Source organism: Somniosus microcephalus, chromosome 4 (assembly GCF_052327205.1).
Source record: "Somniosus microcephalus isolate GS21.2 chromosome 4, FLI_Smic_1.0, whole genome shotgun sequence".
NCBI lineage: Eukaryota > Metazoa > Chordata > Chondrichthyes > Squaliformes > Somniosidae > Somniosus > Somniosus microcephalus.
In genome coordinates, this window is record NC_140990.1 from 31,427,175 (window position 1) to 31,557,446 (window position 130,272).

Here is a 130,272-nt window from a genome sequence, read left to right on the forward strand (position 1 = left end):
GACTGTACATGGGGATTCTAACCCTGGGACTGCAAATGGGAATTCTAACCCTGGGACTGTACATGGGGATTCTAACTCTGGGACTGTACATGGGGATTCTAACCCTGGGACTGTACATGGGGATTCTAACCCTGGGACTGTACATGGGGATTCTAACCCTGTGACTGTACATGGGGATTCTAACCTTGGGACTGTACATGGGGATTCAAACCCTGGGACTGTGCATGGGTATTCTAACCTTGGGACTGTACATGGGGATTCTAACCCTGTGACTGTACATGGGGATACTAACCCTGGGATTGTACATGTTCATTCTAACCCTGGGACTGTACATGGGGATTCTAATGCTGGGACTGTACATGGGGATACTAACCCTGGGACTATACATGGGGATTCTAATGCTGGGAGTGTACATGGGGATTCTAACCCTGGGAATGTACATGGTGGTTCTAACCCTGGGACTGTACATGGGGATTCTAATCCTGGGACTGTACATGGGGATACTAACCCTGGGACTGTACATGGGGATTCTAATCCTGGGACTGTACATGGGGATACTAACCCTGGGACTGTACATGGGGATTCTAACCCTGTGACTGTACATGTGGATTCTAACCCTGGCACTGGACATGGGGATTCTAACCCAAGCACTGTACATGGGGATTTTAACCCTGGGACTGTACATGGGGATTGTATCCCTGGGATTGTACATGGGGATTTTAAACCTGGGACTGTACATGGGGATACTAACCCTGGGACTGTACATGGGGATTCTAATGCTGGGACTGTACATGGGGATTCTAACCCTGGGACTGTACATGGGGATTCTAATGCTGGGACTGTACATGGGGATTCTAACCCTGGGACTGTACATGGGAATTCCAATGCTGGGACTGTACATGGGGATTCTAACCCTCGGACTGTACATGGGGATTCTAACCCTGGGACTGTACATGGGGATTCTAACCCTGGGACTGGACATGGGGATTCTAAACCTGGGATGAAACATGGGGATTCCAATGCTGGGACTGTACATGGGGATTCTAACCCTCGGACTGTACATGGGGATTCTAACCCTGGGACTGTACATGGGGATTCTAACCCTGGGACTGTACATGGGGATTCTAACCCTGGGACTGTACATGGTGATTCTAACCCTGGGACTGTACATGGGGATTCTAACCCTGGACAGTACATGCTGATTCTAACCCTGGGACTGTACATGGGGATTCTAACCCTGGGACTGTACATGGGGATTCTAACCGTGGGACTGGAGATGGGGATTCTAACCCTGGGACTGTACATGGGGATTCTAACCCTGGGTCTGTACATGGGGATTCTAACCCTGGGACTGCACATGGGGATACTAACCCTGGGGCTGCACATGGGGATACTAATGCTGGGACTGTACATGGTGGTTCTAACCCTGGGACTGTACATGGGGATTCTAACCCTGGGACTGTACATGGGGATTCTAACCCTGGGACTGTCCATGGAGATTCTAACCCTGGGACTGTCCATGGGGATTCTAACCCTGTGACTGTAGATGGGGATACTAACCCTGGGGCTGTACATGGGGATACTAATCCTGAGACTGTACATGGGGATTCTAACCCTGGGACTGTACATGGGGATGCTCACCCTGGGACTGTACATGGGGATTCTAACCCTGGGACTGCACATGTGGATTCTAACCCTGTGACTGCACATGGGGATTCTAACCCTGGGACTGTACATGGGGATTCTAACCCTGGGACTGTACACGGGGAATCTAACTCTGGGACTGTACATGGGGATTCTCACCCTGGGACTGTACATGGGGATTCTAACCCTGGGACTGTACATGGGGATTCTAACCCTGGGACTGTACATTGGGTTTCTCACCCTGGGACTGGAGAAGGGGATTCTAACCCTGGGACTGTACATGGGGATTCTCACCCTGGGAATGTACATGGGGATTCCAACCATGGGACTGTACATGGGGATTCTAACCTTGGGGCTGCACATGGAGATTCTAACCCTGGGACTGTACATGGGGATTCTAACCCTGTGACTGTACACGGGGATTCTAACCCTGGGACTGCACATGGGAATTCTAACCCTGGGACTGTACATGGGGATTCTAACCCTGGGACTCTACATGGGGATTCTAACCCTGGGACTGCACATGGGAATTCTAACCCTGGGACTGCACATGGGAATTCTAACTCTGGAACTGTACATGGGGATTCTTACCCTGGGACTGTACTTGGGGATTCTAACCCTGGGACTGTACATGGGGATTCTAACCCTGGGACTGTACATGGGGATTCTAAACCTGGGACTGTACATGGGGTTCTAACCCTGGGACTGTACCCGGTGATTCCAACCCTGGGACTGTACATGGGGATTCTAACCCTGGGACTGTACATGGGGATACTAATCCTGGGACTGTACATGGGGATTCTAACCCTGGGACTGTACATGGGGATTGTAATGCTGTGACTGTTCGTGGGGATTCTAACCCTGGCACTGGACATGGGGATTCTAACCCAAGCACTGTACATGGGGATTTTAACCCTGGGACTGCACATGGGGATTCTAATGCTGGGACTGTACATGGGGATGCTAACCCTGGGACTGTACATGGGGATTCTAACCCTGGGACTGCACATGTGGATTCTAACCCTGTGACTGTACATGGGGATTCTAACCCTGGGACTGTACATGGGGAATCTAACTCTGGGACTGTACATGGGGATTCTAACCCTGGGACTGTACATGGGGATTCTAACCCTGGGACTGTACATGGGGATTCTAACCCTGGGACTGTACATGGGGATTGTAATGCTGGGACTGTTCGTGGGGATTCTAACTCTGGGACTGTACATGGGGATTCTAACCCTGGGACTGTACATGGGGATTCTCACCCTGGGACTGTACATGGGGATTCTAACCCTGGGACTGCACATGGGGATACTAATCCTGGGACTGTACATGGGGATTCTAACCCTGGGACTGTACATGGGGATTGTAATGCTGGGACTGTTCGTGGGGATTCTAACGCTGGCACTGGACATGGGGATTCTAACCCAAGCACTGTACATGGGGATTTTAACCCTGGGACTGCACATGGGGATTCTAACCCTGGGATTGTACATGGTGATTTTAAACCTGGGACTGTACATGGGGATACTAACCCTGGGACTGTACATGGGGATTCTAACCCTGGGACTGTACATGGGGATTCTAATGCTGGGACTGTACATGGGGATACTAACCCTGGGACTGTACATGGGGATTCTAATGCTGGGACTGTGCATGGGGAATTCTAACCCTGGGACTGTACATGGGGATTCCAATGCTGGGACTGTACATGGGGATTCTAACCCTGGGACTGTACATGGGGATTCTAACCCTGGGACTGTACATGGGGATTCTAACCCTGGGACTGTACATGGGGATTCTCACCCTGGGACTGTACATGGGGATTCTAACCCTGGGACTGTACATGGTGATTCTAACCCTGGGACTGTACATGGGGATTCTAACCGTGGACAGTACATGCTGATTCTAACCCTGGGACTGTACATGGGGATTCTAACCCTGGGACTGCACATGGGGATTCTAACCCTGGGACTGTACATGGGGATTCTAACCCTGGGACTGTACATGGGGATTCTAACCCTGGGACTGTACATGGGGATTCTAACCCTGGGACTGTACATGGGGATTCTAACCCTGGGACTGTACATGGGGATTCTAACCCTGGGACTGTACATGGGGATTCTAACCCTGGGACTGTACATGGGGATTCTAACCCTGGGACTGTACATGGGGATTCTAACCCTGGGACTGTACATGGGGATTCTAACCCTGGGACTGTACATGGGGATTCCAACTCTGGGACTGGACGTTGGGATTCCAACACAGGGAATCTACATGGGGATTCTAACCCTGAGACTGTGCGTGCGGATTCCAACACAGGGAATGGACATGGGGATTCTAAACCTGGGACTGTACGTGGGGATTCCAACACAGGGAATGTACGTGGGGATTCTAACCCTGGGACTGTACGTGGGGATTCTAACCCTGTGACTGTACGTGGGGATTCTAACCCTGGGACTGGACATGGGGAATCTAACCCTGGGACTGTACATTGGGATTCTAACCCTGGGACTGTGCATGGGTATTCTCATGCTGGGATTGTACATGGGGATACTAAACCTGGGACTGTACATGGGGATTCTAACCCTGGGACTGTACATGGGGATTCTAACCCTGGGACTGTCCATGGGGATTCTAACCCTGGGACTGTCCATGGGGATTCTAACCCTGGGACTGTCCATGGGGATTCTAACCCTGGGACTGTCCATGGGGATTCTAACCCTGGGACTGTCAATGGGGATTCTAACCCTGGGACTGCCCATGGGGATTCTAACCCTGGGACTGTCCATGGGGATACTAACCCTGGGGCTGTACATGCGATACTAATCCTGGGACTGTACATGGGGATTCTAACCCTGGGACTGCACATGGGGATTCTAATGCTGGGACTGTACATGGGGATTCTAACCCTGGGACTGTACATGGGGATTCTAACCCTGGGACTGTACATGGGGATTCTAACCCTGGGACTGCACATGGTGGTTCTAACCCTGGGGCTGTACATGGTGGTTCTAACCCTGGGACTGTACATGTGGTTTCTAACCCTGTGACTGTACATGGGGATTCTAACCCTGGGACTGTACATGGGGTTTCTAACCCTGGGACTGTCGAAGGGGATTCTAACCCTGTGACTGTACATGGGCATTCTAACCCTGGGACTGTACATGGGGATTGAAACCCTGGGACTGTACATGGGGATTCTAACCCTGGGACTGTATATGGGGATTCTAACCCTGGGACTGTAACATGGGGATTTTAACCTTGTGACTGTACATGGGGATTCTAACCTTGGGACTGTACATGGGGATTCTAATCCTGGCACTGTACATGGGGATTTTAACCCTGGGACTGTACATGGGGATTCTAACCCTGGGATTGAACATGGGGATTTTAAACCTCGGACTGTACATGGGGATACTAACCCTGGGACTGTACATGGGGATTCTAACCCTGGGACTGTACATGGGGATTCTAACCCTGGACAGTACATGCTGATTCTAACCCTGGGACTGTACATGGGGATTCTAACCCTGGGACTGTACATGGGGATTCTAATGCTGGGACTGTACATGGGGATTCTTACCCTGGGACTGTACATGGGGATTCGAACCCTGGGACTGTACATGGGGATTCTAACCCTGGGAATGTACATGGGGATTCTAACCCAAGCACTGTACATGGGGATTTTAACCCTGGGATTGTACATGGCGATTCTAACCCTGGGATTGTACATGGGGTTTCTAACCCAAGCACTGTACATGGGGATTTTAACCCTGGGACTGTACATGGGGATTCTAACCCTGGGATTGAACATGGGGATTTTAAACCTCGGACTGTACATGGGGATACTAACCCTGGGACTGTACATGGGGATTCTAACCCTGGGACTGTACATGGGGATTCTAACCCTGGGACTGTACATGGGGATTCTAACCCTGGACAGTACATGCTGATTCTAACCCTCGGACTGTACATGAGGATTCTAACCCTGGGACTGTACATGGGGATTCTAATGCTGGGACTGTACATGGGGATTCTAATCCTGGGACTGTACATGGGGATTCTAAGCCTGGAACTGTACATGGGGATTCCGACCCTGGGACTGTACATGGGGATTCTAACCCAGGGACTGTGCATGGGGATTCTAACCCTGGGACTGTACATGGGGATTCTAACCCTGGGACTGTACATGAGGATTCTAACCCTGGGACTGTACATGGGGTTTCTAACCCTGGGACTGTATATGGGGATTCCAACCCTGGGAATGTACATGGGGATTCCAACCCTGGGACTGTACAGTGGGATTCTAACCTTGGGACTATACATGGGGATTCTAACCCTGGGACTGTACATGGGGATTCGAACCCTGGGACTGTACATGGGGATTCGAACCCTGGGACTGTACATGGGGATTCTAACCCTGGGAATGTACATGGGGATTCTAACCCAAGCACTGTACATGGGGATTTTAACCCTGGGATTGTACATGGGGATTCTAACCTTGGATTGTACATGGGGTTTCTACCCCAAGCACTGTACATGGGGATTTTAACCCTGGGACTGTACATGGGGATTCTAACCCTGGGATTGAACATGGGGATTTTAAACCTCGGACTGTACATGGGGATACTAACCCTGGGACTGTACATGGGGATTCTAACCCTGGGACTGTACATGGGGATTCTAACCCTGGGACTGTACATGGGGATTCCAACCCTGGGACTGTACATGGGGATTCTAACCCTGGGACTGTACAGGGGGATTCTAACCCTGGGACTGTAAATGGGGATTCTAACCTTGGGACTGTCCATGGGGATTCTAACCCCGGGACTGTACATGGTGAATCTAACCCCGAGACTGTACATGGGGATTCTGACCCCGAGACTGTACATGGGGATTCTGACCCCGGGACTGTACACGGGGATTCTAAGCCTGGAACTGTACAAGGGGATTCTAACCCTGGGACAGTACAGGGGGATTCTAACCCTGGGACTGCACATGGGGATTCTAACCCTGGGACTGTACATGGGGATTCTAACCCTGGGACTGTACATGGGTTTTCTAACCCTGGGACTGTACATGGGGATTCTAACCCTTGGACTGTACATGGGGATTCTAACCCTGGGGCAGTATATGGGGATTCTAACCCTGGGACTGTACATGGGGATTCTAACCATGGGACTGTACATGGGGATTCTAACGCTGCGACTGTGCATGGGGATTCTAACCCTGGGACTGTACATGGGGATGCTAACCCTGGGACTGAACATGTTGATTCTAACCTTGGGACTGTACATGGGGATTCCAACCCTGGGACTGTACATGGGGATTCTAACCCTGGGACTGTACATGGGGATTCTAACCGTGGGAATGCACATGGGGATTCCAACCCTGGGACTGTACATGGGGATTCTAACCCTGGGACTGCACATGGGGATTCCAACCCTGGGACTGTACATGGGGATTCTAAGCCTGGAACTGTACATGGGGATGCTGACCCTGGGACTGTACATGGGGATTCTGACCCTGGGACTGTACATGGGGTTTCTTAGCCCGGAACTGTACTTCGGGATTCTAACCTTGGGACTGTACATGGGGATTCTAACCCTGGGACTGTACATCGGGATTCTAAGCCTGGAACTGTACATGGGGATTCTAACCCTGGGACTGTACATGGGGATTCTAACCCTGCGACTGTACATGGGGATTCTAAGCCTGGAACTGTACATGGGGATTCTAACCCTGGGACTGTACATGGGGATTCTAACCCTGGGACTGTACATGGGGATTCTAACCCTGGGACTGTACATGGGGATTCTCAGCCTGGAACTGTACATGGAGATGCTAACCCTGCGACTGTATACGGGGATTCCAACCCTGGGACTGGACATGGGGATTCTATCCCTGGGGCTGGACATGGGGATTCTATCCATTGGACTGTACATGGGGATTCTAACTCTGGGACTGTACATGGGGATTCTAACCCTGGGACTGTAAATGGTGATTCTAACCTTGGGAATGTACATGGGGATTCCAACCCTGGGACTGTACATGGGGATTCTAACCCTGGGACTGTACATGGGGATTCCAACCCTGGGACTGTACATGGGGATTCTAAGCCTGGAACTGTACATGGGGATTCTGACCCTGGGACTGCACAAGAGCATTCCAACCCTGGGACTGCACAAGAGCATTCCAACACTGGGACTGTACATGGGAATTCTAACCCTGGGACTGTACATGGGGATTCTAACCCAAGCACTGCACATGGGGATTTTAACCCTCGGACTGTACATGGGGATTGTAATGCTCGGACTCTACATGGGGATTCTAACCTTGGGACTGTACATGGGGATTCTAATCCTGGCACTGTACATGGGGATTCTAACCCAAGCACTGTACATGGGGATTTTAACCCTGGGACTGTACATGGGGATTCTAACCCTGGGATTGAACATGGGGATTTTAAACCTCGGACTGTACATGGGGATTCTAACCCTGGGACTGTACATGGGGATTCTAATGCTGGGACTGTACATGGGGATTCTAATGCTGGGACTGTACATGATGATTCTAACCCTGGGACTGTACATGTGGATTCTAACCCTGGGACTGTACATGGGGATTCTAACCCTGGACAGTACATGCTGATTCTAACCCTCGGACTGTACATGGGGATTCTAACCCTGGGACTGTACATGGGGATTCTAACCCTGGGACTGTACATGGGGATTCTAATGCTGGGACTGTACATGGGGATTCTAATCCTGGGACTGTACATGTGGATTCTAAGCCTGGAACTGTACATGGGGATTCCGACCCTGGGACTGTACATGGGGATTCTAACCCTGGGACTGTACATGGGGATTCTAACCCTGGGACCGTACATGGGGATTCTAACCCTGGGACTGTACATGGGGATTCTAACCTTGGGACTGTACATGGGGATTCCAACCCTGGGACTGTACATGGGGATTCTAACCCTGGGACTGTACATGGGGATTCTAACCCTGGGACTGTACATGGGGATTCTAACCCTGGGACCGTACATGGCGATTCTAACCCTGGGACTGTACATGGGGATTCTAACCTTGGGACTGTACATGGGGATTCCAACCCTGGGACTGTACATGGGGATTCTAACCCTGGGACTGTACAGGGGTATTCTAACACTGGGACTGTAAATGGGGATTCTAACCTTGGGACTGTACATGGGGATTCTAACCCCGGGACTGTACATGGGGAATCTAACCCCGAGACTGTCCATGGGGATTCTGACCCCGAGACTGTACATGGGGATTCTGACCCCGGGACTGTACACGGCGATTCTAAGCCTGGAACTGTGCAAGGGGATTCTAACCCTGGGACAGTACAGGGGGATTCTAACCCTGGGACTGCACATGGGGATTCTAACCCTGGGACTGTACATGGGGATTATAACCCTGGGACTGTACATGGGGATTCTAACCCTGGGACTGTACATGGGTTTTCTAACCCTGGGACTGTACATGGGGATTCTAACCCTTGGACTGTACATGGGGATTCTAACCCTGGGGCAGTATATGGGGATTCTAACCCTGGGACTGTACATGGGGATTCTAACCATGGGACTGTACATGGGGATTCTAACGCTGCGACTGTGCATGGGGATTCTAACCCTGGGACTGTACATGGGGATTCCAACCCTGGGACTGTACATGGGGATTCTAAGCCTGGAACTGTACATGGGGATTCTGACCCTGGGACTGTACATGGGGATTCTGACCCTGGGACTGTACATGGGGTTTCTTAGCCCGGAACTGTACTTCGGGATTCTAACCTTGGGACTGTACATGAGGATTATAACCCTGGGACAGTACATGGTGATTCTAATCCTGGGACTGCACATGTGGATTCTAACCCTGGGACTGTACATGGGGATTATAACCCTGGGACTGTAGATGGTGATTCTAATCCTGGGACAGTACATGGGGATTCCAACCCTGGGACTGTACATGGGGATTCTAACCCTGGGACTGTACATGGGGGTTCTAACCCTGGGACTGTACATGGGGATTCTTAGCCTGGAACTGTACATGGGGATACTAACCCAGGGACTGTACTTGGGGATTCCAACCCTGGGACTGTACATGGGGATTATAACCCAGGGACTGCACATGGGGATCCTAACCCTGGGACTGTACATGGGGATCCTAACCCTGGGACTGTACATGGGGATTCTAACCCTAGGACTGTACATGGGGTTCTAACCCTGGGACTGTACATGGGGATTCCAACCCTGGGACTGTGCATGGGGATTCTAGCCCTGGGACAGTACATGGCGATTCCAAACCTGGGACTGTACATGGGAATTCTAACCCTGGGACTGTACATGGGGATTCCAACCCTGGGACTGTACATGGGGATTCTAAGCCTGGAACTGTACATGGGGTTTCTAACCCTGGGACTGTTCATGGGGATTCTAACCCTGGGACTGTACATGGGGATTCTAACCCTGGGACTGTACATGGGGATTCTGACCCTGGGACTGTACATGGGGATTCCAACCCTGGAACTGTACATGGGGATTCTAACCCTGGGACTGTACATCGGGATTCTAAGCCTGGAACTGTACATGGGGATTCTAACCCTAGGACTGTACATGGGGATTCTAACCCTGGGACTGTACATGGGGATTCTAAGCCTGGAACTGTACATGGGGATTCTAACCCTGGGACTGTACATGGGGATTCTCAGCCTGGAACTGTACATGGAGATGCTAACCCTGCGACTGTATACGGGGATTCCAACCCTGGGACTGGACATGGGGATTCTATCCCTGGGGCTGGACATGGGGATTCTATCCATTGGACTGTACATGGGGATTCTAACTCTGGGACTGTACATGGGGATTCCAACCCTGGGACTGTACATGGGGATTCTAACCCTGGGACTGTACATGGGGATTCTAACCCTGGGACTGTACATGGGGTTCTACCCATGGTACTGTACATGGGGATTCCAACCCTGGGACTGTGCATGGAGATTCTAACCCTGGGACTGTACATGGGGATTCCAAACCTGGGACTGTACATGGGGATTCTAACCCTGGGACTGTACATGGGTATTCCAACCCTGGGACTGTACATGGGGATTCTACGCCTGGAACTGTACATGGGGATTCTGACCCTGGGACTGCACATGGGGATTCTAACCCTGGGACTGTACATGGGGATTGTTAGCCTGGAACTGTACATGGGGATTCCAACCCTGGGACTGTACATGGGGATTCTAACCCAGGGACTGTGCATGGGGATTCTAACCCTGGGGCTGTGCATGGGGATTCTAACCCTGGGGCTGTGCATGGGGATTCTAACCCTGGGACTGTACATGGGGATTCTAACCCTGGGACTGTACATGGGTATTCTGACCCTGGGACTGTACAAGGGGATTCTAACCCTGGGGCTGTACATGGGGATTCCAACCCTGGGACTGTACATGGGGATTCCAACCCTGGGATTGTACTTGTGGTCCCTGAATTTAGTGTTGCAGTGCAAACAGTCCCTGGGTTTGTTGTCCCATCATAAATCTAGCCTGAGTTTGGTGCCATAGTGTAAATGTCCCTGGGTTTGGTGTCATAGTGTTCATGGCCCCTGGATTTGGTGTCAGAGTGTAAGTGGTCCCAGATGTTTCTGTCACAGTGTAAGTGATCCTGGATTTGGTGTCTCAGTGTAAATGTTTCCTCAATTAGGTATCATTGTATAAGTGGCCTCGTAGATTTGGTGTCGCACTGTAAATGGTCCCGGATGTTTCTGTCACAGTATAAGAAATCCTGGATTTGGTGTCTCAATTTAAGTAGTCCCTGTATTTGGTGTCTTTGTATAAGTGGACCCTGGATTTGATGTCACACTGTAATTGGTCCCTGGATTTGGTATTACTGTGTAAGTGGATTTGGGGTGGATTTGTGGATATGAGATCAGCAAAAACTTACATTATTATAGCACATTACAGTAATAAAACGTCCCAAGGCACTCAACAAGAGTAATATAAAAAAACATGTTTGACACCGAGCCACAGAAGGGGATAGCAGGAATGATGACCAAAAAGCTTTATCAAAGAGGTAGGTTTTAAGGAGCATCTTAAAGGACGAGAGAAAGAGGGAGAGGCGGAGTTCTTTAGGCAGGGAATTCCAGAGCTTAAGGCCAAGTTCTCTTTCACACATACCTTTCAAACCCCCTTCACCCCAACTCCTCTTTCACCCCTACTCTCCAACCCCCAGGCCCCAACTCCTCTTTCACCCCTACTCTCCAACTCCCTTCACCCCAACTCCGCTTTCACCCCTACTCTCCAACCCCCCTCACCCCAACTCCTCTTTCACCCCTACTCTCCAAACCCTCACCCCAACTCCTCTTTCACCCCTACTCTCCAACCCCCAGACCCCAACTCCTCTTTCACCCCTACTCTCCAAACCCTCACCCCAACTCCTCTTTCACCCCTACTCTCCAACCCCCAGACCCCAACTCCTCTTTCACCCTGACTCTCCAACCCCCCCTCACCCCAACTCCTCTTTCACCCCTACTCTCCAACCCCCTCACCCCAACTCCTCTTTCACCCCTACTCTCCAACCCCCCTCACCCCAACTCCTCTTTCACCACTACTCTCCAACCCCCTTCACCCCAACTCCGCTTTCACCCCTACCTTCCAACCCCCTCACCCCAACTCCTCTTTCACCCCTACTCTCCAACCCCCTTCACCCCAACTCCGCTTTCACCCCTACTCTCCAACCCCCTTCACCCCAACTCCGCTTTCACCCCTACTCTCCAACCCCCTCACCCTAACTCCTCTTTCACCCCTACTCTCCAACCCCCTTCACCCCAACTCCTCTTTCACCCCTACTCTCCAAGCCCCTCACCCCAACTCCTTTTTCACACCTACTCTCCAACCCCCTCACCCCAACTCCTCTTTCACCCCTACTCTCCAACCCCCCTCACCCCAACTCCTCTTTCACTCCTACTCTCCAACCCCTCACCCCAACTGCTCTATCATCCCTACTCTCCAAACCCCTCAACCCAACTCCTTTCACCCCTACTCTCCAACCCCGCTCACCCCAACTCCTCTTTCACCCCAACTCCCCTTTCACGCCGGCTCCCCAACGCCCTCACCCCAACTCCTCTTGCACCCCTACTCTCCAAGCCCCTCACCCCAACTCCTTTTTCACACCTACTCTCCAACCCCCTCACCCCAACTCCTCTTTCACCCCTACTCTCCAACCCCCCTCACCCCAACTCCTCTTTCACTCCTACTCTCCAACCCCTCACCCCAACTGCTCTATCATCCCTACTCTCCAAACCCCTCAACCCAACTCCTTTCACCCCTACTCTCCAACCCCGCTCACCCCAACTCCCCTTTCACGCCGGCTCCCCAACGCCCCTCACCCCAACTCCTCTTTCACCCCTACTCTCCAACCCCCCTCACCCCAACTCCTCTTTCACCCCGACACCCCAAACCCCCTCACCCCAACTCCTCTTTCACCCCTACTCTCCAACCCCCCTCACCCCAACTCCTCTTTCACCCCGACACCCCAAACCCCCTCACCCCAACACCTCTTTCACCCCTACTCTCCAACCCCCCTCACCCCTACTCTCCATCCCCCCTCACCCCAACTCCTCTTTCACCCCTACTCTCCAACCCCCTCACCCCAACTCCTTTTTCACACCTACTCTCCAACCCCCTCACCCCAACTCCTCTTTCACCCCTACTCTCCAACCCCCCTCACCCCAACTCCTCTTTCACTCCTACTCTCCAACCCCTCACCCCAACTGCTCTATCATCCCTACTCTCCAAACCCCTCAACCCAACTCCTTTCACCCCTACTCTCCAACCCCCCTCACCCCTACTCTCCATCCCCCCTCACCCCAACTCCTCTTTCACCCCTACTCTCCAACCCCCTCACCCCAACTCCTCTTTCACCCCCTACTCTCCAACCACCTCACCCCAACTCCTCTTTCACCCCTACTCCCCAACCCCCCTCACCCCAACTCCTCTTTCACCCCCACTCTCCAACCCCCCTCACCCCAACTCCTCTTTCACCCCTACTCCCCAACCTCCCCCACCCCAACTCCTTTCACCCCTACTCTCCAACCCCCCTCACCCCAACTCCTCTTTCACCCCTACTCCCCAACCTCCCCCACCCCAACTCCTTTCACCCCTACTCTCCAAACCCCTCACCCCAACTCCTCTTTCACCCCTACTCTCCAACCCCCCTCACCACAACTCCTCTTTCACCCCTACTCTCCAAACACCCTCACCCCAACTCCTCTTTCACCCCTACTCTCCAACCCCCCTCACCCCAACTCCTCTTTCACCCCTACTCTCCAACCCCCCTCACCACAACTCCTCTTTCACCCCTACTCTCCAACCCCCCTCACCACAACTCCTCTTTCACCCTGAAATAAAGAATAGATTTGCCTTCCAAAGCTAGGCTTTATTAACTTTAAAATCTGCAGCACATCTTCCCACATCCAGTCCCAACCAAAGCTGGAAAAGAACTGAATTTAAGGTGGCCACAACACATCATGTGATCATCAACTACCAATGAGATTACAACATATATCCCAAGGCAGTTAACAAACAACCAATCACAATACTTTTACTAAACAAGGAATAATCACCACATTCACCCCTCCTTTTAAAATATACTCCAACCTAAATAACCTTTACAATTTATAATTAATTATTTACAACTAAAACTATGCACAAGAATTAAACTGTTCACATGACAGAATACTAAGTGAACAACAACAAATAGTAACATTGCACATAAGTATTAAGTATCTCTCAACTAAAACAATATACTATAATATTTCAACAATTTTAAAACATTACTATCAATTTAAAAGTCCATTTTCAATCGGTCGACCGGATATCTTGTTCGTGTCGACCTTCTTAACCTTGGTGAAATTCCTTGCCCTCCCACACCAGAAGGCACAGAAGTATCTTCAGCAGGAAGGCTATCCATATCCCGATTTTCAACGGTTTCCGGATTAGAAATCCCATCAGAAGGTAAACTGGGACGGTCATAAACATCTATCAAGGGCTGACTAATAGAAGTATAATTATCTGCAATCGGATTGGAAATATTCGTAGTATCTGTAACAGCATCCACATTATCTGAATCATGACTATTGTTAATATCCTCAGAAGAGGGCTGGCCCCCACAAGGAGCCAAGTCTTTAATTGAAACAGTACTTTCTTTCCCATCTTGGAATCGAATGTGAGCATATTGGGAATTTGCCTCCAACAGCTCCACCTCCTCCACTAAAGGATCATATTTTGACAATCTAACATGGCGTCGAAGCAGCACAGGTCCCTGCATAGTAAGCCATGAAGGTACCGAATATCCCATAGTAGATCTCCGCGGATAGTTAAAGAGCCTTTCATGGGGGGTCACATTAGTAGCCGTTGAAAGCAATGATCTAATGGAATGCAGGGCATCAGGCAGTACCATTTCCCACTGTGTATTCTTAAGGTTCCGGGATGTCAAAGCCAACATAACTGCCTTCCAGATCACCCCATTGTATCGTTCGCACTATCCATTACCCTGGGGATTATACGGGGTAGTTCTACTAGTAGAAATTCCCCGACTCTGAAGGTATTCCTTCAACTGGGAAGACATAAAAGAACTTCCCTGATCCGAATGGATATACGCAGGCATCCCAAAGATGACAAAAAGTTGAGTCAGACATTTAATAACTGTAGCAGCTGATACATCTGCACAAGGAAAAGCAAAAGGGAACCTTGAAAACTCATCCACAACAGTAAATATATATCGGTTTTGAGTAGTTGAAGGAAGAGGCCCCTTAAAATCGACGCTCAAACGTTCAAAAGGAGAAGTAGCCTTTATAAGATGAGCTCATTGAGGCTTAAAGAAATTCAGTTTACACCGAGCACAGATAGAACATGATGAAGTCATCCGCTTGACGTCTTCAACTGAAAAAGGCAAGTTCTTACTGCATACAAAGTGTATCATCCTCGTAACCCCAGGGTGACATAAGGCATTGTGAAGATTAATAAGCGTATCTCCGTGAATCACAGAACAATAAGCCCTCGACAGTGCATCAGCAGCAACATTATCCTTCCCCGGATGATAAGCTATGTCAAAATGGCAACATGCCAACTCAATCCTCCATCTCATTATTTTATCATTTTTGATCTTTCCAAAATGTTTAACATCAAACATAAAGGACACAGATTTTTGATCAGTTACCAACGTGAAATGTCACCCCGATAAATAATGTCTCCATTTACGCAATGCTTCTACTATTGCGTATGCCTCTTTCTCTATTTAAGAATGTCTTTTTTCGCTATTGTTCAAAGTACGTGAGAAAAAGGCCACAGGTCTTCCATTTTGGTTCAGAGTCGCCCCAATTGCAAAATCCGAAGCATCCGTCTCGATCACAAAGGGAACCTGCTCATCAATAGAATGCACAACTGCTCCTAAAATATCCTTTTTAAAATTCTCAAAACATGTCCTAGCCTCCCATGATAGAGGATATGTCATAACCCGAATAAGAGGCCGGATCTTCCGTGAAAAATTTGCAATCCAATTAGAATAATAAGAAAACAGTCCAACAACTCGTTGCAAAGCCTTAAAATTAGTAGGAGAAGGTAAATCAATCAATGGTCGCAGACGTTCTGGATCTGGTTTAATCTTGTTTCCCGAGATAATATACCCCAATAGATTTACCTTAGTAGTCGAAAAGATACATTTCTCTTTGTTAAAAGTTAAACCAACTTTTTCCGCAGCTTGAAGGAATCTTTTTAAATTAGAATCATGCTCCACCCTTGATTTGCCACACACTGTGATGTCATCTAAGTATGAAAAGGTGCCAGAGAGGGAGTTATCACTTATAAAAGCATCCATTGCCCGTTGAAAACAAGCAACACCATTAGTAACACCAAATGGTATTCGGCAAAACTGATACAGCTTTCCACCAGCCTCAAAGGCCGTATATGGTTGATCCTTCTTAACAATAGGAATCTGATGATAAGCACTCTTTAAATCAATAGTGCTAAAAACCTTATACTGAGATACTTTGTTGATAAGCTCATCAATCTTAGGCAAAGGGTACGCATCTAATTGAGTATACCTATTAATAGTTTGGGAATAGTCTATCACCATTCGTTTCTTGTGTCTCTCGTTAGTCGCGACAACTACCTGTGCTCGCCAAGGCGAACAACTAGGTTCAATGATTCCTTCCAATAAGAGACGTTGAACTTCAGAATTAATAAATTCTCTATCCTGACTATTATATCTTCTTGACTTGGTAGCAATTGGCTTACAATCCGACATCAAATTGGAAAAAAAAGTGATAATGGAGAAATAGATAAAGAGGTTAATCCACAAATAGATAAAGGTGGCTTAGTCCCTCCAAATGAAAGACTAAGAGACTCATGTAACTGAAGCACATCATGTCCAATCAAAATATCCGCACAGAGATTAGGCAAAACAGATAGGCGTATATCAGTATACGTATTACCTAGAAGAATCATTTTCACAAAGCAACAACCAGCTATTTGTGAAGTAAGGGTCGTCTGAGCCATACACACCTGATACGTAACAGGCGAAATTTTCAAATGCTTCTCCTTCGCAAACTGAAGACTTATAAAACTCTCAGTACTGCCCGTATCTATAAGGGCCTTCACTTCCAACCCATTAACTTGAGCCGTAACTATAGCTTTGTTTAGGCCATGAGCAAATGCAGCAGAAATTGATGCAATAAACGCCCTATCTAAAGGCTGAATAGTCACAGAGGAGGTAGTGGAGGAGGGCCCTCCCACACCAGGAGAGAAGGAGGTAATTGAACCTGATGATTTGCACACGCGTGCATAATGACCTCTCTTGCCGCATTTACTACACACAGCCTCCCGAGCAGGACACTTCAGACGAGGGTGCCGGATATTCACACAAAAATAACACTTCTGAATCCTAGAGGCAACAGCCGCCGAAGTAGAAACTGTTTCAGAATCTAGTAAACCACTCCCATTAAGTCCACATAATTCCTTTTCATCCAAAACTGCCGAAACCATAGTCGCAGGCCGATTAAAAAGAGCATAAGAATCCGAACTTCTCTGAGCCACATCCAATGTAGAAGCTTGCTCAAAAGCACTTTTAAGATCCAAAGTCTTATTTTCTAACAACCGCTGATGAATTGATCGAGACAGTAATCCATTAATAAAAGCATCCCGTACCGATTCTTCCTTATATTCTGCAGCCGTCACGGCCTTATAATTACAGTTAACACTAAGGCACCGAAGTGCTTGTAAATAAGTATCCAAAGATTCTCCCACCTGCTGCCTATGGGCAGCTAGAAGGTGACGTGCAAATACCTCATTCTTTGGTTTAACAAAAATCTTTTCCAATGTAGAAATAGCCACTTCATAAGTTTTACAGTCCAAAATATATTTATATACATCCGGAGCAATGTAGTTGATCAGCATATTCAGCTTATTTAGAGACTCTTGATCCAACACGCCCAAAAAGTATTTAAATGTACAATACCAATGTTTCCATTTATCATCCACTCCAGCAGAATTGGGGACAGCCTTGAATCGTTCTGGTTGAAGATATCGCTCCATTCTAACTTAAAGTTAATAAATTGAAATAAAGAATAGATTTGCCTTCCAAAGCTAGGCTTTATTAATTTTAAAATCTGCAACACATCTTCCCACATCCAGTCCCAACCAAAGCTGGAAAAGAACTGAATTTAAGGTGGCCACAACACATCATGTGATCATCAACTACCAATGAGATTACAACATATATCCCAAGGCAGTTAACAAACAACCAATCACAATACTTTTACTAAACAAGGAATAATCACCACACACCCCTACTCTCCAACCCCCCTCACCCCAACTCCCCTTTCACCCCAACTCCTCTTTCACCCCAACTCCTCTTTCACCCCTACTCCCCAACCCCCCTCACCCCAACTCCTCTTTCACCCATACTCTCCAAACCCCTCACCCCAACTCCTCTTTCACCCCTACTCTCAAACCACCCTCACCCCAACTCCTCTTTCACCCCTACTCTCCAACCACCCTCACCACAACTCCTCTTTCACCCCTACTCTCCAACCCCCCTCACCCCAACTCCTCTTTCACCCCTTCACCCCAACCCCCCTCACCCCAACTCCTCTTTCACCCCTTCACCCCAACTCCTCTTTCACCCCTACTCTGCAACCCCCCCACTCCAACTCCTTTCACCCCTACTCTCCAACCCCCTCACCCCAACTCCTCTTTCACCCCTACTCTCCAACCCCCTCACCCCAACTCCTCTTTCACCCCTACTCTCCAACCCCCCTCACCCCAACTCCTCTTTCACTCCTACTCTCCAACCCCTCACTCCAACTCCTCTTTCACCCCTACTCTCCAACCCCCTCACCCCAACTCCTCTTTCACCCCTACTCTCCAACCCCCTCACCCCAACTCCTCTTTCACCCCAGCTCCTCTTTCACCCCTACTCTCCAACCCCCCTCACCCCAACTCCTCTTTCACCCCTACTCTCCAACCCCCCTCACCCCAACTCCTCCTTCACCCCTACTCTCCAACCCCTCACTCCAACTCCTCTTTCACCCCTACTCTCCAACCCCCCTCACCCCAACTCCTCCTTCACCCCTACTCTCCAACCCCCCTCACCCCAACTCCTCTTTCACCCCTACTCTCCAACCCCCTCACCCCAACTCCTCTTTCACCCCTACTCTCCAACCCCCCTCACCCCCAACTCTTTCACCTCTACTCTCCAACCCCCCTCACCCCAACTCCTCTTTCACCCCTACTCTCCAACCCCTTCACCCCAACTCCTCTTTCACCCCTACTCTCCAACCCCCCTCTCCCCAACTCTTTCACCTCTACTCTCCAACCCCCTCACCCCAACTCCTCTTTCACCCCTACTCTCCAACCCCTTCACCCCAACTCCTCTTTCACTCCTGTTCTCCAGCCCCTCTCTCATCTTCCATTGACTTCCATGGAACGTACACTGACAATTGTTCTGTCAGGATTTGAATGGTATTTACAAATGGTTCTAGAGGTTCTTTGAGTTGGGACCTTTCTTTATTCTGTCCACTCGAGCAGTGTGATAACAGACTTTCTCCTGTGAATATAGAGCTGGAGTATTGGGCTGTGATATGTTTATTTCTTCATCTTGTTGGCTCTATATATTGAGTCTTGTGGTTTCAGACACCAGATAATCAAGCTCACAAGAATAGATTGTCTTTCACTGACTTTATTAACAGCACTGCAAAAATACAGAGAGAGTATAGTTACCCGATCCGGAGAACAGGGATAATACAGTGGATTCAGAGCTCTCTTCTCCCCAGGTCTGTTCTAACAAGCTGTGACTACACTGGCGATATTTATATTTAACTTGTTTACTACATTATTGACCTGGCCCTGCCCAAACCATAACCACAAGGATATCTGTCATTGTTCTGACTGTGACCACAAGGCTGTGTCACTATCACACACACACACCGTTGGTAACAGCTGGGAAGGGGAACTGAATCCTTTCCCACATTTCCAGGGTTTCTCTGTCGTGTGGGTGTGAAGTACGCTGGCCGACACTTCTCCGTTACTAACTGGCATCTCAGGACCCGCCCAGTCTGATTTAATTGCTAAATATTATCTAACCGTTTTTCGAACTTGAATTCTGGCCTGTCATTCTGAGGGAAACGTACAAGGCCTCATTTTCTTTGTGTGACCGACCTGAGAGGCTGTTAATGGCTTTAATAAACTGGCAACAAGTTTTTTTCTTAAAAGGTGGAAAGAGGTGAAAAACACCACCAGCGATGCTTCAAAACACAAGGGGCAGAGAAATCCAGTTCATCAGCGCTCCTGCCACAGGACTCAATGTCCACCCCCTCCACCACTAGTGCACTGTGACTGCAGTGTGTACGATTTACAGGGTGACCACGGTCAGGCCGTGTGGAGTCAAGGGCCAGGTAGCAGAATGGATGAAAAGATGGCTCCAAAACAGAAATCAGAGGGTGGAAATTAAGGGGAGTTTCTCGGACTGGCAGGAAGTGAGAACTGGTGTCCCACAGGGGTCTGTGCTGGGACCGCTGGTGTTCACCATTATATTAACTGGAGGCATGTCGAAATTTGCAGATGATACCAATTTGGTCCTTGTGGAGACCAAGTTCCGCCTTCACACTGAGAACAACCTCCATCGTATTGTGTGGCACTACCACTGTGCCCTGTGGAGTAGACTAATAATGGACCGAGCAGCTCAAAACTGGGCAGCCATGAGGTGCTGTGGGCCATCGCAGCTGCAGAATTGTATTCCAACACAATCTGCAAGCTCATGGCCCGGCATATTCTCACTCCTCCATTACCATCAAGCAAGCTGACCAACCTTGGTTCAATGAGGAGTGGAGACCAGCATGCTGGGAGCAGCACCAGGCCTATCTAAAAAGGACGTGCCAAACTGGTGAATCTACAACACAGGACGACATGCCTGTTAAACAGCGGAGGCAGCATGCTGTAGACAGAACTAAGTCATCCCACAACCAACCGATCAGATCAAAGCTCTGCAGTTCTGCCATATCTAGTCGTGAATGGGGTGGACAATGAAGCAAACAACAGAAGGAGGAGGCTCCATGAACATCCCCATCCTCAATGATGGGGAGCCCAGCACCTAAGTGCAACAGAAAGCCTGAAACATGCGCAACTATCTTCAGCCAGAAATGTTGAGTGCATGGTCCTTCCCTACCACCTCTGATGTCAACAACCACAACAACTTGCATTTATACAGCTCCTTTAACATAGCAAAACGTTCCCAGGTTCGGCATAAGAGTATCAAACAAGATTTGACACTGAGCTACATAACGAGATGTCAGGTCAGTGTAATGATCAATAACATGTCATTCTATAGTGGACACTAGGTGGAGCCGTAGAGCTGTATATAGCTGTATGTATAAGACTACACTACCCAGCTGTATGTAGATTAAGACTACATTACCCATGAGGCACTAGGCTACCCACAAGGCAACAGTCAAGATGGAAGCCTCTACAGATACTGTACCTAGTCCACATGTGCTCAATAAAGTAAGTAGCAAAAGCTAGCTGTGTTCATAATAAGAATGTCTATTTATTAATAAACATAAGAGTGGTGACCTAAAGCAGGCTCAAAGAGGTAGGTTTTAAGGAGGAGAGAGAGGTGGAGAGTCGGAGAGGTTTAGGGAGGGAATTCCAGGGCTTCGGATCTAGACAGCTAAATGCACGGCCGCCACTGGTGGAGCGAAAGAAATCGGGGATGCAGAAGTGGCCAGAATTGGAGGAACGCAGAGTTCTTAGATGTTTGTAGAGCTGGAGGAGGATACAAGGAAAGGGAGGGGCGAGGCCATGGAGGGGTTTGAAAATAAGGATGAGAATTTTAAATCTGAGGCATTGCTGGAATGGGAGCCAGTGTAGTTCAGTGAGCACAGGTGTGAGGGTGAACAGGAGTTAAGACATGGACAGAAGCGCAGGGTGTGAGGGTGAACAGGAGTTAAGACACAGACAGAAGCACAGGGTGTGAGAGTGAACAGGAGTTAAGACACAGACAGAAGCGCAGGGTGTGAGGGTGAACAGGAGTTAAGACACAGACAGAAGCACAGGGTGTGAGAGTGAACAGGAGTTAAGACACAGGGAGAAGCGCAGGGTGTGAGGGTGAACAGGAGTTAAGACACAGACAGAAACGCAGGGTGTGAGGGTGAACAGGAGTTAAGACACAGACAGAAGCGCAGGGTGTGAGGGTGAACAGGAGTTAAGACACAGACAGAAGCACAGGGTGTGAGAGTGAACAGGAGTTAAGACACAGACAGAAGCGCAGGGTGTGAGGGTGACCAGGAGTTAAGACACAGACAGAAGCGCAGGGTGTGAGGGTGAACAGGAGTTAAGACACAGACAGAAGCACAGGGTGTGAGGGTGACCAGGAGCTAAGACACAGACAGAAGCGCAGGGTGTGAGGGTGAACAGGAGTTAAGACACAGACAGAAGCGCAGGGTGTGAGGGTGACCAGGAGCTAAGACACAGACAGAAGCGCAGGGTGTGAGGGTGAACAGGAGTTAAGACACAGACAGAAGCGCAGGGTGTGAGGGTGACCAGGAGTTAAGACACAGACAGAAGCGCAGGGTGTGAGGGTGAACAGGAGTTAAGACACAGACAGAAGCACAGGGTGTGAAGGTGAACAGGAGTTAAGACACAGACAGAAGCGCAGGGTGTGAGGGTGAACAGGAGTTAAGACACAGGGAGAAGCGCAGGGTGTGAGGGTGAATAGGAGTTAAGACACAGACAGAAGCGCAGGGTGTGAGGGTGAACAGGAGTTAAGACACAGACAGAAGCGCAGGGTGTGAGGGTGAACAGGAGTTAAGACACAGACAGAAGCGCAGGGTGTGAGGGTGAACAGGAGTTAAGACACAGGGAGAAGCGCAGGGTGTGAGGGTGAATAGGAGTTAAGACACAGACAGAAGCGCAGGGTGTGAGGGTGAACAGGAGTTAAGACACAGACAGAAGCACAGGGTGTGAGAGTGAACAGGAGTTAAGACACAGGGAGAAGCGCAGGGTGTGAGGGTGAATAGGAGTTAAGACACAGACAGAAGCGCAGGGTGTGAGAGTGAACAGGAGTTAAGACACAGGGAGAAGCGCAGGGTGTGAGGGTGAATAGGAGTTAAGACACAGACAGAAGCACAGGGTGTGAGAGTGAACAGGAGTTAAGACACAGGGAGAAGCGCAGGGTGTGAGTGAACAGGAGTTAAGACACAGACAGAAGCGCAGTGTGTGAGGGTGAACAGGAGTTAAGACACAGACAGAAGCGCAGGGTGCGAGGGTGAACAGGAGTTAAGACACAGACAGAAGCGCAGGGTGTGAGGGTGAACAGGAGTTAAGACACAGACAGAAGCGCAGGGTGCGAGGGTGAACAGGAGTTAAGACACAGACAGAAGCGCAGGGTGTGAGGGTGAATAGGAGTTAAGACACAGACAGAAGCGCAGGGTGTGAGGGTGAACAGGGGTTAAGACACAGACAGAAGCGCAGGGTGTGAGAGTGAACAGGAGTTAAAACACAGACAGAAGCGCAGGGTGTGAGGGTGAATAGGAGTTAAGACACAGACAGAAGCGCAGGGTGTGAGGGTGAATAGGAGTTAAGACACAGACAGAAGCGCAGGGTGTGAGAGTGAACAGGAGTTAAGACACAGGGAGAAGCGCAGGGTGTGAGGGTGAACAGGAGTTAAGACACAGACAGAAGCGCAGGGTGCGAGGGTGAACAGGAGTTAAGACACAGGGAGAAGCGCAGGGTGTGAGGGTGAACAGGGGTTAAGACACAGACTGAAGCACAGTGTGTGAGGGTGAACAGGAGTTAAGACACAGGGAGAAGCGCAGGGTGTGAGTGAACAGGAGTTAAGACACAGACAGAAGCGCAGGGTGTGAGGGTGAACAGGAGTTAAGACAGAGACAGAAGCGCAGTGTGTGAGGGTGAACAGGAGTTAAGACACAGGGAGAAGCGCAGGGTGTGAGTGAACAGGAGTTAAGACACAGGGAGAAGCGCAGGGTGTGAGGGTGAACAGGAGTTAAGACACAGACAGAAGCGCAGGGTGTGAGGGTGACCAGGAGTTAAGACACAGACAGAAGCGCAGGGTGTGAGGGTGAACAGGAGTTAAGACACAGGGAGAAGCGCAGGGTGTGAGGGTGAATAGGAGTTAAGACACAGACAGAAGCGCAGGGTGTGAGGGTGAACAGGAGTTAAGACACAGGGAGAAGCGCAGGGTGTGAGGGTGAACAGGAGTTAAGACACAGACTGAAGCACAGGGTGTGAGGGTGAACAGGAGTTAAGACAGAGACAGAAGCGCAGGGTGTGAGGGTGAACAGGAGTTAAGACACAGAAGCGCAGGGTGTGAGGGTGAACAGGAGTTAAGACACAGACAGAAGCGCAGGGTGTGAGGGAGAACAGGAGTTAAGACAGAGACAGAAGTGCAGGGTGTGAGAGTGAACAGGAGTTAAGACACAGACAGAAGCGCAGGGTGTGAGGATGAACAGGAGTTAAGAAACAGACAGAAGCGCAGGGTGTGAGGGTGAACAGGAGTTAAGACACAGACAGAAGCGCAGGGTGTGAGGGTGAACAGGAGTTAAGACAGAGACAGAAGCGCAGTGTGTGAGGGTGAACAGGAGTTAAGACACAGGGAGAAGCGCAGGGTGTGAGTGAACAGGAGTTAAGACACAGGGAGAAGCGCAGGGTGTGAGGGTGAACAGGAGTTAAGACACAGACAGAAGCGCAGGGTGTGAGGGTGACCAGGAGTTAAGACACAGACAGAAGCGCAGGGTGTGAGGGTGAACAGGAGTTAAGACACAGACAGAAGCACAGGGTGTGAGGGTGAACAGGAGTTAAGACACAGACAGAAGCGCAGGGTGTGAGGGTGAACAGGAGTTAAGACACAGACAGAAGCGCAGGGTGTGAGGGTGAACAGGAGTTAAGACACAGGGAGAAGCGCAGGGTGTGAGAGTGACCAGGAGTTAAGACACAGACAGAAGCGCAGGGTGTGAGGGTGAACAGGAGTTAAGACACAGGGAGAAGCGCAGGGTGTGAGGATGAACAGGAGTTAAGACACAGACAGAAGCGCAGGGTGAGAGAGTGAACAGGAGTTAAGACACAGACAGAAGCGCAGGGAGTGAGGGTGAACAGGAGTTAAGACACAGACAGAAGCGCAGGGTGTGAGGGTGAACAGGAGTTAAGACACAGGGAGAAGCGCAGGGTGCGAGGGTGAACAGGGGTTAAGACACAGACAGAAGCGCAGGGTGTGAGGGTGAACAGGAGTTAAGACACAGGGAGAAGCGCAGGGTGTGAGAGTGAACAGGGGTTAAGAGACAGACAGAAGCGCAGGGTGTGAGAGTGAACAGGGGTTAAGAGACAGACAGAAGCGCAGGGTGTGAGGGTGAACAGGAGTTAAGACATGGACAGAAGCGCAGGGTGTGAGAGTGAACAGGAGTTAAGACAGACAGAAGCGCAGGGTGTGAGGGTGAACAGGAGTTAAGACACAGGGAGAAGCGCAGGGTGTGAGGATGAACAGGAGTTAAGACACAGACAGAAGTGCAGGGTGACAGAGTGAACAGGAGTTAAGACACAGACAGAAGCGCAGGGAGTGAGGGTGAACAGGAGTTATGACACAGACAGAAGCGCAGGGTGTGAGGGTGAACAGGAGTTGAGTCACAGACAGAAGCGTAGGGTGTGAGGGTGAACAGGAGTTGAGACACAGACAGAAGCGCAGGGAGTGAGGGTGAACAGGAGTTAAGACACAGGGAGAAGCGCAGGGTGTGAGGATGAACAGGAGTTAAGACACAGACAGAAGCGCAGGGTGTGAGGGTGAACAGGAGTTAAGATACAGGCAGAAGCGCAGTGTGTGAGGGTGAACAGGAGTTAAGACACGGAGAAGCGCAGGGTGTGAGGGTGAACAGGAGTTGAGTCACAGACAGAAGCACAGGGTGTGAGGGTGAACAGGAGTTAAGACACAGGGAGAAGCGCAGGGTGTGAGGATGAACAGGAGTTAAGACACAGACAGAAGCGCAGGGTGTGAGAGTGAACAGGAGTTAAGACACAGACAGAAGCGCAGGGAGTGAGGGTGAACAGGAGTTAAGACACAGACAGAAGCGCAGGGTGTGAGGGTGAACAGGAGTTAAGACACAGACAGAAGCGCAGGGTGTGAGGGTGAACAGGAGTTAAGACACAGGGAGAAGCGCAGGGTGTGAGAGTGAACAGGAGTTAAGACACAGACAGAAGCGCAGGGTGTGAATGTGCTGTCTCTCCCTCTAACTTAACCTCACTGTATGTATTTAACTTACTTATATATGTATAACCTACCTGTTGGGGCCGTTGCCCCTTTAACTTACCTTTTAGGGCCATTGCCCCTTTAAGACGCGCCTTAGCGTGCTGACGTCACGTCACGTACAACGTAGCGTGCTGACGTCACGGCACGTACGACGTGACGTGCGTGAGGCGGCTGCCGGCCCGACTCGGCCTTCCAGAAAGGCTGCCGGCACAGCCCGGCCTAGCGTCTTCGGCCGCATCTACCAGCCGCTGGGAGTGACGCGATCTTCCGCTCCCGCGGCAAGCATCGGCTCAGCCTGGCCTCCAGCTCCCGCTCCCGACTTCGGCCTCCACGGCCAGAAACGCGACCACGCGCATCACGTGACGCCCCATGCGCGGACAACGCTACCGAGCGTGATGAGGTCATCACGCTCCCCACAGGACTGCTACGTAGTCCTCGTGGAGTCCTCGCTGGGACATAGACCTACACCACGGTGCTCCTACAGCAGCACAGGCTCCGGGCAGTTGTATTGTCCCCATGCTTGAGTCTTGGAAATTGTTTGTCTGTAAGTATTTTAGAATGCTATGGATGATTAATGTGCACTGTATGTTGTAGAAAATGTTTAGTTGTAACTTTTCTCTGTCTAGCTGATTAACTAGTAGCTGTATTTTCATACACTATGTACAGGGCTAATTTAAAGAGAATGCCTCCCAGTTTACTAAATGTACTGTGTTGCTCAGGCGTACCTAAATCTGTGTATACATATCAGTTATGCGCCTGTATACTAATGTGTGCTTCCATTTCTGTGTTGTATTTCAGTTTTACAATTAGAATCGTTCAGTAAAGCGTTACAAGAAAAGTCAAGCCTTGTGATTTTATTGGAAGATATCGAGTTGTTCGCTATCTGTCTAGCTCTGCATAGAAACGCGTTGCGAGGGCAGAACAGTAAAAAGACAGCAGCACAGCGGGCTCAAGCACAGGAAGATACCACTCAGCTACCATGAGTCTACGCTCAGGAAAACAATATACTCTAGAGGAAGTCGACCAGCCAATCGAGAAGAATGAGCCTCTCCCAGCAAACGAGGCCAAGTCACAGTCCTCTAAAGCAGCCTCTAGAACATCTCGGCGGTCCAGCAGACCGTCGTCACCGACAGCTCTCCCAGCAAACGACGCCAAGTCACAGTTCTCTAAAGTATCCTCTAGGTCATCTCGGCGGTCCAGCAGACCGTCGTCATCGACAGCTTCTACAGCCGCCAAAGCACGTGCCAAGGCAAAGGCCACCCAAGCGCAATTGTCCTTCGCTGAAAAAGAAGCTGACCTCATGAAGCAGAGAGCCGACCTCGACGCTAGTGTGATGAAGCAGAGAGCTGACCTCGAAGCTAGTGCGATGAAGCAGAAAGCCGACCTTGTAAAGCAGAGAGCTGATATCGCTGCCATTCTCCACATTCTCCAAAGCCAGAGAGCTGCCGCTGCCGCTAAAGCCGAAGCCGCAGCTTATGAAGAAGATGAGGAGAGCGAACGCGGGGAGCCCAGCCAGGAAACATATGACCTGGAACAGCCCCTCAGTCCAGTGCAACGTACAAATGAGTATGTCCAACAACACTCCAAAGTGTTCCCAAAGGAAACATTCAGGTATCTCGACGTAGAACTAGCTACTCACCCCAGCAACAAACGGCCCGTTTTCGGAGACACTGAGCTCAAAAGAGAAGAAACGAGTAAGACTCACCTGCAGAGACCTCCACAACACTCGGCCAATCCAGCTAAGCAGTCCTCGCCCGAGCCGCAAGGCGCACAAGACTTCGCCAGGTACCTTACTCGCCGAGAATTGTTAAGTTCAGGCCTCCTAGAATTCGATGACCGTCCTGAAAATTATTGGTCATGGAGAGCATCCTTCCTGAGTACCACCAAGGACTTGAATCTGTCAGCCAGAGAAGAACTAGACTTGATGACAAAGTGGCTCGGAGCCGAGTCGTCAAGGCAGGCGAAGAGAATTCGCTCAGCGCACGTCCTCAATCCCACAGCAGGCCTCCACCTGGTTTGGCAACGTCTCAACGACTGTTATGGGACACCAGAAGTCATCGAACACGCACTGCTCAAGAAGCTTGAGGACTTCCCGAAGCTAACCAACAAGGATAATGTCGAGCTCAGAGAACTGGGCGACATTCTCCTCGAACTGGAGTGTGCCAAGGGAGAAGGTTACCTGACCGGCCTCTCGTATTTGGATACGGCTCGCGGGGTAAACCCAATAGTGGAAAAGCTCCCCCACAATCTTCAAGAGAAATGGATAGCTAAGGGATCCAAGTACAAGGAGGAAAATGGAGTGGCATTTCCCCCCTTCTCTCTCTTCTCCAGGTTTGTCCAACAACAGGCAAGGGTGAGGAATGATCCAAGTTTCGCTTTCTCCACCTCCAGCAGTTACGCTCCTTCGAGAACAGAGAAACCCACAAAGGACAGCAACAAAGCCTCTGTGAGTGTGCACAAAACAGAGGTTCCAGCCGAACCCTCAGTCAACCAATCCAGTTCTGCTGGGAATGAAGTGGATGACCCAGATCGTCAGTGTCCTATACACAAGAAGCCCCACCCACTCAAAAAGTGTCGAAGCTTTAGAGACAAGCCCATTGATGAGCGCACGTCATACCTGAGAGAGAACCGCATCTGCTTCAGGTGTTGTGGGTCGACTACGCACATGGCAAAAGACTGCAAGGCGACAATCAAGTGCCTTGAGTGCAACAGCGAAAAACACATAGCAGCCCTGCATCCAGGTCCTCCTCCGTCAACCACCGAGAGCGCCGCGGTTGACAAAGAGGATAGCGGGGAGCAAAGCGAAAGCACATCTTCAGTCACCTCCAAGTGTACAGAGGTTTGCGGAAATGCAAGCAGCCCACGCTCATGCTCCAAAATCTGCTTGGTTAAAGCATATCCTGCAGGGAGAAAGGAGAAGGCAATCAAAATGTATGCAGTGCTCGATGAGCAAAGCAACAAGTCCCTAGCGAAGACGGAATTCTTCAATCTCTTCGACGTCAAGGCCAGCACCGCTCCGTACACGCTAAAAACCTGTGCAGGGACAACAGATACTACGGGTAGGAGAGTCGGGAACTTCATGATCGAGTCCATGGATGGGAAACTACAGCTTCCCCTCCCCACCTTGATTGAGTGCGACATGATGCCAGAGGACAGGACGGAAATCCCCTCCCCAGAGGTCGCACGCCATCAGCCCCACCTACAGCCAATTGCCAATAAGATTCCAGCTGTGGACCCGGACGCTCCAATCCTCCTACTCTTGGGAAGAGACATCTTAAGGGTGCACAAGGTACGTGAGCACATCAACGGGCCCCACGATGCTCCCTATGCGCAGCGGCTTGACTTGGGATGGGTCCTCGTGGGTGGAGTTTGCCTGGGAACAGTCCACAAACCAGCGGATGTCAGCGTCTATAAAGCAAACGTGTCGTGCAACGGTCGCACATCCTGTCTCAGCCCATGCCCAAACAGGATCCAGGCAAAGGAGGACTACGACGACATGATGCAGCATCATAGGTCAACCTCCTCTGCCTGTGAGGAAGAGGCAGGCCCCACTGTGAGCACAGATGGCCTAGGATGCTCAGTGCTTGAAAGGTCCAAGGACGATAGACACAGCTGGGCGGCACCCCTGCCGTTTCGCCCTCCTGGACGCTGTCTTCCGAGTAGCGGGGAGCAGGCTGCGGGGCGCCTCTGCTCGCTCAGGAGAACCCTGGTGCTGGGGTCCACCGACCCAGACACGCCTGCAGTCCCCACCCCAGCGATGCTCCTGACTCAAAAGATGAGTGCTATTTCAGCTCCCTCTGGAAACTTCGACATGGCCGAGCTGCACGGGAAGCAGTGGAAGCAAGTACAGTGTCGTGCAGACACTTCTTGGAAGAGATGGGGAGGAGAGTATTCGCCCACCCTACAGAGCCGTAGGAAATGGACAGAAGACAAGCCGAATGTCAAAGTGAGAGATGTCGTCTTGCTGAAAGACAGCCAAGCACACAAACAAACGGTCAGTGGGACTAGCCGTCAAAACTCTGCCGAGCAGGGACAAGAGGGTCCACAAGGTGGAGGTGAAGACCGTCAAGGAAGAGACTGTCAAGGTGTTTCCGAGGCCAGTCTCAGAGATCGTAGTCCTCCTTTCCGAAGAAATCTAGAGAACGGACTCTGAGCGTGTGGCAGCCAAAGGACGTTTTCTCCAGGTTATTTTGTATCTGTAGTGGTACAAATGGAATTGTACCAAGCGGGGAGTGTGCTGTCTCTCCCTCTAACTTAACCTCACTGTATGTATTTAACTTACTTATATATGTATAACCTACCTGTTGGGGCCGTTGCCCCTTTAACTTACCTTTTAGGGCCATTGCCCCTTTAAGACGCGCCTTAGCGTGCTGACGTCACGTCACGTACAACGTAGCGTGCTGACGTCACGGCACGTACGACGTGACGTGCGTGAGGCGGCTGCCGGCCCGACTCGGCCTTCCAGAAAGGCTGCCGGCACAGCCCGGCCTAGCGTCTTCGGCCGCATCTACCAGCCGCCGGGAGTGACGCGATCTTCCGCTCCCGCGGCAAGCATCGGCTCAGCCTGGCCTCCAGCTCCCGCTCCCGACTTCGGCCTCCACGGCCAGAAACGCGACCACGCGCATCACGTGACGCCCCAAGCGCGGATAACGCTACCGAGCGTGATGAGGTCATCACGCTCCCCACAGGACTGCTACGTAGTCCTCGTGGAGTCCTCGCTGGGACACAGACCTACACCACGGTGCTCCTACAGCAGCACAGGCTCCGGGCAGTTGTATTGTCCCCATGCTTGAGTCTTGGAAATTGTTTGTCTGTAAGTATTTTAGAATGCTATGGATGATTAATGTGCACTGTATGTTGTAGAAAATGTTTAGTTGTAACTTTTCTCTGTCTAGCTGATTAACTAGTAGCTGTATTTTCATACACTATGTACAGGGCTAATTTAAAGAGAATGCCTCCCAGTTTACTAAATGTACTGTGTTGCTCAGGCGTACCTAAATCTGTGTATACATATCAGTTATGCGCCTGTATACTAATGTGTGCTTCCATTTCTGTGTTGTATTTCAGTTTTACAATTAGAATCGTTCAGTAAAGCGTTACAAGAAAAGTCAAGCCTTGTGATTTTATTGGAAGATATCGAGTTGTTCGCTATCTGTCTAGCTCTGCATAGAAACGCGTTGCGAGGGCAGAACAGTGAGGGTGAACAGGAGTTAAGACACAGGGAGAAGCGCAGGGTGTGAGGGTGAACAGGAGTTAAGACACAGACAGAAGCGCAGGGTGTGAGGGTGAACAGGAGTTAAGACAGAGACAGAAGCGCAGGGTGTGAGGGTGAACAGGAGTTAAGACAGAGACAGAAGCGCAGGGTGTGAGGGTGAACAGGAGTTAAGACACAGGAAGAAGCGCAGGGTGTGAGGGTGAACAGGGGTTAAGACACAGACAGAAGCGCAGGGTGTGAGGGTGAACAGGAGTTAAGACACAGGCAGAAGCGCAGGGTGTGAGGGTGAACAGGAGTTAAGACACAGACAGAAGCGCAGGGTGTGAGGGTGAACAGGAGTTAAGACAGAGACAGAAGCGCAGGGTGCGAGAGTGAACAGGAGTTAAGACACAGACAGAAGCGCAGGGTGTGAGGGTGAACAGGAGTTAAGACAGAGACAGAAGCGCAGGGTGTGAGGGTGAACAGGAGTTAAGACACAGACAGAAGCGCAGGGTGTGAGGGTGAACAGGGGTTAAGACACAGACAGAAGCGCAGGGTGTGAGGGTGAACAGGAGTTAAGACACAGGGAGAAGCGCAGGGTGTGGGAGTGAACAGGAGTTAAGACACAGACAGAAGCGCAGGGTGTGAGGGTGAACAGGAGTTAAGACACAGACAGAAGCGCAGGGTGTGAGGGTGAACAGGGGTTAAGACACAGGGAGAAGCGCAGGGTGCGAGGGTGAACAGGGGTTAAGACACAGACAGAAGCGCAGGGTGTGAGGGTGAACAGGAGTTAAGACACAGGGAGAAGCGCAGGGTGTGAGAGTGAACAGGAGTTAAGACAGAGACAGAAGCGCAGGGTGCGAGAGTGAACAGGAGTTAAGACACAGACAGAAGCGCAGGGTGTGAGGGTGAACAGGAGTTAAGACAGAGACAGAAGCGCAGGGTGTGAGGGTGAACAGGAGTTAAGACACAGACAGAAGCGCAGGGTGTGAGGGTGAACAGGGGTTAAGACACAGACAGAAGCGCAGGGTGTGAGGGTGAACAGGAGTTAAGACACAGGGAGAAGCACAGGGTGTGGGAGTGAACAGGAGTTAAGACACAGACAGAAGCGCAGGGTGTGAGGGTGAACAGGAGTTAAGACACAGACAGAAGCGCAGGGTGTGAGGGTGAACAGGGGTTAAGACACAGGGAGAAGCGCAGGGTGCGAGGGTGAACAGGGGTTAAGACACAGACAGAAGAGCAGGGTGTGAGGGTGAACAGGAGTTAAGACACAGGGAGAAGCGCAGGGTGTGAGAGTGAACAGGGGTTAAGAGACAGACAGAAGCGCAGGGTGTGAGGGTGAACAGGAGTTAAGACACGGACAGAAGCGCAGGGTGTGAGAGTGAACAGGAGTTAAGACAGACAGAAGCGCAGGGTGTGAGGGTGAACAGGAGTTAAGACACAGGGAGAAGCGCAGGGTGTGGGGGTGAACAGGAGTTAAGACACAGACAGAAGCGCAGGGTGTGAGGGTGAACAGGAGTTAAGACACAGGGAGAAGCGCAGGGTGTGAGGATGAACAGGAGTTAAGACACAGACAGAAGCGCAGGGTGTGAGGGTTAACAGGAGTTGAGTCACAGACAGAAGCGTAGGGTGTGAGGGTGAACAGGAGTTGAGACACAGACAGAAGCGCAGGGAGTGAGGGTGAACAGGAGTTAAGACACAGACAGAAGCGCAGGGTGTGAGGGTGAACAGGAGTTAAGACACAGGGAGAAGCGCAGGGTGTGAGGATGAACAGGAGTTAAGACACAGGCAGAAGCGCAGGGTGTGAGGGTGAACAGGAGTTAAGACACGGAGAAGCGCAGGGTGTGAGGGTGAACAGGAGTTGAGTCACAGACAGAAGCACAGGGTGTGAGGGTGAACAGGAGTTAAGACACAGACAGAAGCGCAGGGTGTGAGAGTGAACAGGAGTTAAGACACAGACAGAAGCGCAGGGTGTGAGGGTGAACAGGAGTTAAGACACAGGGAGAAGCGCAGGTTGTGAGAGTGAACAGGAGTTAAGACACAGACAGAAGCGCAGGGTGTGAGGGTGAACAGGAGTTAAGACACAGGGAGAAGCGCAGGGTGTGAGGGTGAACAGGAGTTAAGACAGAGACAGAAGCGCAGGGTGTGAGGGTGAACAGGAGTTAAGACAGAGACAGAAGCGCAGGGTGTGAGGGTGAACAGGAGTTAAGACAGAGACAGAAGCGCAGGGTGTGAGGGTGAACAGGAGTTAAGACACAGGCAGAAGCGCAGGGTGTGAGGGTGAACAGGAGTTAAGACACAGACAGAAGCGCAGGGTGTGAGGGTGAACAGGGGTTAAGACACAGGCAGAAGCGCAGGGTGTGAGGGTGAACAGGAGTTAAGACACAGACAGAAGCGCAGGGTGTGAGGGTGAACAGGAGTTAAGACACAGACAGAAGCGCAGGGTGTGAGGGTGAACAGGAGTTAAGACAGAGACAGAAGCGCAGGGTGCGAGAGTGAACAGGAGTTAAGACAGAGACAGAAGCGCAGGGTGTGAGGGTGAACAGGAGTTAAGACACAGTGAGAAGCGCAGGGTGTGAGGGTGAACAGGAGTTAAGACACAGACAGAAGCGCAGGCTGTGAGGGTGAACAGGAGTTAAGACACAGGGAGAAGCGCAGGGTGTGAGGGTGAACAGGGGTTAAGAGACAGACAGAAGCGCAGGGTGTGAGGGTGAACAGGAGTTAAGACACGGAGAAGCGCAGGGTGTGAGGGTGAACAGGAGTTAAGACACAGACAGAAGCGCAGGGTGTGAGAGTGAACAGGAGTTAAGACACAGACAGAAGCGCAGGGAGTGAGGGTGAACAGGAGTTAAGACACAGGCAGAAGCGCAGGGTGTGAGAGTGAACAGGAGTTAAGACACAGACAGAAGCGCAGGGTGTGAGGGTGAACAGGAGTTAAGACACAGACAGAAGCGCAGGGTGTGAGGGTGAACAGGAGTTAAGACACAGGGAGAAGCGCAGGGTGTGAGGGTGAACAGGAGTTAAGACACAGGCAGAAGCGCAGGGTGTGAGAGTGAACAGGAGTTAAGACACAGACAGAAGCGCAGGGTGTGAGGGTGAACAGGAGTTAAGACACAGACAGAAGCGCAGGGTGTGAGGGTGAACAGGAGTTAAGACACAGACAGAAGCGCAGGGTGTGAGGGTGAACAGGAGTTAAGACACAGACAGAAGCGCAGGGTGTGAGGGTGAACAGGAGTTAAGACACAGACAGAAGTGCAGGGTGTGAGGGTGAACAGGAGGTAAGAGACAGACAGAAGCGCAGGGTGTGAGTGTGAACAGGAGTTAAGACACAGACAGAAGCGCAGGGTGTGAGGGTGAACAGGAGTTAAGACACAGACAGAAGCGCAGGGTGTGAGGGTGAACAGGAGTTAAGACACAGGGAGAAGCGCAGGGTGTGAGAGTGAACAGGAGTTAAGACACAGACAGAAGCGCAGGGTGCGAGAGTGAACAGGAGTTAAGACACAGACAGAAGCGCAGGGTGTGAGGGTGAACAGGAGTTAAGACAGAGACAGAAGCGCAGGGTGTGAGGGTGAACAGGAGTTAAGACACAGACAGAAGCGCAGGGTGTGAGGGTGAACAGGGGTTAAGACACAGACAGAAGCGCAGGGTGTGAGGGTGAACAGGAGTTAAGACACAGGGAGAAGCACAGGGTGTGGGAGTGAACAGGAGTTAAGACACAGACAGAAGCGCAGGGTGTGAGGGTGAACAGGAGTTAAGACACAGACAGAAGCGCAGGGTGTGAGGGTGAACAGGGGTTAAGACACAGGGAGAAGCGCAGGGTGCGAGGGTGAACAGGGGTTAAGACACAGACAGAAGCGCAGGGTGTGAGGGTGAACAGGAGTTAAGACACGGAGAAGCGCAGGGTGTGAGAGTGAACAGGGGTTAAGAGACAGACAGAAGCGCAGGGTGTGAGGGTGAACAGGAGTTAAGACACGGACAGAAGCGCAGGGTGTGAGAGTGAACAGGAGTTAAGACAGACAGAAGCACAGGGTGTGAGGGTGAACAGGAGTTAAGACACAGGGAGAAGCGCAGGGTGTGGGGGTGAACAGGAGTTAAGACACAGACAGAAGCGCAGGGTGTGAGGGTGAACAGGAGTTGAGACACAGGGAGAAGCGCAGGGTGTGAGGATGAACAGGAGTTAAGACACAGACAGAAGCGCAGGGTGACAGAGTGAACAGGAGTTGAGTCACAGACAGAAGCGTAGGGTGTGAGGGTGAACAGGAGTTGAGACACAGACAGAAGCGCAGGGAGTGAGGGTGAACAGGAGTTAAGACACAGACAGAAGCGCAGGGTGTGAGAGTGAACAGGGGTTAAGAGACAGACAGAAGGGCAGGGTGTGAGGGTGAACAGGAGTTAAGACACGGACAGAAGCGCAGGGTGTGAGAGTGAACAGGAGTTAAGACAGACAGAAGCGCAGGGTGTGAGGGTGAACAGGAGTTAAGACACAGGGAGAAGCGCAGGGTGTGGGGGTGAACAGGAGTTAAGACACAGACAGAAGCGCAGGGTGTGAGGGTGAACAGGAGTTAAGACACAGGGAGAAGCGCAGGGTGTGAGGATGAACAGGAGTTAAGACACAGACAGAAGCGCAGGGTGTGAGGGTTAACAGGAGTTGAGTCACAGACAGAAGCGTAGGGTGTGAGGGTGAACAGGAGTTGAGACACAGACAGAAGCGCAGGGAGTGAGGGTGAACAGGAGTTAAGACACAGACAGAAGCGCAGGGTGTGAGGGTGAACAGGAGTTAAGACACAGGGAGAAGCGCAGGGTGTGAGGATGAACAGGAGTTAAGACACAGGCAGAAGCGCAGGGTGTGAGGGTGAACAGGAGTTAAGACACGGAGAAGCGCAGGGTGTGAGGGTGAACAGGAGTTGAGTCACAGACAGAAGCACAGGGTGTGAGGGTGAACAGGAGTTAAGACACAGACAGAAGCGCAGGGTGTGAGAGTGAACAGGAGTTAAGACACAGACAGAAGCGCAGGGTGTGAGGGTGAACAGGAGTTAAGACACAGGGAGAAGCGCAGGGTGTGAGAGTGAACAGGAGTTAAGACACAGACAGAAGCGCAGGGTGTGAGGGTGAACAGGAGTTAAGACACAGGGAGAAGCGCAGGGTGTGAGGGTGAACAGGAGTTAAGACAGAGACAGAAGCGCAGGGTGTGAGGGTGAACAGGAGTTAAGACAGAGACAGAAGCGCAGGGTGTGAGGGTGAACAGGAGTTAAGACAGAGACAGAAGCGCAGGGTGTGAGGGTGAACAGGAGTTAAGACACAGGCAGAAGCGCAGGGTGTGAGGGTGAACAGGAGTTAAGACACAGACAGAAGCGCAGGGTGTGAGGGTGAACAGGGGTTAAGACACAGGCAGAAGCGCAGGGTGTGAGGGTGAACAGGGGTTAAGAGACAGACAGAAGCGCAGGGTGTGAGTGAACAGGAGTTAAGACACAGACAGAAGCGCAGGGTGTGAGGGTGAACAGGAGTTAAGACACGGAGAAGCGCAGGGTGAGAGGGTGAACAGGAGTTAAGACACAGACAGAAGCGCAGGGTGTGAGAGTGAACAGGAGTTAAGACACAGACAGAAGCGCAGGGAGTGAGGGTGAACAGGAGTTAAGACACAGGCAGAAGCGCAGGGTGTGAGAGTGAACAGGAGTTAAGACACAGACAGAAGCGCAGGGTGTGAGGGTGAACAGGAGTTAAGACACAGACAGAAGCGCAGGGTGTGAGGGTGAACAGGAGTTAAGACACAGACAGAAGCGCAGGGTGTGAGGGTGAACAGGAGTTAAGACACAGACAGAAGCGCAGGGTGTGAGGGTGAACAGGAGTTAAGACACAGACAGAAGCGCAGGGTGTGAGGGTGAACAGGAGTTAAGACACAGACAGAAGTGCAGGGTGTGAGGGTGAACAGGAGGTAAGAGACAGACAGAAGCGCAGGGTGTGAGTGTGAACAGGAGTTAAGACACAGACAGAAGCGCAGGGTGTGAGGGTGAACAGGAGTTAAGACACAGACAGAAGCGCAGGGTGTGAGGGTGAACAGGAGTTAAGACACAGGGAGAAGCGCAGGGTGTGAGAGTGAACAGGAGTTAAGACACAGACAGAAGCGCAGGGTGTGAGGGTGAACAGGAGTTAAGACACAGACAGAAGCGCAGGGTGTGAGGGTGAACAGGAGTTAAGACACAGGGAGAAGCGCAGGGTGTGAGGGTGAACAGGAGTTAAGACACAGGGAGAAGCGCAGGGTGTGAGGGTGAACAGGAGTTAAGACACAGGGAGAAGCGCAGGGTGTGAGGGTGAACAGGAGTTAAGACACAGACAGAAGCGCAGGGTGTGAGGGTGAACAGGAGTTAAGACACAGGCAGAAGCGCAGGGTGTGAGGGTGAACAGGAGTTAAGACACAGACAGAAGCGCAGGGTGTGAGGGTGAACAGGAGTTAAGACACGGAGAAGCGCAGGGTGTGAGGGTGAACAGGAGTTAAGACACAGGGAGAAGCGCAGGGTGTGAGGGTGAACAGGAGTTAAGACACAGGGAGAAGCGCAGGGTGTGAGGGTGAACAGGAGTTAAGACAGAGACAGAAGCGCAGGGTGTGAGAGTGAACAGGAGTTGAGTCACAGACAGAAGCGCAGGGTGTGGGTGAACAGGAGTTAAGACACAGGGAGAAGCGCAGGGTGTGAGGATGAACAGGAGTTAAGACACAGACAGAAGCGCAGGGTGTGAGGATGAACAGGAGTTAAGACACAGACAGAAGCGCAGGGAGTGAGGGTGAACAGGAGTTAAGACAGACAGAAGCGCAGGGTGTGAGGGTGAACAGGAGTTAAGACACAGACAGAAGCGCAGGGTGTGAGGGTGAACAGGAGTTAAGACACAGGGAGAAGCGCAGGGTGTGAGAGTGAACAGGAGTTAAGACACAGACAGAAGCGCAGGGTGTGAGGGTGAACAGGAGTTAAGACACAGACAGAAGCGCAGGGTGTGAGGGTGAACAGGAGTTAAGACACAGGGAGAAGCGCAGGGTGCGAGGGTGAACAGGGGTTAAGACACAGACAGAAGCGCAGGGTGTGAGGGTGAACAGGAGTTAAGACACGGACAGAAGCGCAGGGTGTGAGAGTGAACAGGAGTTAAGACACAGACAGAAGCGCAGGGTGTGAGGGTGAACAGGAGTTAAGACAGAGACAGAAGCGCAGGGTGTGAGGGTGAAGAGGAGTTCAGACACAGGGAGAAGCGCAGGGTGTGAGGGTGAACAGGAGTTAAGACAGAGACAGAAGCGCAGGGTGTGAGGGTGAACAGGAGTTAAGACACAGGGAGAAGCGCAGGGTGTGAGGGTGAACAGGAGCTAAGACACAGACAGAAGCGCAGGGTGTGAGGGTGAACAGGAGTTAAGACACAGGCAGAAGCGCAGGGTGTGAGGGTGAACAGGAGTTAAGACACAGGCAGAAGCGCAGGGTGTGAGGGTGAACAGGAGTTAAGACACGGAGAAGCGCAGGGTGTGAGGGTGAACAGGAGTTAAGACACAGACAGAAGCGCAGGGTGTGAGGGTGAACAGGAGTTAAGACACAGGGAGAAGCGCAGGGTGTGAGGGTGAACATGAGTTAAGACACAGACAGAAGCGTAGGGTGTGAGGGTGAACATGAGTTAAGACACAGACAGAAGCGTAGGGTGTGGGGGTGAATAGGAGTTAAGACACAGGGAGAAGCGCAGGGTGTGAGGGTGAACAGGAGTTAAGACAGAGACAGAAGCGTTTTCGATGAGTTGAGGTTTATGGAGGGTGGAAGTTGGGAGGCCGGTCAGGAAAGCGCTGGAATAGTCGAGTCTCGAGGTAACAAAGACACAGAAGAGGGTCTCAGCAGCAGATGAGCTGAGGCGGGGCGGAGACGGGCGATGTTAGAGGTGGAACGAGGAGGTCTCAGCTGATCTGCTGCTGAAATCCATAACCATGTCTTTGTGAGCTCGGGACTTCAGTATTCCAATGCTCTCCTGCTCCTTCAAGGATTTGTGTACAAACACCCCGGGTCTCTCTGTTCCTGTAACCCCTTTAAAATTGTACTATTCCATTGATATTGCCTCGCCTCATTCTTCCTACCAAAATACATCACTTCACATTCTTTGCATTAAATTCCATTTGCCCATTTCACCAGTCTGTCTATTTCCACCTGAAGTCTGTTGCTACCCTCCTCATTGTTTACTACATTTCTGAGTTTCGTGTCATCTGCAAACGATGAAATTATGCCCTGGTCCAGCCCATTAATATATATCAAAAAGAGCAATGGTCCTAACGACCCCTGGGCAACACCACTGTACACTTCCCTCCAGTCTGAGAAACAACCGTTCACCACCACTCTCTGCTCTCTGTCCCTTACCCACTTTTGTATCCATGCTGACACTGTCCCTTTAATCACATGGCTTTAATTTTGCTAACAAGTCTATTATGTGGTACTTTGTCCAGCTCTTTTTGAAAGTCCATATACAGAACATCAACCGTACTGCCCTCATCAACCCTGTTAGTTCAAAGAACTCGATCAAGTTAGTCAAACACAATTTGCCTTTAATAAATCCATGCCGATGTTCAGTTATTAGCCCAGACTTTTCCAAGTGCCAATTAATTTTGTCCTGGATTATTGTCTCTAAAAATTTCCCCACCACCGACGTTAGGCTGACTGGCCTGTAGTTGCCGGGTTTATCCCTCTCCCCTTTTTATAAACAGGGCTGTAACATTTGCAATCCTCCAGTCCTCTGGTCCCACCCCTATATCCAAGGAGGATTGGAAGATTGTGGCCACAGCCTCCTCAATGTCCACCCTTACCTCCCCCAGTAACCTAGGATGCATCCCATCCGGACCGGGTGACTTCTCTACTTTGAGGAATGCCAACCTTGTACATCCTCTTTATCTATTTTCATACAATGCAATATTGCTACTGCCTCCTCCTTTACTGCTACATTGGCAGCATCCCCTTCTCCAGTGAAGACTGAAGTAAAGGACTCATTCAGTACCTCAGCCTTTGCCCTCTGCCTCCACAAGGTGATGTTTTTGGTCCCGAATCGGCCCCAGCCTCCCTTTGACTACCCTTTTACTATTTATGTGTTTATAGAAGACTTTTGGGTTCCCTTTTATGTTCGCCGCTAATCTATTCTCATGCTCTCTCTTTGCCCCTCTTATTCCCTTTTTATGTCTCCTCTGTACTTTCTATATTCAGCTTGGTTTTCGACTATCTTATTAACCTTAGAATTGTCATAAGCCTCCTTTTTCTGTCTTATTTTAACCTCGATATCTTTAGCCATCCAGGGAGCTCTAGCTTTGGATGCCCTTCCTTTCCCCCTCAAGGCAATGTGTCTACTCTGTACACAAACCATCTCCTCTCTGAAGCCCTCCCATTGTTCAATTACTGTTTTGCCGACCAACTTTTGATTCCAATCCACCTGGACCAGATCCCTTTACAACTCACTGAAGTTAGCCCTCCTCCAGTTAAATATTTTTACACTTGTCCTTTTCCATGACTATTTTTAACCCGACGATGTTCTGATCACTGTTCCCCAAATGCTCCCCTACTGAAACATGCTCCATTTGCCCCACTTCATTCCCCAGAACTAGATCCAGCTCTGCTTCCTTCCTCGTTGGGCTGGAAACAGTGTTCAAGAAAATTCTCTTGTTCGCATTTCAGGAATTCCTCCCCCTCTTTGCCCTTTAGACTGTTGCTATCCCAGACTATATTAGGATAATTGAAGTCCTCCAATATCACTACTCCATAGTTCGTGTATCTTTCTGTAATTTGCCTGCAAATTTGCTCCTCTATCTCCTCCCCGTTATTTGGTGGCCTATAGTTTACACCCTGTAGTGTAATAGCTCCTCTATTGTTCCTTAATTCAAAGCAAATAGATTCTGTCTTTCACCCTCTCAACTACATCATCCCTCTCCAGTGCTATAATAATTTCATTGATCAGTATTGCCACCTCCTCATTTAATTTTTCCTTCCTTCTCTTTCCTGAATACCTTGTAGCTAGAAATATTAATCCTCCCTTTCTTTGAGCCAGGTCTCTGTTCTTCCCACTATATCAGCGTCCCATGTGGTGACTTGTGCCTGTGGCTCACCAACCTTATTTCCCACACTCTGTGCATTTACGCACATGCACTCCAAACCCATCTTAGACTGCTTCGCATTTGCCCCCCTGTCTGATCCCTCCCATTTCTGAACTATTCTTTAATCTAGTGCTATTTGCCTCTCCATGTCCTCTGTGCACCTTGTTTCTCTCTAATATTTCATCCTGGAGCCCACCCCCTGCCAAATTAGTTTAAACCCTCCCCCACAGCACAGTTAACCTTCCCGTGAGGGCGTTGGTCCCAGCTCTGTTGAGGGTCAACCCATCCACCTTGGACAGGTCCCTCCTGCCCCAGAACTGGTCCCAATGCCCCAAGAATCTAAAGTCCTCCTTCCTGCATCATTTCTCCAGCCACATGTTAACCTGTCTTATCCGACTATTCCTATACTCACTAGCGCATGGCACTGGGAGTAATCCAGAGATTGCTACCTTTGAGGTCCTGCTCTTTAATTTCCTCCCGAGTTCCTGAAACATTGACTGCAGGACAGCAACCCTTTTCTTTCCTGTGTCATTGGTTCCCATATGGACCATGACTCCTAGCTATTCAACTCCCCCCCCCCGCCCCCCCTCCCTGCCTCAAAATGTTCTGCACCCTCTCAGTGATGTCCTTTACCCTGGCACCAGGGAGGCAACACACTGGGCGGGACTCACATCCGGGGTTGCAGAAATGCCTGTCTAACCCCCTGACTATTGAATCCCCTGTGACCACTGCATTTCTACACTTTGCTGTGCCCCCCCTGTGCAGTCATTTGCCCCACAGTGCAGTGGATGCGCTCCAGACTGCACTCCCCCGAGGTGTTGTTGATGTGCCTCAATAATCCCGAGACTCGATGTTAGCGAAACAAAACAAGGCTTTTATTAACTTAGAAGATCACACGCAGTGGAGAGAGATATCTTCCCTGGAGCTCTGCAGTACTGGCTGTGAGGCCAGACTGAGCTGGCTTACATAGAGGCCAGGTATGGGCGGAGCCCTACACACAACACATTCCATACATTCCAATACACAATACAATGGTGAGGAGAAACCTGAAACCAACCAGTCACAGGCAATACAATGGTAAGGGGGAACCTGAAACCAACCACAGTCACAGGCAGTGATGAATGGAATATTTCATCACATTTGTCACCCTCACTGAAAACCGGTTTGAGAGTGCCACGCTGCCGGAGGATTCCTGCACTGCCTGCTTCTTCCTACCCTGCCGGACGGCCACCCAGTTACAATTCCCATGAACTCTCCGTAGCTGCGGGGTGACCACCTCCTGCAACGTGCACTCCAGGAAATTCTCAGCCTCCCGCCTGCCCTGCAGTGACTCCAGCCACTCCTCAAGCTCAGAAACCCCGAGCTCGAGTTCCAGGAAATTCTCAGCCTCCCGTCTGCCCTGCAGTGACTCCAGCCGCTCCTCAAGCTCAGAAACCCCGAGCTCGAGTTCCAGCCACTGGAGGCACTTCCTGCCCCCGCGGTTATCAGGGACACGTGAAGCGTCCTGGAGTTCCCACATGGCACAGGAATTGCAGCAATTGGTCCCATCATTTCGCTTAAAATTCTATCTACTTAAGCTACAGATATATAGATGTGATGTTAGGTTAGTGCCCCCTTATCCCCACCATTCAATCAGTGACTGGCCCTTTGCCAGGCCCGCTGACTGTGGCCCCTCTCCCAGATTCCAGCCCCAGCTCTGTGCTGACTGTGGCCCCTCTCCCAGATTCCAGCCCCAGCTCTGTGCTGACTGTGGCCCCTCTCCCAGATTCCAGCCCCAGCTCTGTGCTGACTGCGGCCCCTCTCCCAGATTCCAGCCCCAGCTCTGTGCTGACTGGGGCCCCTCTCCCAGATTCCAGCCCCAGCTCTGTGCTGACTGGGGCCCCTCTCCCAGATTCCAGCACCAGCTCTGTGCTGACTGCGGCCCCTCTCCCAGATTCCAGCACCAGCTCTGTGCTGACTGGGGCCCCTCTCCCAGATTCCAGCCCCAGCTCTGTGCTGACTGGGGCCCCTCTCCCAGATTCCAGCAACAGCTCTGTGCTGACTGCGGCCCCTCTCCCAGATTCCAGCACCAGCTCTGTGCTGACTGTGGCTCCTCTCCCAGATTCCAGCCCCAGCTCTGTGCTGACTGCGGCCCCTCTCCCAGGTTCCAGCCCCAGCTCTGTGCTGACTGTGGCCCCTCTCCCAGATTCCAGCCCCAGCTCTGTGCTGACTGTGGCCCCTCTCCCAGGTTCCAGCCCCAGCTCTGTGCTGACTGTGGCCCCTCTCCCAGGTTCCAGCCCCAGCTCTGTGCTGACTGTGGCCCCTCTCCCAGGTTCCAGCCCCAGCTCTGTGCTGACTGTGGCTCCTCTCCCAGATTCCAGCCCCAGCTCTGTGCTGACTGTGGCCCCTCTCCCAGATTCCAGCCCCAGCTCTGTGCTGACTGTGGCCCCTCTCCCAGGTTCCAGCCCCAGCTCTGTGCTGACTGTGGCCCCTCTCCCAGGTTCCAGCCCCAGCTCTGTGCTGACTGTGGCTCCTCTCCCAGATTCCAGCCCCAGCTCTGTGCTGACCGTGGCTCCTCTCCCAGATTCCAGCCCCAGCTCTGTGCTGACTGTGGCCCCTCTCCCAGATTCCAGCCCCAGCTCTGTGCTGACTGTGGCCCCTCTCCCAGGTTCCAGCCCCAGCTCTGTGCTGACTGTGGCCCCTCTCCCAGGTTCCAGCCCCAGCTCTGTGCTGACTGTGGCCCCTCTCCCAGATTCCAGCCCCAGCTCTGTGCTGACCGTGGCTCCTCTCCCAGATTCCAGCCCCAGCTCTGTGCTGACTGTGGCTCCTCTCCCAGATTCCAGCCCCAGCTCTGTGCTGACCGTGGCTCCTCTCCCAGATTCCAGCCCCAGCTCTGTGCTGACTGAGCTGCTCTCACCTGGGGAAAGCGCGTCACAATCGGCCCCAGAACACCTGAGCTGTTCACTAGGTCCCGCCCCCTTGCTGCGCCACCATTGGTTGGAGGACCCACCGCCTGTTCGGTCCTCCAGCACCGCCCCTCTCTTTCTATTGGTCCGAGCTCCTGTCAGTCAGGCCGTGCCCGGGGTCACGTGCTCCAGTTCACTCCGCCCCCTCGCCACCCCGGGTGATTGGGGCGGCTGAATCCGCTCCATTTCGTTTCCGGGGAGCTTCCACCCGACTTTCGGGTTTGTATTTTACTTTATTCTCTCTCTCTCTCTCTCCGCCCCCTATACCATCGCCCCGCCCAACCGCCAGCTCACTCGGTGCAACAAACTCACTTTCTGTCGGTGACTCGGCCTCAACGGCTGCGCGCTCGCCTGACCCAGGAGCCCCCGCGCGGTTGCCCCGGAGACCAGCGCGCAGGCGCAGCAGCGGCCGGATTGTCGGCCTGAGTTCTGCCTCCTGAGCATGCGCGGCGCCCAGGCGGTGACCTCATTGGAACAAAGGACCTGGAGTGGGAGTGGGCCTCGAGCCTGCTCCCTATTCAATGGGATCAGGGCTGATCATCCTCATCTCCACTTTCCTGCACGGTGGCATAGTGGTTAGCACTGTTGCCTCACAGCGCCAGGGACCCGGGTTCAAATCCGGCCTCGGGTGACTGTCTGTGTGGAGTTTGCACATTCTCCCCGTGTTTGCGTGGGTTTTCTCCGGGTGCTCCGGTTTCCTCCTACAGTCCAAAGATGTGCAGGTTAGGTTGATTGGCCATGATAAATTGACCCTTAGTGTTAGGGGGATTAAATACGTGGGGTTGCAGGGTTACGGGGGTGGGATGGCTGTCGGTGTAGGGACCGGGTGCTAGGGTTTGGATGATCAGCCATGATCTCGTTGAATGGCGGAGCAGGCTTGAAGGGCCGAACGGCCTACTCCTGCTCCTATCTTCTATGTTTCTATGTTTCTATGTCCCCATATAGAAACATAGAAGGTAGGAGCAGGAGTGGGCCATTCGGGCCCTGGAGCCTGCTCCCCATTCAATGAGATCAGGGCTGATCATCATCATCTCCACTTTCCTGCACTGTCCCCGTATCCCTTGGTTCCCTTAATATCCAAAAAATCTATTGATCTCTGTCTTGAATATACTCAATGACTGAGCCTCCACAGCCCTCTGGGGTAGAGAATTCCAAGGATTCACCGCCCTCTGAGTGAAGAAATTTCTCCTTTACTCTGTCCTAAATGGCCGACAATTTATCCTGAGACTGTGACCCCTGGTTCTAGACTCCCCAGACAGAGGAAACATCCTCCCTGCAGCTACCCTGTCAAGCCCTGTAAGAATTTTGTATGTTTTAATTAGGTCACCTCTCATTCTTCTAAACTCTAGAGAATATAGGCCTAGTCTACTCAATCTCTCCTCATAGGACCATCCCCACCATCCCAGGAACCAGTCTGCTGAACCTTTGCTGCACTCCCTCTATGGCAAGTATATCCTTCCTTAGATAAGGAGACCAAAACAGTGCACAGTACTCCAGCTGTGGTCTCACCAGGGCCCTATATAATTGCAGTAAGACATCTTTACTCTTATACTCAAATCCTCTTGTAATAAAGGCCAACATACCATTTGCTTTCCTAATTGCTTGCTGTACCTGCATGTTAACTTTCAGTGATTCATGTACATGGACACCCAGGTTCCTCTGAACACCAACATTTCCCAATCTCTCACCATTTAAAAAATACTCTGCTTTTCTATTTTTCTGACCAAAGTGGATAACTTCACATTTCTCCACATTATATTCCATTTGCCTTGTTCTTGTCCCACTCACTTAGCTTGTCGAGATCCCCTTGAAGCCTCTTTGCATCCTCCTCATAACTTATAGTCCCACCCAGCTTTGTATCATCAACAAACTTGGATATATTGGGCCGTATTTTGCGACCCCCCCCCCCCCACGGGTGCGTACGAGGTGCGCACGTGCCCGTAGGGGCCGCGCAAGTGCCGGGTTTAGGCATGCATAGCGCACACACTAAAACCCGGCACATCCCCAGGAGAGGGCGCTATAGGCCCAACCTCCGCCCGCTGAAAGGCCCTGGAATTCTTATGCCTGGTTTACCAGCATAAGAGGTTTAAAAAAATAGAAAAATAACATTTTATCACTCATTTATACATTAAAACCCTGTCCAATAAGTTAAGTTTATTTTTAGCTCCGTTAAAACATACATTTTTTCCCCCAAAATTAAATTTTTGTTTAAAATATTTAATTAAATGCCATTTTAATTATTTTTATATATGTAACGTTTATTTGAAATTTATTTCACGTGTTCGGGTATTTTTTGTGTCATTCCCACTCATACTTATGACAGTTCCTACAAATCATTGATGTAGATGTGAATAGCTGGGGCCCAAGCACTGAACCTTGCGGTACCCCACTAGTTACAGCCTGCCAACCCGAAAATGACCCGTTTATTCCTTCTCTCTGTTTTCTGTCCATTAACCAATCCTCAATCCATGCCAGTATATTACCCCCAATCCCATGAGCCCTAATTTTGTTTAATAACCTCTTGTGTGGCACCTTATCGAAAGCCTCCTGAAAATCCAAATACACCACATCCACTGGTTCCCCCTTATCTATTCTACTAGTTACAACCTCAAAAAATTCTAACAGATTTGTCAAACACGATTTCCCTTTCATAAATCCATGTTGACTCTGCCCAATCCTGTCATTATTTTCTAAGTGCCCTGTTACCATGTTCTTAATAATAGATTCTAGCATTTTCCCTACTACTGATGTCAGGCTAACTGGTCTGTAGTTCCCCGGTTTCTCTCTCCCTCCTTTCTTAAACAGTGAGGTTACATTTGCTACCTTCCAATCCGCGGGAACCGTTCTAGAATCTATGGAATTTTGGAAAATGACAACCAATACATCCACTATCTCTATAGCCACCTCTTTCAAAACCCTAGGGTGTAGGCCATCAGGTCCAGGGGATTTATCGGCTTTCAGTCCCATTAATTTCCCATTATTTTTTTACTAATACTAATTTCTTCCAGTTCCTCATTCTCACCAGACCCGTGGTTCTCCAGTATTTCCGGGAGGTTTTTTGCATCTTCTTCCATGAAGACACACACAAGGTATTTGTTTAATTTCTCTGCCATTTCCTTATTTCCCATTATAATTTCTCTTGTCTCAGCCTGTAAGGGACCCACATTTACTTTCGCTAATCTTTTCCTTTTTACATTCCTAGAGAAGCTTTTACAGTCTGTTTTTATGTCTCTTGCTAGTTTACTCTCATTCTATTTACTGTTTCTTTATTAATTTCTTGATCCTCCTTTACTTGACACGAAAATTGGTGAAGTGGTAAATAGCGAGGAGGGAAGCCTCAGGCTGCAGGATGATATAGACGGGTTGGTCAGATGGGCAGAACAGTGGCAAATGGAATTTAACCCTGAAAAGTGTGAGGTGATGCATTTTGGGAGGACTAACAAGGCAAGGGAATACACAATGAATGGTAGGACCCTTGGAAGGACAGAGGATCCTTGGTGTGCATGTACATAGATCCCTGAAGGCAGCAGGACAGGTAGTTAAAATAAGGTGGTTAAAAAGGCATATGGGATACTTGCCTTCATTAGCCAAGGTATAGAATATAAGAGCAGGGAGGTTATGATGGAGCTGTACAAAACGCTAGTTAGGCCACAGCTGGAATACTGTGTGCAGTTCTGGTCACCACACTATAGGAAGGATGTGATTGCATTAGAGAGGGTGCAGAGGAGATTCACCAGGATGTTATGTGGGCAGGAGCGCTTCAGCTATGAAGAGAGACTGGACAGGCTGGGATTGTTTTCCTTGGAGCAGAGGAGGCTGAGGGGGATCTGATTGAGGTGTACAAAATTATGAGGGGCATAGATAGGGTAGATAGAAAGGAACTTTTCCCCTTAGTAGAGGGGTCAATAACCAGGGGGCATAGTTTCAAGGTAAGGGGCAGGAGGTTTAGAGGGGATTTGAGGAAAAACTTTTTCACCCAGAGGGTGGTTGGAATCTGGAACTCACTGCCTGAAAGGGTGGTAGAGGCAGTAACCCTCACAACATTCAAGAAGCATTTGGATGAGCACTTGAAACACCATAGCATACAAGGCTACGGACCAAGTGCTGGAAAATGGGATTAGAATAGACAGGACTTGATGGCCGGCGTGGACACGATGGGCTGAAGGGCCTCTTTCTGTGCTGTATAACTCTATGACTCTACTGAATTCTAAAATCCTCCCAATCCTCAGGCTTACTGCTCTTTTTGGCAATATTATAAGCCTCTTCCTTTGATCCAATACTATCTTTAACTTCTCTTGTTGGACCACTTTTCCTGTGGGGTTTTAGTGCCTTAAAGGAATGTATATTTGTTATAAATTACATATTACTTCTTTAAATGCTAGCCATTGCTTTTTTTTATTTGTTCATGGGATGTGGGCATTGTTGGCAAGGCCAGCATTTATTGCCCATCCTTAATTGCCTTCTTGAACCGCTACAGTCCGTGTGGTGAAGGTGCTCCCACAGTGCTGTTAGGGAGGGAGTTCCAGGATTTTGACAAAGCGACGATGAAGGATCGGCGATATATTTCCATGTCGGGATGGTGTGTGACTTGGAGGGGAATTTGGAGGTGGTGGTGTTTCCCTGCGCCTGCTGCCCTTGTCCTACTAGGTGGTAGAGGTTTGGGAGGTGCTGCCGAAGAAGCCTTGGCGAGTTGCTGCAGTGCATCTTGTAGAGGGTACACACTGCAGCCACGGTGCGCCGGTGGTGGAGGGAGTGAATGTTTACGGTGGTACATGGGGTGCCAATCAAGCGGGCTGCTTTGTCTTGGATGGTGTTGAGCTTCTTGAGTGTTGTTGGAGCTGAACTCATCCAGGCAAGTGGAGAGTATTCCATCACACTCCTGACTTGTGCCTTGTAGATGGTGGAAAGGCTTTGGGGAGTCAGGAGGTGAGACACTCGCCGCAGAATACCTAGCCTCTGACCTGATCTTGTTGCCACAGTATTTATGTGGCTGGTCCAGTTAAGTTTCTGGTCAATGGTGACCCCCAGGATATTGATGGTGGGGGATTTGGCGATGGTAAAGCCGTTGAATGTCAAGGGGCGGTGGTTAGATGCTCGCTTGTTGGAGATAGTCATTGCCTGGCACTTGTGTGGCGCGAATGTTACCTGACACTTATCAGCCCAAGCCTGAATGTCATCCAGGTCTTGCTGCCTGCAGATATGGGCTGCTTCATTAGCTGAGGAGTTGTGAATGGCACTGAACACGCTGCAGTCATCAGTGAACATCCCCATTTCTGACGTTATGATGGAGGGAAGGTCATTGATGAAGCAGCTGAAGATGGTTGGGCCTTGTCTGCCGTCATATCTTTTAATTTTGGAAGGGGAGAGTGAACAGCCAGTTGTCGTGGTGCATATAGGTACCAACGATATAGGTAAAATATGGGATGAGGTCCTAAAAGCTGAATATAGGGAGTTAGGAGGTAAATTAAAAAATAGAACCTCAAAGGTAGTAATCTCAGGATTGCTACCAGTGCCACATGCTAGTCAGAGGAGAAATCAAAGGATATTTCAGATGAATACGTGGCTAGAGGAATGGTGCAAGGGGGAGGGATTCAAATTCCTGGGACATTGGAACCGGTTCTGGGGGAGGTGAGACCAGTTCAAACCGGACTGTTTGCACCTGGGCAGGGCCGGGACCGATGTCCCAGGGGGAGTGTTTGCTAGTGCTCTGGGGGAGGGTTTAAACTAAAATGGCAGGGGGTTGGGAACCTGAGCAGGGGGACAGAGGAAAGGGAAACAAGGATAAAAGCAAAAGATAGGAAGGAGAAAAACAAAAGTGGCAGTCAGACAAATCAATGGTTTAAATCAAACATGGCCTCAATAAATAATAAGAACATAAGAACATAAGAAATAGGAGCAGGAGTAGGCCAATCGGCCCCTCGAGCCTGCTCCGCCATTCAATAAGATCATGGCTGATCTGATCCTAACCGCCAATCTACTATCACAGAACCATCTCCTGAATCTAACAGAATTTGACACACGAAATAGGAGCAGGATCAGGCTACACGGCCCCTGGGCCCGCTCCGCTACCCACAGGGCCATGACCGATCCGAACCTAGACTCATGTCCAAATTCCTGCCCGCTCCCCGTAACCCTTAATTCCCTTTACTTCTAGGAAACTGTCTATTTCTGTTTTAAATTTATGTAATGATGTAGCTTCTACAGCTTTTTGGGGCAGCATATTCCATGGACCTACCACCTTCTGAGTGAAGTAGTTCCTCCTCATCTCAGTTTTGAAAGAGCAGCCACTTATTTTAAGACTATGCCCCCTAGTTCTAGTTTCACCCATCATCGGGAACATCCTCCCCGCATCCACCCGATCCAACCTCTTCACAATCTTATATGTTTCAATAAGATCGCCTCTCATTCTTCTGAACTCCAATGAGTAGAGTCCCAATCTACTCAACCTCTCCTCATATGTCCATCCCCTCATCCCCGGGATTAACCGAGTGAACCTTCTTTGTACTGACTCGAGAGCAAGTATGTCTTTTCTTAAGTATGGACACCAAAACTGTATGCAGTATTCCAGGTGCGGTCTCACCAATACCTTGTACAACTGAAGCAATACCTCCCTATTTTTATATTCTATCCCCCTAGCAATGAAAGCCAACATTCCATTGGCCTTCTTAATCACTTGCTGCACCTGCATACTAACCTTTTGAGTTTCGTGCACCAGGACCCCCAGATCCCTTTGTACTTCAGTACTTTCCAGTTTCTTGCCATTAAGATAATAACTTGCTCTACGATTTTTCCTGCCAAAGTGCATAACCTCACACTTTCCAGTATTGTATTCCATCTGCCAAATCTCTGCCCACTTACTTAGCCTGTCTATGTCCCCTTGCAGGTTTTTTATGTCCTCCTCACTCACTACTTTCCCTCCCATCTTAGTATCATCTGCAAACTTTGATATGTTACACTCGGTCCCCTCCTCCAAATCGTTAATATAGATTGTAAAGAGTTGGGGACCCAGCACTGACCCCTGCGGAACACCACTAGTTACTGATTGCCAGTCTGAGAATGAACCATTTATCCCAACTCTCTGCCTTCTGTTAGATAGCCAATCCTCTATCCATGCCAGAATATTACCCCCAATCCCGTGATTTTTTATCTTAAGCAATAATCTTTTGTGTGGCACCTTGTCAAATGCCTTTTGGAAGTCTAAATACACTACGTCCACTGGTTCCCCTTTATCCACCCTATATGTTACTTCCTCAAAGAACTCCAGCAAATTTGTCAAACATGACTTCCCCTTCATAAAACCATGCTGACTTTGTTCTATTAAATTATGTTTATCCAAATGTCCTGTTACTGTCTCCTTAATAATGGACTCCAAAATTTTACCTACCACAGATGTTAGGCTAACCGATCTATAGTTTCCAGCCTTCTGTCTACTGGCCTTTTTAAATAAGGGTGTTACATTAGCAGTTTTCCAGTCTGCCGGGACCTTTGCTGAGTCCAGGGAGTTTTGGAAAATTATTACCAATGCATCCACAATCCCTACCGCCACTTCCCTCAAGACCCTAGGATGTAGGCCATCAGGTCCAGGTGATTTATCCGCCTTGAGTCCCATTATTTTACCGAGTACCACTTCCTTTGTGATTTTGATCGTGTTTAGCTCCTCCCCCCCTATAGCCCCCTGTTTGTCCAGTGTTGGGATATTCTTAGTGTCCTCTACTGTAAAGACTGATACAAAATATTCATTCAGTGTTTTTGCCATCTCCATATTTCCCACCATTAATTTCCCGGTCTCATCCTCTAAGGGACCAACATTTACTTTAGCCACCCTTTTTCTTTTTATATAACTATAAAAACTCTTACTATCTGTTTTTATATTTTTTGCTAATTTACTTTCATAATCTATCTTCCCTTTATCAATCTTTTTGTTATTTTTTGCTGTCTTTTAAAGTTTTCCCAATCCTCTATCCTCCCACTAGATTTGGCTACCTTATATGCCCTTGTTTTTAGTCGAATACTATCCTTAATTTCTTTACTTAGCCATGGATGGCTGTCTTTTCTTTTACACCCTTTTCTTCTCAGTGGAATATATATTTTTTGGAAGTTGTAAAATAACTCCTTAAATGTACACCACTGATCATGTATCGTCTTACCCTTTAATCTATTTTCCCAATCCACTCTACTCAATTCCGCTCTCATACCTTCATAGTCTCCTTTATTCAAGCTTAGCACGCTTGTTTGAGATCCAACCTTCTCACCCTCTAATTGAATATGGAATTCAACCATGTTATGGTCACTCATTCCAAGGGGATCCTTTACTGGGACATTTTTAATTAATTCTGTCTCGTTACACAGGACCAGATCTAAGGTTGCTTGCCCCCTGGTCGGTTCAGTTACATACTGCTCAAGAAACCCATCCCTAATACACTCAATGAACTCATCCTCAAGGCAGCCCTGCCCAATTTCATTTGTCCAATTAATATGATAGTTAAAATCCCCCATAATTATAGATGTTCCCTTATTACAAGCCTCAACTATTTCCTGATTGATACTCACTATTTCCTGATTGATAATAATTCTAATAGGTCTAAGAGCATTAAAAAAACAAGCCTGAAGGCTTTGTGTCTTAATGCGAGGAGCATTCGTAATAAGGTGGATGAATTAGCTGCGCAAATAGAGGTAAACGAATATGATTTGATTGGGATTACGGAAACATGGCTCCAGGGTGGCCAAGGCTGGGAACTCAACATCCAGGGGTATTCAATATTCAGGAAAGGTAGGCAAAAAGGAAAGGGAGGTGGGGTAGCATTGCTGGTTAAAGAAGGGATTAACACAATTGTAAGGAAGGATATTAGCTCTGATGATGTGGAATCTGTATGGGTAGAACTGAGAAATACCAAGGGTCAGAAAACGTTAGTGGGAGTGGTATATAGACCTCCAAACAGTAATGCGGAGGTTGGGGATGGCATTAAAAGGGAAATTAGAGAAGCGTGCAATAAGGGCACAGAAGTCATCATGGATGACTTTAATCTATATATAGATTGGGCTAACCAAATTAGTAACAATACTGTGGAGGAGGAATTCCCTGAGTATTTACGGGATGGTTTCCTGGACCAATATGTCGAGGAACCAACCAGAGATCAGGCCATCTTAGACTGGGTATTATGTAACGAGAAAGGATTAATTAGCAATCTTGTTGTACGAGGACCCTTGGGTCGGAGCGATCATAATATGATAGAATTCTTCATTAAAGATGGAAAATGAAATAGTTGACTCAGAGACTAGGGTCCTGAATTTAAATAAAGGAAATTACGATGGTCTGAGGCGCGAGTTGGGTAGGATTGATTGGGGAATGTCACTCAAAGGGTTGACGGTGGATAGGCAATGGCAAACATTCAAAGACCGCATTGATGAACTACAGAATTTGTTCATCCTAGTTTGGCATAAAAATAAAACAAAAAAGGTGACTCAGCCGTGGCTAACAAGGGAAATTAGGGATAGCATAAGGTCCAAGGAGAGGACATATAAATTGGCCAGAAAAAGCAGTAAACCTGAGGATTGGGAGCAGTTTAGGATTCAACAAAGGAGGACAAAGGGATTAATTAAGAAAGGGAAAATAGAATATGAGAGTAAGCTTGCCGGGAACATAAAAACTGACTGTAAAAGCTTTTATAGATATGTGAAGAGAAAAAGATTGGTGAAGTCAAGCATAGGTCCCTTGCAGTCAGAATCAGGGGAATTTATAATGGGGAACAAAGAAATGGCAGACCAATTAAATACGTATTTTGGTTCTGTCTTCACAAAGGAGGACACAAATAACCTCCCAGAGATGTCGGGGACATAGGGTCCGATGAAAGGGAGGAACTGAAAGAAATCAGTATTTGTAGGGAAATGGTGTTAGGGAAATTGATGGGATTGAAGGACGATAAATCCCCAGGGCCTGATAATCTACATCCTAGGGTACTTAAGGAAGTGGCCCTAGAAATAGTAGATGCATTGCTGATCATCTTCCAACATTCGATGGAATCTGGAACAGTACCTATGGATTGGAGGGTAGCTAATGTTACCCCACTATTTAAAAAAGGTGGTAGAGAGAAAACGGGGAATTACAGACCGGTAAGCCTGACATCGGTAGTGGGGAAAATGCTAGAGTCCATTGTAAAAGATGTAATAGCAGAGCACTTGGAAAACAGTGACAGGATCGAACAAAGTCAACATGGGTTTACAAAAGGTAAATCGTGCTTGACTAATCTACTGGAATTTTTTGAGGATGTAACTGGTAAAATAGATAAGGGAGAACCAGTGGATGTGGTGTATTTGGACTTTCAGAAGGCTTTCGATAAGGTCCCGCATAAGAGATTAGCGTGTAAAGTTAAGGCACATGGGATTGGGGGCAAGGTATTGACTTGGATAGAGAACTGGTTGGCAGACAGAAAGCAAAGAGTTGGAATAAACGGCTCTTTTTCCGAATGGCAGGCAGTGACGAGTGGGGTACCGCAGGGATCAGTCCTTGGACCCCAGCTATTCACAATATATATTAATGAGCTAGACAAGGGAACTAGATGTAATGTCTCCAAATTTGCAGACGACACAAAGCTGGGTGGGCGTGTGTGCTGTGAGGAGGATGCTGAGAAACTCCAGGATGAATTGGACAGGTTGGGTGATTGGGCAGAAGCATGGCAGATGCAATATAACGTGGATAAATGTGAGGTTATCCACTTTGGTGGCAAAAACAGGAAGGCAGATTATTATCTGAATTGCAATAGATTGGGAGAAGGGGAAGTGCAACGAGACCTGGGTGTCCTTGTGCACCAGTCACTGAAGGTAAGCATGCAGGTGCAGCAGGCAGTTAAGAAGGCAAATGGTATGTTGGCCTTCGTAGCGAGAGGGTTTGAGTACAGGAACAAGGATGTCTTGCTGCAGTTGTACAGGGCCTTGGTGAGACCACATCTTGAGTATTGTGTGCAGTTTTGGTCACCTTATCTGAGGAAGGATGTTCTTGCCATGGAAGGAGTTCAGCGAAGATTCACCAGGCTGATACCTGGGATGGCAGGAATGACGTATGAGGAGAGATTGGGTCGATTGGGCTTGTACTCGCTGGAGTTTAGAAGAATGAGAGGGGATCTCATTGAAACTTATAAAATTCTGACAGGACTGGACAGACTAGATGCAGGGAGGATGTTCCCGATGGTCGGGGAGTCCAGAACCAGGGGTTACAGTCTAAGGATAAGGGGTAAGCCATTTAGGACTGAGATGAGGAGGAATTTCTTCACCCAGAGAGTGGTGAACCTGTGGAATTCTCTACCACAGAAGGCAGTAGAGGCCAATTCATTAAATATATTCAAGAAGGAGTTGGATATATTTCTCAAGGCTAAAGGGATCAAGGGATATGGGGAGAAGGCAGGGACAGGGCACTGAATTTGGATGATCAGCCACGATCTCATTGAATGGCGGAGCAGGCTCGAGGGGCCGACTGGCCTACTCCTGCTCCTATCTTCTATGTTTCTATGTAATGTAGTTTCCTGATCTACCGTAGCCAACTCACCCCTCATACCTATGTAGTTTGCTTTGTTTAGATTTAAGACCCTAGTTTTTGATTTAACGAAATTACTTTCAAACTTAATATAAAATTCTGTCATATTATGGTCACTCTTCCCTAAAGGCCCCTTTACTAATAGGTTATTAATTAACCCTTTCTCATTGCACAATACTAGATCTAAAATCGCCTGTTCCCTAGTTAGTTCCTCAACATACTGATCTGGAAAACTACGTTGTATAATTTCCATGAATTTGTTTTCCACACTATTACTGCAAATTTGGTTTGCCCAGTCTGTATGTAGATTGAAGTCCCCAATGATTACTGTATTACCCTTGTTACATGCGCCTCTAATTTCCTGATTTAGACTCTGCCCTACATTACAACTACTGTTTGGGGGCCTATAAACAACTCCCACCAATGTTTTCTGCCCCTTACTGTTTCTTAGCTCCACCCAAACTGATTCTACTTCTTGATTTTCGGAGCTAAGATCCTTTCTCTCTCGTGTCTTTATCCCATCCTTTATTACCGGGGCTACCCCTCCTCCTTTTCCACTTTGCCGATCTCTTCTAAAAGTTCAGTATCCTGAAATATTTAGTTCCCAACTTTGCAACCACATTTCCGTAATGGCTGTTAGATCAAACCTATTCATTTCTACCTCCGCTATTAATTCATCTGCTTTGTTGCGAATGCTTCGCTCATTCAGATCGAGTGCCTTTAGCTTTGAGTTTTTTCTATTTTTCCCTGATGTCACCTTAGTCACTGATGCTGTATTACCTTTGTTACTCACTCTGTCCCTTCCTGACCCACTCTGTTTATTTTTACCCAAAACTCTGCTCTGCGCTACAGCCTTGACATTTCTCTCGCTGCTTTTAAATTTACTCTTTCCTGAATCTCCCCCCCACCCTCGCCCCCCCCCCCCCCCCCGACCTGCTCTTGTTACCACAGTATTTACAGTATTTATATGGTGGGTCTAGTTAAGTTTCTGGTCAATGGTGATGCCCCAGATGTTTATGGCGAGGGATTCGGCGATGGTAATGCCGTTTAATAGTAAGGGGCGGTGGTTAGACTCTCGCTTCTTGGCGTTAGTCATTGCCTGGCACTTGTTGTGGTGCGAATGTTACCGGCCACTGATCAGCCTGAGATTGAATGTCGTCCTGGTCTAGCTGCACACGGGCATGGACTACTTCATTATCTGAGGAGTTGTGAATGGCGCTGAACACTGTGCAATCATCAGCGAACATCCCCTCTTCTGACCTTATGTTGGAGGGAAGGTCATTGATGAAGCAGCTGAAGATGGTTGGGCCTAGGACACTGCCCTGAGGAACTCCTGCAGCGATGTCCTGGGGCTGTGATGATTGACTTCCAACAACCACCACAACCATCTTCCTTTGTGCTGGGTATGACTCCAGCCAGTGGAGTGTTTTCCCCTGATTCCAATTGACTCCAATTTTATTAGGGCTCCTTCATGCCACACTCGGTCAAATGCTGCCTTGATGTCAAGTACACTCTCACCTCACCTCTGGAATTCAGCTCTTTTGTCCATGTTTGGACCAAGGCTGTAATGAGGTCGGGAGCAGAGTGGTCCTGGTGGAACCCAACTGGGCATCAGTGCGCAGGTTATTGGTAAGTGCCACTTGATAGCACTGTCGACGACACCTTCTATCACTTTGTTAATGATTGAGAGTAGACTGATGGGGCGGTAATTGGCTGAATTGGATTTGCCCTGCTTTTTGTGGACAGGACATACCTGGGCAGTTTATCACATTGTCAGATAGATGCCAGTGGTGTAGCTGTACTGGAACAGCTTGACGAGAGGCGGCCAGTTCTGGAGCACATGTCTTCAGCATAACAGCTGGGATGTTGACAGGGCCCATGGCCTTTGCTGTATCCAGTGCGCTCAGCCGTTTCTTGATATCATGTGGAGTGAATCGAATTGGCTGAAGACTGGCTTCTGTGATGGTGGGGACCTCAGGAAGAGGCTGATATGGATCATCCACTCGGCTCTTCTGCCTGAAGATTTTTGCAAACGCTTCAGCCTTGTCTTTTGCACTCGTGTGCTGGGCTTTGCCATCATTGAGGATGGGGATATTCACGGAGCCTCCTCCTCCCGTTAGTTGTTTAATTGTCCTCCACCATTCACAACTGGATGTGGCAGGACTGCAGAGCTTTGATCTGATCCGTTGATTGTGGGATCGCTTAACTCTGTCTATAGCATGCTGCTTCTGCTTTTTAGCATGTAGTCCTGTGTTGCAGCTTCCCCAGGTTGGCACCTCATTTGTAGGTACGCCTGGTGCTGCTCCTGGCATTCTCTTCTACACTCCTTATTGAACCAGGGTTGGTCCCCTGGCTTGATGGTAATGGTAGAGTGAGGGATATGCAGAGCCATGAGGTTACAGATTGTGCTGGAATACAATTCTGTTGCTGCTGATGGCCCACAGCGCCTCATGAATGCCCAGTTTTGAGCTGTTTTGAATCTATCCCATTTAGCACAGTAGTAGTGCCACACAACACGATGGAGGGTGTCCTCAGTGTGACGACAAGGGCTCTGCAGTGGTCACTGCTACCAATGCTGTCATGGACAGATGCCTCTACGACAGGTAGATTGGTGAGGGAGGTCAAGTAGGGTTTTCCCTCATGTTGGTTCTCTCACCACCTGCCGCAGGCCCAGACTGGCAGCTATGTCCTTCAGGACTCGGCCAGCTCGGTCAGTAGTGGTGGTACCGAGCCACTCTTGGTGATGGACACTGAAGTCCCCCATCCTGTGCCCTTGCTACTCTCAGTGCTTCTTCCAAATGGTGTTTAACATGGAGGAGTACTGATTCATCAGCTGAGGGAGGGCGGTAGGTGGTAATCAGCAGGAGGTTTCCTTGCCCATGCTTGACCTGAAGCCATGAGACTCCCTGGGGTCCGGAGTCAATGTTGAGGACTCCCAGGGCTTCTCCTTCCCGACTGTATACCACTGTGCTGCCACCTCTGGTGGGTCTGTCCTGTCCCACCAGCAGGACATACCCAGGGATGGTGATGGAGCAGTTTGAGACATAGGCTGAAAGGTATGATTCTGTGAGTATGACGATGTCAGGCTGTTGCTTGACTAGTCTGTGGGACAGGACATACCCAGGGATGGTGATGGAGGAGTCTGGGACATAGGCTGAAAGGTATGATTCGGTGAGTATGACAGTGTCAGGCTGTTGCTTGACTAGTCTGTGGGACAGGACATACCCAGGGATGGTGATGGAGGAGTTTGGGACATAGGCTGAAAGGTATGATTCGGTGAGTATGACGATGTCAGGCTGCTGCTTGACTAGTCTGTGGGACAGACTCTCCCAATTGTAGTTCAAGTCCCCAGATGTTGGCGAGGAGGACTTTGCCGGGTCGAATGGACTGGGTGTGCCGAAGCCGGTGCCTAGGTCGATGTCGGGTGGGCCATCCGGTTTTATTCTTCTTATTGCTTTTTGTAGTGGTTTGTTACAACTGAGTGTCTTGCTGGGCCATTTCAGAGATTTATTTAATGAACTGAATTTAAATTCCCCAGCTGCCGTGGTGGGATTTGAACTGGTGTCTCTGGATCATTAGTGCGGGTCCCTGGATCACTGGCCCAGTGACAGAGCCACGATGTCACCGCTCCAGATTCAGCTGTTCCTCCTCCACCACCATTCCAGGTGGTTTGTGGGTTTTACAGTTGCCTTTACCACCTTCATTGCCGCTTTCTTCCAAAATAACTTCCCACCTTCCCATGAAAAGCTCCTCCGATTGAAACCAGCAACTCTGGTCCTTCCTCCCTTCATTCACCTTGGCCCTCTTGTGGTTTGATCTGAGAAACTCCTCTGGGTGACCATCACTGGGTCAGTGCAAGTTGTTGTCTGTGGAATTCTGAATCTGGTTTAAAAGGAAACTCTGGCGCTGCAGTCGCTGTTTATCATCAGCAGGTGGCGACAGTGATCTTATTGAACGGTGAGTCTGGCAGAGACCGATGGTGCTGAGCACAGACTGCACTGTCAGAACAAGTCAAATCATCGTCATCAACTAATCATAATACTCCGATTACTGCTCAGAGACCGATGGTGCTGAGCACAGACTGCACTGTCAGAACAAGTCAAATCATCGTCATCAACTAATCATAATACTCCGATTACTGCTCAGAGACCGATGGTGCTGAGCACAGACTGCACTGTCAGAACAAGTCAAATCATCGTCATCAACTAATCATAATACTCCGATTACTGCTCAGTCCAGTTTCAAGAGACCAAATGTGTTGTATCCGTGTGTTAATAGAGACACTGAAGGCAGGAGTTAGTTTCACAGGTGTTTACTGAACAAAGTCTGGAGGTGAACTAACAGATACAAGACAATATACAGGCTTATATAGCCCGAGTGGCCATTACCGGCATTACAGTACACAGGGGGCTCTTAAAGGCACATACACCACAATTCCTCCCCTTTTAGACAACCAGTACATAATATTTTAAGTAATCATTAATTAACATGTTACAAGAACAATAATCTACACATTTGCTGCAGTTAATCAATTATAAGTCAGTCTCTCTGGAGGCTTCCTGACTCGGTCCGGATAACGCCTCGGTGGTGTAGTAGTTTCTGGTGGTGTAGTAGGTTCTTTTGGCAAGGTCGATTCGGCTTGAATGCCAGTGTCGGGTTCATCTGGTTCCAGTATCACCGGATCGGAGGTAGATACTATGGGTATCTCTGCTTCATCATTAGGCGTATAGAGTTGTGGAGTAGGTTGTCCCTTTTCGGATGACTCTATGATCTGGTCAGCATGGCACCTTATTATGCTTTCTCCAATGTCCACGGTATACATCAGCGGCCCTAGTCGTGTGCAAATAGTTCCAGGCTGCCATTTCTCGGTACGGTAGTCCCGGGCCAAAACTTGTTGACCTATCTGGAAGGTTCTAGTTGGCCTTTCATTCATGCCTTGAAATTGCCGGTTCTCCACGTCCCTTCTGATGTTTGGCTTGAACAAATCCAGCCGGCATCTTAGGCTTCTGTTGAAGAACATCATGGCGGGAGTTTGGTTTGTAACCACATGTGTTGCATTCCTGTATGCAAACAAGAAGTTATCTACCTTATGCTGTAGATTTATGTCTTCATTACCCATGGCCTTTTTGGCCTTCTTGAAGGTCTGGACAAACCTTTCAGCCAATCCATTGGTGGCGGGATGGTATGGGGCGGACGTGTAGTGCTTAACCCCATTGTTTTTTAAGAACTTCCTGAATTCTTCGGACACAAATTGCGGTCCATTATCAGAACAGATCTGTTCCGGCAGCCCATTCCTGGCAAATATGGTCCTTAATACTGTGATGGTTTTTTCCGTGGTGGTGGAGGACATCTTTATTACCTCCGGCCACTTGGAGTGTGCATCAACCGCGATTAAGAACATTGAGTCCATAAATGGACCAGCAAAGTCAATGTGTACCCTTTGCCATGGAGATGAGGGCCACTCCCATGGATGTAGAGGGGCTTGTGGTGGGGCGTTTTGGACCTTCTGGCATCCTAGGTAGCTCTTGGTCATATCTTCGATGTCTCCATCGATACCTGGCCACCACACAAACGCTCTGGCTAGGTTCTTCATTTTCACTCCACCCAGATGCCCCTCGTGAAGCTCCTTTAGCACTTTATCCTGGCGTTTGGGTGGAATCACCACTCTGGATCCACACACCAAGGTTCCTCGGCACACTGACAGCTGTTCTCTTCTTTGCGAGAATGCCGGCAACAGTGGTTCGCCATGTGCTGGCCATCCCTTCACCGTTAAATCGTAGACTCGTGAGAGGGTCCGGTCATTTCTCGTTTCCTTTTCAATGGCAGAATTTGTTACTGGTAGACATTCCACTATGGCTGAGTGGAACATCTCCACTGGGTCCACTGTAGGTGCCTCTTCTACCATTGGCAACGGTAGGCGCGATAAACCATCAGCATTCCCATGCTGTTTTGATCCTTTGTATTCTATGTCATATTGGTGTGCCCCTAGGAAAAGGGACCACCTCTGTAGCCTTTGCGCTGTCATAATGGGAACACCCTTTTTAGGGTTGAATATGGAGATGAGGGGTTGATGGTCAGTCAACAAGGTAAATTTTTGTCCGTGTAGGTAATGGTTGAATTTCTTCACTCCCCATACCAGGCTGAGTGCTTCCCTGTCGATCTGGGCATAGTTACGCTCAGCTGAGTTCAATGAGCGTGACGCAAAAGCTATCGGCCGCTCCGAGCCATCAGGGAATCTATGTGATAATACCGCTCCTACGCCATAAGGGGATGCATCGCACGCCAGTCTGATTGGCAGTGATGGGTTGTAATGAGCCAAAACTTCCTTGGACGTGATCAAGCCTTTGCATTTATGGAAGGCACGTTTACAGTCTTTGCTCCATTTCCAAATTACTCCCGTTTGTAGCAGTTCATTAAGAGGGTGCAGAAGAGTTGACAAGTTCGGTAAAAATTTATGATAGTAATTTATCAATCCCAGGAACGACCTTAATTGTGAGACATTTTCAGGTGCTGGGGCTTTTATGACCGCTTCAATTTTTTCAGGTGACTTATGCAACCCTTCCTCGTTAATTATGTGGCCACAATATGATATTTGTTTCTGGAAAAATTCGCACTTGGGGCGATTTGCTCGTAGGCCCCGTTCTCTCAGCCTAGTGAGCACCTGCTACAAATTGGCAAGGTGCTCGTTGTCATTTTCTCCTGTTACAAGGATGTCGTCTAGGTAGCATTGAGTCCCCGGAATCCCTTGGAGGACTTGCTCCATAGCTCTTTGCCAGATAGCTGGAGCTGATGCTACTCCAAAAACCAGTCGATTGTACTGGTACAGGCCTTTGTGTGTATTTATCGTGAGATACTTTTTAGAGGCCTCTTCAACCTCCATCTGCAGATATGCCTGTGCCAAGTCAATTTTGGTGAAACGTTTCCCTCCGGATAGTGAGGCAAAAATATCTTCTATCCTCGGAAGAGGATACTGTACCGTGTGAAGGACCGGGTTTACAGTCACCTTGAAGTCCCCACAGATGCGAATTTTTCTCTGTTCTTCAGATTTATCATTATTCAATGTTTTCTTCATGACCGGGACGATGGGTGTTGCCCACTCGCTCCAATCTATCTTGGATAATACGCCTGCCTTTTCCAGATTCTCCAGCTCTGCCTCGACTGCTGGACGAATTGCGTATGGCACCGGCCTTGCCTTAAAAAACTTGGGAATTGCCGCATCTTCCACTTTTATTGAGGCGGTGACGCCTTTCAAGGTTCCTAGTTCCTGTTGAAACACTTCCTTGGCGTTGGCCAAGATGTCTTTTAATCGTTCAGGTATGACGTCATCATCATTTTTTTTCTTACTGGTCACCGTCAGTGCCTGAATGGAGTGCCAGTCTAAACGTATCCTCCTGATCCATTCACGTCCCAACAACGGTGGACCACCATCTTGCAGAACGTATAAATACAACTTCTGTATTTCCTTGCCGTTGTATACAACAGGCACCTTTATTTTCCCTTTGGGGTATACTTTCTGCCCCGTATATGTTTTCAAGATAATGGATGTGTCTTTCAAAGGTATATGCGGAAATAGCCGCTCGTAACCCCGTCGACTTATGACGGTCAGAGCTGATCCTGTATCTAGCTCCATTTTAACTGGGGACCCCGCTATCGTGAGGGTAACCCAAATGGTCTGGTAATCTTCTTTGGCAATTACATTATGTAATTTGAGACAGCTTAGTCTCTTGTTTCCGGAGTCGCTATCGCTCTTCTGGTCTTCGGAGCTACTGTCCGTCATCATTTGTACCTTTCTGTACTTTTCCTTATTGATTTTTTTCCTGTCCGTGGATTTTTTTTGTCCAGATCGGCATACACGTGCAATGTGTCCAATCTTTCCGCATTCCCTGCATGCTTTGTCCTTGAACCAGCAGTCCCTCTGGTCATGGGTGGATCTGCAGCAGCGACAACATCTCTCGAAACCCTGTGTCATTTCATGGGTGCCGAAGTCCTGTGGCTTTTGCTGTATCTCTGCAGCTCCTCTTGCGGCTGCTTCGTATGATACAGCCATACTGAAAGCCTTGTCCAGTGTCAAGTCTTTCTCAGAAAGTAGCCTTTTCTGTGTTCCTTCACTTAGGAGACCGCAGACGAATTTGTCTCGAAGAGAATCTGCCAGTCCTGCCCCGAATTGGCAGTGCTTTGACAGCTTCCTTAATTCGGTGAGGTAATCAGCGTTACTTTCATTCTTGTGCTGATTCCTCTGGAAGAATTTGAATCATTCCGCTATCAGCAGCGGTGTTGGGTTTAAGTGCTCCTGTAGGGTATCAACAATCTCCTTAAAATTCTTGTCCTTTGGTTTGGCTGGAGTGATTAAGTTTCGTAATGGCCCTTATGTCCTTGCGCCCATTAGATTTAGAAGTACTGATGCCTTTTTATCATCTTCTATTTCATTTGCTGTGCAATATACCTCCACTCTTTCCACATATGTGGTCCAATCCTCTATATCGCTATCGGAAGCATTAATATTGCCAGCCTTAGGCATCCTGAAAAAAAAATGGCGCCTCCCGCGCTTTCCTTTCTTCCCCGCAGGAAAAAATGGCGCTTCCCGTGCCTTCCCGCCACTGCTGCTGCTGACAACGCTGTTCTCCGCAGTTTTTATTTACATAGGTTTTTTTTTTCAATAGGTGGAGACTCGTTCCCGCCGGACTCGCTGGGACTTTTCCCTCCCTCTGCTTGGTCCGAACGCCGACCTGCTTTGCAGCGCCGGCCGTCTCCCGAGTGCTCCCTCCCTCTGTCTCTGTTTGCCTCCGCCTTCGCTGCTCGGCCCCGCTGCAGAGCCAGCCGATGGAGCCCTAGCCCGCCGCCCAGGAAGGATTATTGCAGTACCTACCACCAGCTCGGCTAGCTGGTGAAACCACAGCTTTTTTTTCTTGTTTTTCTTCGACTTTCGTCTGAGGAATCGATCTCCTTGAGGTGCTGCCGAATCGCAGGTAAGTCCGTTTCCAATTCGTCACCACTGTTGTATCCGTGTGTTAATGGAGACACGGAAGGCAGGAGTTGGTTTCACAGGTGTTTACTGAACAAAGTCTGGAGGTGAACTAACAGATACAAGACACTATACAGGCTTATATAGCCCAAGTGGCCATTACTGGCATTACAGTACACAGGGGCTCTTAAAGGCACATACACCACAAAATGTATCCTCAGAAATACTCTGAAGGAGCGAGAAAGATTGACTTTATTTCAATCCAGACTTTAGGAGGCTGTCACTTTCTTGGCGATGGTGCAGAGCAGATTTACTGGAATTGTTTGGGGATGTGGGATTTCAGTTATGCGGAGACTGGAGAAGCTGGGATTTCAGGGGGATATAAAAGATCCCACGGCCACTATTGGAGTAAGAGCAGGGTAGTTCTCCCCGGTGTCCTGAACCAATAATTATCCCGCACCCAACTTCACTAAAAACAGATGACCTTGTCATTATCTCATTGCTGTTTGCGGGATCTTGCTGTGTGAAAAATACCTGCTGCGTTTTCTACATTCCAACAGTGACTGCACTTCAATAATACTTCACTGGCTGTAGAGGTGCTGAGGTTGTGAAAGGTGTTGTACAAATGCAAGTCTTTCTGTTGGTCCAATAACTATCGCTGCACGGTAGGCTTGCATTCTCTGGAATATAAAAAGCGATTTGATTGAGATTTTCAGGATATTGAAAGGAATTGACAGGGCAGATAGTGAGAAACCTTTTCTGCCGGTGGGGGAGCCTAGAAAAAGGGGACATACCCTTAAAATCAGAGCCAGGCCATTCAGGGGAGAAGTTAGGAAACATTTCCTCACACCAAGGGTGGGTGAAGTGTGGAACTCTCGCCCACAAAGAGCAGTCGATGCTGGGGCAATCAATAATTTTACATCTGAGAGAGATTTTTCTAGCCAGGGGATTAAGGGATATGGAGCCAAGGAGGGTAGAGGGAGTCCTGATACAGATCAGCCTTATTCTCATTGATTGGCTGAACAGGATCGAGGGGCTGAATGGCCTCCTCCTGTTCCTATGTTCCTATGTAATAGATTAGTGGTTGGTGTAAAACTAACCAGGGGGGTGTAGTGTTACAAGACTGTAACCGGAATGTTCCTATGTAATAGATTAGTGGTTGGTGTAAAACTAACCAGGGGGTGTGTAGTGTTACAAGACTGTAACTGGAATCTGGTTTCAGAATAACGTCGGGAAGTGATAACAACAGAAGCAAGCTCTAGTGTAAAAGTAAAGGAGTGGGAGAGGACTCAGAGCGCCATAGAGTTATACAGCACAGGAAGAGGCCCTTCGGCCCATCGTGTCCGCACCGGCTATCAAGCCCTGTCTATTCTCATCCCATTTTCCAGCACTTGGTCCGTAGCCTTGTATGCTATGGCGTTTCAAGTGCTCATCTAAATGCTTCTTGAATGTTGTGAGGGTTCCTGCCTCTACCACCCTTTCAGGCAGTGAGTTCCAGATTCCAACCACCCTCTGGGTGAAAAAGTTTTTCCTCAAATCCCCTCTAAACCTCCTGCCCCTTACCTTGAATCTATGCCCCCTTGTTATTGACCCCCCTACTAAGGGGAAAAGTTCCTTTCTATCTACCCTATCTATGCCCCTCATAATTTTGGTGTGGAGATGCCGGAGTTGGACTGGGGTGGACAAATGTAAAAAGTCACACAACACCAGGTTATAGTCCAACAGCTTTATTTGAAATCACAAGCTTTCGGAGCGCTGCTCCTTCTTCAGGTGAAGTGGAGAACCAACAGAGTACCCTTCGTCGTCCAGTACTTCCCCGGAGCGGAGAAACTACGCCATGTTCTTCGCAGTCTTCAACATGTCATCGATGACGACGAACACCTCGCTAAGGCCATCCCCACGCCTCCACTACTCGCTTTCAAACAGCCGCCTAACCTCAAACAGACCATCGTTCGCAGCAAATTACCCAGCTTTCAGGAGAACAGCGACCACGACACCACACAACCCTGCCACAGCAACCTCTGCAAGACATGCCAGATCATCAACACAGATACCATCATCACACGTGAGGACACCACCCACCAGGTACATGGTGCATACTCATGTGACTCGGCCAACGTTGTTACCTCATACGTTGCAGGAAAGGATGCCCCGGAGCATGGTACATCGGCGAGACCATGCAGACACTGCGACAACGGATGAACGGACACCGCGCAACAATCACCAGGCAGGAGTGTTCCCTCCCAGTCGGGGAACACTTCAGCAGTCAAGGACATTCAGCCTCCGATCTTCGGGTAAGCATTCTCCAAGGTGGCCTTCGAGACACATGACAACGCAAAATCGTCGAGCAGAAACTGATAGCCAAGTTCCGCACCCATGAGGACGGCCTCAACCGAGATCTTGGGTTCATGTCACGCTACATGTAACCCCACCTGATGCAGGGTCATCCAGACTCGAGTCGACATTGGCTTGTTCTCTCTACACGGATGCGGCCGGGCCTGCTGTGATTTCCAGCCAAAAAAAAAAAATGTTTTTTGTCTTTTTTTGTTTTTCATACAGACCCCAGCATCTGCAATATTTGACCCCTTGTGACCCCACCTCATTGTTCTTTGATGTAATGTTTCCCTGACTGACCTGTTTGGACACCATTCACACCTTTGACTGCTGTGATTATCTCTCTGCCGAGGTGTGATTAATGGCAGTTGGAAAGGTTACCTGTAAACATCTGACATGATTCTCTGACTATATAAGCTGTGTCTTTATGCATTTCTCCACTTCACCTGAAGAAGGAGCAGCGCTCCGAAAGCTTGTGATTTCAAATAAAGCTGTTGGACTATAACCTGGTGTTGTGTGACTTTTTACCCTCATAATTTTGTACACCTCAATCAGGTCCCCCCTCAGCCTTCTCTGCTCCAAGGAAAACAACCCCAGCCTGTCCAGTCTCTCTTCATAGCTGAAGCGCTCCAGCCCAGGTAACATCCTGGTGAATCTCCTCTGCACCCTCTCCAAAGCAATCACATCCTTCCTATAGTGTGATGACCAGAACTGCACACCGTATTCCAGCTGTGGCCTAACTAGCGTTTTGTACAGCTCCATCATAACCTCCCTGCTCTTATATTCTATGCCTCGGTTAATGAAGGCAAGTATCCCATATGCCTTTTTAGCCACCTTATCTACCTGTTCTGCTGCCTTCAGGGATCTATGTACATGCACACCAAGGTTCCTCTGATCCTCTGTCCTTCCTAGGGTCCGACCATTCATTGTGTATTCCCTTGCCTTGTTAGTCCTCCCAAAATGCATCACCTCACACTTTTCATGGTTAAATTCCATTTGCCCCTGTTCTGCCCATCTAACCAACCCATCTATATCGTCCTGTAGCCTGAGGCTTCCCTCCTCGCTATTTACCACTTCACCAACTTTCATGTCATCTGCAAACTAACTGATCATCCCTCCTCCATTCATATCTAAATCATTAATGTACACTACAAATTGCAAAGGACCCAGCACCGATCCCTGCGGTACACCACTGGACACAGGCTTCCAGTCAGAAAAACAACCTTCGGCTGAAAGTTGCCGTGAACCCCACTGAAGCCTTAAATAAGGGCCACGACCCTTCACCAGATTCCAGGTCACTGATCCTGGGACAGGATTACTGCCCGGGCCTGAAGATGGTAATTACTCCCTGGGTTTTTAGTGTAACCACAACAAAGGGAGGTTCTTGTACCAAAATAGTCGGTTCATTAACTTCTCCTGCGGCGACAGAAACTCTACTGGGAGAAAATACTCGATTATTTTGCCCACTATTTTCACACTAAAGCAAGGACATTATTGATTAAGTTTTATAAATCACAGGTTAGGCCCCAGCTGCAGTATTTTGCCCAATTTTGTCGTCAAAGCTTTTATTTATGATGTCCAGAGAAACTGAGAAAGAGAAATAAAGAGAGAAAGAGAAATAAAGAGAGAAAGAGAGGAGACATGAGCTGATGAGAGCTAAAAGCTGAGAAATGAAATCACAGAATGAAACAGCACAGAAAGAGGCCATTCGGCCCATCGTGCCTGTGCTGGCTCTTTGATAGAGCTCACCAATTAGTCCCACTCCCCCGCTCTTTCCCCATAGCCCAGTAATGTTCTCCAATTAGTCCCACTCCCCCGCTCTTTCCCCATAGCCCAGTAATTCTCTCCAATTAGTCCCACTCCCCCGCTCTTTCCCCATTGCCCAGTAATGCTCTCCAATTAGTCCCACTCCCCCGCTCTTTCCCCATTGCCCAGTAATGCTCTCCAATTAGTCCCACACCCCCGCTCTTTCCCCATAGCACAGTAATTCTCTCCAATTAGTCCCACTCCCCTGCTCTTTCCCCATAGCCCAGTAATGCTCTCCAATTAGTCCCACTCCCCCGCTCTTTCCCCATAGCCCAGTAATGCTCTCCAATTAGTCCCACTCCCCCTGCTCGTTCCCCATAGCCCAGTAATTCTCTCCAATTAGTCCCACTCCCCCGCTCTTTCCCCATAGCCCAGTAATGTTCTCCAATTAGTCCCACTCCCCCGCTCTTTCCCCATAGCCCAGTAATGCTCTCCAATTAGTCCCACTCCCCCGCTCTTTCCCCATAGCCCAGTAATGCTCTCCAATTAGCCCCACTCACCCGCTCTTTCCCCATAGCCCAGTAATTCTCTCCAATTAGTCCCACTCCCCGCTCTTTCCCCATAGCCCAGTAATTCTCTCCAATTAGTCCCACTCCCCCGCTCTTTCCCCATTGCCCAGTAATGCTCTCCAATTAGTCCCACTCCCCGCTCTTTCCCCATGGCCCAGTAATTCTCTCCAATTAGTCCCACTCCCCCGCTCTTTCCCCATTGCCCAGTAATGCTCTCCAATTAGTCCCACTCCCCTGCTCTTTCCCCATAGCCCAGTAATGCTCTCCAATTAGTCCCACTCCCCCGCTCTTTCCCCATAGCCCAGTAATTCTCTCCAATTAGTCCCACTCCCCCGCTCTTTCCCCATTGCCCAGTAATGCTCTCCAATTAGTCCCACACCCCCGCTCTTTCCCCATAGCACAGTAATTCTCTCCAATTAGTCCCACTCCCCTGCTCTTTCCCCATAGCCCAGTAATGCTCTCCAATTAGTCCCACTCCCCCGCTCTTTCCCCATAGCCCAGTAATGCTCTCCAATTAGTCCCACTCCCCTGCTCTTTCCCCATAGCCCAGTAATGCTCTCCAATTAGTCCCACTCCCCTACTCTTTCCCCATAGCACAGTAATTCTCTCCAATTAGTCCCACTCCCCTGCTCTTTCCCCATAGCCCAGTAATGCTCTCCAATTAGTCCCACTCCCCCGCTCTTTCCCCATAGCCCAGTAATTCTCTCCAATTAGTCCCACTCCCCCGCTCTTTCCCCATTGCCCAGTAATGCTCTCCAATTAGTCCCACACCCCCGCTCTTTCCCCATAGCACAGTAATTCTCTCCAATTAGTCCCACTCCCCTGCTCTTTCCCCATAGCCCAGTAATGCTCTCCAATTAGTCCCACTCCCCCGCTCTTTCCCCATAGCCCAGTAATGCTCTCCAATTAGTCCCACTCCCCGCTCTTTCCCCATAGCCCAGTAATGCTCTCCAATTAGTCCCACTCCCCCGCTCTTTCCCCATAGCCCAGTAATGCTCTCCAATTAGTCCCACTCCCCCGCTCTTTCCCCATTGCCCAGTAATGCTCTCCAATTAGTCCCACTCCCCCGCTCTTTCCCCATAGCTCACGAATGCTCTCCAATTAGTCCCACTCCCCCGCTCTTTCCCCACAGCCCAGTAATTCTCTCCAATTAGTCCCACTCCCCCGCTCTTTCCCCATAGCCCAGTAATTCTCTCCAATCAGTCCCACTCCCCCGCTCTTTCCCCATAGCCCAGTAATGCTCTCCAATTAGTCCCATTCCCCCGCTCTTTCCCCATTGCCCAGTAATGCTCTCCAATTAGTCCCACTCCCCCGCTCTTTCCCCATAGCCCAGTAATTCTCTCCAATTAGTCCCACTCCCCTGCTCTTTCCCCATAGCCCAGTAATGCTCTCCAATTAGTCCCACTCCCCCGCTCTTTCCCCATAGCACAGTAATTCTCTCCAATTAGTCCCACTCCCCTGCTCTTTCCCCATAGCCCAGTAATGTTCTCCAATTAGTCCCACTCCCCCGCTCTTTCCCCATAGCCCAGTAATGCTCTCCAATTAGTCCCACTCCCCCGCTCTTTCCCCATAGCCCAGTAATGTTCTCCAATTAGTCCCACTCCCCCGCTCTTTCCCCATAGCTCACTAATGCTCTCCAATTAGTTCCACTTCCCCCGCTCTTTCCCCATAGCCCAGTAATTCTCTCCAATTAGTCCCACTCCCCCGCTCTTTCCCCATAGCCCAGTAATTCTCTCCAATTAGTCCCACTCCCCCGCTCTTTCCCCATAGCCCAGTAATTCTCTCCAATTAGTCCCACTCCCCCGCTCTTTCCCCACAGCCCAGTAATGCTCTGCAATTAGTCCCACTCCCCCGCTCTTTCCCCATAGCGCAGTAATGTTCTCCAATTAGTCCCACTCCCCCGCTCTGTCCCCATGGCCCAGTAATGCTCTGCAATTAGTCCCACTCCCCGCTCTTTCCCCATAGCCCAGTAATTCTCTCCAATTAGTCCCACTCCCCCGCTCTTTCCCCATAGCCCAGTAATTCTCTCCAATTAGTCCCACTCCCCCGCTCTTTCCCTATAGCCCAGTAATACTCTCCAATTAGTCCCACTCCCCCGCTCTTTCCCCATAGCCCAGTAATTCTCTCCAACTAGTCCCACTCCCCCGCTCTTTCCCCATAGCCCAGTAATTCTCTGCAATTAGTCCCACTCCCCCGCTCTTTCCCCATAGCCCAGTAATGCTCTCCAATTAGTCCCACTCCCCCGCTCTTTCCCCATAGCCCAGTAATGCTCTCCAATTAGTCCCACTCCCCTCTCTTTCCCCATAGCCCAGTAATGTTCTCCAATTAGTCCCACTCCCCCGCTCTTTCCCCATAGCCCAGTAATGCTCGCCAATTAGTCCCACTCCGCCGCTCTTTCCCCGTAGCCCAGTAATGTTCTCCAATTAGTCCCACTCCCCCGCTCTTTCCCCGTAGCCCACTAATGGTCTCCAATTAGTCCCACTCCCCCGCTCTTTCCCCATAGCCCAGTAATGTTCTCCAATTAGTCCCACTCCCCCGTTCTTTCCCCATAGACCAGTAATGCTCTCCAATTAGTCCCACTCCCCCGCTCTTTCCCCATAGCCCAGTAATTCTCTCCAATTAGTCCCACTCTCCCGCTCTTTCCCCATAGCCCAGTAATTCTCTCCAATTAGTCCCACTCCCCCACTCTTTCCCCATAGACCAGTAATGTTCTCCAATTAGTCCCACTCCCCCGCTCTTTCCCCATAGCCCAGTAATGTTCTCCAATTAGTCCCACTCCCCCGCTCTTTCCCCATAGCCCAGTAATGCTCTCCAATTAGTCCCACTCCCCAGCTCTTTCCCCATAGCCCAGTAATTCTCTCCAATTAGTCCCACTCCCCTGCTCTTTCCCCATAGACCAGTAATGTTCTCCAATTAGTCCCACTCCCCCGCTCTTTCCCCATAGCCCAGTAATGCTCTCCAATTAGTCCCATTCCCCAGCTCTTTCCCCATAGCCCAGTAATGCTCTCCAATTAGCCCCACTCACCCGCTCTTTCCCCATAGCCCAGTAATTCTCTCCAATTAGTCCCACTCCCCCGCTCTTTCCCCATAGCTCACTAATGCTCTCCAATTAGTCCCACTCCCCCGCTCTTTCCCCATAGCCCAGTAATTCTCTCCAATTAGTCCCACTCCCCCGCTCTTTCCCCATAGCCCAGTAATTCTCTCCAATTAGTCCCACTCCCCCGCTCTTTCCCCATAGCCCAGTAATGCTCTCCAATTAGTCCCACTCCCCCGCTCTTTCCCCACAGCCCAGTAATGCTCTGCAATTAGTCCCACTCCCCCGCTCTTTCCCCATAGCGCAGTAATGTTCTCCAATTAGTCCCACTCCCCCACTCTGTCCCCATGGCCCAGTAATGCTCTGCAATTAGTCCCACTCCCCGCTCTTTCCCCATAGCCCAGTAATTCTCTCCAATTAGTCCCACTCCCCCGCTCTTTCCCCATAGCCCAGTAATTCTCTCCAATTAGTCCCACTCCCCCGCTCTTTCCCTATAGCCCAGTAATACTCTCCAATTAGTCCCACTCCCCCGCTCTTTCCCCATAGCCCAGTAATTCTCTCCAACTAGTCCCACTCCCGCGCTCTTTCCCCATAGCCCAGTAATTCTCTCCAATTAGTCCCACTCCCCCGCTCTTTCCCCATAGCCCAGTAATGCTCTCCAATTAGTCCCACTCCCCCGCTCTTTCCCCATAGCCCAGTAATGCTCTCCAATTAGTTCCACTCCCCTCTCTTTCCCCATAGCCCAGTAATGTTCTCCAATTAGTCCCACTCCCCTGCTCTTTCCCCATAGCCCAGTAATGCTGTCCAATTAGTCCCACTCCCCCGCTCTTTCCCCATAGCCCAGTAATTCTCTCCAATTAGTCCCACTCCCCCGCTCTTTCCCCGTAGCCCAGTAATGCTCTCCAATTAGTCCCACTCCCCCGCTCTTTCCCCATAGCCCAGTAATTCTCCAATTAGTCCCACTCCGCCGCTCTTTCCCCATAGCCCAGTAATGCTCTCCAATTAGTCCCACTCCCCCGCTCTTTCCCCATAGCCCAGTAATTCTCTCCAATTCGTCCCACTCCCCCGCTCTATCCCCATAGCCCAGTAATTCTCTCCAATTAGCCCCACTCACCCGCTCTTTCCCCATAGCCCAGTAATGTTCTCCAATTAGTCCCACTCCCCCGCTCTTTCCCCATAGCCCAGTAATGTTCTCCAATTAGTCCCACTCTTCCGCTCTTTCCCCATAGCCCAGTAATTCTCTCCAATTAGTCCCGCTCCCCCGCTCTTTCCCCATAGCCCAGTAATTCTCTCCAATTAGTCCCACTCCCCCGCTCTTTCCCCATAGACCAGTAATTCTCTCCAATTAGTCCCACTCCCTCGCTCTTTCCCCATAGCCCAGTAATGTTCTCCAATTAGTCCCACTCCCCCGCTCTTTCCCCATAGCCCAGTAATGCTCTCCAATTAGTCCCACTCCCCCGCTCTTTCCCCATAGCCCAGTAATTCTCTCCAATTAGTCCCACTCCCCCGCTCTTTCCCCATAGCCCAGTAATGCTCTCCAATTAGTCCCACTCCCCCGCTCTTTCCCCACAGCCCAGTAATGCTCTGCAATTAGTCCCACTCCCCCGCTCTTTCCCCATAGCGCAGTAATGTTCTCCAATTAGTCCCACTCCCCCACTCTGTCCCCATGGCCCAGTAATGCTCTGCAATTAGTCCCACTCCCCGCTCTTTCCCCATAGCCCAGTAATTCTCTCCAATTAGTCCCACTCCCCCGCTCTTTCCCCATAGCCCAGTAATTCTCTCCAATTAGTCCCACTCCCCCGCTCTTTCCCTATAGCCCAGTAATACTCTCCAATTAGTCCCACTCCCCCGCTCTTTCCCCATAGCCCAGTAATTCTCTCCAACTAGTCCCACTCCCGCGCTCTTTCCCCATAGCCCAGTAATTCTCTCCAATTAGTCCCACTCCCCCGCTCTTTCCCCATAGCCCAGTAATGCTCTCCAATTAGTCCCACTCCCCCGCTCTTTCCCCATAGCCCAGTAATGCTCTCCAATTAGTTCCACTCCCCTCTCTTTCCCCATAGCCCAGTAATGTTCTCCAATTAGTCCCACTCCCCTGCTCTTTCCCCATAGCCCAGTAATGCTGTCCAATTAGTCCCACTCCCCCGCTCTTTCCCCATAGCCCAGTAATTCTCTCCAATTAGTCCCACTCCCCCGCTCTTTCCCCGTAGCCCAGTAATGCTCTCCAATTAGTCCCACTCCCCCGCTCTTTCCCCATAGCCCAGTAATTCTCCAATTAGTCCCACTCCGCCGCTCTTTCCCCATAGCCCAGTAATGCTCTCCAATTAGTCCCACTCCCCCGCTCTTTCCCCATAGCCCAGTAATTCTCTCCAATTCGTCCCACTCCCCCGCTCTATCCCCATAGCCCAGTAATTCTCTCCAATTAGCCCCACTCACCCGCTCTTTCCCCATAGCCCAGTAATGTTCTCCAATTAGTCCCACTCCCCCGCTCTTTCCCCATAGCCCAGTAATGTTCTCCAATTAGTCCCACTCTTCCGCTCTTTCCCCATAGCCCAGTAATTCTCTCCAATTAGTCCCGCTCCCCCGCTCTTTCCCCATAGCCCAGTAATTCTCTCCAATTAGTCCCACTCCCCCGCTCTTTCCCCATAGACCAGTAATTCTCTCCAATTAGTCCCACTCCCTCGCTCTTTCCCCATAGCCCAGTAATGTTCTCCAATTAGTCCCACTCCCCCGCTCTTTCCCCATAGCCCAGTAATGCTCTCCAATTAGTCCCACTCCCCCGCTCTTTCCCCATAGCCCAGTAATTCTCTCCAATTAGTCCCACTCCCGCGCTCTTTCCCCATAGCCCAGAAATGCTCTCCAATTAGTCCCACTCCCCCGCTCTTTCCCCATAGCCCAGTAATGCTCTCCAATTAGTCCCACTCCCCCGCTCTTTCCCCATAGCCCAGTAATTCTCTCCAATTAATCCCACTCCCCCGCTCTTTCCCCATAGCCCAGTAATGTTCTCCAATTAGTCCCACTCCCCCGCTCTTTCCCCATAGCCCAGTAATGCTCTCCAATTTGTCCCACTCCCCCGCTCTTTCCCCATAGCCCAGTAATGTTCTCCAATTAGTCCCACTCCCCCGCTCTTTCCCCATAGCCCAGTAATTCTCTCCAATTAGTCCCACTCCCCCGCTCTTTCCCCATAGCCCAGTAATACTCTCCAATTATCCTCACTCACCCGCTCTTTCCCCATAGCCCAGTAATGCTCTCCAATTAGTCCCACTCCCCCGCTCTTTCCCCATAGCCCAGTAATGCTCTCCAATTAGTCCCACTCCCCCGCTCTTTCCCCATAGCCCAGTAATGCTCTCCAATTCGTCCCACTCCCCGCTCTTTCCCCATAGCCCAGTAATGTTCTCCAATTAGTCCCACTCCCCCGCTCTTTCCCCACAGCCCAGTAATGCTCTCCAATTAGTCCCACTCCCCCGCTCTTTCCCCATAGCCCAGTAATGCTCTCCAATTATCCTCACTCCCCAGCTCTTTCCCCATAGCCCAGTAATGCTCTCCAATTAGTCCCACTCCCCCGCTCTTTCCCCATAGCCCAGTAATGCTCTCCAATTAGTCCCAGTCCCCCGCTCTTTCCCCATAGCCTAATAATTCTCTCAAATTAGTCCCACTCCCCCGCTCTTTCCCCATAGCCCAGTAATTCTCTCCAATTAGTCCCACTCCCCGCTCTTTCGCCAGAGCCCAGTAATACTCTCCAATTAGTCCCACTCCCCCGCTCTTTCCCCATAGCCCAGTAATGCTCTCCAATTAGTCCCACTCCCCCGCTCTTTCCCCATAGCCCAGTAATTCTCTCCAATTAGTCCCACTCCCCTGCTCTTTCCCCATAGCCCAGTAATTCTCTCCAATTAGTCCCACTCCCCGCTCTTTCCCCATAGCCCAGTAATACTCTCCAATTAGTCCCACTCCCCCGCTCTTTCCCCATAGCCCAGTAATGCTCTCCAATTAGTCCCACTCCCCCGCTCTTTCCCCATAGCCCAGTAATGCTCTCCAATTAGTCCCACTCCCCCGCTCTTTCCCCATAGCCCAGTAATGCTCTCCAATTAGTCCCACTCCCCCGCTCTTTCCCCATAGCCCAGTAATTCTCTCCAATTAGTCCCACTCCCCCGCTCTTTCCCCATAGCCCAGTAATGCTCTCCAATTAGTCCCACTCCCCCGCTCTTTCCCCATAGCCCAGTAATGCTCTGCAATTAGTCCCACTCCCCCGCTCTTTCCCCATAGCCCAGTAATGCTCTCCAATTAGTCCCACTCCCCCGCTCTTTCCCCATAGCCCAGTAATGCTCTCCAATTAGTCCCACTCCCCCGCTCTTTCCCCATAGCCCAGTAATTCTCTCCAATTAATCCCACTCCCCCGCTCTTTCCCCATAGCCCAGTAATGCTCTCCAATGAGTCCCACTCCCCCGCTCTTTCCCCATCGCCCAATAATTCTCTCCAATTAGTCCCACTCACCCGCTCTTTCCCCATAGCCCAGTAAAGTTCTCCAATTAGTCCCACTCCCCCGCTCTTTCCCCATAGCCCAGTAATTCTCTCCAATTAGTCCCACTCCCCCGCTCTTTCCCCATAGCCCAGCAATGTTCTCCAATTAGTCCCACTCCCCCGCTCTTTCCCCATAGCCCAGTAATGCTCTCCAATTAGTCCCACTCCCCCGCTGTTTCCCCATAGCCCAGTAATTCTCTCCAATTAGTCCCACTCCCCCGCTCTTTCCCCATAGCCCAGTAATTCTCTCCAATTAGTCCCACTCCCCCACTCTTTCCCCACAGCCCAGTAATTCTCTCCAATTAGTCCCACTCCCCCACTCTTTCCCCATAGCCCAGTAATGCTCACCAATTAGTCCCACTCCCCCGCTCTTTCCCCATAGCCCAGTAATTCTCTCCAATTAGTCCCACTCCCCCACTCTTTCCCCATAGCCCAGTCATGCTCACCAATTAGTCCCACTCCCCCGCTCTTTCCCCATAGCCCAGTAATGCTCTCCAATTAGTCCGCCTCCCCCGCTCTTTCCCCATAGCCCAGTAATACTCTCCAATTAGTCCCACTCCCCCGCCCTTTCCCCAGTCCCAGTAATTCTCTCCAATTAGTCCCACTCCCCCACTCTTTCCCCATAGCCCAGTAATGCTCACCAATTAGTCCCACTCCCCCGCTCTTTCCCCATAGCCCAGTAATTCTCTCCAATTAGTCCCACTCCCCCACTCTTTCCCCATAGCCCAGTAATGCTCACCAATTAGACCCACTCCCCTGCTCTTTCCCCATAGCCCAGTAATTCTCTCCAATTAGTCCCACTCCCCCGCTCTTTCCCCATAGCCCAGTCATGGTCTCCAATTCGTCCCACTCCCCCGCTCTTTCCCCATAGCCCTGTAATGTTCCCCAATTAGTCCCACTCCCCCGCTCTTTCCCCATAGCCCAGTAATGTTCTCCAATTAGTCCCACTCCCCCGCTCTTTCCCCATAGCCCTGTAATGTTCTCCAATTAGTCCCACTCCCCCGCTCTTTCCCCATAGCCCAGTAATGTTCTCCAATTAGTCCCACTCCCCCGCTCTTTCCCCATAGCCCAGTAATGCTCTCCAATTAGTCCCATTCCCCCGCTCTTTCCCCACAGCCCAGTAACGCTCACCAATTAGTCCCACTCCCCCGCTCTATCCACATAGCCCAGTAATTCTCTCCAATTAGTCCCACTCCCCCGCTCTTTCCCCATAGCCCAGTAATGCTCTCCAATTAGTCCCACTCCCCCGCTCTTTCCCCATAGCCCAGTAATGCTCTCCAATTAGTCCCACTCCCCCGCTCTTTCCCCATAGCCCAGTAATGCTCTCCAATTAGACCCACTCCCCCGCTCTTTCCCCATAGCCCAGTAATGCTCTCCAATTAGTCCCACTCCCCCGCTCTTTCCCCATAGCCCAGTAATTCTCTCCAATCAGTCCCACTGCCCCGCTCTTTCCCCATAGCCCAGTCATGCTCTCCAATTAGTCCCACTCCCCCGCTCTTTCCCCATAGCCCAGTAATGCTCTCCAATGAGTCCCACTCCCCTGCTCTTTCCCCATAGCCCAGTAATGCTGTCCAATTAGTCCCACTCCCCCGCTCTTTCCCCATAGCCCAGTAATTCTCTCCAATTAGTCCCACTCCCCCGCTCTTTCCCCGTAGCCCAGTAATGCTCTCCAATTAGTCCCACTCCCCCGCTCTTTCCCCATAGCCCAGTAATTCTCCAATTAGTCCCACTCCGCCGCTCTTTCCCCATAGCCCAGTAATGCTCTCCAATTAGTCCCACTCCCCCGCTCTTTCCCCATAGCCCAGTAATTCTCTCCAATTCGTCCCACTCCCCCGCTCTATCCCCATAGCCCAGTAATTCTCTCCAATTAGCCCCACTCACCCGCTCTTTCCCCATAGCCCAGTAATGTTCTCCAATTAGTCCCACTCCCCCGCTCTTTCCCCATAGCCCAGTAATGTTCTCCAATTAGTCCCACTCTTCCGCTCTTTCCCCATAGCCCAGTAATTCTCTCCAATTAGTCCCGCTCCCCCGCTCTTTCCCCATAGCCCAGTAATTCTCTCCAATTAGTCCCACTCCCCCGCTCTTTCCCCATAGCCCAGTAATTCTCTCCAATTAGTCCCACTCCCCCGCTCTTTCCCCATAGCCCAGTAATTTTCTCCAATTAGTCCCACTCCCCCGCTCTTTCCCCATAGCCCAGTAATGCTCTCCAATTAGTCCCACTCCCCAGCTCTTTCCCCATAGCCCAGTAATTCTCTCCAATTAGTCCCACTCCCCTGCTCTTTCCCCATAGACCAGTAATGTTCTCCAATTAGTCCCACTCCCCCGCTCTTTCCCCATAGCCCAGTAATGCTCTCCAATTAGTCCCACTCCCCCGCTCTTTCCCCATAGCCCAGTAATGTTCTCCAATTAGTCCCACTCCCCGCTCTTTCCCCATAGCCCAGCAATGTTCTCCAATTAGTCCCACACCCCCGCTCTTTCCCCATAGCCCAGTAATGTTCTCCAATTAGTCCCACTCCCCCGCTCTTTCCCCATAGCCCAGTAATGCTCTCCAATTAGTCCCACTCCCCCGCTCTTTCCCCATAGCCCAGTAATTCTCTCCAATTAGTCCCACTCCCCCACTCTTTCCCCATAGCCCAGTAATTCTCTCCAATTAGTCCCACTCCCCCGCTCTTTCCCCATAGCCCAGTAATTCTCTCCAATTAGTCCCACTCCCCTGCTCTTTCCCCATTGCCCAGTAATAATCTCCAATTAGTCCCACTCCCCCGCTCTTTCCCCATAGCCCAGTAATGCTCTCCAATTAGTCCCACTCCCCTCTCTTTCCCCATAGCCCAGTAATGTTCTCCAGTTAGTCCCACTCCCCCGCTCTTTCCCCATAGCCCAGTAATGCTCGCCAATTAGTCCCACTCCGCCGCTCTTTCCCCGTAGCCCAGTAATGTTCTCCAATTAGTCCCACTCCCCCGCTCTTTCCCCGTAGCCCACTAATGGTCTCCAATTAGTCCCACTCCCCCGCTCTTTCCCCATAGCCCAGTAATGTTCTCCAATTAGTCCCACTCCCCCGTTCTTTCCCCATAGACCAGTAATGCTCTCCAATTAGTCCCACTCCCCCGCTCTTTCCCCATAGCCCAGTAATTCTCTCCAATTAGTCCCACTCTCCCGCTCTTTCCCCATAGCCCAGTAATTCTCTCCAATTAGTCCCACTCCCCCACTCTTTCCCCATAGACCAGTAATGTTCTCCAATTAGTCCCACTCCCCCGCTCTTTCCCCATAGCCCAGTAATGTTCTCCAATTAGTCCCACTCCCCCGCTCTTTCCCCATAGCCCAGTAATGCTCTCCAATTAGTCCCACTCCCCAGCTCTTTCCCCATAGCCCAGTAATTCTCTCCAATTAGTCCCACTCCCCTGCTCTTTCCCCATAGACCAGTAATGTTCTCCAATTAGTCCCACTCCCCCGCTCTTTCCCCATAGCCCAGTAATGCTCTCCAATTAGTCCCATTCCCCAGCTCTTTCCCCATAGCCCAGTAATGCTCTCCAATTAGCCCCACTCACCCGCTCTTTCCCCATAGCCCAGTAATTCTCTCCAATTAGTCCCACTCCCCCGCTCTTTCCCCATAGCTCACTAATGCTCTCCAATTAGTCCCACTCCCCCGCTCTTTCCCCATAGCCCAGTAATTCTCTCCAATTAGTCCCACTCCCCCGCTCTTTCCCCATAGCCCAGTAATTCTCTCCAATTAGTCCCACTCCCCCGCTCTTTCCCCATAGCCCAGTAATGCTCTCCAATTAGTCCCACTCCCCCGCTCTTTCCCCACAGCCCAGTAATGCTCTGCAATTAGTCCCACTCCCCCGCTCTTTCCCCATAGCGCAGTAATGTTCTCCAATTAGTCCCACTCCCCCGCTCTGTCCCCATGGCCCAGTAATGCTCTGCAATTAGTCCCACTCCCCGCTCTTTCCCCATAGCCCAGTAATTCTCTCCAATTAGTCCCACTCCCCCGCTCTTTCCCCATAGCCCAGTAATTCTCTCCAATTAGTCCCACTCCCCCGCTCTTTCCCTATAGCCCAGTAATACTCTCCAATTAGTCCCACTCCCCCGCTCTTTCCCCATAGCCCAGTAATTCTCTCCAACTAGTCCCACTCCCCCGCTCTTTCCCCATAGCCCAGTAATTCTCTCCAATTAGTCCCACTCCCCCGCTCTTTCCCCATAGCCCAGTAATGCTCTCCAATTAGTCCCACTCCCCCGCTCTTTCCCCATAGCCCAGTAATGCTCTCCAATTAGTTCCACTCCCCTCTCTTTCCCCATAGCCCAGTAATGTTCTCCAATTAGTCCCACTCCCCTGCTCTTTCCCCATAGCCCAGTAATGCTGTCCAATTAGTCCCACTCCCCCGCTCTTTCCCCATAGCCCAGTAATTCTCTCCAATTAGTCCCACTCCCCCGCTCTTTCCCCGTAGCCCAGTAATGCTCTCCAATTAGTCCCACTCCCCCGCTCTTTCCCCATAGCCCAGTAATTCTCCAATTAGTCCCACTCCGCCGCTCTTTCCCCATAGCCCAGTAATGCTCTCCAATTAGTCCCACTCCCCCGCTCTTTCCCCATAGCCCAGTAATTCTCTCCAATTCGTCCCACTCCCCCGCTCTATCCCCATAGCCCAGTAATTCTCTCCAATTAGCCCCACTCACCCGCTCTTTCCCCATAGCCCAGTAATGTTCTCCAATTAGTCCCACTCCCCCGCTCTTTCCCCATAGCCCAGTAATGTTCTCCAATTAGTCCCACTCTTCCGCTCTTTCCCCATAGCCCAGTAATTCTCTCCAATTAGTCCCGCTCCCCCGCTCTTTCCCCATAGCCCAGTAATTCTCTCCAATTAGTCCCACTCCCCCGCTCTTTCCCCATAGACCAGTAATTCTCTCCAATTAGTCCCACTCCCCCGCTCTTTCCCCATAGCCCAGTAATGTTCTCCAATTAGTCCCACTCCCCCGCTCTTTCCCCATAGCCCAGTAATGCTCTCCAATTAGTCCCACTCCCCCGCTCTTTCCCCATAGCCCAGTAATTCTCTCCAATTAGTCCCACTCCCGCGCTCTTTCCCCATAGCCCAGAAATGCTCTCCAATTAGTCCCACTCCCCCGCTCTTTCCCCATAGCCCAGTAATGCTCTCCAATTAGTCCCACTCCCCCGCTCTTTCCCCATAGCCCAGTAATTCTCTCCAATTAATCCCACTCCCCCGCTCTTTCCCCATAGCCCAGTAATGTTCTCCAATTAGTCCCACTCCCCCGCTCTTTCCCCATAGCCCAGTAATGCTCTCCAATTTGTCCCACTCCCCCGCTCTTTCCCCATAGCCCAGTAATGTTCTCCAATTAGTCCCACTCCCCCGCTCTTTCCCCATAGCCCAGTAATTCTCTCCAATTAGTCCCACTCCCCCGCTCTTTCCCCATAGCCCAGTAATACTCTCCAATTATCCTCACTCACCCGCTCTTTCCCCATAGCCCAGTAATGCTCTCCAATTAGTCCCACTCCCCCGCTCTTTCCCCATAGCCCAGTAATGCTCTCCAATTAGTCCCACTCCCCCGCTCTTTCCCCATAGCCCAGTAATGCTCTCCAATTCGTCCCACTCCCCGCTCTTTCCCCATAGCCCAGTAATGTTCTCCAATTAGTCCCACTCCCCCGCTCTTTCCCCACAGCCCAGTAATGCTCTCCAATGAGTCCCACTCCCCTGCTCTTTCCCCATAGCCCAGTAATGCTCTCCAATTAGTCCCACTCCCCCGCTCTTTCCCCATAGCCCAGTAATTCTCTCCAATTAGTCCCACTCCCCCGCTCTTTCCCCGTAGCCCAGTAATGCTCTCCAATTAGTCCCACTCCCCCGCTCTTTCCCCATAGCCCAGTAATTCTCCAATTAGTCCCACTCCGCCGCTCTTTCCCCATAGCCCAGTAATGCTCTCCAATTAGTCCCACTCCCCCGCTCTTTCCCCGTAGCCCAGTAATTCTCTCCAATTAGTCCCACTCCCCCGCTCTTTCCCCATAGCCCAGTAATGCTCTCCAATTAGTCCCACTCCGCCGCTCTTTCCCCATAGCCCAGTAATGTTCTCCAATTAGTCCCACTACCCTGCTCTTTCCCCATAGCCCAGTAATGCTCTCCAATTAGTCCCACTCCCCCGCTCTTTCCCCGTAGCCCAGTAATGCTCTCCAATTAGTCCCACTCTCCCGCTCTATCCCCATAGTCCAGTAATACTCTCCAATTAGTCCCACTCCCCCACTCTTTCCCCAAAGCCCAGTAATGCTCTCCAATTAGTCCCACTCCCCTCTCTTTCCCCATAGCCCAGTAATTCTCTCCAATTAGTCCCACTCCCCCGCTCCTTCCCCATAGCCCAGTAATTCTCTCCAATTAGTCCCACTCCCCTCTCTTTCCCCATAGCCCAGTAATTCTCTCCAATTAGTCCCACTCCCCCGCTCCTTCCCCATAGCCCAGTAATTCTCTCCAATTAGTCCCACTCCCCCGCTCCTTCCCCATAGCCCAGTAATTCTCTCCAATTAGTCCCACTCCCCTCTCTTTCCCCATAGCCCAGTAATTCTCTCCAATTAGTCCCTCTCCCCCTCTCTTTCCCCATAGCCCAGTAATGTTCTCCAATTAGTCCCACTCCCCCGCTCTTTCCCCATAGCCCAGTAATGCTCTCCAATTAGTCCCACTCCCCCGCTCTTTCCCCATAGCCCAGTAACGCTCACCAATTAGTCCCACTCCCCCGCTCTATCGCCATAGCCCAGTAATTCTCTCCAATTAGTCCCACTCCCCCGCTCTTTCCCCATAGCCCAGTAATTCTCTCCAAATTGGTCCCACTCCCCCTGCTCTTTCCCCATAGCTCAGTAATGGTCTCCAATTAGTCCCACTCCCCCGCTCTTTCCCCACAGCCCAGTAATTCTCTCCAAATTGGTCCCACTCCCCCGCTCTTTCCCCATAGCCCAGTAATTCTCTCCAATTAGTCCCACTCCCCCACTCTTTCCCCACAGCCCAGTAATTCTCTCCAATTAGTCCCACTCCTCCACTCTTTCCCCATAGCCCAGTAATGCTCACCAATTAGTCCCACTCCCCCGCTCTTTCCCCATAGCCCAGTAATTCTCTCCAATTAGTCCCACTCCCCCACTCTTTCCCCATAGCCCAGTCATGCTCACCAATTAGTCCCACTGCCCTGCTCTTTCCCCATAGCCCAGTAATTCTCTCCAATTAGTCCCACTCCCCCGCTCTTTCCCCATAGCCCAGTAATTCTCTCCAATTAGTCCCACTCCCCCGCTCTTTCCCCATAGCCCAGTAATGCTCTCCAATTAGTCCGCCTCCCCCGCTCTTTCCCCATAGCCCAGTAATACTCTCCAATTAGTCCCACTCCCCCGCCCTTTCCCCAGTCCCAGTAATTCTCTCCAATTAGTCCCACTCCCCCACTCTTTCCCCATAGCCCAGTAATGCTCACCAATTAGTCCCACTCCCCCGCTCTTTCCCCATAGCCCAGTAATTCTCTCCAATTAGTCCCACTCCCCCACTCTTTCCCCATAGCCCAGTAATGCTCACCAATTAGTCCCACTCCCCTGCTCTTTCCCCATAGCCCAGTAATTCTCTCCAATTAGTCCCACTCCCCCGCTCTTTCCCCATAGCCCAGTCATGGTCTCCAATTCGTCCCACTCCCCCGCTCTTTCCCCATAGCCCTGTAATGTTCCCCAATTAGTCCCACTCCCCCGCTCTTTCCCCATAGCCCAGTAATGTTCTCCAATTAGTCCCACTCCCCCGCTCTTTCCCCATAGCCCTGTAATGTTCTCCAATTAGTCCCACTCCCCCGCTCTTTCCCCATAGCCCAGTAATGTTCTCCAATTAGTCCCACTCCCCCGCTCTTTCCCCATAGCCCAGTAATGCTCTCCAATTAGTCCCATTCCCCCGCTCTTTCCCCACAGCCCAGTAACGCTCACCAATTAGTCCCACTCCCCCGCTCTATCCACATAGCCCAGTAATTCTCTCCAATTAGTCCCACTCCCCCGCTCTTTCCCCATAGTCCAGTAATGCTCTCGAATTAGTCCCACTCCCCCGCTCTTTCCCCGTAGCCCAGTAATGCTCTCCAATTAGTCCCACTCCCCCGCTCTTTCCCCATAGCCCAGTAATGCTCTCCAATTAGTCCCACTCCCCCGCTCTTTCCCCATAGCCCAGTAATGCTCTCCAATTAGTCCCACTCCCCCGCTCTTTCCCCATAGCCCAGTAATGCTCTCCAATTAGACCCACTCCCCCGCTCTTTCCCCATAGCCCAGTAATGCTCTCCAATTAGTCCCACTCCCCCGCTCTTTCCCCATAGCCCAGTAATTCTCTCCAATCAGTCCCACTGCCCCGCTCTTTCCCCATAGCCCAGTAATGCTCTCCAATTAGTCCCACTCCCCCGCTCTTTCCCCATAGCCCAGTAATGCTCTCCAATGAGTCCCACTCCCCTGCTCTTTCCCCATAGCCCAGTAATGCTGTCCAATTAGTCCCACTCCCCCGCTCTTTCCCCATAGCCCAGTAATTCTCTCCAATTAGTCCCACTCCCCCGCTCTTTCCCCGTAGCCCAGTAATGCTCTCCAATTAGTCCCACTCCCCCGCTCTTTCCCCATAGCCCAGTAATTCTCCAATTAGTCCCACTCCGCCGCTCTTTCCCATAGCCCAGTAATGCTCTCCAATTAGTCCCACTCCCCCGCTCTTTCCCCATAGCCCAGTAATTCTCTCCAATTCGTCCCACTCCCCCGCTCTATCCCCATAGCCCAGTAATTCTCTCCAATTAGCCCCACTCACCCGCTCTTTCCCCATAGCCCAGTAATGTTCTCCAATTAGTCCCACTCCCCCGCTCTTTCCCCATAGCCCAGTAATGTTCTCCAATTAGTCCCACTCTTCCGCTCTTTCCCCATAGCCCAGTAATTCTCTCCAATTAGTCCCGCTCCCCCGCTCTTTCCCCATAGCCCAGTAATTCTCTCCAATTAGTCCCACTCCCCTGCTCTTTCCCCATAGCCCAGTAATTCTCTCCAATTAGTCCCACTCCCCCGCTCTTTCCCCATAGCCCAGTAATTTTCTCCAATTAGTCCCACTCCCCCGCTCTTTCCCCATAGCCCAGTAATGCTCTCCAATTAGTCCCACTCCCCAGCTCTTTCCCCATAGCCCAGTAATTCTCTCCAATTAGTCCCACTCCCCTGCTCTTTCCCCATAGACCAGTAATGTTCTCCAATTAGTCCCACTCCCCCGCTCTTTCCCCATAGCCCAGTAATGCTCTCCAATTAGTCCCACTCCCCCGCTCTTTCCCCATAGCCCAGTAATGTTCTCCAATTAGTCCCACTCCCCGCTCTTTCCCCATAGCCCAGCAATGTTCTCCAATTAGTCCCACACCCCCGCTCTTTCCCCATAGCCCAGTAATGTTCTCCAATTAGTCCCACTCCCCCGCTCTTTCCCCATAGCCCAGTAATGCTCTCCAATTAGTCCCACTCCCCCGCTCTTTCCCCATAGCCCAGTAATTCTCTCCAATTAGTCCCACTCCCCCACTCTTTCCCCATAGCCCAGTAATTCTCTCCAATTAGTCCCACTCCCCCGCTCTTTCCCCATAGCCCAGTAATTCTCTCCAATTAGTCCCACTCCCCTGCTCTTTCCCCATAGCCCAGTAATACTCTCCAATTAGTCCCACTCCCCCGCTCTTTCCCCATAGCCCAGTAATTCTCTCCAATTAGTCCCACTCCCCCGCTCTTTCCCCATAGCCCAGTAATGCTCTCCAATTAGTCCCACTCCCCCGCTCTTTCCCCATAGCCCAGTAATTCTCTCCAATTAGTCCCACTCCCCCGCTCTTTCCCCATAGCCCAGTAATGCTCTCCAATTAGTCCCACTCCCCGCTCTTTCCCCATAGCCCAGTAATTCTCTCCAATTAGTCCCACTCCCCCGCTCTTTCCCCATAGCCCAGTAATGCTCTCCAATTAGTCCCACTCCCCGCTCTTTCCCCATAGCCCAGTAATGTTCTCCAATTAGTCCCACTCCCCCGCTCTGTCCCCATGGCCCAGTAATGCTCTGCAATTAGTCCCACTCCCCGCTCTTTCCCCATAGCCCAGTAATTCTCTCCAATTAGTCCCACTCCCCCGCTCTTTCCCCATAGCCCAGTAATTCTCTCCAATTAGTCCCACTCCCCCGCTCTTTCCCTATAGCCCAGTAATACTCTCCAATTAGTCCCACTCCCCCGCTCTTTCCCCAAAGCCCAGTAATTCTCTCCAACTAGTCCCACTCCCCCGCTCTTTCCCCATAGCCCAGTAATTCTCTCCAATTAGTCCCACTCCCCCGCTCTTTCCCCATAGCCCAATAATGCTCTCCAATTAGTCCCACTCCCCCGCTCTTTCCCCATAGCCCAGTAATGCTCTCCAATTAGTCCCACTCCCCTCTCTTTCCCCATAGCCCAGTAATGTTCTCCAATTAGTCCCACTCCCCCGCTCTTTCCCCACAGCCCAGTAATGCTCGCCAATTAGTCCCACTCCGCCGCTCTTTCCCCGTAGCCCAGTAATTCTCTCCAATTAGTCCCACTCCGCCGCTCTTTCCCCGTAGCCCAGTAATTCTCTCCAATTAGTCCCACTCCCCCGCTCTTTCCCCATAGCCCAGTAATGCTCTCCAATTAGTCCCACTCCCCTCTCTTTCCCCATAGCCCAGTAATGTTCTCCAATTAGTCCCACTCCCCCGCTCTTTCCCCACAGCCCAGTAATGCTCGCCAATTAGTCCCACTCCGCCGCTCTTTCCCCGTAGCCCAGTAATTCTCTCCAATTAGTCCCACTCCCCCGCTCTTTCCCCACAGCCCAGTAATGTTCTCCAATTAGTCCCACTCCCCCGCTCTTTCCCCGTAGCCCACTAATGGTCTCCAATTAGTCCTACTCCCCCGCTCTTTCCCCATAGCCCAGTAATGTTCTCCAATTAGTCCCACTCCCCCGTTCTTTCCCCATAGACCAGTAATGCTCTCCAATTAGTCCCACTCCTCCGCTCTTTCCCCATCGCCCAGTAATTCTCTCCAATTAGTCCCACTCTCGCGCTCTTTCCCCATAGCCCAGTAATTCTCTCCAATTAGTCCCACTCCCCCACTCTTTCCCCATAGACCAGTAATGTTCTCCAATTAGTCCCACTCCCCCGCTCTTTCCCCATAGCCCAGTAATGTTCTCCAATTAGTCCCACTCCCCCGCTCTTTCCCCATAGCCCAGTAATGCTCTCCAATTAGTCCCACTCCCCAGCTCATTCCCCATAGCCCAGTAATTCTCTCCAATTAGTCCCACTCCCCTGCTCTTTCCCCATAGACCAGTAATGTTCTCCAATTAGTCCCACTCCCCAGCTCTTTCCCCATAGCCCAGTAATACTCTCCAATTAGTCCCACTCCCCCGCTCTTTCCCCATAGACCAGTAATGTTCTCCAATTAGTCCCACTCCCCCGCTCTTTCCCCATAGCCCAGTAATGCTCTCCAATTAGTCCCACTCCTCCGCTCTTTCCCCATCGCCCAGTAATGCTCTCCAATTAGTCCCACTCCCCCACTCTTTCCCCATTGCCCAGTAATTCTCTCCAATTAGTCCCACTCCCCCGCTCTTTCCCCATAGCCCAGTAATTCTCTCCAATTAGTCCCACTCCCCCGCTCTTTCCCCATAGCCCAGTAATTCTCTCCAATTAGTCCCACTACCCCACTCTTTCCCCATAGCCCAGTAATGCTCTCCAATTAGTCCCACTCCCCCGCTCTTTCCCCATAGCCCAGTAATGCTCTCCAATTAGTCCCACTCCCCCGCTCTTTCCCCATAGCCCAGTAATGCTCTCCAATTAGTCCCACTCCCCCGCTCTTTCCCCATAGCCCAGTAATTCTCTCCAATTAGTCCCACTCCCCCGCTCTTTCCCCATAGCCCAGTAATTCTCTCCAATTAGTCCCACTACCCCACTCTTTCCCCATAGCCCAGTAATGCTCTCCAATTAGTCCCACTCACCCGCTCTTTCCCCATAGCCCAGTAATGCTCTCCAATTAGTCCCACTCCCCGCTCTTTCCCCATAGCCCAGTAATGCTCTCCAATTAGTCCCACTCCCCCGCTCTTTCCCCATAGCCCAGTAATGCTCTCCAATTAGTCCCACTCCCCCGCTCTTTCCCCATAGCCCAGTAATGCTCTCCAATTAGTCCCACTCCCCTGCTCTTTCCCCATAGCCCAGTAATGCTCTCCAATTAGTCCCACTCCCCCGCTCTTTCCCCATAGCCCAGTAATTCTCTCCAATTAGTCCCACTCCCCCGCTCTTTCCCCATAGCCCAGTAATTCTCTCCAATTAGTCCCACTACCCCACTCTTTCCCCATAGCCCAGTAATGCTCTCCAATTAGTCCCACTCCCCCGCTCTTTCCCCATAGCCCAGTAATGCTCTCCAATTAGTCCCACTCCCCCGCTCTTTCCCCATAGCCCAGTAATGCTCTCCAATTAGTCCCACTCAGCCGCTCTTTCCCCATAGCCCAGTAATTCTCTCCAATTAGTCCCACTCCCCGCTCTTTCCCCAGAGCCCAGTAATTCTCTCCAATTAGTCCCACTCCCCCGCTCTTTCCCCATAGCCCAGTAATGCTCTCCAATTAGTCCCACTCCCCCGCTCTTTCCCCATAGCCCAGTAATGCTCTCCAATTAGTCCCACTCCCCCGCTCTTTCCCCGTAGCCCAGTAATGTTCTCCAATTAGTCCCACTCCCCCGCTCTTTCCCCATAGCCCAGTAATGCTCTCCAATTAGTCCCACTCCCCCGCTCTTTCCCCATAGCCCAGTAATGCTCTCCAATTAGTCCCACTCCCCCGCTCTTTCCCCGTAGCCCAGTAATGTTCTCCAATTAGTCCCACTCCCCTGCTCTTTCCCCATAGCCCAGTAATGCTCTCCAATTAGTCCCACTCCCCCGCTCTTTCCCCATAGCCCAGTAATGTTCTCCAATTAGTCCCACTCCCCCGCTCTTTCCCCATAGCCCAGTAATTCTCTCCAATTAGTCCCACTCCCCTGCTCCTTCCCCATAGCCCAGTAATGCTCTCCAATTAGTCCCACTCCCCCGCTCTTTCCCCATTGCCCAGTAATTCTCTCCAATTAGTCCCACTCCCCCGCTCTTTCCCCATAGCCCAGTAATGCTCTCCAATTAGTCCCACTCCCCCGCTCTTTCCCCATAGCCCAGTAATTCTCTCCAATTCGTCCCACTCCCCCGCTCTATCCCCATAGCCCAGTAATTCTCTCCAATTAGCCCCACTCACCCGCTCTTTCCCCATAGCCCAGTAATGTTCTCCAATTAGTCCCACTCCCCCGCTCTTTCCCCATAGCCCAGTAATGTTCTCCAATTAGTCCCACTCTTCCGCTCTTTCCCCATAGCCCAGTAATTCTCTCCAATTAGTCCCGCTCCCCCGCTCTTTCCCCATAGCCCAGTAATTCTCTCCAATTAGTCCCACTCCCCCGCTCTTTCCCCATAGCCCAGTAATTCTCTCCAATTAGTCCCACTCCCCCGCTCTTTCCCCATAGCCCAGTAATTCTCTCCAATTAGTCCCACTCCCCCGCTCTTTCCCCATAGCCCAGTAATTCTCTCCAATTAGTCCCACTCCCCCGCTCTTTCCCCATAGCCCAGTAATTCTCTCCAATTAGTCCCACTCCCGCGCTCTTTCCCCATAGCCCAGAAATGCTCTCCAATTAGTCCCACTCCCCCGCTCTTTCCCCATAGCCCAGTAATGCTCTCCAATTAGTCCCACTCCCCCGCTCTTTCCCCATAGCCCAGTAATTCTCTCCAATTAATCCCACTCCCCCGCTCTTTCCCCATAGCCCAGTAATGTTCTCCAATTAGTCCCACTCCCCCGCTCTTTCCCCATAGCCCAGTAATGCTCTCCAATTTGTCCCACTCCCCCCTCTTTCCCCATAGCCCAGTAATGTTCTCCAATTAGTCCCACTCCCCCGCTCTTTCCCCATAGCCCAGTAATTCTCTCCAATTAGTCCCACTCCCCCGCTCTTTCCCCATAGCCCAGTAATACTCTCCAATTATCCTCACTCACCCGCTCTTTCCCCATAGCCCAGTAATGCTCTCCAATTAGTCCCACTCCCCCGCTCTTTCCCCATAGCCCAGTAATGCTCTCCAATTCGTCCCACTCCCCGCTCTTTCCCCATAGCCCAGTAATGTTCTCCAATTAGTCCCACTCCCCCGCTCTTTCCCCACAGCCCAGTAATGCTCTCCAATTAGTCCCACTCCCCCGCTCTTTCCCCATAGCCCAGTAATGCTCTCCAATTATCCTCACTCCCCAGCTCTTTCCCCATAGCCCAGTAATGCTCTCCAATTAGTCCCACTCCCCCGCTCTTTCCCCATAGCCCAGTAATGCTCTCCAATTAGTCCCAGTCCCCCGCTCTTTCCCCATAGCCCAATAATTCTCTCAAATTAGTCCCACTCCCCCGCTCTTTCCCCATAGCCCAGTAATTCTCTCCAATTAGTCCCACTCCCCGCTCTTTCGCCAGAGCCCAGTAATACTCTCCAATTAGTCCCACTCCCCCGCTCTTTCCCCATAGCCCAGTAATGCTCTCCAATTAGTCCCACTCCCCCGCTCTTTCCCCATAGCCCAGTAATTCTCTCCAATTAGTCCCACTCCCCCGCTCTTTCCCCATAGCCCAGTAATTCTCTCCAATTAGTCCCACTCCCCGCTCTTTCCCCATAGCCCAGTAATACTCTCCAATTAGTCCCACTCCCCCGCTCTTTCCCCATAGCCCAGTAATGCTCTCCAATTAGTCCCACTCCCCCGCTCTTTCCCCATAGCCCAGTAATGCTCTCCAATTAGTCCCACTCCCCCGCTCTTTCCCCATAGCCCAGTAATGCTCTCCAATTAGTCCCACTCCCCCGCTCTTTCCCCATAGCCCAGTAATTCTCTCCAATTAGTCCCACTCCCCCGCTCTTTCCCCATAGCCCAGTAATGCTCTCCAATTAGTCCCACTCCCCCGCTCTTTCCCCATAGCCCAGTAATGCTCTGCAATTAGTCCCACTCCCCCGCTCTTTCCCCATAGCCCAGTAATGCTCTCCAATTAGTCCCACTCCCCCGCTCTTTCCCCATAGCCCAGTAATGCTCTCCAATTAGTCCCACTCCCCCGCTCTTTCCCCATAGCCCAGTAATTCTCTCCAATTAATCCCACTCCCCCGCTCTTTCCCCATAGCCCAGTAATGCTCTCCAATTAGTCCCACTCCCCCGCTCTTTCCCCATCGCCCAGTAATTCTCTCCAATTAGTCCCACTCACCCGCTCTTTCCCCATAGCCCAGTAAAGTTCTCCAATTAGTCCCACTCCCCCGCTCTTTCCCCATAGCCCAGTAATTCTCTCCAATTAGTCCCACTCCCCCGCTCTTTCCCCATAGCCCAGCAATGTTCTCCAATTAGTCCCACTCCCCCGCTCTTTCCCCATAGCCCAGTAATGCTCTCCAATTAGTCCCACTCCCCCGCTGTTTCCCCATAGCCCAGTAATTCTCTCCAATTAGTCCCACTCCCCCGCTCTTTCCCCATAGCCCAGTAATTCTCTCCAATTAGTCCCACTCCCCCACTCTTTCCCCACAGCCCAGTAATTCTCTCCAATTAGTCCCACTCCCCCACTCTTTCCCCATAGCCCAGTAATGCTCACCAATTAGTCCCACTCCCCCGCTCTTTCCCCATAGCCCAGTAATTCTCTCCAATTAGTCCCACTCCCCCACTCTTTCCCCATAGCCCAGTCATGCTCACCAATTAGTCCCACTCCCCTGCTCTTTCCCCATAGCCCAGTAATTCTCTCCAATTAGTCCCACTCCCCCGCTCTTTCCCCATAGCCCAGTAATTCTCTCCAATTAGTCCCACTCCCCCGCTCTTTCCCCATAGCCCAGTAATGCTCTCCAATTAGTCCGCCTCCCCCGCTCTTTCCCCATAGCCCAGTAATACTCTCCAATTAGTCCCACTCCCCCGCCCTTTCCCCAGTCCCAGTAATTCTCTCCAATTAGTCCCACTCCCCCACTCTTTCCCCATAGCCCAGTAATGCTCACCAATTAGTCCCACTCCCCCGCTCTTTCCCCATAGCCCAGTAATTCTCTCCAATTAGTCCCACTCCCCCACTCTTTCCCCATAGCCCAGTAATGGTCACCAATTAGTCCCACTCCCCTGCTCTTTCCCCATAGCCCAGTAATTCTCTCCAATTAGTCCCACTCCCCCGCTCTTTCCCCATAGCCCAGTCATGGTCTCCAATTCGTCCCACTCCCCCGCTCTTTCCCCATAGCCCTGTAATGTTCTCCAATTAGTCCCACTCCCCCGCTCTTTCCCCATAGCCCAGTAATGTTCTCCAATTAGTCCCACTCCCCCGCTCTTTCCCCATAGCCCTGTAATGTTCTCCAATTAGTCCCACTCCCCCGCTCTTTCCCCATAGCCCAGTAATGTTCTCCAATTAGTCCCACTCCCCCGCTCTTTCCCCATAGCCCAGTAATGCTCTCCAATTAGTCCCATTCCCCCGCTCTTTCCCCACAGCCCAGTAACGCTCACCAATTAGTCCCACTCCCCCGCTCTATCCACATAGCCCAGTAATTCTCTCCAATTAGTCCCACTCCCCCGCTCTTTCCCCATAGTCCAGTAATGCTCTCGAATTAGTCCCACTCCCCCGCTCTTTCCCCGTAGCCCAGTAATGCTCTCCAATTAGTCCCACTCCCCCGCTCTTTCCCCATAGCCCAGTAATGCTCTCCAATTAGTCCCACTCCCCCGCTCTTTCCCCATAGCCCAGTAATGCTCTCCAATTAGTCCCACTCCCCCGCTCTTTCCCCATAGCCCAGTAATGCTCTCCAATTAGTCCCACTCCCCCGCTCTTTCCCCATAGCCCAGTAATGCTCTCCAATTAGTCCCACTCCCCCGCTCTTTCCCCATAGCCCAGTAATTCTCTCCAATCAGTCCCACTGCCCCGCTCTTTCCCCATAGCCCAGTAATGCTCTCCAATTAGTCCCACTCCCCCGCTCTTTCCCCATAGCCCAGTAATGCTCTCCAATGAGTCCCACTCCCCTGCTCTTTCCCCATAGCCCAGTAATGCTGTCCAATTAGTCCCACTCCCCCGCTCTTTCCCCATAGCCCAGTAATTCTCTCCAATTAGTCCCACTCCCCCGCTCTTTCCCCGTAGCCCAGTAATGCTCTCCAATTAGTCCCACTCCCCCGCTCTTTCCCCATAGCCCAGTAATTCTCCAATTAGTCCCACTCCGCCGCTCTTTCCCCATAGCCCAGTAATGCTCTCCAATTAGTCCCACTCCCCCGCTCTTTCCCCGTAGCCCAGTAATTCTCTCCAATTAGTCCCACTCCCCCACTCTTTCCCCATAGCCCAGTAATGCTCACCAATTAGTCCCACTCCCCCGCTCTTTCCCCATAGCCCAGTAATTCTCTCCAATTAGTCCCACTCCCCCACTCTTTCCCCATAGCCCAGTCATGCTCACCAATTAGTCCCACTCCCCTGCTCTTTCCCCATAGCCCAGTAATTCTTTCCAATTAGTCCCACTCCCCCGCTCTTTCCCCATAGCCCAGTAATTCTCTCCAATTAGTCCCACTCCCCCGCTCTTTCCCCATAGCCCAGTAATGCTCTCCAATTAGTCCGCCTCCCCCGCTCTTTCCCCATAGCCCAGTAATACTCTCCAATTAGTCCCACTCCCCCGCCCTTTCCCCAGTCCCAGTAATTCTCTCCAATTAGTCCCACTCCCCCACTCTTTCCCCATAGCCCAGTAATGCTCACCAATTAGTCCCACTCCCCCGCTCTTTCCCCATAGCCCAGTAATTCTCTCCAATTAGTCCCACTCCCCCACTCTTTCCCCATAGCCCAGTAATGCTCACCAATTAGTCCCACTCCCCTGCTCTTTCCCCATAGCCCAGTAATTCTCTCCAATTAGTCCCACTCCCTCGCTCTTACCCCATAGCCCACTCATGGTCTCCAATTCGTCCCACTCCCCCGCTCTTTCCCCATAGCCCTGTAATGTTCTCCAATTAGTCCCACTCCCCCGCTCTTTCCCCATAGCCCAGTAATGTTCTCCAATTAGTCCCACTCCCCCGCTCTTTCCCCATAGCCCTGTAATGTTCTCCAATTAGTCCCACTCCCCCGCTCTTTCCCCATAGCCCAGTAATGTTCTCCAATTAGTCCCACTCCCCCGCTCTTTCCCCATAGCCCAGTAATGCTCTCCAATTAGTCCCATTCCCCCGCTCTTTCCCCACAGCCCAGTAACGCTCACCAATTAGTCCCACTCCCCCGCTCTATCCACATAGCCCAGTAATTCTCTCCAATTAGTCCCACTCCCCCGCTCTTTCCCCATAGTCCAGTAATGCTCTCGAATTAGTCCCACTCCCCCGCTCTTTCCCCGTAGCCCAGTAATGCTCTCCAATTAGTCCCACTCCCCCGCTCTTTCCCCATAGCCCAGTAATGCTCTCCAATTAGTCCCACTCCCCCGCTCTTTCCCCATAGCCCAGTAATGCTCTCCAATTAGTCCCACTCCCCCGCTCTTTCCCCATAGCCCAGTAATGCTCTCCAATTAGTCCCACTCCCCCGCTCTTTCCCCACAGCCCAGTAATGCTCTCCAATTAGTCCCACTCCCCCGCTCTTTCCCCATAGCCCAGTAATTCTCTCCAATCAGTCCCACTGCCCCGCTCTTTCCCCATAGCCCAGTAATGCTCTCCAATTAGTCCCACTCCCCCGCTCTTTCCCCATAGCCCAGTAATGCTCTCCAATGAGTCCCACTCCCCTGCTCTTTCCCCATAGCCCAGTAATGCTCTCCAATTAGTCCCACTCCCCCGCTCTTTCCCCATAGCCCAGTAATTCTCTCCAATTAGTCCCACTCCCCCGCTCTTTCCCCGTAGCCCAGTAATGCTCTCCAATTAGTCCCACTCCCCCGCTCTTTCCCCATAGCCCAGTAATTCTCCAATTAGTCCCACTCCGCCGCTCTTTCCCCATAGCCCAGTAATGCTCTCCAATTAGTCCCACTCCCCCGCTCTTTCCCCGTAGCCCAGTAATTCTCTCCAATTAGTCCCACTCCCCCGCTCTTTCCCCATAGCCCAGTAATGCTCTCCAATTAGTCCCACTCCGCCGCTCTTTCCCCATAGCCCAGTAATGTTCTCCAATTAGTCCCACTACCCTGCTCTTTCCCCATAGCCCAGTAATTCTCTCCAATTAGTCCCACTCCCCCGCTCTTTCCCCATAGCCCAGTAATGCTCTCCAATTAGTCCCACTCCCCTGCTCTTTCCCCGTAGCCCAGTAATGCTCTCCAATTAGTCCCACTCTCCCGCTCTATCCCCATAGTCCAGTAATACTCTCCAATTAGTCCCACTCCCCCGCTCTTTCCCCAAAGCCCAGTAATGCTCTCCAATTAGTCCCACTCCCCTCTCTTTCCCCATAGCCCAGTAATTCTCTCCAATTAGTCCCACTCCCCCGCTCCTTCCCCATAGCCCAGTAATTCTCTCCAATTAGTCCCACTCCCCTCTCTTTCCCCATAGCCCAGTAATTCTCTCCAATTAGTCCCACTCCCCCGCTCCTTCCCCATAGCCCAGTAATTCTCTCCAATTAGTCCCACTCCCCCGCTCCTTCCCCATAGCCCAGTAATTCTCTCCAATTAGTCCCACTCCCCTCTCTTTCCCCATAGCCCAGTAATTCTCTCCAATTAGTCCCTCTCCCCCTCTCTTTCCCCATAGCCCAGTAATGTTCTCCAATTAGTCCCACTCCCCCGCTCTTTCCCCATAGCCCAGTAATGCTCTCCAATTAGTCCCACTCCCCCGCTCTTTCCCCATAGCCCAGTAACGCTCACCAATTAGTCCCACTCCCCTGCTCTATCGCCATAGCCCAGTAATTCTCTCCAATTAGTCCCACTCCCCCGCTCTTTCCCCATAGCCCAGTAATTCTCTCCAAATTGGTCCCACTCCCCCTGCTCTTTCCCCATAGCTCAGTAATGGTCTCCAATTAGTCCCACTCCCCCGCTCTTTCCCCACAGCCCAGTAATTCTCTCCAAATTGGTCCCACTCCCCCGCTCTTTCCCCATAGCCCAGTAATGTGATCCAATTAGTCCCACTCCCCCGCTCTTTCCCATAGCCCAGTAATTCTCTCCAATTAGTCCCTCTCCCCCGCTCTTTCCCCATAGCCCAGTAATTCTCTCCAAGTAGTCCCACTCCCCCGCTCTTTCCCCGTAGCCCAGTAATTCTCTCCAATTAGTCCCACTCCCCCGCTCTTTCCCCATAGCCCAGTAATGCTCTCCAATTAGTCCCACTCCGCCGCTCTTTCCCCATAGCCCAGTAATGTTCTCCAATTAGTCCCACTACCCTGCTCTTTCCCCATAGCCCAGTAATTCTCTCCAATTAGTCCCACTCCCCCGCTCTTTCCCCATAGCCCAGTAATGCTCTCCAATTAGTCCCACTCCCCTGCTCTTTCCCCGTAGCCCAGTAATGCTCTCCAATTAGTCCCACTCTCCCGCTCTATCCCCATAGTCCAGTAATACTCTCCAATTAGTCCCACTCCCCCGCTCTTTCCCCAAAGCCCAGTAATGCTCTCCAATTAGTCCCACTCCCCTCTCTTTCCCCATAGCCCAGTAATTCTCTCCAATTAGTCCCACTCCCCCGCTCCTTCCCCATAGCCCAGTAATTCTCTCCAATTAGTCCCACTCCCCTCTCTTTCCCCATAGCCCAGTAATTCTCTCCAATTAGTCCCACTCCCCCGCTCCTTCCCCATAGCCCAGTAATTCTCTCCAATTAGTCCCACTCCCCCGCTCCTTCCCCATAGCCCAGTAATTCTCTCCAATTAGTCCCACTCCCCTCTCTTTCCCCATAGCCCAGTAATTCTCTCCAATTAGTCCCTCTCCCCCTCTCTTTCCCCATAGCCCAGTAATGTTCTCCAATTAGTCCCACTCCCCCGCTCTTTCCCCATAGCCCAGTAATGCTCTCCAATTAGTCCCACTCCCCCGCTCTTTCCCCATAGCCCAGTAACGCTCACCAATTAGTCCCACTCCCCTGCTCTATCGCCATAGCCCAGTAATTCTCTCCAATTAGTCCCACTCCCCCGCTCTTTCCCCATAGCCCAGTAATTCTCTCCAAATTGGTCCCACTCCCCCTGCTCTTTCCCCATAGCTCAGTAATGGTCTCCAATTAGTCCCACTCCCCCGCTCTTTCCCCACAGCCCAGTAATTCTCTCCAAATTGGTCCCACTCCCCCGCTCTTTCCCCATAGCCCAGTAATGTGATCCAATTAGTCCCACTCCCCCGCTCTTTCCCCATAGCCCAGTAATTCTCTCCAATTAGTCCCTCTCCCCCGCTCTTTCCCCATAGCCCAGTAATTCTCTCCAAGTAGTCCCTCTCCCCTCTCTTTCCGCATAGCCCAGTAATGTTCTCCAATTAGTCCCACACCCCCGCTCTTTCCCCATATCCCAGTAATGGTCTCCAATTAGTCCCACTCCCCGCTCTTTCCCCATAGCCCAGAAATGCTCTCCAATTAGTCCCACTCCCCGCTCTTTCCCCATAGCCCAGAAATGCTCTCCAATTAGTCCCACTCCCCCGCTCTTTCCCCATAGCCCAGAAATGCTCTCCAATTAGTCCCACTCCCCCGCTCTTTCCCCATAGCCCAGTAATTCTCTCCAATTAGTCCCACTCCCCCGCTCTTTCCCCATAGCCCAGTAATACTCTCCAATTAGTCCCACTCCCCCGCTCTTCCCCGTAGCCCAGTAATGCTCTCCAATTAGTCCCACTCCCCCGCTGTTTCCCCATAGCCCAGTAATGTTCTCCAATTAGTCCCACGCGCCCGCTCTTTCCCCTTAGCCGAGTCATGCTCTCGAATTAGTCCCACTCCCCCGCTCTTTCCCCATAGCCCAGTAATGCTCTCCAATTAGTCCCACTCCCCCGCTCTTTCCCCATAGCCCAGTAATTCTCTCCAATTAGTCCCACTCCCCCGCTCTTTCCCCATCGCCCAGTAATACTCTCGAATTAGTCCCACTCCCCCGCTCTTTCCCCATAGCCCAGTAATTCTCTCCAATTAGTCCCACTCCCCCGCTCTTTCCCCATCGCCCAGTAATACTCTCGAATTAGTCCCACTCCCCCGCTCTTTCCCCATAGCCCAGTAATTCTCTCCAATTAGTCCCACTGCCCCGCTCTTTCCCCATAGCCCAGTAATTCTCTCCAATTAGTCCCCCTCCCCTACTCTTTCCCCATATCCCAGTAATGCTCTCCAATTAGTCCCACTCCCCCGCTCTTTCCCCGTAGCCCAGTAATTCTCTCCAATTAGTCCCACTCCCCCGCTCTTTCCCCATAGCCCAGTAATGCTCTCCAATTAGTCCCACTCCGCCGCTCTTTCCCCATAGCCCAGTAATGTTCTCCAATTAGTCCCACTACCCTGCTCTTTCCCCATAGCCCAGTAATTCTCTCCAATTAGTCCCACTCCCCCGCTCTTTCCCCATAGCCCAGTAATGCTCTCCAATTAGTCCCACTCCCCCGCTCTTTCCCCGTAGCCCAGTAATGCTCTCCAATTAGTCCCACTCTCCCGCTCTATCCCCATAGCCCAGTAATACTCTCCAATAAGTCCCACTCCCCCGCTCTTTCCCCAAAGCCCAGTAATGCTCTCCAATTAGTCCCACTCCCCTCTCTTTCCCCATAGCCCAGTAATTCTCTCCAATTAGTCCCACTCCCCCGCTCCTTCCCCATAGCCCAGTAATTCTCTCCAATTAGTCCCACTCCCCTCTCTTTCCCCATAGCCCAGTAATTCTCTCCAATTAGTCCCACTCCCCCGCTCCTTCCCCATAGCCCAGTAATTCTCTCCAATTAGTCCCACTCCCCCGCTCCTTCCCCATAGCCCAGTAATTCTCTCCAATTAGTCCCACTCCCCTCTCTTTCCCCATAGCCCAGTAATTCTCTCCAATTAGTCCCTCTCCCCCTCTCTTTCCCCATAGCCCAGTAATGTTCTCCAATTAGTCCCACTCCCCCGCTCTTTCCCCATAGCCCAGTAATGCTCTCCAATTAGTCCCACTCCCCCGCTCTTTCCCCATAGCCCAGTAACGCTCACCAATTAGTCCCACTCCCCCGCTCTATCGCCATAGCCCAGTAATTCTCTCCAATTAGTCCCACTCCCCCGCTCTTTCCCCATAGCCCAGTAATTCTCTCCAAATTGGTCCCACTCCCCCTGCTCTTTCCCCATAGCTCAGTAATGGTCTCCAATTAGTCCCACTCCCCCGCTCTTGCCCCACAGCCCAGTAATTCTCTCCAAATTGGTCCCACTCCCCCGCTCTTTCCCCATAGCCCAGTAATGTGCTCCAATTAGTCCCACTCCCCCGCTCTTTCCCCATAGCCCAGTAATTCTCTCCAATTAGTCCCTCTCCCCCGCTCTTTCCCCATAGCCCAGTAATTCTCTCCAAGTAGTCCCTCTCCCCTCTCTTTCCGCATAGCCCAGTAATGTTCTCCAATTAGTCCCACACCCCCGCTCTTTCCCCATATCCCAGTAATGGTCTCCAATTAGTCCCACTCCCCGCTCTTTCCCCATAGCCCAGAAATGCTCTCCAATTAGTCCCACTCCCCGCTCTTTCCCCATAGCCCAGAAATGCTCTCCAATTAGTCCCACTCCCCCGCTCTTTCCCCATATCCCAGTAATGCTCTCCAATTAGTCCCACTCCCCTCTCTTTCCCCATAGCCCAGTAATTCTCTCCAATTAGTCCCACTCCCCCGCTCCTTCCCCATAGCCCAGTAATTCTCTCCAATTAGTCCCACTCCCCTCTCTTTCCCCATAGCCCAGTAATTCTCTCCAATTAGTCCCTCTCCCCCTCTCTTTCCCCATAGCCCAGTAATGTTCTCCAATTAGTCCCACTCCCCCGCTCTTTCCCCATAGCCCAGTAATGCTCTCCAATTAGTCCCACTCCCCCGCTCTTTCCCCATAGCCCAGTAACGCTCACCAATTAGTCCCACTCCCCCGCTCTATCCCCATAGCCCAGTAATTCTCTCCAATTAGTCCCACTCCCCCGCTCTTTCCCCATAGCCCAGTAATTCTCTCCAAATTGGTCCCACTCCCCCTGCTCTTTCCCCATAGCTCAGTAATGGTCTCCAATTAGTCCCACTCCCCCGCTCTTTCCCCACAGCCCAGTAATTCTCTCCAAATTGGTCCCACTCCCCCGCTCTTTCCCCATAGCCCAGTAATGTGCTCCAAATAGTCCCAATTCCCCCGCTCTTTCCCCATAGCCCAGTAATTCTCTCCAATTAGTCCCACTCCCCCGCTCTTTCCCCATAGCCCAGTAATGCTCTCCAATTAGTCCCACTCCCCCGCTCTTTCCCCATAGCCCAGTAAAGCTCTCCAATTAATCCCACTCCCCCGCTCTTTCCCCATATCCCAGTAATGCTCTCCAATTAGTCCCACTCCCCCGCTCTTTCCCCATAGCACAGTAATGCTCTCCAATTAGTCCCACTCCCCCGCTCTTTCCCCATACCCCAGTAATTCTCTCCAATTAGTCCCTCTCCCCCGCTCTTTCCCCATAGCCCACTAATTCTCTCCAAGTAGTCCCTCTCCCCTCTCTTTCCGCATAGCCCAGTAATGTTCTCCAATTAGTCCCACACCCCCGCTCTTTCCCCATATCCCAGTAATGGTCTCCAATTAGTCCCACTCCCCGCTCTTTCCCCATAGCCCAGAAATGCTCTCCAATTAGTCCCACTCCCCGCTCTTTCCCCATAGCCCAGAAATGCTCTCCAATTAGTCCCACTCCCCCGCTCTTTCCCCATAGCCCAGTAATTCTCTCCAATTAGTCCCACTCCCCCGCTCTTTCCCCATAGCCCAGTAATTCTCTCCAATTAGTCCCACTCCCCCGCTCTTTCCCCATAGCCCAGTAATTCTCTCCAATTAGTCCCACTCCCCCGCTCTTTCCCATAGCCCAGTAATTCTCTCCAATTAGTCCCACTCCCCCGCTCTTTCCCCATAGCCCAGTAATGTTCTCCAATTAGTCCCACTCCACCGCTCTTTCCCAATAGCCCAGTAATGGTCTCCAATTAGTCCCACTCCCCCGCTCTTTCCCCATAGCCCAGTAATGTTCTCCAATTAGTCCCACTCCCACGCTCTTTCCCCATAGCCCAGTAATGGTCTCCAATTAGTCCCACTCCCCCGCTCTTTCCCCATAGCCCAGTACTGTTCTCCAATGAGTCCCACTCCCCCGGTCTTTCCCCATAGCCCAGTAATGCTCTCCAATTAGTCCCACTCCCCCGCTCTTTCCCCATAGCCCAGTAATGTTCTCCAATTAGTCCCACTCCCACGCTCTTTCCCCATAGCCCAGTAATGGTCTCCAATTAGTCCCACTCCCCCGCTCTTTCCCCATATCCCAGTAATGGTCTCCAATTAGTCCCACTCCCCCGCTCTTTCCCCATAGCCCAGTAATGGTCTCCAATTAGTCCCACACCCCCGCTCTTTCCCCATATCCCAGTAATGGTCTCCAATTAGTCCCACTCCCCCGCTCTTTCCCCATAGCCCAGTAATGGTCTCCAATTAGTCCCACTCCCCCGCTCTTTCCCCATAGCCCAGAAATGCTCTCCAATTAGTCCCACTCCCCCGCTCTTTCCCCATAGCCCAGTAATGGTCTCCAATTAGTCCCACACCCCCGCTCTTTCCCCATATCCCAGTAATGGTCTCCAATTAGTCCCACTCCCCCGCTCTTTCCCCATAGCCCAGAAATGCTCTCCAATTAGTCCCACTCCCCCGCTCTTTCCCCATAGCCCAGTAATGTGCTCCAATTAGTCCCACTCCCCCGCTCTTTCCCCATAGCCCAGTAATGGTCTCCAATTAGTCCCAATCCCCCGCTCTTTCCCCATAGCCCAGTAATTCTCTCCAATTAGTCCCACTCCCCCGCTCTTTCCCCATAGCCCAGTAATGTGCTCCAATTAGTCCCACTCCCCCGCTCTTTCCCCATAGCCCAGTAATGGTCTCCAATTAGTCCCAATCCCCCGCTCTTTCCCCATAGCCCAGTAATTCTCTCCAATTAGTCCCACTCCCCCGCTCTTTCCCCATAGCCCAGTAATTCTCTCCAATTAGTCCCACTCCCCCGCTCTTTCCCCATAGCCCAGAAATGCTCTCCAATTAGTCCCACTCCTCTGCTCTTTCCCATAGCCCAGTAATGCTCCCCAATTAGTCCCACTCCCCCGCTCTTTCCCCATAGCCTAGTAATGCTCTCCGATTAGTCCCACTCCCCCGCTCTTTCCCCATAGCCCAGAAATGCTCTCCAGTTAGTCCCACTCCTCCGCTCTTTCCCCATAGCCCAGTAATGCTCCCCAATTAGTCCCACTCCCCCGCTCTTTCCCCATAGCCCAGTAATTCTCTCCAATTAGTCCCACTCCCCCGCTCTTTCCCCATAGCCCAGTAATTCTCTCCAATTAGTCCCACTCCCCGCTCTTTCCCCACAGCCCAGTAATTCTCTCCAATTAGTCCCTCTCCCCCTCTCTTTCCCCATAGCCCAGTAATTCTCTCCAATTAGTCCCAATCCCCCGCTCTTTCCCCATAGCCCAGTAATGTTCTCCAATTAGTCCCACTCCCCCGCTCTTTCCCCATAGCCCAGTAATGTTCTCCAATTAGTCCCACTCCCCCGCTCTTTCCCCAGAGCCCAGTAATTCTCTCCAATTAGTCCCAATCCCCCGCTCTTTCCCCATAGCCCAGTAATGCTCTCCAATTAGTCCCACTCCCCCGCTCTTTCCCCATAGCCCAGTAATGCTCTCCAATTAGTCCCACTCCCCCGCTCTTTCCCCATAGCCCAGTAATTCTCTCCAATTAGTCCCACTCCCCCGCTCTTTCCCCATAGCCCAGTAATGCTCTCCAATTAGTCCCACTCCCCCGCTCTTTCCCCATAGCCCAGTAATTCTCTCCAATTAGTCCCACTCCCCCGCTCTTTCCCCATAGCCCAGTAATGCTCTCCAATTAGTCCCACTCCCCCGCTCTTTCCCCATACCCCAGTAATGCACTCCAATTAGTCCCACTCCCCTGCTCTTTCCCCATAGCCCAGTAATGCTCTCCAATTAATCCCACTCCCCTGCTCTTTCCCCATAGCCCAGTAATTCTCTCCAATTAGTCCCACTCCCCCGCTCTTTCCCCATAGCCCAGTAATGCTCTCCAATTAGTCCCACTCCCCCGCTCTTTCCCCATAGCCCAGTAATGCTCTCCAATTAGTCCCACTCCCCCGCTCTTTCCCCATAGCCCAGTAATGCTCTCCAATTAGTCCCACTCCCCCGCTCTTTCCCCATAGCCCAGTAATGTGCTCCAATTAGTCCCACTCCCCCGCTCTTTCCCCATAGCCCAGTAATCCTCTCCAATTAATCCCACTCCCCCGCTCTTTCCCCATAGCCCAGCAATGTTCTCCAATTAGTCCCACTCCCCCGCTCTTTCCCCATAGCCCAGTAATGTGCTCCAATTAGTCCCACTCCCCCGCTCTTTCCCCATAGCCCAGTAATTCTCTCCAATTAGTCCCACTCCCCCGCTCTTTCCCCATAGCCCAGTAATTCTCTCCAATTAGTCCCACTCCCCCGCTCTTTCCCCATAGCCCAGTAATGGTCTCCAATTAGTCCCAATCCCCCGCTCTTTCCCCATAGCCCAGTAATTCTCTCCAATTAGTCCCACTCCCCCGCACTTTCCCCATAGCCCAGTAATTCTCTCCAATTAGTCCCACACCCCCGCTCTTTCCCCATAGCCCAGAAATGCTCTCCAATTAGTCCCACTCCTCTGCTCTTTCCCCATAGCCCAGTAATGCTCCCCAATTAGTCCCACTCCCCCGCTCTTTCCCCATAGCCTAGTAATGCTCTCCGATTAGTCCCACTCCCCCGCTCTTTCCCCATAGCCCAGAAATGCTCTCCAATTAGTCCCACTCCCCCGCTCTTTCCCCATAGCCCAGTAATTCTCTCCAATTAGTCCCACTCCCCCGCTCTTTCCCCATAGCCCAGTAATTCTCTCCAATTAGTCCCACTCCCCGCTCTTTCCCCACAGCCCAGTAATTCTCTCCAATTAGTCCCTCTCCCCCTCTCTTTCCCCATTGCCCAGTAATTCTCTCCAATTAGTCCCAATCCCCCGCTCTTTCCCCATAGCCCAGTAATGTTCTCCAATTAGTCCCACTCCCCCGCTCTTTCCCCATAGCCCAGTAATGTTCTCCAATTAGTCCCACTCCCCCGCTCTTTCCCCAGAGCCCAGTAATTCTCTCCAATTAGTCCCAATCCCCCGCTCTTTCCCCATAGCCCAGTAATGCTCTCCAATTAGTCCCACTCCCCCGCTCTTTCCCCATAGCCCAGTAATGCTCTCCAATTAGTCCCACTCCCCCGCTCTTTCCCCATAGCCCAGTAATTCTCTCCAATTAGTCCCACTCCCCCGCTCTTTCCCCATAGCCCAGTAATGCTCTCCAATTAGTCCCACTCCCCCGCTCTTTCCCCATAGCCCAGTAATTCTCTCCAATTAGTCCCACTCCCCCGCTCTTTCCCCATAGCCCAGTAATGCTCTCCAATTAGTCCCACTCCCCCGCTCTTTCCCCATACCCCAGTAATGCACTCCAATTAGTCCCACTCCCCTGCTCTTTCCCCATAGCCCAGTAATGCTCTCCAATTAATCCCACTCCCCTGCTCTTTCCCCATAGCCCAGTAATTCTCTCCAATTAGTCCCACTCCCCCGCTCTTTCCCCATAGCCCAGTAATGCTCTCCAATTAGTCCCACTCCCCCGCTCTTTCCCCATAGCCCAGTAATGCTCTCCAATTAGTCCCACTCCCCCGCTCTTTCCCCATAGCCCAGTAATGCTCTCCAATTAGTCCCACTCCCCCGCTCTTTCCCCATAGCCCAGTAATGTGCTCCAATTAGTCCCACTCCCCCGCTCTTTCCCCATAGCCCAGTAATCCTCTCCAATTAATCCCACTCCCCCGCTCTTTCCCCATAGCCCAGCAATGTTCTCCAATTAGTCCCACTCCCCCGCTCTTTCCCCATAGCCCAGTAATTCTCTCCAATTAGTCCCACTCCCCCGCTCTTTCCCCATAGCCCAGTAATTCTCTCCAATTAGTCCCACTCCCCCGCTCTTTCCCCATAGCCCAGTAATTCTCTCCAATTAGTCCCACTCCCCCGCTCTTTCCCCATAGCCCAGTAATGGTCTCCAATTAGTCCCAATCCCCCGCTCTTTCCCCATAGCCCAGTAATTCTCTCCAATTAGTCCCACTCCCCCGCTCTTTCCCCATAGCCCAGTAATTCTCTCCAATTAGTCCCACTCCCCCGCTCTTTCCCCATAGCCCAGTAATGCTCTCCAATTAGTCCCACTCCCCCGCTCTTTCCCCATAGCCCAGTAATGTTCTCCAATTAGTCCCACACCCCCGATCTTTCCCCATATCCCAGTAATGGTCTCCAATTAGTCCCACTCCCCGCTCTTTCCCCATAGCCCAGTAATGCTATCCAATTAGTCCCACTCCCCCGCTCTTTCCCCATAGCCCAGTAATTCCAATTAGTCCCCCTCCCCTGCTCTTTCCCCATAGCCCAGTAATGCTATCCAATTAGTCCCACTCCCCCGCTCTTTCCCCATAGCCCAGTAATTCTCTCCAATTAGTCCCACTCCCCCGCTCTTTCCCCATAGCCCAGTAATTCTCTCCAATTAGTCCCACTCCCCCTCTCTTTCCCCATAGCCCAGTAATTCTCTCCAATTAGTCCCACTCCCCCGCTCTTTCCCCATAGCCCAGTAATTCTCCCCAATTAGTCCCAGTCCCCCGCTCTTTCCCCATAGCCCAGTAATTCTCTCCAGTTAGTCCCACTCCCCCGCTCTTTCCCCATAACCCAGTAATTCTCTCCAATTCGTCCCACTCCCCCGCTCTTTCCCCATAGCCCAGTAATTCTCTCCAATTAGTCCCACTCCCCCGCTCTTTCCCCATAGCCCAGTAATGCTATCCAATTAGTCCCACTCCCCCGCTCTTTCCCCATAGCCCAGTAATTCTCTCCAATTAGTCCCACTCCCCCGCTCTTTCCCCATTGCCCAGTAATGCTCTCCAATTAGTCCCACTCCCCCGCTCTTTCCCCATAGCCCAGTAATTCTCTCCAATTAGTCCCACTCCCCGCTCTTTCCCCATAGCCCAGTACTGTTCTCCAATTAGTCCCACTCCCCCGCTCTTTCCCCATAGCCCAGTAATGCTCTCCAATTAGTCCCACTCCCCCGCTCTTTCCCCATAGCCCAGTAATGTTCTCCAATTAGTCCCACTCCCCCGCTCTTTCCCCATAGCCCAGTAATGTTCTCCAATTAGTCCCACTCCCCCGCTCTTTCCCCATAGCCCAGTAATGCTCTCCAATTAGTTCCACTCCCCCCTCTTTCCCCATAGCCCAGTAATTCTCTCCAATTAGTCCCACTCCCTCGCTCTTTCCCCATAGCCCAGTAATTCTCTCCAATTAGTCCCACTCCCCCGCTCTTTCCCCATAGCCCAGTAATTCTCTGCAATTAGTCCCACTCCCCCGCTCTTTCCCCATTGCCCAGTAATGCTCTCCAATTAGTCCCACTCCCCCGCTCTTTCCCCATAGCCCAGTAATTCTCTCCAATTAGTTCCACTCCCCCGCTCTTTCCCCAAAGCCCAGTAATTCTCTGCAATTAGTTCCACTCCCCCGCTCTTTCCCCATAGCCCAGTAATACTCTCCAATTAGTCCCACTCCCCCGCTCTTTCCCCATTGCCCAGTAATGCTCTCCAATTAGTCCCACTCCCTCGCTCTTTCCCCATAGCCCAGTAATGCTCTCCAATTCGTCCCACTCCCCCGCTCTTTCGCCAATGCCCAGTAATGTTCTCCAATTAGTCCCACTCCCCCGCTCTTTCCCCTAGCCCAGAAATGCTCTCCGATTAGTCCCACTCCCCCGCTCTTTCCCCACAACCCAGTAATTCTCTCCAATTAGTCCCACTCCCCCGCTCTTTCCCCATAGCCCAGTAATGCTCTCCAATTAGTCCCACTCCCCCACTCTTTCCCCACAACCCAGTAATTCTCTCCAATTAGTCCCACTCCCCCGCTCTTTCCCCATTGCCCAGTAATGCTCTCCAATTAGTCCCACTCCCCCGCTCTTTCCCCACAACCCAGTAATTCTCTCCAATTAGTCCCACTCCCCCGCTCTTTCCCCACAACCCAGTAATTCTCTCCAATTAGTCCCACTCCCCCACTCTTTCCCCATAGCCCAGTAATGCTCTCCAATTAGTCCCACTCCCCCGCTCTTTCCCCATACCCAGTAATTCTCTCCAATTAGTCCCACTCCCCCACTCTTTCCCCATAGCCCAGTAATTCTCTCCAATTAGCCCCACTCCCCCGCTCTTTCCCCATAGCCCAGTAATATTCTCCAATTAGTCCCACTCCCCCGCTCTTTCCCCATAGCCCAGAAATGCTCTCCAATTAGCCCCACTCCCCCGCTCTTTCCCATAGCCCAGTAATTCTCTCCAATTAGTCCCACTCCCCCGCTCTTTCCCATAGCCCAGTAATTCTCTCCAATTAGTCCCACTCCCCCGCTCTTTCCCCATAGCCCAGTAATGCTCTCCAATTATTCCCACTCCCCCACTCTTTCCCCATAGCCCAGTAATTCTCTCCAATTAGTCCCACTCCCCCGCTCTTTCCCCATAGCCCAGTAACGCTCACCAATTAGTCCCACTCCCCCGCTCTATCCCCATAGCCCAGTAATTCTCTCCAATTCGTCCCACTCCCCCGCTCTATCCCCATAGCCCAGTAATACTCTCCAATTAGTCCCACTCCCCGCTCTTTCCCCATAGCCCAGTAATGTTCTCCAATTAGTCCCACTCACCCGCTCTTTCCCCAAAGCCCAGTAATGCTCTCCAATTAGTCCCACTCCCCTGCTCTTTCCCCATAGCCCAGTAATTCTCTCCAATTAGTCCCACTCCCCCGCTCTTTCCCCATAGCCCAGTAATCCTCTCCAATTAGTTCCACTCCCCCGCTCTTTCCCCATAGCCCAGTAATTCTCTCCAATTAGTCCCACTCCCCCTGCTCTTTCCCCATAGCCCAGTAATGGTCTCCAGTTAGTCCCACTCCCCCGCTCTTTCCCCATAGCCCAGTAATGCTCTCCAATTAGTCCCACTCCCCACTCTTTCCCCATAGCCCAGTAATTCTCTCCAATTAGTCCCACTCCCCCGCTCTTTCCCCATAGCCCAGTAATTCTCTCCAATTAGTCCCACTCCCCCTGCTCTTTCCCCATAGCCCAGTAATGGTCTCCAATTAGACCGACTCCCCCGCTCTTTCCCCATAGCCCAGTAATACTCTCCAATTAGTCCCACTCCCCCGCTCTTTCCCCATAGCCCAGTAATTCTCTCCAATTAGTCCCACTCCCCCGCTCTTTCCCCATAGCCCAGTAATGGTCTCCAATTAGTCCCAATCCCCCGCTCTTTCCCCATAGCCCAGTAATTCTCTCCAATTAGTCCCACTCCCCCGCACTTTCCCCATAGCCCAGTAATTCTCTCCAATTAGTCCCACTCCCCCGCTCTTTCCCCATAGCCCAGAAATGCTCTCCAATTAGTCCCACTCCTCTGCTCTTTCCCCATAGCCCAGTAATGCTCCCCAATTAGTCCCACTCCCCCGCTCTTTCCCCATAGCCCAGTAATGCTCTCCGATTAGTCCCACTCCCCCGCTCTTTCCCCATAGCCCAGAAATGCTCTCCAATTAGTCCCACTCCTCCGCTCTTTCCCATAGCCCAGTAATGCTCCCCAATTAGTCCCACTCCCCCGCTCTTTCCCCATAGCCCAGTAATTCTCTCCAATTAGTCCCACTCCCCCGCTCTTTCCCCATAGCCCAGTAATTCTCTCCAATTAGTCCCACTCCCCGCTCTTTCCCCACAGCCCAGTAATTCTCTCCAATTAGTCCCTCTCCCCCTCTCTTTCCCCATTGCCCAGTAATTCTCTCCAATTAGTCCCAATCCCCCGCTCTTTCCCCATAGCCCAGTAATGTTCTCCAATTAGTCCCACTCCCCCGCTCTTTCCCCATAGCCCAGTAATGTTCTCCAATTAGTCCCACTCCCCCGCTCTTTCCCCAGAGCCCAGTAATTCTCTCCAATTAGTCCCAATCCCCCGCTCTTTCCCCATAGCCCAGTAATGCTCTCCAATTAGTCCCACTCCCCCGCTCTTTCCCCATAGCCCAGTAATGCTCTCCAATTAGTCCCACTCCCCCGCTCTTTCCCCATAGCCCAGTAATTCTCTCCAATTAGTCCCACTCCCCCGCTCTTTCCCCATAGCCCAGTAATGCTCTCCAATTAGTCCCACTCCCCCGCTCTTTCCCCATAGCCCAGTAATTCTCTCCAATTAGTCCCACTCCCCCGCTCTTTCCCCATAGCCCAGTAATGCTCTCCAATTAGTCCCACTCCCCCGCTCTTTCCCCATACCCCAGTAATGCACTCCAATTAGTCCCACTCCCCTGCTCTTTCCCCATAGCCCAGTAATGCTCTCCAATTAATCCCACTCCCCTGCTCTTTCCCCATAGCCCAGTAATTCTCTCCAATTAGTCCCACTCCCCCGCTCTTTCCCCATAGCCCAGTAATGCTCTCCAATTAGTCCCACTCCCCCGCTCTTTCCCCATAGCCCAGTAATGCTCTCCAATTAGTCCCACTCCCCCGCTCTTTCCCCATAGCCCAGTAATGCTCTCCAATTAGTCCCACTCCCCCGCTCTTTCCCCATAGCCCAGTAATGTGCTCCAATTAGTCCCACTCCCCCGCTCTTTCCCCATAGCCCAGTAATCCTCTCCAATTAATCCCACTCCCCCGCTCTTTCCCCATAGCCCAGCAATGTTCTCCAATTAGTCCCACTCCCCCGCTCTTTCCCCATAGCCCAGTAATTCTCTCCAATTAGTCCCACTCCCCCGCTCTTTCCCCATAGCCCAGTAATTCTCTCCAATTAGTCCCACTCCCCCGCTCTTTCCCCATAGCCCAGTAATTCTCTCCAATTAGTCCCACTCCCCCGCTCTTTCCCCATAGCCCAGTAATGGTCTCCAATTAGTCCCAATCCCCCGCTCTTTCCCCATAGCCCAGTAATTCTCTCCAATTAGTCCCACTCCCCCGCTCTTTCCCCATAGCCCAGTAATTCTCTCCAATTAGTCCCACTCCCCCGCTCTTTCCCCATAGCCCAGTAATGCTCTCCAATTAGTCCCACTCCCCCGCTCTTTCCCCATAGCCCAGTAATGTTCTCCAATTAGTCCCACACCCCCGATCTTTCCCCATATCCCAGTAATGGTCTCCAATTAGTCCCACTCCCCGCTCTTTCCCCATAGCCCAGTAATGCTATCCAATTAGTCCCACTCCCCCGCTCTTTCCCCATAGCCCAGTAATTCCAATTAGTCCCCCTCCCCTGCTCTTTCCCCATAGCCCAGTAATGCTATCCAATTAGTCCCACTCCCCCGCTCTTTCCCCATAGCCCAGTAATTCTCTCCAATTAGTCCCACTCCCCCGCTCTTTCCCCATAGCCCAGTAATTCTCTCCAATTAGTCCCACTCCCCCTCTCTTTCCCCATAGCCCAGTAATTCTCTCCAATTAGTCCCACTCCCCCGGTCTTTCCCCATAGCCCAGTAATTCTCCCCAATTAGTCCCAGTCCCCCGCTCTTTCCCCATAGCCCAGTAATTCTCTCCAGTTAGTCCCACTCCCCCGCTCTTTCCCCATAACCCAGTAATTCTCTCCAATTCGTCCCACTCCCCCGCTCTTTCCCCATAGCCCAGTAATTCTCTCCAATTAGTCCCACTCCCCCGCTCTTTCCCCATAGCCCAGTAATGCTATCCAATTAGTCCCACTCCCCCGCTCTTTCCCCATAGCCCAGTAATTCTCTCCAATTAGTCCCACTCCCCCGCTCTTTCCCCATTGCCCAGTAATGCTCTCCAATTAGTCCCACTTCCCCGCTCTTTCCCCATAGCCCAGTAATGTTCTCCAATTAGTCCCACTCCCCCGCTCTTTCCCCATAGCCCAGTAATGCTCTCCAATTAGTCCCACTCCCCCGCTCTTTCCCCATAGCCCAGTAATTCTCTCCAATTAGTCCCACTCCCCGCTCTTTCCCCATAGCCCAGTACTGTTCTCCAATTAGTCCCACTCCCCCGCTCTTTCCCCATAGCCCAGTAATGCTCTCCAATTAGTCCCACTCCCCCGCTCTTTCCCCATAGCCCAGTAATGTTCTCCAATTAGTCCCACTCCCCCGCTCTTTCCCCATAGCCCAGTAATGTTCTCCAATTAGTCCCACTCCCCCGCTCTTTCCCCATAGCCCAGTAATGCTCTCCAATTAGTTCCACTCCCCCCTCTTTCCCCATAGCCCAGTAATTCTCTCCAATTAGTCCCACTCCCTCGCTCTTTCCCCATAGCCCAGTAATTCTCTCCAATTAGTCCCACTCCCCCGCTCTTTCCCCATAGCCCAGTAATTCTCTGCAATTAGTCCCACTCCCCCGCTCTTTCCCCATTACCCAGTAATGCTCTCCAATTAGTCCCACTCCCCCGCTCTTTCCCCATAGCCCAGTAATTCTCTCCAATTAGTTCCACTCCCCCGCTCTTTCCCCATAGCCCAGTAATTCTCTGCAATTAGTTCCACTCCCCCGCTCTTTCCCCATAGCCCAGTAATACTCTCCAATTAGTCCCACTCCCCCGCTCTTTCCCCATTGCCCAGTAATGCTCTCCAATTAGTCCCACTCCCTCGCTCTTTCCCCATAGCCCAGTAATGCTCTCCAATTCGTCCCACTCCCCCGCTCTTTCGCCAATGCCCAGTAATGTTCTCCAATTAGTCCCACTCCCCCGCTCTTTCCCCTAGCCCAGAAATGCTCTCCGATTAGTCCCACTCCCCCGCTCTTTCCCCACAACCCAGTAATTCTCTCCAATTAGTCCCACTCCCCCGCTCTTTCCCCATAGCCCAGTAATGCTCTCCAATTAGTCCCACTCCCCCACTCTTTCCCCACAACCCAGTAATTCTCTCCAATTAGTCCCACTCCCCCGCTCTTTCCCCATTGCCCAGTAATGCTCTCCAATTAGTCCCACTCCCCCGCTCTTTCCCCACAACCCAGTAATTCTCTCCAATTAGTCCCACTCCCCCGCTCTTTCCCCACAACCCAGTAATTCTCTCCAATTAGTCCCACTCCCCCACTCTTTCCCCATAGCCCAGTAATGCTCTCCAATTAGTCCCACTCCCCCGCTCTTTCCCCATACCCAGTAATTCTCTCCAATTAGTCCCACTCCCCCACTCTTTCCCCATAGCCCAGTAATTCTCTCCAATTAGCCCCACTCCCCCGCTCTTTCCCCATAGCCCAGTAATATTCTCCAATTAGTCCCACTCCCCCGCTCTTTCCCCATAGCCCAGAAATGCTCTCCAATTAGCCCCACTCCCCCGCTCTTTCCCCATAGCCCAGTAATTCTCTCCAATTAGTCCCACTCCCCCGCTCTTTCCCCATAGCCCAGTAATTCTCTCCAATTAGTCCCACTCCCCCGCTCTTTCCCCATAGCCCAGTAACGCTCACCAATTAGTCCCACTCCCCCGCTCTATCCCCATAGCCCAGTAATTCTCTCCAATTCGTCCCACTCCCCCGCTCTATCCCCATAGCCCAGTAATACTCTCCAATTAGTCCCACTCCCCCGCTCTTTCCCCATAGCCCAGTAATGTTCTCCAATTAGTCCCACTCACCCGCTCTTTCCCCAAAGCCCAGTAATGCTCTCCAATTAGTCCCACTCCCCTGCTCTTTCCCCATAGCCCAGTAATTCTCTCCAATTAGTCCCACTCCCCCGCTCTTTCCCCATAGCCCAGTAATCCTCTCCAATTAGTTCCACTCCCCCGCTCTTTCCCCATAGCCCAGTAATTCTCTCCAATTAGTCCCACTCCCCCTGCTCTTTCCCCATAGCCCAGTAATGGTCTCCAGTTAGTCCCACTCCCCCGCTCTTTCCCCATAGCCCAGTAATGCTCTCCAATTAGTCCCACTCCCCCACTCTTTCCCCATAGCCCAGTAATTCTCTCCAATTAGTCCCACTCCCCCGCTCTTTCCCCATAGCCCAGTAATTCTCTCCAATTAGTCCCACTCCCCCTGCTCTTTCCCCATAGCCCAGTAATGGTCTCCAATTAGTCCGACTCCCCCGCTCTTTCCCCATAGCCCAGTAATACTCTCCAATTAGTCCCACTCCCCCGCTCTTTCCCCATAGCCCAGTAATTCTCTCCAATTAGTCCCACTCCCCCGCTCTTTCCCCATAGCCCAGTAATTCTCTCCAATTAGTCCCACTCCCCCTGCTCTTTCCCCATAGCCCAGTAATGGTCTCCAATTAGTCCCACTCGCCCGCTCTTTCCCCATAGCCCAGTAATGCTCTCCAATTAGTCCCACTCCCCCGCTCTTTCCCCATACTCCAGTAATTCTCTCCAATTAGTCCCACTCCCCCGCTCTTTCCCCATAGCCCAGTAATGCTCTCCAATTAGTCCCACTCCCCCGCTCTTTCCCCATAGCCCAGTAATTCTCTCCAATTAGTCCCACTCCCCCGCTCTTTCCCCATAGCCCAGTAATGCTCTCCAATTAGTCCCTCTCCCCCTCTCTTTCCGCATAGCCCAGTAATGTTCTCCAATTAGTCCCACACCCCCGCTCTTTCCCCATATCCCAGTAATGGTCTCCAATTAGTCCCACTCCCCCTGCTCTTTCCCCATAGCCCAGTAATTCTCTCCAATTAGTCCCACTCCCCCGCTCTTTCCCCATAGCCCAGTAATTCTCTCCAATTAGTCCCACTCCCCCGCTCTTTCCCCATATCCCAGTAATGCTCTCCAATTAGTCCCACTCCCCCGCTCTTTCCCCATAGCCCAGTAATGCTCCCCAATTAGTCCCACTCCCCCGCTCTTTCCCCATAGCCCAGTAATGCTCTCCAATTAGTCCCACTCCCCCGCTCTTTCCCCATAGCCCAGTAATTCTCTCCAATTAGTCCCACTGCCCCGCCCTTTCCCCATAGCCCAGTAATGGTCTCCAATTAGTCCCACTCCCCCTGCTCTTTCCCCATAGCCCAGTAATTCTCTCCAATTAGTCCCACTCCCCCGCTCTTTCCCCATAGCCCAGTAATTCTCTCCAATTAGTCCCACTCCCCCGCTCTTTCCCCATATCCCAGTAATGCTCTCCAATTAGTCCCACTCCCCCGCTCTTTCCCCATAGCCCAGTAATGCTCTCCAATTAGTCCCACTCCCCCGCTCTTTCCCCATAGCCCAGTAATTCTCTCCAATTAGTCCCACTCCCCCTGCTCTTTCCCCATAGCCCAGTAATGGTCTCCAATTAGTCCCACTCCCCGCTCTTTCCCCATAGCCCAGTAATTCTCTCCAAAAAGTCCCACTCCCCCGCTCTTTCCCCATAGCCCAGTAATGCTCTCCAATGAGTCCCACTCCCCCGCTCTTTCCCCATAGCCCAATAATGCTCTCCAATGAGTCCCACTCCCCCGCTCTTTCCCCATAGCCCAATAATGTTCTCCAATTAGTCCCACTCCCCCGCTCTTTCCCCACAGCCCAGTAATGTTCTCCAATTAGTCCCACTCCCCCGCTCTTTCCCCATAGCCCAGTAATTCTCTCCAATTAGTCCCACTCCCCCGCTCTTTCCCCATAGCCCAGTAATTCTCTCCAATTAGTCCCACTCCCTCGCTCTTTCCCCAGAGCCCAGTAATTCTCTCCAATTAGTCCCACTCCCCCGCTCTTTCCCCATAGCCCAGTAATGTTCTCCAATTAGTCCCACTCCCCCGCTCTTTCCCCATAGCCCAGTAATGCTCTCCAATTAGTCCCACTCCCCCGCTCTTTCCCCATAGCCCAGTAAGACTCTCCAATTAGTCCCACTCCCCCGCTCTTTCCCCATAGCCCAGTAATGCTCTCCAATTAGTCCCACTCCCCCGCTCTTTCCCCATAGCCCAGTAATGTTCTCCAATTAGTCCCACTCCCCCGCTCTTTCCCCATAGCCCAGTAATGTTCTCCAATTAGTCCCACTCCCCCGCTCTTTCCCCATAGCCCAGTAATGTTCTCCAATTAGTCCCACTCCCCCGCTCTTTCCCCATAGCCCAGTAATGTTCTCCAATTAGTCCCACTCCCCCGCTCTTTCCCCATAGCCCAGTAATACTCTCCAATTAGTCCCACTCCCCCGCTCTTTCCCCATAGCCCAGTAATGGTCTCCAATTAGTCCCACTCCCCCGCTCTTTCCCCATAGCCCAGTAATACTCTCCAATTAGTCCCACTCCCCCGCTCTTTCCCCATAGCCCAGTAATTCTCTCCAATTAGTCCCACTCCCCCGCTCTTTCCCCATAGCCCAGTAATACTCTCCAATTAGTCCCACTCCCCCGCTCTTTCCCCATAGCCCAGTAATTCTCTCCAATTAGTCCCACTCCCCCACTCTTTCCCCATAGCCCAGTAATACTCTCCAATTAGTCCCACTCCCCCGCTCTTTCCCCATAGCCCAGTAATACTCTCCAATTAGTCCCACTCCCCCGCTCTTTCCCCATAGCCCAGTAATACTCTCCAATTAGTCCCACTCCCCCGCTCTTTCCCCATAGCCCAGTAATACTCTCCAATTAGTCCCACTCCCCCGCTCTTTCCCCATAGCCCAGTAATACTCTCCAATTAGTCCCACTCCCCCGCTCTTTCCCCATAGCCCAGTAATTCTCTCCAATTAGTCCCACTCCCCCGCTCTTTCCCCATAGCCCAGTAATGGTCTCCAATTAGTCCCACTCCCCCGCTCTTTCCCCATAGCCCAGCAATGTTCTCCAATTCGTCCCACTCCCCCGCTCTTTCCCCATAGCCCAGTGATTGTTTTTCCATAATGTATGTGCACAATTCCTTCTGAAGTTATTATTGAACCTGCTTCCACCACACTTTCAGGCAGATACATTGCAGATCACAAAGACACGCTGCGTAAAGAACAATGTCCTGATATAAAATGAAAGGGTTCAAACTACCAGCTCCCGGCTTCAGAGATCAGAGGGAGCTCAGTGACTGATCCACAGACACCGACAGTCCTGGCCGGGAATGGAGACTCTGAACACAAACAACAGGCTCATTTGTAAATGTCACCACAATGTGTGGCTCTGCACCGACTCTGTGCCAGATATAGGCCGCCCTGTCAGATGTTCCCACTCGATTGTGGCCCCTCGATTTATTTTCTGCCCAGAAGTGAGATGTGCGGTTTGAACCGGCAGCAGAGAAACAGGAAGTTGTGCTGCCTGAGAATGAAATCAGGCATCAGTTTGATGTTATCACCATGAACAGGCTTCCTGTCTGAGAGCGGCCTCGCCCTGACAGCACCAAGAACCACAACACCGGTGGCTTCTCATCTCAACATTGTATTCACCTCCATTCTCATTTGAAAGAATAAAACAAACGATCATACTTGGGTTTCACACATTCACTAAAGAGGGAGACGGCAGAGGGCTTATCGCTGGGACAAACAAGGGGAAGTTAAAAATCCTTTTGCACCAAAGAGTTATTAGAAAATATAAGGGCTTTAAGTGAGTTCGGTGCTGTCTGAGACAGAGAGAGTGAGGAGGGAGGTTCAGTGAGTTAGGTGCTGTCTGAGACAGAGAGGGAGGAGGGAGGTTCAGTGAGTTAGGTGCTGTCTGAGACAGAGAGAGGGAGGAGGGAGGTTCAGTGAGTTAGGTGCTGTCTGAGACAGAGAGGGAGGAGGGAGGTTCAGTGAGTTAGGTGCTGTCTGAGACAGAGAGAGTGAGGAGGGAGGTTCAGTGAGTTAGGTGCTGTCTGAGACAGAGAGAGGGAGGAGGGAGGTTCAGTGAGTTAAGTGCTGTCTGAGACAGAGAGAGGGAGGAGGGATGTTCAGTGAGTTAGGTGCTGTCTGAGACAGAGAGAGGGAGGAGGGAGGTTCAGTGAGTTAGGTGCTGTCTGAGACAGAGAGGGAGGAGGGAGGTTCAGTGAGTTAGGTGCTGTCTGAGACAGAGAGAGGGAGGAGGGAGGTTCAGTGAGTTAGGTGCTGTCTGAGAGAGAGAGGGAGGAGGGAGGTTCAGTGAGTTAGGTGCTGTCTGAGACAGAGAGAGTGAGGAGGGAGGTTCAGTGAGTTAGGTGCTGTCTGAGACAGAGAGAGGGAGGAGGGAGGTTCAGTGAGTTAGGTGCTGTCTGAGACAGAGAGAGGGAGGAGGTTCAGTGAGTTAGGTGCTGTCTGAGACAGAGAGAGAGGGAGGAGGGAGGTTCAGTGAGTTAGGTGCTGTCTGAGACAGAGAGAGGGAGGAGGAAGGTTCAGTGAGTTAGGTGCTGTCTGAGACAGAGAGAGAGGGAGGAGGGAGGTTCAGTGAGTTAGGTGCTGTCTGAGACAGAGGGAGGAGGGAGGTTCAGTGAGTTAGGTGCTGTCTGAGACAGAGAGAGAGGGAGGAGGGAGGTTCAGTGAGTTAGGTGCTGTCTGAGACAGAGAGAGAGGGAGGAGGGAGGTTCAGTGAGTTAGGTGCTGTCTGAGACAGAGAGAGTGAGGAGGGAGGTTCAGTGAGTTAGGTGCTGTCTGAGACAGAGAGAGGGAGGAGGGAGGTTCAGTGAGTTAGGTGCTGTCTGAGTCAGAGTGAGGGGGGAGGGATGTTCAGTGAGTTAGGTGCTGTCAGAGAGAGAGAGAGGGAGGAGGGAGGTTCAATGAGTTAGGTGCTGCCAGAGAGAGGGAGGAGGGAGGTTCAGTGAGTTAGGTGCTGCCAGAGAGAGGCAGGAGGGAGGTTCAATGAGTTAGGTGCTGTCTGAGAGAGAGAGGGAGGAGGGAGGTTCAATGAGTTAGGTGCTGTCTGAGACAGAGAGAGGGAGGAGGGAGGTTCAGTGAGTTGGGTGCTGTCTGAGACAGAGAGAGGGAGGAGGGAGGTTCAGTGAGTTCGGTGCTGTCTGAGAGAGAGAGGGAGGAGGGAGGTTCAGTGAGTTAGGTGCTGTCAGAGAGAGAGGGAGGAGGGAGTTTCAGTGAGTTAGGTGCTGTCAGAGAGAGAGGGAGGAGGGAGGTTCAGTGAGTTAGGTGCTGTCTGAGTCAGAGTGAGGGGGGAGGGATGTTCAGTGAGTTAGGTGCTGTCTGAGACAGAGAGAGGGAGGAGGGAGGTTCAGTGAGTTAGGTGCTGTCTGATTCAGAGTGAGGGAGGAGGGAGGTTCAGTGAGTTAGGTGCTGTCTGAGACAGAGTGAGGGAGGAGGTAGGTTCAGTGAGTTAGGTGCTGTCTGAGAGAGAGGGAGGAGGGAGGTTCAGTGAGTTAGGTGCTGTCTGAGACAGAGAGAGGGAGGAGGGAGGTTCAGTGAGTTAGGTGCTGTCTGAGACAGAGAGAGGGAGGAGGGAGGTTCAGTGAGTTAGGTGCTGTCTGAGACAGAGAGAGGGAGGAGGGAGGTTCAGTGAGTTAGGTGCTGTCTGAGACAGAGGGCGGAGGTTCAGTGAGTTAGGTGCTGTCTGAGACAGAGAGGGAGGAGGGAGGCTCAGTGAGTTAGGTGCTGTCTGAGACAGAGAGAGGGAGGAGGGAGGTTCAGTGAGTTAGGTGTTGTCTGAGACAGAGAGGGAGGAGGGAGGCTCAGTGAGTTGGGTGCTGTCTGAGACAGAGAGAGGGAGGAGGGAGGTTCAGTGAGTTAGGTGCTGTCTGAGACAGAGAGAGAGGGAGGAGGGAGGTTCAGTGAGTTAGGTGCTGTCTGAGAGAGAGGGTGGAGGGAGTTTCAGTGAGTTAGGTGCTGTCTGAGACAGAGAGAGGGAGGAGGGAGGTTCAGTGAGTTAGGTGCTGTCTGTGACAGAGAGAGGGAGGAGGGAGGTTCAGTGAGTTAGGTGCTGTGTGAGAGAGAGAGAGAGGGAGGAGGGAGCTTCAGTGAGTTAGGTGCTGTCTGAGACAGAGAGAGGGAGCAGGGAGGTTCAGTGAGTTAGGTGCTGTCTGAGACAGAGAGAGAGGGAGGAGGGAGGTTCAGTGAGTTAGGTGCTGTCTGAGACAGAGAGAGGGAGGAGGGAGGTTAAGTGAGTTAGGTGCTGTCCGAGACAGAGAGAGGGAGGAGGGAGGTTCAGTGAGTTAGGTGCTGTCTGAGACAGAGAGAGGGAGGAGGGAGGTTCAGTGAGTTAGGTGCTGTCTGATTCAGAGTGAGGGAGGAGGGAGGTTCAGTGAGTTAGGTGCTGTCTGAGACAGAGAGAGGGAGGAGGGAGGTTCAGTGAGTTAGGTGCTGTCTGAGACAGAGAGAGAGGGAGGAGGGAGGTTCAGTGAGTTAGGTGCTGTCTGAGACAGAGAGAGGGAGGAGGGAGGTTCAGTGAGTTAGGTGCTGTCTGTGACAGAGAGAGGGAGGAGGGAGGTTCAGTGAGTTAGGTGCTGTCTGAGACTGAGAGAGGGAGGAGGGAGGTTCAGTGAGTTAGGTGCTGTCTGAGAGAGATAGAGGGAGGAGGGAGGTTCAGTGAGTTAGGTGCTGTCTGAGACAGAGAGAGGGAGGAGGGAGGTTCAGTGAGTTAGGTGCTGTCTGAGACAGAGAGAGGGAGGAGGGAGGTTCAGTGAGTTAGGTGCTGTCAGAGAGAGAGGGAGGAGGCAGGTTCAGTGAGTTAGGTGCTGTCTGAGAGAGAGAGGGAGGTTCAGTGAGTTAGGTGCTGTCTGAGACAGAGAGAGGGAGGAGGGAGGTTCAGTGAGTTAGGTGCTGTCTGAGACAGAGAGAGGGAGGAGGGAGGTTCAGTGAGTTAGGTGCTGTCTGAGACAGAGAGAGGGAGGAGGGTGGTTCAGTGAGTTGGGTGTTGTCTGAGACAGAGAGGGAGGAGGGAGGTTCAGTGAGTTAGGTGCTGTCTGAGAGAGAGAGAGTGAGGAGGGAGGTTCAGTGAGTTAGGTGCTGTCAGAGACAGAGAGAGAGGGAGGAGGGAGGTTCAGTGAGTTAGGTGCTGTCTGAGACAGAGAGAGGGAGGAGGGAGGTTCAGTGAGTTAGGTGCTGTCTGAGAGGGAGAGAGTGAGGAGGGAGGTTCAGTGAGTTAGGTGCTGTCTGAGACAGAGAGAGGGAGGAGGGAGGTTCAGTGAGTTAGGTGCTGTCTGAGAGAGAGAGAGTGAGGAGGGAGGTTCAGTGAGTTAGGTGCTGTCTGAGACAGAGAGAGAGGGAGGAGGGAGGAGGGAGGTTCAGTGAGTTAGGTGCTGTCTGAGACAGAGAGAGGGAGGAGGGAGGTTCAGTGAGTTAGGTGCTGTCTGAGACAGAGAGAGGGAGGAGGGAGGTTCAGTGAGTTAGGTGCTGTCTGAGACAGAGAGAGGGAGGAGGGAGGTTCAGTGAGTTAGGTGCTGTCTGTGACAGAGAGAGGGAGGAGGGAGGTTCAGTGAGTTAGGTGCTGTCTGAGACTGAGAGAAGGAGGAGGGAGGTTCAGTGAGATAGGTGCTGTCTGAGAGAGATAGAGGGAGGAGGGAGGTTCAGTGAGTTAGGTGCTGTCTGAGACAGAGAGAGGGAGGAGGGAGGTTCAGTGAGTTAGGTGCTGTCTGAGACAGAGAGAGGGAGGAGGGAGGTTCAGTGAGTTAGGTGCTGTCTGAGACAGAGAGAGGGAGGAGGGAGGTTCAGTGAGTTAGGTGCTGTCTGAGACAGAGAGAGGGAGGAGGGAGGTTCAGTGAGTTAGGTGCTGTCAGAGAGAGAGAGGGAGGAGGGAGGTTCAGTGAGTTAGGTGCTGTCTGAGAGAGAGAGGGAGGAGGGAGGTTCAGTGAGTTAGGTGCTGTCTGAGACAGAGAGAGGGAGGAGGGAGGTTCAGTGAGTTCGGTGCTGTCTGAGACAGAGAGAGGGAGGAGGGAGGTTCAGTGAGTTAGGTGCTGTCTGAGAGAGAGAGGGAGGAGGGAGGTTCAGTGAGTTAGGTGCTGTGTGAGACAGAGAGGGAGGAGGGAGGTTCAGTGAATTAGGTGATGTCTGAGACAGAGAGAGGGCGGAGGGAGATTGAGTGAGTTAGGTGCTGTCTGAGACAGAGAGGGCGGAGGGAGATTGAGTGAGTTAGGTGCTGTCTGAGAGAGAGAGGGAGGAGGGAGGTTCAGTGAGTTAGGTGCTGTCTGAGACAGAGAGGGAGGAGGGAGGTTCAGTGAGTTAGGTGCTGTCTGAGACTGAGAGAGGGAGGAGGGAGGTTCAGTGAGTTAGGTGCTGTCTGAGAGAGAGGGAGGAGGGAGGTTCAGTGAGTTAGGTGCTGTCAGAGAGAGAGAGAGGGAGGAGGGAGGTTCAGTCAGTTAGGTGCTGTCTGAGACAGAGAGAGGGAGGAGGGAGGTTCAGTGAGTTAGGTGCTGTCTGAGACAGAGAGAGGGAGGAGGGAGGTTCAGTGAGTTAGGTGCTGTGTGAGAGAGAGAGAGGGACGAGGGAGGTTCAGTGAGTTAGGTGCTGTCTGAGACAGAGAGAGGGAGGAGGGAGGTTCAGTGAGTTATGTGCTGTCTGAGACAGAGAGAGGGAGGAGGGAGGTTCAGTGAGTTAGGTGCTGTCTGAGAGAGAGAGGGAGGAGGGAGGTTCAGTGAGTTAGGTGCTGTCAGAGAGAGAGGGAGGAGGGAGGTTCAGTGAGTTAGGTGCTGTCTGAGACAGAGAGAGGGAGGAGGGTGGTTCAGTGAGTTGGGTGTTGTCTGAGACAGAGAGGGAGGAGGGAGGTTCAGTGAGTTAGGTGCTGTCTGAGAGAGAGAGAGTGAGGAGGGAGGTTCAGTGAGTTAGGTGCTGTCTGAGACAGAGAGAGAGGCAGGAGGGAGGTTCAGTGAGTTAGGTGCTGTCTGAGACAGAGAGAGGGAGGAGGGAGGTTAAGTGAGTTAGGTGCTGTCCGAGACAGAGAGAGGGAGGAGGGAGGTTCAGTGAGTTAGGTGCTGTCTGAGACAGAGAGAGAGGGAGGAGGGAGGTTCAGTGAGTTAGGTGCTGTCTGAGACAGAGAGAGGGAGGAGGGAGGTTAAGTGAGTTAGGTGCTGTCCGAGACAGAGAGAGGGAGGAGGGAGGTTCAGTGAGTGAGGTGCTGTCTGAGACAGAGAGAGGGAGGAGGGAGGTTCAGTGAGTTAGGTGCTGTCTGATTCAGAGTGAGGGAGGAGGGAGGTTCAGTGAGTTAGGTGCTGTCTGAGACAGAGTGAGGGAGGAGGGAGGTTCAGTGAGTTAGGTGCTGTCTGAGAGAGAGAGAGGGAGGAGGGAGGTTCAGTGAGTTAGGTGCTGTCCGAGACAGAGAGAGGGAGGAGGGAGGTTCAGTGAGTTAGGTGCTGTCTGAGAGAGAGAGAGAGGGAGGAGGGAGGTTCAGTGAGTTAGGTGCTGTCTGCAGAGAGGGAGGAGGGAGGTTCAGTGAGTTAGGTGCTGTCTGTGACAGAGAGAGGGAGGAGGGAGGTTCAGTGAGTAAGGTGCTGTCTGAGACTGAGAGAGGGAGGAGGGAGGTTCAGTGAGTTAGGTGCTGTCTGAGACAGAGAGAGGGAGGAGGGAGGTTCAGTGAGTTAGGTGCTGTCTGAGACAGAGAGAGGGAGGAGGGAGGTTCAGTGAGTTAGGTGCTGTCTGAGACAGAGAGAGGGAGGAGGGAGGTTCAGTGAGTTAGGTGCTGTCTGAGACAGAGAGAGGGAGGAGGGAGGTTCAGTGAGTTAGGTGCTGTCTGTGACAGAGAGAGGGAGGAGGGAGGTTCAGTGAGTTAGGTGCTGTCTGAGACTGAGAGAAGGAGGAGGGAGGTTCAGTGAGTTAGGTGCTGTCTGAGAGAGATAGAGGGAGGAGGGAGGTTCAGTGAGTTAGGTGCTGTCTGAGACAGAGAGAGGGAGGAGGGAGGTTCAGTGAGTTAGGTGCTGTCTGAGACAGAGAGAGGGAGGAGGGAGGTTCAGTGAGTTAGGTGCTGTCTGAGACAGAGAGAGGGAGGAGGGAGGTTCAGTGAGTTAGGTGCTGTCTGAGACAGAGAGAGGGAGGAGGGAGGTTCAGTGAGTTAGGTGCTGTCAGAGAGAGAGAGGGAGGAGGGAGGTTCAGTGAGTTAGGTGCTGTCTGAGAGAGAGGGAGGAGGGAGGTTCAGTGAGTTAGGTGCTGTCTGAGACAGAGAGAGGGAGGAGGGAGGTTCAGTGAGTTCGGTGCTGTCTGAGACAGAGAGAGGGAGGAGGGAGGTTCAGTGAGTTAGGTGCTGTCTGAGAGAGAGAGGGAGGAGGGAGGTTCAGTGAGTTAGGTGCTGTGTGAGACAGAGAGGGAGGAGGGAGGTTCAGTGAATTAGGTGATGTCTGAGACAGAGAGAGGGCGGAGGGAGATTGAGTGAGTTAGGTGCTGTCTGAGACAGAGAGAGGGCGGAGGGAGATTGAGTGAGTTAGGTGCTGTCTGAGAGAGAGAGGGAGGAGGGAGGTTCAGTGAGTTAGGTGCTGTCTGAGACAGAGAGGGAGGAGGGAGGTTCAGTGAGTTAGGTGCTGTCTGAGACTGAGAGAGGGAGGAGGGAGGTTCAGTGAGTTAGGTGCTGTCTGAGAGAGAGGGAGGAGGGAGGTTCAGTGAGTTAGGTGCTGTCAGAGAGAGAGAGAGGGAGGAGGGAGGTTCAGTCAGTTAGGTGCTGTCTGAGACAGAGAGAGGGAGGAGGGAGGTTCAGTGAGTTAGGTGCTGTCTGAGACAGAGTGAGGGAGGAGGGAGGTTCAGTGAGTTAGGTGCTGTCTGAGACTGAGAGAGGGAGGAGGGAGGTTCAGTGAGTTAGGTGCTGTCTGAGAGAGAGGGAGGAGGGAGGTTCAGTGAGTTAGGTGCTGTCAGAGAGAGAGAGAGGGAGGAGGGAGGTTCAGTCAGTTAGGTGCTGTCTGAGACAGAGAGAGGGAGGAGGGAGGTTCAGTGAGTTATGTGCTGTCTGAGACAGAGTGAGGGAGGAGGGAGGTTCAGTGAGTTAGGTGCTGCCTGAGAGAGAGAGAGGGAGGAGGGAGGTTCAGTGAGTTAGGTGCTGTCCGAGACAGAGAGAGGGAGGAGGGAGGTTCAGTGAGTTAGGTGCTGTCTGAGAGAGAGAGAGGGAGGAGGGAGGTTCAGTGAGTTAGGTGCTGTCTGCAGAGAGGGAGGAGGGAGGTTCAGTGAGTTAGGTGCTGTCTGTGACAGAGAGAGGGGGGAGGGAGGTTCAGTGAGTAAGGTGCTGTCTGAGACTGAGAGAGGGAGGAGGGAGGTTCAGTGAGTTAGGTGCTGTCTGAGACAGAGAGAGGGAGGAGGGAGGTTCAGTGAGTTAGGTGCTGTCTGAGACAGAGAGAGGGAGGAGGGAGGTTCAGTGAGTTAGCTGCTGTCAGAGAGAGAGAGGGAGGAGGGAGGTTCAGTGAGTTAGGTGCTGTCTGAGAGAGAGAGGGAGGAGGGAGGTTCAGTGAGTTAGGTGCTGTCTGAGACAGAGAGGGAGGAGGGAGGTTCAGTGAGTTAGGTGCTGTCTGAGACAGAGAGAGGGCGGAGGGAGATTGAGTGGGTTAGGTGCTGTCTGAGACAGAGAGAGGGAGGAGGGAGGTTCAGTGAGTTAGGTGCTGTGTGAGACAGAGAGGGAGGAGGGAGGTTCAGTGAGTTAGGTGCTGTGTGAGACAGAGAGGGAGGAGGGAGGTTCAGTGAATTCGGTGCTGTCTGAGACAGAGAGAGGGCGCAGGGAGTTTGAGTGAGTTAGGTGCTGTCTGAGAGAGAGAGGGAGGAGGGAGGTTCAGTGAGTTAGGTGCTGTCTGAGACAGAGAGAGGGAGGAGGGAGGTTCAGTGAGTTAGGTGCTGTCTGAGACTGAGAGAGGGAGGAGGGAGGTTCAGTGAGTTAGGTGCTGTCTGAGAGAGAGGGAGGAGGGAGGTTCAGTGAGTTAGGTGCTGTCTGAGACAGAGAGAGGGAGGAGGGAGGTTCAGTGAGTTAGGTGCTGTCTGAAACAGAGAGAGAGGGAGGAGGGAGGTTCAGTGAGTTAGGTGCTGCCTGAGACAGAGAGAGGGAGGAGGGAGGTTCAGTGAGTTAGGTGCTGTCTGAGTCAGAGTGAGGGAGGAGGGAGGTTCAGTGAGTTAGGTGCTGTCTGAGACAGAGAGGGAGGAGGGAGGTACAGTGAGTTAGATGCTGTCTGAGACAGAGAGAGGGAGGAGGGAGGTTCAGTGAGTTAGGTGCTGTCTGAGACTGAGAGAGGGAGGAGGGAGGTTCAGTGAGTTAGGTGTTGTCTGAGACAGAGAGGGAGGAGGGAGGTTCAGTGAGTTAGGTGCTGTCTGAGACAGAGAGAGGGAGGAGGGAGGCTCAGTGAGTTGGTTGCTGTCTGAGACAGAGAGAGGGAGGAGGGAGGTTCAGTGAGTTAGGTGCTGTCTGAGACAGAGAGAGAGGGAGGAGGGAGGTTCAGTGAGTTAGGTGCTGTCTGAGACAGAGAGAGGGAGGAGGGAGGTTCAGTGAGTTGGGTGCTGTCTGAGACAGAGAGAGAGGGAGGAGGGAGGTTCAGTGAGTTAGGTGCTGTCTGAGACAGAGAGAGGGAGGAGGGAGGTTGAGTGAGTTAGGTGCTGTCTGAGACAGAGAGAGGGAGGAGGGAGGATCAGTGAGTTAGGTGCTGTCTGAGACAGAGAGAGGGAGGAGGGAGGTTCAGTGAGTTAGGTGCTGTCTGAGACTGAGAGAGAGGGAGGAGGCAGGTTCAGTGAGTTAGGTGCTGTCTGAGACAGAGAGAGGGAGGAGGGAGGTTCAGTGAGTTAGGTGCTGTCTGAGAGAGAGAGGGAGGAGGGAGGTTCAGTGAGTTAGGTGCTGTCTGAGACAGAGAGAGGGAGGAGGGAGGTTCAATGAGTTAGGTGCTGTCTGAGAGAGAGAGGGAGGAGGGTGGTTCAGTGAGTTGGGTGTTGTCTGAGACAGAGAGATGGAGGAGGGAGGTTCAGTGAGTTAGGTGCTGTCTGAGAGAGAGAGAGTGAGGAGGGAGGTTCAGTGAGTTAGGTGCTGTCTGAGACAGAGAGAGAGGGAGGAGGGAGGTTCAGTGAGTTAGGTGCTGTCTGAGACAGAGAGAGGGAGGAGGGAGGTTCAGTGAGTTGGTGCTGTCTGAGACAGAGAGAGAGGGAGGAGGGAGGTTCAGTGAGTTAGGTGCTGTCTGAGACAGAGAGGGAGGAGGGAGGTTAAGTGAGTTAGGTGCTGTCTGAGACAGAGAGAGGGAGGAGGGAGGTTCAGTGAGTTAGGTGCTGTCTGAGACAGAGAGAGGGAGGAGGGAGGTTCAGTGAATTAGGTGCTGTCAGAGAGAGAGAGGGAGGAGGGAGGTTCAGTGAGTTAGGTGCTGTCTGAGACAGAGAGAGGGAGGAGGGAGGTTCAGTGAGTTAGGTGCTGTCTGAGACAGAGAGAGGGAGGAGGGAGGTTCAGTGAGTTAGGTGCTGTCTGAGACAGAGGGCGGAGGTTCAGTGAGTCAGGTGCTGTCTGCAGAGAGAGGGAGGAGGGAGGTTGAGTGAGTTAGGTGCTGCCTGAGACAGAGAGAGAGGGAGGAGGGAGGTTCAGTGAGTTAGGTGCTGCCTGAGACAGAGAGAGAGGGAGGAGGGAGGTTCAGTGAGTTAGGTGCTGTCTGAGACAGAGAGAGGGAGGAGGGAGGTTCAGTGAGTTAGGTGCTGTCTGTGACAGAGAGAGGGAGGAGGGAGTTTCAGTGAGTTAGGTGCTGCCTGAGACAGAGAGAGAGGGAGGAGGGAGGTTCAGTGAGTTAGGTGCTGTCTGAGACAGAGAGAGGGAGGAGGGAGGTTCAGTGAGTTAGGCGCTGTCTGTGACAGAGAGAGGGAGGAGGGAGGTTCAGTGAGTTAGGTGCTGTCTGAGACTGAGAGAGGGAGGAGGGAGGTTCAGTGAGTTAGGTGCTGTCTGAGAGAGATAGAGGGAGGAGGGAGGTTCAGTGAGTTAGGTGCTGTCTGAGACAGAGAGAGGGAGGAGGGAGGTTCAGTGAGTTAGGTGCTGTCTGAGACAGAGAGAGGGAGGAGGGAGGTTCAGTGAGTTAGGTGCTGTCAGAGAGAGAGAGGGAGGAGGGAGGTTCAGTGAGTTAGGTGCTGTCTGAGAGAGAGAGGGAGGAGGGAGGTTCAGTGAGTTAGGTGCTGTCTGAGACAGAGAGAGGGAGGAGGGAGGTTCAGTGAGTTCGGTGCTGTCTGAGACAGAGAGAGGGAGGAGGCAGGTTCAGTGAGTTAGGTGCTGTCTGAGAGAGAGAGGGAGGAGGGAGGTTCAGTGAGTTAGGTGCTGTGTGAGACAGAGAGGGAGGAGGGAGGTTCAGTGAGTTAGGTGCTGTGTGAGACAGAGAGAGGGCGCAGGGAGATTGAGTGAGTTAGGTGCTGTCTGAGAGAGAGAGGGAGGAGGGAGGTTCAGTGAGTTAGGTGCTGTCTGAGACAGAGAGAGAGGGAGGAGGGTGGTTCAGTGAGTTAGGTGCTGCCTGAGACAGAGAGAGGGAGGAGGGAGGTTCAGTGAGTTAGGTGCTGTCTGAGTCAGAGTGAGGGAGGAGGGAGGTTCAGTGAGTTAGGTGCTGTCTGAGACAGAGAGGGAGGTGGGAGGTTCAGTGAGTTAGATGCTGTCTGAGACAGAGAGAGGGAGGAGGGAGGTTCAGTGAGTTAGGTGCTGTCTGAGACTGAGAGAGGGAGGAGGGAGGTTCAGTGAGTTAGGTGTTGTCTGAGACAGAGAGAGGGAGGAGGGAGGTTCAGTGAGTTAGGTGCTGTCTGAGACAGAGAGAGGGAGGAGGGAGGCTCAGTGAGTTGGTTGCTGTCTGAGACAGAGAGAGGGAGGAGGGAGGTTCAGTGAGTTAGGTGCTGTCTGAGACAGAGAGAGAGGGAGGAGGGAGGTTCAGTGAGTTAGGTGCTGTCTGAGACAGAGAGAGAGGGAGGAGGGAGGTTCAGTGAGTTAGGTGCTGTCTGAGACAGAGAGAGGGAGGAGGGAGGTTCAGTGAGTTAGGTGCTGTCTGTGACAGAGAGAGGGAGGAGGGAGGTTAAGTGAGTTAGGTGCTGTGTGAGAGAGAGAGAGGGAGGAGGGAGGTTCAGTGAGTTAGGTGCTCTCTGAGACAGAGAGAGGGAGGAGGGAGGTTCAGTGAGTTAGGTGCTGTGTGAGAGAGAGAGAGGGAGGAGGGAGGTTGAGTGAGTTAGGTGCTGTCTGAGACAGAGAGAGGGAGGAGGGAGGATCAGTGAGTTAGATGCTGTCTGAGACAGAGAGAGGGAGGAGGGAGGTTCAGTGAGTTAGGTGCTGTCTGAGACAGAGAGAGGGAGGAGGCAGGTTCAGTGAGTTAGGTGCTGTCTGAGACAGAGAGAGGGAGGAGGGAGGTTCAGTGAGTTAGGTGCTGTCTGAGACAGAGAGAGGGAGGAGGGAGGTTCAGTGAGTTAGGTGCTGTCTGAGACAGAGAGAGGGAGGAGGGAGGTTCAGTGAGTTAGGTGCTGTCTGAGACTGAGAGAGGGAGGAGGGAGGTTCAGTGACTTAGGTGCTGTCTGAGACAGAGAGAGGGAGGAGGGAGGATCAGTGAGTTAGGTGCTGTCTGAGACAGAGAGAGGGAGGAGGGAGGATCAGTGAGTTAGGTGCTGTCTGAGACAGAGAGGGGGAGGAGGGAGGTTCAGTGAGTTAGGTGCTGTCTGAGACTGAGAGAGAGGGAGGAGGCAGGTTCAGTGAGTTAGGTGCTGTCTGAGACAGAGAGAGGGAGGAGGGAGGTTCAGTGAGTTAGGTGCTGTCTGAGACAGAGAGAAGGAGGAGGGAGGTTCAGTGAGTTAGGTGCTCTCTGAGACTGAGACAGAGGGAGGAGGCAGGTTCAGTGAGTTAGGTGCTGTCTGAGACAGAGAGAGGGAGAAGGGAGGTTCAGTGAGTTAGGTGCTGTCTGAGAGAGAGAGGGAGGAGGGAGGTTCAGTGAGTTAGGTGCTGTGTGAGACAGAGCGAGGGAGGAGGGAGGTTCAGTGAGTTAGGTGCTGCCAGAGAGAGGGAGGAGGGAGGTTCAATGAGTTAGGTGCTGTCTGAGAGAGAGAGGGAGGAGGGAGGTTCAATGAGTTAGGTGCTGTCTGAGACAGAGAGAGGGAGGAGGGAGGTTCAGTGAGTTGGGTGCTGTCTGAGACAGAGAGAGGGAGGAGGGAGGTTCAGTGAGTTAGGTGCTGTCTGAGAGAGAGAGGGAGGAGGGAGGTTCAGTGAGTTAGGTGCTGTCAGAGAGAGAGGGAGGAGGGAGGTTCAGTGAGTTATGTGCTGTCTGAGACAGAGAGAGTGAGGAGGGAGGTTCAGTGAGTTAG

The 130,272-nt window shown here is 51.5% G+C and overlaps 1 long non-coding RNA gene across 1 annotated transcript; it reads left to right on the forward strand.

The window, feature by feature from the left end:
* The first annotated feature begins 44,830 nt into the window (after window positions 1-44,830).
* Window positions 44,831-117,641, forward strand: LOC147118553 (uncharacterized). The gene is made up of 2 exons (XR_015077820.1): window positions 44,831-44,921; window positions 117,135-117,641. It is a non-coding gene; the product is annotated as an uncharacterized LOC147118553 (long non-coding RNA).
* Window positions 117,642-130,272: the final 12,631 nt, after the last annotated feature.